Here is a 108,279-nt window from a genome sequence, read left to right on the forward strand (position 1 = left end):
ACTCCTCGCGATGTGGACAAGCATTGCTTCTTGACCTATCAAACTAATGTCTTGTTCACTCCGTTGTAGCCTTCATCTTGACATGTAATTTATCACTGTCCAAAAGTTTGGGTAAGAATCAACAGTTCATCATTCCTGTCATACCCTTATCTTTATGTGCTCGCATTCTGCACGTGCAGCAACATTTTCTCTTCAAACTCAGTTATCAAATATCTAATCACTGTATTCCTAGATCCGTGTGCAGACCTCTGTCACCAGTCATTGTTAACTTACTCTACAACAGATAATGTGTGTAGACCCCTGTGACCAGTCCTCATTAACTTACTCTACAACAGTTACTGTGTGTAGACCTCTGTCACCAGTCCTTGTTAACTTACTCTACCACAGATAATGTGTGTAGACCCCTGTGACCAGTCCTTGTTAACTTACTCTACAACAGTTACTGTGTGTGCAGACCCCTGTGACCAGTCCTTGTTATCTTACTCTACAACAGATAATGTGTGTAGACCCCAGTGACCAGTCCTTGTTATCTTACTCTACACCAGATAATGTGTGTAGACCCCTGTGACCAGTCCTTGTTATCTTACTCTACAACAGATAATGTGTGCAGACCCCTGTGACCAGTCCTTGTTATCTTACTCTACAACAGTTACTGTGTGTAGACCCCTGTGACCAGTACTTGTTATCTTACTCTACAACAGTTACTGTGTGTAGACCCCTGTGACCAGTCCTTGTTATCTTACTCTACAGCAGATAATGTGTGTCGACCCCTGTGACCAGTCCTTGTTAACTTACTCTACAACAGTTACTGTGTGTGCAGACCCCTGTGACCAGTCCTTGTTATCTTACTCTACAACAGATAATGTGTGTAGACCCCTGTGACCAGTCCTTGTTATCTTACTCTACAACATATAATGTGTGTAGACCCCTGTGACCAGTCCTTGTTATCTTACTCTACACCAGATAATGTGTGTTGACCCCTGTGACCAGTCCTTGTTAACTTACTCTACAACAGTTACTGTGTGTGCAGACCCCTATGACCAGTCCTTGTTATCTTACTCTACAACAGTTACTGTGTGTAGACCCCTGTGACCAGTCCTTGTTATCTTACTCTACAACAGTTACTGTGCGTAGACCCCCTTCGACCAGTCCTTGTTATCTTACTCTACTACAGATATTGTGTGTAGACCCCAGTGACCAGTTCTTGTTATCTTACTCTACACCAGATAATGTGTGTAGACCCCAGTGACCAGTCCTTGTTATCTTACTCTACAACAGTTACTGTGTGTAGACCCCTGTGACCAGTCCTTGTTATCTTACTCTACAACAGATAATGTGTGTCGACCCCTGTGACATGTCCTTGTTATCTTACTCTACAACAGTTACTGTGCGTAGACCCCTGTGACCAGTCCTTGTTATCTTACTCTACAACAGATAATGTGTGTAGACCCCAGTGACCAGTCCTTGTTATCTTACTCTACAACAGATACTGTGTGTAGACCCCTGTGACCAGTCCTTGTTATCTTACTCTACAACAGTTACTGTGTGTAGACCCCTGTGACCAGTCCTTGTTATCTTACTCTACAACAGATAATGTGTGTCGACCCCTGTGACATGTCCTTGTTATGTTACTCTACAACAGTTACTGTGTGTAGACCCCTGTGACATGTCCTTGTTATGTTACTCTACAACAGTTACTGTGTGTAGACCCCTGTGACCAGTCCTTGTTATCTTACTCTACAACAGTTACTGTGTGTAGACCCTATGACCAGTCCTTGTTATCTTACTCTACAACAGATAATGTGTGTCGACCCCTGTGACATGTCCTTGTTATGTTACTCTACAACAGTTACTGTGTGTAGACCCCTGTGACCAGTCCTTGTTATCTTACTCTACAACAGTTACTGTGTGTAGACCCCTGTGACCAGTCCTTGTTATCTTACTCTACAACAGTTACTGTGCGTAGACCCCCTTCGACCAGTCCTTGTTATCTTACTCTACAACAGATATTGTGTGTAGACCCCAGTGACCAGTCCTTGTTATCTTACTCTACACCAGATAATGTGTGTAGACCCCAGTGACCAGTCCTTGTTATCTTACTCTACAACAGTTACTGTGTGTAGACCCCTGTGACCAGTCCTTGTTATCTTACTCTACAACAGATAATGTGTGTCGACCCCTGTGACATGTCCTTGTTATCTTACTCTACAACAGTTACTGTGCGTAGACCCCTGTGACCAGTCCTTGTTATCTTACTCTACAACAGATAATGTGTGTAGACCCCAGTGACCAGTCCTTGTTATCTTACTCTACAACAGATACTGTGTGTAGACCCCTGTGACCAGTCCTTGTTATCTTACTCTACAACAGTTACTGTGTGTAGACCCCTGTGACCAGTCCTTGTTATCTTACTCTACAACAGATAATGTGTGTCGACCCCTGTGACATGTCCTTGTTATGTTACTCTACAACAGTTACTGTGTGTAGACCCCTGTGACATGTCCTTGTTATCTTACTCTACAACAGTTACTGTGTGTAGACCCCTGTGACCAGTCCTTGTTATCTTACTCTACAACAGTTACTGTGTGTAGACCCTATGACCAGTCCTTGTTATCTTACTCTACAACAGATAATGTGTGTCGACCCCTGTGACATGTCCTTGTTATGTTACTCTACAACAGTTACTGGGTGTAGACCCCTGTGACCAGTCCTTGTTATCTTACTCTACAACAGTTACTGTGTGTAGACCCCTGTGACCAGTCCTTGTTATCTTACTCTACAACAGTTACTGTGCGTAGACCCCCTTCGACCAGTCCTTGTTATCTTACTCTACAACAGATATTGTGTGTAGACCCCAGTGACCAGTCCTTGTTATCTTACTCTACACCAGATAATGTGTGTAGACCCCAGTGACCAGTCCTTGTTATCTTACTCTACAACAGTTACTGTGTGTAGACCCCTGTGACCAGTCCTTGTTATCTTACTCTACAACAGATAATGTGTGTCGACCCCTGTGACATGTCCTTGTTATCTTACTCTACAACAGTTACTGTGCGTAGACCCCTGTGACCAGTCCTTGTTATCTTACTCTACAACAGATAATGTGTGTAGACCCCAGTGACCAGTCCTTGTTATCTTACTCTACAACAGATACTGTGTGTAGACCCCTGTGACCAGTCCTTGTTATCTTACTCTACAACAGTTACTGTGTGTAGACCCCTGTGACCAGTCCTTGTTATCTTACTCTACAACAGATAATGTGTGTCGACCCCTGTGACATGTCCTTGTTATGTTACTCTACAACAGTTACTGTGTGTAGACCCCTGTGACATGTCCTTGTTAAGTTACTCTACAACAGTTACTGTGTGTAGACCCCTGTGACCAGTCCTTGTTATCTTACTCTACAACAGTTACTGTGTGTAGACCCTGTGACCAGTCCTTGTTATCTTACTCTACAACAGATAATGTGTGTCGACCCCTGTGACATGTCCTTGTTATGTTACTCTACAACAGTTACTGTGTGTAGACCCCTGTGACATGTCCTTGTTATGTTACTCTACAACAGTTACTGTGTGTAGACCCCTGTGACCAGTCCTTGTTATCTTACTCTACAACAGTTACTGTGTGTAGACCCCTGTGACCAGTCCTTGTTATCTTACTCTACACCAGATAATGTGTGTCGACCCCTGTGACATGTCCTTGTTATGTTACTCTACAACAGTTACTGTGTGTAGACCCCTGTGACCAGTTCTTGTTATCTTACTCTACAACAGTTACTGTGTGTAGACCCCTGTGACCGGCCCTTGTTAACTTACTCTACAACAGATAATGTGTATGGACCCAGTGACCAGTCCATGCAATCCTACTCTACATCTGTCTGTCACCTTAAAATAATGCCGGCAAGTATCACTAGATCTAATGACGCACTAAATGATCTCAGAAGTACATCTGGTACAAAACTTATTTATTATGATGTAGGGTGTTATTACTATTTCAGTTTGTTTCCAAACATGTAATAGGAACGAAGACGTTATTAATACTGCGTCGCAGTGTCTGTCTAACAAACCTGACTGCCTACTGTTTACAAAGCACAGTTGCTATAGGGTGTAACTAGGCATAGGGTTATTTATTATGACAACGCTCTTTGCTGTGACATTTATACTTGTCCAAGTGGCATGTTGAAAACCTGCGTTAATCTAAAACAAGTAACTACAAGGAAATGATAAGAGCATTCAAACTGTGTGAGTTTACTGTGCGTATCCAAACAGTATCACACCAGGAAGAAATGCACAATTCGTCTAGAAGAGTATACTATGGTGGGGGGGGGGGGGGGGGGGGGTTGTGTTGTCCGACCTTAGTTCACGCATGTTCTGGCTGACCCCAAGTCTAACCCACTTCCAGGTACCATGGAGTTATCAAATGATCACACTCGTCCTGGACCTGTTACGTCAGTGTCAAAAGACAAAACCAATATCTGTGACATCAGGTACGCTGCATGACAGGCTCAGGCCATAACATCTACTTAGTCGTCCTTACCTATGATTTCAGTGAGTTATAAGTGGATGGTTTGGTATGCTTAGTTTCTGACAGCACTTTTCTAACTCAACCTCGTTCAGTCTTAGTAGGAACAATATCACTTCCACGGAGACATTACTTTATAGAACCATGGTCTTTTCTGGAAAATAAAGCAATCCAACGTGTATGCTCCCAAGAGCTTATGTTAAAAACACCAGGACGGAATACGTTAAATAAGAAAGGATATCCATACAACTTTGTATACCTCGGGATCCTTCGTCAACCGACCTCTAGGTAGGTATGTTTTATTATCTAGTATATTTGGAGAGCCATCGAGTAACATAAGCATACCCTTCAGCGATCGGGCGGGCGCATTTATATTGACATTCCATTGGGTGTCACTTTTGTACATGTGAATCATGTCAACACTTATTTGAACTCTCCAGGTCTGTTGCCTTGTCACTCATATACCCAGAGTCGTCAGCTGATTGTCTTTGTTTCGAAACATCATATCTGGAAAGTGGTCTGTCAAAATATCATGATGCTCAACTAATTGCGTATTGCCAATTTGGACATCCCCGTCTAATGTCGATCTTAACTAAAGGTGTAACTGGTCAATCCCTCTTGGAAAAAGCTCCTAATAATCCCGTAACTAGGTTCTGTTGACCAGGATATACACGAGTGCACATCCCTGAATCGACAATGTTCCCTAGGTTCACAGGTTATTGTGAAAACCCCTCTTTGTACCCTTATTTCAACTATTGTTTTGGCGTGGCAAATGTCCACCACCCGACTACGCAGGTGACTCAGCTGCAGGTATGAGTAGGGGACAAAGGTTTTCCACTGACCAGTGCATCATTAATGGGGGGAACAATCTGCGAAATTAGTGGGACAAGATGGTATCCCCCTTACCCCTGATACATTGCCCCACTGTGACGTGAGGATGTTTCCATACACGCTAAGAGGGGGTTGTGACCACCTGATCATAACGACCTTGAGTTATGTGAATATAATACATTGTATTCATTGCACAGCAGATCAGTGGTTGAATGTACATGATACAGTTGTTTTTTAAATTGTCTTTATGTGATCAAGATCATGTGGACCCGTAATTATCGAATCATAACCTTATAACATATTTACAAATAACTACGCAGACATTCTTTCTAAGACATAAAGGTACATCTATAGGTAGTGTGTAAAATGTGTATGGAGTCTAAGGATATACATGTGACTGGCAATCATTGGTATGACTGGTGTGCTTGATAATGTTGATACATTTATACCATATTTGTGTGTATGTTGTGTGCGGGATCGAGACTGCCGTTGTGGTTAAAAGGGGTGGGGCGTGGGGTGGGGCGTGGTGTGGGATGGCTGGGGGATGGTTGACCTCTAAACCGTGTCGCCAATGGACGGGTACAATCTTTGGGTGTAGTGGGTTGAGCGGTTAACGTGTGTGTGTGCGTGTATGTGTGTGTGTGTGTGTGTGTGTGTGTGTGCGTGTGTGTGTGCGTGTGTGTGTGTGTATGTGTGTGTATGTGTGTGTGTATGTCTGTGTGAGGTGGGGTGGGTAGGTGAGGGAGGTGAGATTGGGGAGGGGGGTGGGGGTCTTGCCGGGTCGGTCCCATCAACTGCCTGAGTGGGTAACAGACTTTGGCATGTAACATATATAAATTGAGAACATATCGGTTCTTCATGATGAGCCACATCTGAGGGTAGGGGAAGGCGAGATCTAATATTAACTATTGACACGTTGTTGTCCGTTCAGGTGCTCGGTACATGGTCGGAGACCAACGTGGGTGCACAGTGGAAGGCTACTGACGTCGGGGAATAGTGAGAATTGGAGAGACAGAACCAGGGGTGGGACGTTAGTGTTGGCTATTTTTAAACAAATTGAGTCGTTCTTTGACGAAAGGCATAATATGACTGATGAGGTGACTCTAGTTTACCCCGGGCTAGTAGCTGTACTCGTAGCATAACGATTGTGCGATTCATGGCGATACCCAGGCAGCCAATTAAAATCAATATACCCAACACTGTGATATTCAGGTATGTGAACGGCAACGGATTTGGCAATTGTTCAAGCGGGTAGGGATAGTTTTATTGTTTGTGTGAATTGAGCAGGTGCAATACATAGCCGATGTACACGCCTGTTGGTCACTTGAAGAGAATAGTTTAACATTTTGCAATACGACTGTGCCCGATTGCAGACCGATACTTCAGGTTCTAGTGATGTCACAAACAACATATTGTTGTTGCAAGTACATCGACAATGGTGTAGTACATCGTGGTAGAACATTGTGGCATCTGTATATCACAGTTGGAAGTTTAGAGTGATTGGAATGTAACTGAGCTGTCGTAGTAGGGTCAGTAATGGACGATATTTAGGGACAGTCGACCTCGTAATAACTGGAATATGCCTGCTATCAGTGTTTGGTATTTGTGCGTACACTAGGGGGGCTAATTGGTTTTCTCTGCCTACCATAAGGAGTAGTGGAAAATAATTTCTCATTCTATTTAACCTCTTTAAAGGTTAATGCGCCTGTCTGAATGATTTGGTTCTGGTTATGTTTGATGGCTATGACTATATTGTTAAAGGGGATGTTTGTTGTGTCATGTAAGATACCATTCGGTGTTGTGATGTGTTGAAGCCGACGTTGCGTATGTGTATTTGGAGGCGAGGAGTTTTATGTGGTCTGTCTGTTTAATAAATTTGAGGTCACATTCTGTGGCGAGATTGAATACTGCCTTGGCTAACTCACCATATCGAGGAAGCAAACTGCGCGTTTGGCGTGTTTTAGTTTTAATTTCTGGTTTGTCAGGAATGAGTGTGTTGGTTAATTTGAACGTGTTCTGTGTTTGATTGTGAATGTAATTTATGCACAAAAGTTAGGGTGGAGCTTACATGGAAGTGTGTGTTTTTGCATGTTGTGTTTTCCTTATGAAGGAACGATGGCATTTCCTATGATCTGTTGGAGAGGTAGGGTTACGGTAATTCTGAGGCAAACGTGTGGGTCAAGGATTCATCGAATGCCGTGAGCTTCCCTCTTTCTGAGAATAGGGTCTCGTAATGTAGACGGCCATGGTCCTGACCCCGTGCACTACAGATTATTATCAACAGCAGCGACCACACCTGCAAGTGCGTCATTCTGCATCAACATGTAGATGTTTCTAAGCAACGTAAGAGTGAAACAAACATCTGACCAGGTTTGATGTGTAGCACAACAAGGTATAGGCCCATCATAGTTTGTCGATCACAGTCGGTCTTCTTTGTGCTCTATAAAGACTGCATTCATACTCAGGTTACTACAATACTAAACAAATCCTTTGTGTCAACTACACTCCTACACGCATAGCACCTGTATCCAACTAATCTACCAAACTTTGCATGCTACTTGATATTACACAACACACCAAGTGAAAAGGCTGCGACACCTATGAGAACGCACTACCACAGCAACGTCTACAACCACAAAGATCCATGGGCTACGCGGAATTTCAGATCAAACAGTACGCAACAGATTGAGGGAGGCCGGATTTTTTGCACGAAGACCTGTTCGACGTCATGTATTAACCCCACGTCATCTGTCAGACCGTCTGTATTGTTGTCAACAGAGGGTTCGATGGGCACCCGCAAGGTGGAGAAATGTACTGTTCACTGGTGAGTCCCGCTTTCTACTCACACGTGCTGATGGGCGCACACGTGTCTATAGACATCGGGGTGAACGTTACGCCCCAACTGTATGGCGGCGGGAGTGTCATGGTATGGGCCGGAATTCATAACGGTGGTAGGACGCCGCTCGTGCATGTGGCAGGTACATTGACAGGTGTGCGTTACAGACACTCGACCCTACAGCCTTACGTTCTTCCTCACTTCAACGTTCACGGTGGGCGATTCCAGCAACACAACGCTCGACTGCATATTGCACGTGTTTGTCAGGACTTTCTGCAGCGCAACAACATCAAGACATTACCTTGGCCAGCGCGGTCACCAGATTTGTCCCCGATTGAGCATCTGTGGGACGAGTTGGATCGACGCGTGCGCAGAAGGACTCAACCACCACAAGCACTTCCAACGTATCTTGTGGCACTTCAGCATGAATGGCAGCACATTCCACAGCGTGTTATTCACAACTTGATTGCATCTATGGGTGACGCACGATCTATGGGTCGCCGGTGTCAAGCGGTAATTGATGCACGTACTGACATTTCCTGTACCCCTGTGACATTAACTCTATTGTGTATGTGTGTCTGTCTGTGCGACACTATTAATGTTTTGGACATTGTGTACATTGATCCTCAAACAGTGTTTCAATTATGGTTTCTGTGTCCTATTTTCAAACATTGTTTTTATCTTAAATTTTGAATGACGGTGTCATTTCTTTTTTTGAAGAGCATATGTAAGTCTTCTGTATATTGCGGTCAGTTGACAATGAGATTTATCATATTGTACACGTTGTACCGTAAACGTATATGCTATTGCTGTATGAATTAACGTATATCACCACTGATCTCACTGACTGTTTGTTTAATGTGCAAAAACAAAATGTGAATACGTTCCAAATCACCTGTTTCGATTTGTCAATAATCCAGTGATTGGCATCATGAGCATTGATCCACGCAATTGGGATACGATGATATGCATTAACCAAGTCAGCTAGCCTCATCACAAGATCCCGTTTTTCGCCACTTACGACAAGCATAGTTAGCTTTGATGGCAAGCATGTGGTAAGACTCGGTTACTTGGTTAATTGTGTATAATCGAAACTCAACGGCGTGGATAGTTGCGTTGCTCATAATATCAATCACTGGATTGTCTGGCCCTCTGATTATTTACAGTCCGCCGACTCCGCCGCCAAATAACTGGAAGAATATTGCTGAACGTAGTGTTAAACAAGTTACAAACTCGCCGTGATAATACAAGAATGTTGCTGTGTAAACTAATACTCGTTTATTCATCGTCTTATGTTGAATATTTGTTTACTCGCTAAACATGTCTACAAATTGCAGCTCTGTGTTTCTGCAAATTATTGCAACCTTGCAGTTTATATACAAAGTCTCAAAGCTTTTAGTTTTCAACGAAACTAGGATTCGGTGTCCGTGTTGAACTCCACTATCGCAGTGAGCTGGTACTATAAAACCGGCTTTCATCTGGACTGGTACACGGAGCGACACACACAAGCCCGCGCGCACGCACGCACGTCGCTATATGAGTGCAATTATCTTGATAGCGATGTTAAATCTCTGTTTTACAGTTCAACTTCGCGATTCAGTTTCAACGGAAACCAAGAACTTTCCGGATACCTCCCAGAAACCTTCGGGAAACCGTTCCCCCCAATTGTCAAAGTTTGTTCAATTAAATGTGAAACATGTAGATAATCCCAGAGTAGAGAAACTTTGCGCAAAATCAATACGTTGCACTGCACAATGGTCAGAATTAACATTTATACGTGATTCACCTTTTGTAAGCGTATATCTTCCTACAAATGTTATCTCATTATTGTGTTAAGCATTGCACGTTTGATGATGTGACCGGTTTTCCATGTCTTGTTCAGATAAACAAAAACTGCTGATGATGTTCATGATGTCAAAGGCTGGATTGTCTGGTCCAGACTCGATTATTTACAGACCGCCGTCATATAGCTGAAATATTTCACAACGTTCGAGATACAATGGAGCATGCTTTTTCTAAGAAGATTTCAAAGAGCGTCACACTTTGAGTTTTATGGTAGACATGTGGAGGACATTTCCGAATGACTTGTCATTTTGGCATGTACCATATATTCCGTGTTTTTTCAGGTGAAGAATTGACTTGCATTTGCATGTGTTTGTGACGGCTGCCACCGGTGGGGAAGTATACGCTCACCTTTTCGCAACCACCTGGTATCATCACTATTTGACAGAGATCCAGAAACACATGCTCATGATACAATCGACTCTGCTTTTAGAAGATAGTTCTTATGGATATGGAAAGGGTTTTGTCGGTTTTATTCATTGGCCTAACCTCCCCTGCGTCCAAAGTATGCCAAATGTCTTGCATTCTCGTGAACACTTCTCCTTGATGATAAAACTGAAACAAGTAGGAGATTCAGACAAACAGACAGACAGATAGACAGATAGACAGACAGACGGACAGACGTAACTTTTCAGTTCAACCTTTCCGATTTAGCACTGGGTGCTAATAAAGTTTATTTACACGTGGCCAATACTTTTAAAATTTACTTTTACTTTTTATTATATTAACTTACAGTAATGCATGTCTATTTTGTATGGCTCTTTGAGAGAGAGAGAGAGAGAGAGAGAGAGAGAGAGAGAGAGAGAGAGAGAGAGGGAGAATAGAGAGACAGACAGACAGACAGACAGAGAGTGAGAGACAGACAGAGAGAGTCAGAGAGAGATAAGCTTACAAGAAGCTCAACGTAATGTGTGTGAACTGAAGTATCATCTGTTTATATGCATTGTGTATGGGCCGGTTGCCTTCCTACAATATATATGATATACACTTTTGACTTTCATGCGAATTCTTCCACTATGTTCATTTGGTTGAAGTACCAATAAACATACTGATGTTTGTGTGATGTATGTAAGTAATCATAATAATTTTATTATTTTTAATCGGAAGTTGCCATGTATAAATCTGATAAATATTGGGAGAAAGACGCATTATGGAAGATTGAAAGATAAAATACTTGATTTTCAAGGATGTAGGCATTTGTTAAACGTTTAATGTATTTTTCTTACTTCGTTTGGGTATACACGTCAGGTGACACCACCCCACCTTTCAGAAATGCAACGTAAGTCAAGTCCGATCGCTAGGCCCTGCTTTGCCAGTGAACTGAGATTGAGGCGATATTTAATCTTTTCAAAACGCCCTCAATAGTAAAAGGCGACTATGTTTATCGTAGAAGGCGACTAACGGGATCGGGTTGTCAGGCTCTCTATCTTATTTGATGCATGTCATCGTATCCCAAATGCGAGGATCGATGTTCAAGATATCAATCACTGGATGGTCTGTTCCAGACTCGATTACAGACTACCGTCATATAGCTGGAATATTAACATTGCTGAGTGTTGTTTTTAACATCAACTAAACAACCAAACAAAACGATCTTCATTAGTTTACAACTTTAGCTTTATAGATAGTGTCACACGCAGCTACAGTCAAACATTTGTTGGCGCATTTTTGGCGCGGGCGTGAGAGAAACCGTTGCTCGTCGAAAGGGAACATCTCAGGAGAGTCCTCGTGATGACACAGCAGCGATTTTGTGGTGAATAATAACTACTTTACAATTGTATCATGTGATTGAAACTATATTGCCAAAACGTCTGCGTGAAAGCTGCTGTAGATCTCTTGATTTTGCTTACTTTATGTATTTGTTTTTGATGGATAAATTGTTTTCATTCTCATGTCATGAAACAACATGTCGTGTTAAATGGCAAAGTGTTGTATAAGCACCATCTTGTTGTTCTCAGTAACATAATTACATTATTGGACAATATAAATGCATATTTTAATGAAAACGGTGTGGTTTAAGAATCCGTTTGCAATTAATTAGGTAATAAAAAACTTCCAACGCTTGCATGAAGACGATAATCGCATGTGTATAAAACTATCTCATATCAATCGCTTCCGGCTTGCCTCTTCCTTGTTGTTGCAAACATGGCATTAGCCATTCCCCCACTGGGCTGTAAACGCTAGAATTTCTGAAAGGTGTCCCCATTTTTGGTATTAATTTTTTATATTAATTTGAAACCGGCACAACGATTTTGCCTTGACATGTTAAATATTTATATCATTCCTGATTTGGGAACTGTTTCCACTTTTCAAACATTGCAAAACGACTGCCTCTTACATAGTGGGAATATTGCGCCGAGTCGTTTGTGAGATATCTTCTACAGGAACAAATGAAGACAAAATTTAGGACTCCACATACAATACAATGAATTAAATTTATGAATTTACATTCCTTTTTTGATTTCATTTTACATGCATGTAGAAAAACCCTATTTCGAAACATTTTACTTATGGAGGATGATTATTACAATTTTGGAATTAGCGTGGTGTAAAAGTAACCTACACAGATGATCTGGACATTCTTAAGGCAAACTGCAAACATATATTCGACCACATGTGCATTACCGAAACACCTCCAATGGGTACAAACCACTTTGGTTTCAAATGTCGTTGATGTCACACCAGGAAAATCTGGACTTGATGACGAATATGTGTGGACGTGCCAGGGTAGTTTCAGAGACCGACCATTTGATATTCGGGGGAATAGGAGGGGCTGGGATTTTGTATCATGATTAGTTTGTTTTCTTCAGCCACAGCCACAAAACCAGATTTTATGTTGTCATAGTGATTCGACATGACATTGACTTCCCACCTTGGTTGTATTATCGTCCATGTATATGCTAAGAAACAAACGTCGTCACAACATTTTGATTAAACGTTTTAACAACGTAAGAAAAATATGTTGTAACAACGTTCTGCATTGGTTATACTTTGGTTCACACAACGTTGTAGCAACCAATCTGGCCATAGAGTCTACAGATATATGTTGTGACAACATAACCTCACAACGTTTTAGCAACCAATCTGGCCATAGAGTCTACAGATAAACGTTGTGACAACGTAAACTCACAACGTTGTAGCAACCAATCTGGTAGTCTACAGATTATATGTTGTGACAACGCAACCTCACAATGTTGTAGCAGCCAATCTGGCCATGGAATCTACAGATATACGTAGTGACAACGTAACCTCACAATGTTGTAGCAAGCAGTCTGGGAGTCTACAGATTATATGTTGTGACAACGCAACCTCACAATGTTGTAGCAACCAATCTGGCCATGGAATCTAAAGATATACGTTGTGACAACGTGACCTCACAATGTTGTAGCAAGCAATCTGGGAGTCTACAGATTATACGTTGTGACAACGTAACCTCACAATGTTGTAGCAACCAATCTGGCCATGGAGTCTACAGATATACGTTGTGACAACGTAACCTCACAATGTTGTAGCAGCCAATCTGGCCATGGAATCTACAGATATACGTTGTGACAATGTAACCTCACAATGTTGTAGCAAGTAATCTGGGAGTCTACAGATTATATGTTGTGACAACGCAACCTCACAATGTTGTAGCAACCAATCTGGGAGTCTACAGATTATATGTTGTGACAACGTAACCTCACAATGTTGTAGCAGCCAATCTGGCCATGGAATCTACAGATATACGTTGTGACAACGTAACCTCACAATGTTGTAGCAACCAATCTGGGAGTCTACAGACTATATGTTGTGACAACGCAAGCTCACAATGTTGTAGCAACCAATCTGGCCATGGAGTCTACAGATATACGTTGTGACAATGTAACCTCACAATGTTGTAGCAACCAATCTGGCCATGGAATCTAAAGATATACGTTGTGACAACGTAACCCAACAATGTTGTAGCAAGCAATCTGGGAGTCTACAGATTATATGTTGTGACAACGCAACCTCAGAATGTTGTAGCAACCAATCTGGCCATGGAGTCTACAGATATACGTTGTGACAATGTAACCTCACAATGTTGTAGCAACCAATCTGGCCATGGAATCTAAAGATATACGTTGTGACAACGTAACCCAACAATGTTGTAGCAAGCAATCTGGGAGTCTAAAGATTATATGTTGTGACAACGCAACCTCACAATGTTGTAGCAACCAATCTGGCCATGGAGTCTACAGATATACGTTGTGACAATGTAACCTCACAATGTTGTAGCAACCAATCTGGCCATGGAATCTAAAGATATACGTTGTGACAACGTAACCTCACAATGTTGTAGCAAGCAATCTGGGAGTCTACAGATTATATGTTGTGACAACGTAACCTCACAACGTTATAGAAACCAATCTGGCCATGGAGTCTACAGATATACGTTGTGACAATGTAACCTCACAATGTTGTAGCAACCAATCTGGCCATGGAATCTAAAGATATACGTTGTGACAACGTAACCCAACAATGTTGTAGCAAGCAATCTGGGAGTCTACAGATTATATGTTGTGACAACGCAACCTCACAATGTTGTAGCAACCAATCTGGCCATGGAATCTAAAGATATACGTTGTGACAACGTAACCTCACAATGTTGTAGCAAGCAATCTGGGAGTCTACAGATTATATGTTGTGACGACGTAACCTCACAATATTGTAGCAGCCAATCTGGCCATGGAATCTACAGATATACGTTGTGACAATGTAACCTCACAATGTTGTAGCAAGCAATCTGGGAGTCTACAGATTATATGTTGTGACAACGCAACCTCACAATGTTGTAGCAACCAATCTGGCCATGGAGTCTACAGATATACGTTGTGACAATGTAACCTCACAATGTTGTAGCAAGCAATCTGGGAGTCTACAGATTATATGTTGTGACAACGTAACCTCACAATGTTGTAGCAGCCAATCTGGCCATGGAATCTACAGATATACGTTGTGACAACGTAACCTCACAATGTTGTAGCAAGCAATCTGGGAGTCTACAGATTATATGTTGTGACAACGCAACCTCACAATGTTGTAGCAACCAATCTGGCCATGGAGTCTACAGATATACGTTGTGACAATGTAACCTCACAATGTTGTAGCAGCCAATCTGGCCATGGAATCTACAGATATACGTTGTGACAACGTAACCTCACAATGTTGTAGCAAGCAATCTGGGAGTCTAAAGATTATATGTTGTGAGAACGCAACCTCACAATGTTGTAGCAACCAATCTGGCTATGGAGTCTACAGATAAACGTTGTGACAACGTAACCTCACAATGTTGTAGCAACCAATCTGGCCATGGAATCTAAAGATATACGTTGTGACAACGTAACCTCACAATGTTGTAGCAAGCAATCTGGGAGTCTACAGATTATATGTTGTGACAACGTAACCTCACAACGTTATAGAAACCAATCTGGCCATGGAGTCTACAGATGTACGTTGTGACAATGTAACCTCACAATGTTGTAGCAACGAAAATACAACGCTGTAACAAAGGAGAATTGTTTGCTGGGATCTCATTGAGCTGACTAAAAGTACTTCCAGCTAGAGGACCTCATTTGAATATTCATCGGATCGTGATACCACGTTTATCGTACTGGTTGATCACATTAACGTCAGTATCTGGCCTCTGACAACCAGCGTCTCTAATGTCTCCATGGCGTAATCAAAAACCCATGTGTGGGTACATCTGTAGGTTAGAGTAGCGCCGACTCACATCATGCGGTTTTCTCCAAATATTTGTTTAAGATCTATAGATGACATTTCCTAAACGTTGCTATGGAAAGCATAACATGGGGACAGGGTATCTGATTAGCTGGTCATCAGAACACTCATTCCAACACTGGGTGGTTTCAGTACGATATGACCTCGACCACCACATGACTGTCACATGACCAAGGAGTCTGTCGTGAACCTGATGTGCTTTATTTCGACTTGTTCCCGTGCTTATCAGCAAACCTGTCCCAGCCCGGATTGCGTCACTACGTCACACTGTCGCCGTTGGAGAGGCCGTGTCAGGACACAAGGTAAGTTGGAGTGTTTCACTACAGTGAGACGGAGATATGTAGCATTCAGTAAACAAGTATAAAATCCCTTGGTTCATTTCAGTGATTATGTCTAATTACTGAAGATTTCAGTAATTAGACACAACCACCGAGTGAATCAGTTATTAGACATAATCACTGAAATTTCCAGTTATTAGACTTAACCACTGATTATACTTGTTTCCTGTAACATATACAGTCCATCAAACTTTTCTCTTCAATTTCAACCAATTTTGAAATCGACTATTAATCTTTTAATTAGCTCAATTCGATCATGTTGATATTTCTTTTTGTCTGATGAAAGAATACAAAATCAATAATTAAAAAGTGAAATAAAAAAAGTAGAGCTTATCGTTTTAGAAACTGATATTGAAAGGTTAGAATTAATATCAGCGAAATCAGTGGATCTATTGTTGTTGCTGAAATTAGCAGTGACAGTGATGAGAGCTCTCGTGGGTTTCACCAAAGTGGTGAACGTCCTGGACATGCGTCACTTCGAGCTTTCCTCCCACACTCAGCTGACACGCCCAGATGTAACTGCAATACTGTACACTCCATCTTGATAACGGTGTAAGAATCTACATCAAATGTCGCTAAAAGCAGAAGTTGTTATAAATAAAGTTGTATGTTTTCTTCTTTACTCACCAACTGCTGCAGGCGGTCGCAGGGTACCCTAGTGGTTAAAGCGTTAGCTCGTCACGCCGAAGACCCGGATTCCATTCCCGACATGGGTACAATGTGTGAAGCCCATTACTGGTGTCCCCCGCCGTGATATTGCTGGAATATTGCTAAAGGCGGCGTAAAAACATACTCACTCCATCACACATATCTACAACCCCAAACAAACAGTTAACTGAAAGACTTACAAAGGAGCGTCAAGGAAAACTCATTTACTAAGGACGGACAGTACAGAGGAACTCGCATTGCTTTCAACATGTTCAAGTCACTTGTTCAGTGTTAAATATTCAGATGCATTTTACATGCATCATGATTGGTCACTACTGTCAATGATAACTTATACTGTCATAACTTTCAGATATTCAATATTTCAAAACCTGCACATCATACAATAAAAATGTATTAACATTCAATCATCAGTCCCTAAAATACATGAATGATATTAAACAGTTATTCCTTTGTTTCAGATGGCAGCCGCCAGAAAGCTGGAGAGTTTGAATGAGAACTTTTTGACCTGTTCCATATGTACGGAGGGATACAAAGACCCCTGTACTCTGACCTGTGGACACACCTTCTGTAAGGGCTGCCTGGGGAAATTCCTGAAGACCAGACAAGACGCCATCAGAGCCAAGTCCATCCCGTGTCCCTACTGTCGTCAGATGACCCAAGCTCCCCAGCCTGACAGACCAGTGGAGGAGTGGGTGAACCAGATCAAACCCAGTTTCCTCATACAGGGACTTCTGGACACTCTAGCCTGTGGGGGAAATACTGATCATGGTAAGTAAATGGGATCTAGAAGAAACCGAAAGATGACAATATTCTTCCTTTGGGCGTTAGATCCCTGGCCGCATGTTACCAAAAGAAGTAAAAGACGGTATTAGTTGTCACTCTGCCTGGTGCTCGACATGATGGTGATAAAAGAGGGACTGGTAGACTTTAAAGTCAGTCAACTGTGCGTGCGTCGGGTATCCATGTTAAACTCCACTATCTCAGTGAGGTGGTACTATTAAACTGGCCCGCACGCACCTCGCTACATAAGTGTAATAATTTTTAAAGCGATGTTAAACGTCTATTTTGAATTACACCGTCGAACGATTCAGTTTCCACTGAAACCAAGAACCCCAAGTAGAATATCTTTAAGGTAATGGACTGTAACGCTGTCATACACCAGGTTCTCTATCCTGAATGACCGAGGTAATACCAAACCAGGTTCAGTCTATGCACGTTCATGCGTCATCAAAATGGTGATGGAAAACTGTTTATTGTAGATGAATATAATCAAGACGAAACTGAAGGATCACCTATATTGATCAGGATTATCTAGAATAAATCTTTGTCATTTCAGTTTTGAAATCTATACATGTAGATTATCCCAGGGTACTTTCCGGACCCTGTATACATTGAACCGCACAATGGGCAGAATTAACATTTTTACACTGATTCACCCTGTGTATGTTCACATCTTCCTACAAACGTTATCTCATTATTGTGTTAAACATTGCACGTTTGATGTGACAGGTTTATCCATGACTTGTTCAGATACAGAAAACCGCTGCCATCCCTGCCAGGACCTTGGAGACAGTCAATCGGCCAACTCCTACTGTCAAGACTGTGATGTGCCGCTCTGTGAGAGATGTGTGAAGATGCATGCATCTCTTCCTGGTACGTCAAACCACGTAATTGCTGACCTTGGTGGAGCAGTGAAGGTCACTAGACCACAAAGGTGCTCGGAACACAACGAAGTCATGGATTTCTGCTGCAGAGACTGTAATAGAGCAATATGCCACAAGTGTTGTGTCACATACCACAGGAAATGCGACTCTGTGGTCACTATTCAGTCCATGATGTCTGAGATGAGAAGTGTTCTTACACACAATAAGGGATTGATTACACAGAGCTTTGGCGACACGTACAGATCACTTCAACAACACAAATCACAGATTGATGCGATAAACCACAACAAAGACAAATTAAATTCACAGATCCGACAGGCCTCACAGAAAGCCATGGACGTGATTAAACAGAAGGAGAAAGAGCTGCTGGAGGAGCTGAATGAGATGACAGAGAAGCAGTCTGGACAACTGAGGGGGCGGATAAAGTCAGGGGAAATAGACATGCAGATGTATCAACAACACATAGAGTACATCACCCAGGTGTTGAAGTCTGGGAGTGAGACTGACATGTTTGACATTTACCAGATGTGTCAGTGTGGGGCAATCAAAGAGGCAACAGACAGGGATGTCACTTTCACAGGTAATGTTCCTGATTCAAAACTTATATTTGTGAGTGAAATAGATGAGAGGAAATTACATAAGGATGTAAAACTTGGTAGAATTCAACAGAACGTTTGTGACGTCATGGATACGCAACTTGATAAAATACAGAGTGGCACATTTGACGCCATGTGCAGACCGGTGTTACACAAGACAGTCGGCATCAAGGTCAATGGCGACAGGAAGCAGCCGGATCCTTGTGACGTCACAGTCCTGGTTGTTGATGGTGAGGAGACACTGGTGTTCACTGACCGCAACAGTACATGTCTGAAATCCTTCTACACAAAGAATAACAAATCACGACACAGTAAACTGGATCTTGCAAGTAACCCAAGCTCTGTGACGAGGCTGAGGGACAACCAGGTGGCTGTATCATTCTGGTCACACAATGAGATTGTAATAGTACGGGTGACCCCTGACCTTGTACTACTGTCACGTGTCACAACAAAGAAGAAGTACAAATGCCTAACAGCCTTGAGTCCTTCAACATTAGCAGCAGGTTTTTGGGATCCTCCCTGTGTTGACATCCTGGATGTATCAGGGAGAGTGATTAGGTCAGTCAGTAGATTCGATTCTGGGAAGAGCCTGATAGATGACCCTGGGTACCTCTGTGCTACAGACAGGGGCAACATCCTGGTGTCAGATGCTGGCTCACAGTCTGTCTACTGTATCACACCAGAGGGAGATTTTGTGTTCACCTACACCCCTACAGGAGAGAGGAGACTGGGTGGACCACGAGGTATCACAACTACCAGCACAGGACACATCCTGGTGGCGGACTACTTGGCACACAAGGTGGTACTACTGACAGCAGCAGGGGAGTTTGTCAGAGACCTGCTGACGTCACAGGATGGACTACAGTATCCATGCGGCTTGATGTTCTGTGACAGTAAACTGTATGTAGTGGAATATTATGGAGATGCTGTTAAGGTATTCAACTGCAGTATTCCCCAGGGAGACGCCAGGAAGCAAAACATACTCGGATCACGTCGCGGGGAAATTTTTATGATGAAAATTTAGCAATATGCCCTAAATGAACAGTTTGTTTTGTGTAAAATACCCCAAACGCCAAACACATTTGAACATAGATTACAGTGCATGAGTGAATATGATAATACGCCGCTTTTAGCAGTATTCGGGCAATACCCTTACCACATCGGGGGCACATTGAACAACCGAACCTGGGACATTGGCAGGACGAGCGAACGTTTGTTTCCGCATACACACGACAAGCACATAATGAATTATTAGATTAGTTGAAGTGGCTATTTTCGGTTTAAAGTGGGGAGAAGACAAAAATTATGCAGGTCGTAGACGTTTACAACTTTGGGGAAACCCACGAGCACGGAAACGGTGCTGACAAACCTAGATAATTAATCAGGGTCAGTCTGGGATTCAAACCCACAACTGTAGGTGCCTATCACGTCTAACGGACGCAATTACGCAATCAAATCTCGGCGCCACAGGGTACCACATACATTCTGTGAGGCAAAGGAATTTAACCCAAATTATGTACTTACACGTTCACTTACGTTATCCAGCAAGACCGTTTACTAACGTTTCTATCAGTATCTCTCGCTGATAATACTTTTACTAATGCTTGAGACATCCACCAAACTACACTATAAACATGTAGTATGTATTTAATGACTTTAGAAAATGTATGTATTATTTTACTCTACAGCTACATTTCAAGGTTAGGTGGGTTTTAATATAATTTATATGTTTTAATAATGTTTCAAGAATTGTCTCGTAAGCTTTACCAGACTGGATATTGTACATTTTATTGTTTGAAAAAAATGTTATAGTTTTATTATGTACAATATGTGACACTATAATAAAATACAGCTTATCTTATCTTATCTTACATTTACTAATGCCTCCACACGTCAGGTATTTGTCAGAGCTGATCGGATAACCAATATCATAAATGTAAAAGTCATATTTCATGTATATTGAAAAGACCTGTCAGTGATATACGCATTTTAATATCCCATTGGTGAGTTTGTTTGTTGTTTTACGCCACACTAAGAAACATCCCAGCTATAGAACGGCGGTCTGTAAAAACTCCAGTCTGGAGTCAGCGAGCCTGACCACCCGATTCCGTAGGTCGCTTCTTTCGAAAGGCACGCTGAAGATTAATTCTAACAGGAATCTTCATCGGGTTGATAAGCTCTTAATGAAGTCAAGTTTCCCATTTAACTTTGTACAATGTTTCTTCCATTGTTGTGTGTTTTGTCGCACATCTTCTCTTCCATGAGAGCACTTCGTAATTTACATTCCATCTGAGTTAGTAAAGACACATGAATTATCTCCCTTTGACCACGACGTAGTTGGTACAAATGCTCTTTGAAGCAACACATTTCATATATGTTTCCAGGATATAAAAAAAGAAAGGATCTTGAATATATATATATATGTAAGTTATCATCTTTCAACGAAATGTATTTGAACTGTCCACAAGTACCATTCACGACTTCGTTTGACAACAAAAGAAAGGCACCCTATATGCAGAAAGATGTTATACATTAGTTAACGGGTTACCTGATATTGATCCTGTAAACCAAATGCTTCAATTCTTAATGACATTCACTCTTGACAGCTTTGACAAAACAAAAGGCAACTAAGCTTGTCGTAGGAGGCGACTAACGGGATCGGGTGGTCAGGCTCACTGACCTGGTTGATGCATGTCATCGTATTCCAATTGCGTGGATCGATGCTCATGATGTCCATCACTGGATTGTCTTTTCCAGACCCGATTATTTACAGACTGCCGTCATACAGCTGGAATATTGCTGGGTTGGGCGTTAAACAACAAACAAAACTCTAGTTTGTGGTGAGGGAGGGAGTCAGTCATACTTGGTTGTAATGGTGACTGAGTGTTACAACCTGTGACACTGATTGTGTGTCATTGCTGCCGTCATCGAAAGTGGAGTGCAAGGATTGCTGTTAATAGAGCCCACGACACATGTGGACCGGTGTTATTGCTGTCAGACTGTGGTCTGCATGTCCCATATTTGACTGTTTGTATACAGGCAGTAGTATAGGTAATGATGGTTCTGGCTCACTTCCACTGGAGCCGGATTCATATACCTATACCACCACTACAGGGGGAATTTTTTATGCCAAAATGATTATGCGATTCAACGATAGTCATGAGATTAAGTTAAATTGACTCCAGCTCACCACCACCTGAAGCCAATCATTGCTTCTATTAGTATAAAAATGATGATGCGATTCAACGAAAGTCGTTTTAAAAGAAATATCAATATTAATTAATAATGGATAAAATTTACTATAGCCCACGAGGATATTGGAAAGGTGTAGGAGCAATAAAAAAATTAGCCACCGCGGCTAAGGTATCTAAAGATGTGGCCAAGGATTGGTTAAAGAAACAAGCGATGTGGCAGATATATCTACCGGCACCGCGTTATATACCGAGGAAGAAGTTTGATATTTTTACGACGAATGAAGTTCATCAGGCTGACCTCTTGTTTCTTCCCCACGATAAGGTAAAACGCAAAACGTATAAATACGCTTTAACAGTAGTGGATGTGGCTAGTCGATACAAAGAGGCTGAGCCATTAACCTCGAAAGAATCAACAGAGGTAGCTAATGCACTGAGTCGCATATATAAACGCTGACCGCTAAAATGGCCTAAGCTATTTCAAGTAGATTCCAGTCGCGAGTTTATGGGATTGGTAACTAAACTGTTAACAAAGAACGATGTCAAAATCGTCCGTGGTGAAAGAGAGGCCCACCGCAGTCAAGCTATCGTCGAAAGATTTAACAGGACATTAGCGGAACGTTTGTTTGGCTATCAGTATGGGATCGAAATGAAATCCGAGCGATTGAGATCAACCGAATGGGTGACACGATTATCAGCCGTTGTATCAGCGCTGAATAATGAAGTAACGAGATTAATAGGGAAGAAACCATCCCATGCTATTAAAATGAAATCCGTGACTTCCGAATCTTCAGCACCGAGGAGAGGCAAAGAACGAAAACTTCCGGATAGAGTAAGGGTAAGATATTTATACCAGGCCGGTGAACTCGAAGGAGGCCTACGTCGCGCAACCGATCCCATATGGTCCCTAAAGAGGTATAACATTAGTCGATTGGTTACGAAAGAAGGAGAGCCCATTCTTTATTATCTTCAAGATGGACCGGGTAGGGCATTTGTACGAGAAGAGTTGTTCATAGTTCCCGACGGTACGGTATTACCACCATAACCATAAGCATAGGTAGTTACAGCATCATTATCAATCCATCTTTTTGTATCTAAGGGGGATAATGATGTCTTGTTCATTCTTAATCCATATATCCTATGATTGTAACTTCTTAAAGAGTTCATCTCGTGTTTGAACGTTCTACCGTTGAATAATGATTCTTTATACTGTACATGTTTGATATTCTTTTTTACAACATACTTCTTAACGCCCTTAGCTTTTCTTATCTCTCCATTATCGGACTTCTTTATAGAATACATCTTAGGTCTTAATCCCACATACTCCGCTATAGGGGTCCCAGCACATTCATCCTTCATCTTACCTAACACCTTTTTATTTACAATGCTGTGCAGTGGATTATCTTTTGGGTAATCGCTCGTGTCGTACATATCTATTTTTTCTGCCATATCTTTTAAAAACATCCTCGGTTTGTATTTCCATCAACAAAGAATCTGTGTCGGTATATAACACCTCGCATCTATCGCCGTATTGCTTCTTAAGTTCGTTGTAATAAAAGTCATACATTAAGTGTTTTGACAATTCGAGAATACTCATACCGACGTACACCGGTCTGTTGAATTTTATATTACTCTTCTGCATATGCAACGCGGCTAAGTCGTTATCGAATATCTTGCTTCTGTTAAAAGCCGGACTGGCTATAAGTTTCCTGAGTCTTTCTTCCTCATTAGATCTGACTAATTTAACATCAACACGCTTCCTTAGATTCTCCATAGTTTTACCAAATACTGAGTTATTCATAAGCTTATACAGATTCTTTTCGAAATCGCTGGTAGCTATCTTTCTTAAATCTGTGTTCAACCTTATATAGGGCTCCATCCAAGGGCTTTGATCAAACTTTAGAACTCTGTGTATTTTCTTAAGTTTCATACCTAACGATAGATATAACTGGAGATTTCTGTAGTGAACTATATATTTTGTCTTATCCATCAAATTTGGTACGAGTTTTTCTACGTTAGCTAACCTACTATTACCCATCAAGGAGCGTTGATATTCCGACATCCAATCTTTATTAACCATTAATCTTTCGGGAGCTAGCGGATAACTGTTATGATCTTTATGTAACGAACTTGGATATTCCAAGTCAACTTCTAGTATGTACCCTTTATTCGCATCATTATTATGGATATTATTCACATTGATATCATCGACCCATTCAAAACCACCCGTGGGTAAAGGTTGACTCATAGCCCATCCGTACAAATTGTTAGCGTCGAGATATAATATATGCGTGTCGGGTTTACTCGGATCGTATCCTTCCACTAATTTATTATTAGCCTTAGAATACCTTTTAGCTGCCATCGATATACCACCTCTTAATCCTTCCTCAATAAACAAGTGCATATCGTAATCTGTGAGTAGTTTTAGTTCTACGCCGGTCTTCTTCAACAATGCATCCCACGATAGTCCGGGACTGGAATAGTACCATGCCGGATCCAAGCCGTATTGTTTTAAACACGTCTTTCTAAATATCTCAAATATATCGGCGAGTAACAGTACATCGGTTTTTAAGTACAGATCGTGATAATCGCCTAAATTCTTACAACCTAATTTATCCCAGACCGTCAGAGCGTGTTCATAATCGGCATCTGTTATTCTAGATTCTGTTAAGTTACTATAGAATGATTCGAGGGGTGGTAATTCAGTTTCTTTGAATCTAGACCAATCATCCATATATTCGTAAGGATATACACCTTTTCTCAGCAACAAATGACGAGTTATCTTATCGGTATATTTATTTGTTATCGCGAAGTCATCGGGATTGTTCGCATTAGCTAAATTGTCCAGGGAAGATAACAGAAACTGTACGGAGTCTATGAATGTAAGCCCATTACTTTGCTTTGTTCTAGATTTCCCATCCTTGTCCCTATAATGTATAGGTTTAGTCAACGAGAACGATATGTATTTTTCCATATTGTTAGGAATGCACGTTAAACCACCGTCGGTCTTTGAGATAGCTTGCATAATGAGATGTGAATCGTATCCCCTAAGGTTATGAAACACAACGGGGATGGGTATTGTTTGAGAGTTCATTTTTAGTTTCAAGTTACACTCGTTATGAGCGGCTCCCCGATAATTACCCGTGACGTGACAATGATCTCTTACGGAATCCCCATCCAGGGGTTGGTTACAAACGTGACAACTCTTTGACTTCTTATAGGCACTCCAATCATCCCTCGTCATACACATGGGTATCTTACACGATAATTTTTCCCTGATTATTCTCTCTTCATTTTGTAGATATTCTAGGAACTTTCCCCGCTGCATCGGGACCTCTGTAAATCACGGGAGTGTTTGTTTTCCCATCATACCTTACAACTATATATCCAAACCCACAAGGAATATGTTCTTGAGTTTTGTACGTAAATCTACTATCTTGATTATTATCTTGATTATTTTCTATGGGTTTGATAAGCGCTTCGAAGTCGCCGTAAATTACGTACGGTACTGGCATTTGATTACAATAAAGTTCAAATTTTAATATATTTTTTCCCTCTTTAGGCATATCGATCCTGATAGCGGTCTGTCCAACACCTCTACAGTATTCTTTATGCGCTTCTAATAGATCTTGTCTGCTGTACCCATGTAGGCATCTTTCGCAGAAATATTTCTTTCTAGCATGTTTTGTTTGATCGTATAATAGCCTGTTTAAACTCTTTATCCACGTATAATGATATTTACCATCTTTTTCGATCAGAAATGAATTGATTCTGGGGATATTTTCCGGAGCGGAGCTTATCCTGTGTACAACAATTCCTTTAAAATGTCCGAAAACATTTATAGCTAAATTATTTTGCTTTTCCACCTTATCAATTTGTGATATTGGTGTAGGTTCGTCTATACCATCGAAGTTGAGTCCATCGTTTTGGGGTTAGCTAGAAGGTGTATCCGGATTTTTGTCTACGGGGAATATTGCAGATCTTATCATCATTCTTAAACAGTCATCGGATTTATTTTTTACGTTAATTATGGCTTTTTTCTTCTTATAATACGGGGGTAAATCTATATAAGATCCACCTTTGAAAGGCATATAATTCGCTATATCTAAATATAAACTATCGATTTTATCCACACCCCAACCAGAACCTCTATTAGTCCAGCGTTCTAAAGTTTCCTGTATCCTCTGAATTGATGTATCTAATGATGAGTTTATAGTATCGGATTCGGTTATAACTTCTTGATTGCTACGGAAATATGGTTCGGTATATTCGGTGCTATCGTCTGTGTTACTTTTACTCAATGTCATTTTAATCGTCAGCTGGTATTTTATACTATGTAAATCATCTAATTCCTCGTTAATTTTACTCGATATGATGGGCTTAATATCGTTAACATCCATGTTGGAATTAATATCCATCTTCCAACCTCTTAGATATTTACCAACGCCGGCGGATGTGGGTACAAATATTAATTCTTGTTGTTGTTGTTGAATATCATCATCATGTTGATTATCAACATTATCATTAGGTTGATTATTATCTAGTAAAGCGATCAATTCAGCTCTTCTCATTCGAGAATAACCTCTCAGCCCACTGTTTCTCGCTCGAACTTTGAGTTCTCTAACAGTCTGGGGTGGTCTGTTGTATTCCAAACTGAGTAAATCAATCAATCCACGCAGTCCACTTTGCTTTGCCATAGCTTTTAATTCTCTGACAAAAACCATTGTGGTTGAATGGTATATGCAAAATGAGACAAAAGTCTAATTGGTTGTTTTCATATATCTAAATACGTATTCTCCCCAACCTATTCCTCTCATTGATGTAATCTCTCTTCCTAGCATAAATAATCTGGTTCCTGACCCTATCAGCACCGTGTTTCTTGCATAAACAATAACGACCTTTGACCCCTATCCCGCATTCAGAACACGTATAGTTGATGTTTCCGCGCCTGATGTAATAATTGTGTATGCCACAGTATATATCATCAACACAGCGTCTATTACATAGAGTAGTCTTCCCCATGAGTGTAAACTTGCAGTTATTCATGGTATATACATCTATCATATCATTTGTCTAAATGCAAATCACAGCTACACTGTGAGATATTGATTAGGCTATTTATAGATCGCTCCAACTAGGTCATAGCCACAGCTGTCACTCTGACTTATGCATGGTATAGCTGAAAATCAATAGAGAAGTCAATCCCAACATGATAAATGTGACCTCTCGGTTCTTTTGTTCCTCTGACGGTGTATAAAACTGAGTCATTATTGGTCTCGGTATTGGGTCTAGTTTTTTCCCAAAAACGAGGAAGTATTCGTGCATGGCAGATTCAACATCCTTAAACGTTTGAATTGAATGTCCTTCCTTAAGCAGTTTTTCATGAATAAAGTCTAATCTTAATGTCCTATTTCTGACCCATTGTGACTGGGCTGCTTGGAGTTGTTCTAAAGCTTTATTATGTCTTTTCTGCTCCGAACCTCTCATACTAGAAAATAAAAAATTACTCCCCGAAAAAGCTAGAGCATTAACAATAGCTCCACCAACCATCATCGCAATTGATGCCATATGTATAATAATATAAAATATTCAAATGTTTAAATGAATATAAATATTCAAATGTTTAATTAATTACTTCATTATGTCTTCAGGGATAAGTCCTTGTTTGATGAGCATATCCTTCGTTGCCATAGCTAATCCAATATCCAGAACCATCATTGGTATGTCATATCCATTAAAATCTAGCTTGGGAGGTGTGGCTTTAGTAATCATTTTAGCCATACGGGCATAGCCAATGGCCAAGCCGGTGACCACCGCCGAATGATACGTCGCGTTTACCAACATTTTACCGTCTGTAACTGGAGTAGTCATGCTTCTTATAGCATTATATGAGGACTAACCTCTAATTGAACTTGTTGTTGCGGCGGGGGTGACGTTTTATCTTCTCCGGTCTTATAAAAGAACCATACAGCCGCTATACCAGCAACTCCTAATAGTGCCCATGTTTTAATCGGATTTGAATTATTTATTAATTTTGCTTTGCGCGCCAGCCCTCCCTTTCTTCCTGCGGCTATTTTCAAAGGATTCTTTGTCACTCTGGGTTGTTTTTTTGTTTGTGGTGCATCCTCATTCACATGTGGTGGTTCCTCATTCACTCGTTGTTCCGCAATCTGTTGTTGCGTTTCCACAATCTGTGGTTCCTCGTTCACAATCTGTGGTGTCACCTGCGTCTCCATTTATATTATTAAGTGGGCACGTATGTTTAAATTGACAATACCTAGCCGTTATTAAAGCTGTGGTGAACGGAGCTAAGAACATTCCGAATCTATGATAAAACTCACAGCTCACCGCGCTTATAGCGTGTTCGATGAATGGGTCTTTCTCTAGAGATTCGCATAAATACAGGCGATGTTCTGCCGGGATGGGGAGAAACGTACTAGCTACGGCTGTGTATAGTTGTAATACAGAAGACCCTATCGTTTTAGTCATGGTAGCTCCCAGTCTAGACTCGTAACGCGCGTACAGTTTTTTAATCTCTTCGTCGGTCATGTTATCAATTTTTTCGATGGTATAATTTTCCCCAAAATTTTGGGAACATTTTCCACCGGCTACCAAAGCGGCAAGTCTTTCTCTATGTTTATCTAAAGATTTATCTAAAGATTTATCAGCATCAGATTCTTTGAGCATTTGTTCGATGAGTTCGTCGCATTCCATAATGTAATACCTAAGGAGATATTTAAGTCTAACATAATATAATATGACATATCCAATACAACCCGTAATAATGAACTGCTGTGAAAGAATGAGGATTTCGAACCACATTTTATGTAATATTAACCACTAATGTTCAATTTGCTATATTTTGCTATATTTTGCTACATTTTGCTACATTTTTGTTACATTTTTGCTATAATTTTGCTACATTTTGCCACATTTTGCTATAATTTTGCTACATTTTGCTAAGCAATTGCATAAGCAGCTGGTTGATCGGTTTTTAATACGAGTTTACAGTGCTTCGTTGCCGCTAACACTTCTCTGACTTTGTCTCGTTCGAGCTTGGTATAAATGACATCATTTTCGCGTAAACATTCCTCGAATGAATCTCGGTCTTTGCAATAAAAAAGCGCTACCCATTTGGTCTGCTCTCTGAGATCTTTCAGGACAGAGTTGTATTTTTGAGTAAGTACCCAAACGCTATGTTGAGTATGCCGACTGGAGAATGCTAAATACGAAAGCATATCTTTCTTTTTTGTTAGTTCTTTACTAGCGCTGCAGTCGTCTATTACGAAAAGGGTCGATTCTCCTTTGTATTTTTCATGACATACTCGGAGGCAGTCTTGTAAACGATCGCCCGGATCGACTCTGTGTACCCCGTCGTCATTCATTACCCAATCTCTCGATAGGTAGGTTTTATTAACGCTTATAGTCGGGCACAGAATAATAATATGATCGAAAACGTCCCGATAATGACTTTCTAAAATATCTAGAATAAAGGCTGTTTTTCCGCAGCCCGTTTGCCCGCATATGATAGCGCAGTGCGGATCTTTAGGTAAAATATTATTAATAGATTGCTTGCACGAATCTCCCATTCTGTATATTAAGTTGCGCATCCATAATCACGTACAAATATATGTTTAATTTACCAGCTGCTTCCTGGAGCTTCGTTATCTGTATGGTGGCACCCTCGCTAGCATTTTCTATTCTCCTCCCACTTCCATGTAATTGGTCATCGTCCGTTGTTCGCATGTCGAGCCATAGCGCGTACTTCGTTGTGAGGTATTCACCCATCGATACACTCCCGAGAGACAGATCTTTCACGACCGCGTTAACTTCCGGAGAACGTTTTATAGAAGGAAGTTTTTTAATCTCATCCCACTGGTGATACGCTAGCATTCCTTGGCTATATAGTTGATTTGGAACGCCCTCGATAGTCAATTCTACTTTTGTAATCTTGGGATTGTAGAACTTCTCGGTATTTCTTTTAAATGCATCCGAGGGGTCCTCGAACAACATTAAAATACCCTTCAATGACCTCGTGGGAACGTTTAGATTGATATTTCACATCGTATCTTTTTTGTCCCTCGTGATCTTTCGATGTCGCAGCACGCGATCGTACAAAATGGCTAAACTTCCGGTATACTGGTTACGAATTTGTCTGGCTAATTCGGGATCCGTTATCATATCGTACTCCAGCGATATATTGTCAATGGAATATCTAGCATCTTCATTAGCAGATCTGATTACTCTACCGTAGTCATTAAAAGTGAGTTCGTATTCTAACCTATCGCCTAGGGATGCTTGATAAAAGGGCATGTGGGAATCTAGTAATTCAAAGTCTAGGGGAATATAGAATCGGTTACCTAATGCGTCGGCAACGGCGAGATCTTTTTCGTTGGTATCAACACCATTTTCAGCACCCACGTGCAGTCTCAATGTGTTCTTATTACAAATACCTTGGTACTGTAAGTTTTCCCGCTCTTTATCCGTTCTCCAGAGATCCATGTAACAATAGTATACATGCTATCGTCGATACTCAAAACCTCATTACCGCTAATTTTAATCGCGATTTTCTTAACGATAGCACGACCTATGTTCTGAACGGGCTCCCTGTTAATGTCTGTAGAAGTCAAACTAATCGTAAATGCTAGTCGGACAGTTCCCGGAACTAACACATCGTGTGCGCCGAGATTAGGAAAGCGAACCAGAAGCATTTGATTCTGATCTATGGTACTAGGGTTATTAGTTATAGTTACAGACTGACAAATTGCTTTGACCCCTAATGGATCTCAAAGTCTACGTTGTGGGTTTAACTTGTGTCCGTATTGCGAAGACATTGTTTATATTGAAATTATGTACCCTATGTTTAATATAAAAATGACTAATTTTGAACATAATGACTTTGATCTAAGTACCTTTGATGACTTTGATAACCCAAACGAAGAGGGTACTGATGAAACCAGGTTTAGTAGTCTTAACGATGAACTTTTACAATCGTCTGTCAATGATTATTACGATGCCTTAAAAGAAGATACCCCAATAGGTCGTGACTATTCAAAGTTTGAGATAGATAGTAAAGGAATATTGCGACTGAGTGGCGCTCCGGATATTGATCTTATGCATTCTCGTACTCGTAAGCCCCTAGCCTTGTCTACGATAGCTGCTAAACACGGCATCAGCACTGTTCGTGATAAATTAGGTTTTGTGGACTACAGACGACTTTCTGCGAATACTACTAAGGTTCTTCGAACCGTGCGAGAAGAACTCAGTAATACAGATAATTTGGAAGAAGCCTCTAACGTGGCCTCGAATGGACTCGGAGAAATCTTAGATACCTATTACGATAATTCCACGTTACAAGTTTCCGAGTTCAGTATTAGGGAATTACGAGGTCTTGACAAGGCAATGCAAACAATGCGGGGAGAACTGATAAATAATACAGCCAAGCTATCCGAACTCGACAAGCATATAGCTCAAGAGAAAACAAAACTCGAACAGGCGGGCGATGAGTTCAGTAGACGCCGCGTGGCGGGAAGATTGCGTAACTTAGAAGAGGAAAGATTGGCCCACCTCGAAGCAGCTTCCAGTAATAGAAAGGCACTTCGTTCGCAAATCAGTTGTATTCGAGAAACTATGGATCAAGTCCTCAACGATGATACTACACTGGCCGATAAAATTAAAACATTGTTCAGAGAACAGGGAATAACAATTGCCAGTATTTTAACCGCGCTGGGATTTATTATATCGACTTTGACTCTCTCGTTAACAGGTGGCAGTACAGGTGGTGGTGGTAAACCGCCTAATGATAAAAATGGTATAAAAGAGTGGATAAAAAAGCATTTAAAAGCATTAGGTTCAGCACTGGGAAAGCTCGCTGAGAAAGCCGCGGCCGCACTTCCCGGTATAATAGGGAGTATAGTTTCCTGGCTATTGAATTTATTAGCTAAGACCACCACTTGGCTTAGTCAAAACTTGTGGGGATTCATCGTAGCAATTGCAGGGCTGTTGTCGGATTCGCTAAGAACTATTTAACCACCAAATCAGTTCGCTAAGAACTATTTAACCACCAAATCATGAGTAAACCAACCGAGACTCCACCCACAACAAGCGCTGTTTTTTCATTGATATGTTGTTGATTTTTAGCCTCAATATGCGGTGGTACTTGTGCGTGTGCATTAAAAGATGGTTGTGAAACATGTGGTGTTTGTGGCTTGACTATTCCCTTTTCGCCCGTGATCGTTTGCGTTATTAATTCGACGTTAATATCTGAATTTATACCTGTTTTTTGTTGATCGGTAGCGATAACAATTTTATTATTATAGCCTATCACTTGACTGATCTTAAGTTCCATATTACTCGGAGACATGTATAGTCCCGGCGCATAAACGAAGTCCACTTTGGATTGAGCGTACTGTAATGCATCTTGAAAACGCTTTATAGACGATGGTATGTCAACTGGTGAATTAATGGCGTCCTCCACGTTTGCGACAAACTGTTTTTGCGCATCGAGCGCCGTCCCAGTACCGATAATTCCCGTTCGTGTTTGCGATTGTGCACCGAGAATTGCCCATACATAAGTTCTTATCGATTCATTAAATCTTACAAATCCTGGGTTAGTAAAATTATTTTCCGTTTTATCATTAAGAAATTCATTCCAAGCGTTTGCGGTATCGTTCATTTGTATAAATTTTGTAACAATATAAGCCAAACCACCCTTAAAACTCATAAGAGAACCTCTCTAATCGTTACTCGAAAGTTCCCAGCCATGATTAAGATTATGCAATCTTACAAAAAGATTGTCTATCTGTAAGAATTGAAATGGATCGAATGGTTGATGAGTTTTTTTAACTAAATCATCCCTGACTTCTTTAACAGTTCTTTGTCCGCTGTACGGAACACCTAGACCATGGTTTGCTCCTTTAAAACGCCAATCTTTACTCGTAGAAACATTAAATTCATTACAAATACGTTCATACGCCCCCCTATTATACAGATTATTTGTGGAATTCCACGCTCGATCCTGCGGTAATGGAGCACTAATTTCTTTAAGTATACGTCTAATCTGATAATACACGTGAAATAATAAAACAGACTTATTTAGCATAAATCCTGGGGCATTAACAGATACGCCACATCCCATTGTGGCACACCATATGGCAAAGTTTAACTGATTCTGCCAAAATTGCATAGGATTGTGAAACCAATCGTGCACCATTTTATCGCTAGTTGCCGTGACCCTGTAATTTTCAAAGATATCTGGGAATTTAACGAAAAATTCAGCACCAGAGGCAGTTACTATAATCGATTGATTAGTAATGTATCTCGATTTCATATTTAAGTTATCATATAGTATCATTGCATATTTAATATGTATGTTACACTACCTGGAATAACAAATGGTCAGTCTATTGAACTGCTTCATACAATCGATAACTCGGATGGACAACTTGAAGTCACTTTATGCGACGTAACGTATTACCCACTGTGGACCAATATAAATGCTATAAAAAGAAATAATGAGTTTCATATAACAGGTGAAAACAATGGTATTGACAGAGTCATTATTATACCTGATGGGTATTACAGCGTATGCTCACTCAATGATGAAATTTTTAAGTCTAATGGAATGAGTATCACACAAAATGAGTCGAATGGGACAGTGAAAATATACACTGGAGCAAAAGGTGTAATTATTTTCGAGTACTTAGCAATTACACTTGGACTTGGACAGTTAGCATTATTACCACCCAAAAAAACAGTGACTGTATATGCATTACCCGATTTAGTTCCCTATAAAGAGTTGTGCATCCATCTTGATCAGATCAGTACGACGGATAATATTCAACAAGAAAGTCCTTCAACTCTACTCAGATGTGTTCCAGTTAAAGATGAAAAATACAATAGCGGTAGAACGGAATCTTTCTCAACATTACAATATAAAAAATTGAAGCGGGGTATTATTTCAGACCTCAAAATTTCTGTATTAGATGTAAAACATCAACCTGTACATATAGGATACTTAAGTGTAACACTCCATATTAAAAATAATGGTTGATTCCATATTTAAGTTATGATATAGTATCATTGTATATTTGATATGTATGTTACACTCCTGGGAATAACAAATGGTCAGTCTATTCAACTGCTTCGTACTATCGATAACTCGGATGGACAACTCGAAGTCGCTCTATGCGATGTAACGTATTACCCACTGTGGACCAATATAAATGCTGCAAAAGATAATAATAGGATAATGATATTATCCGCACTTGGCACTGCCAAAGACATTACTATACCTGATGGGTATTACAGCGTAAGCTCACTCAATGATGACATTTTTAAGCCTAATAGAATTAGTCTCACACAAAATGAGGCGACTGGGACAGTGAAATTCGACCATGAAAAAACTATAATTTTGTTGGACCCATCACCTACACTTGAATTTACACGCTTAGTTGGTACAATACACAAGTTACCAGATGAGGAGGTTAAATTACCCGATTTAGTTCCCTATAAAGAGTTGTTCATCCATCTTGATCAAATAAGCACGACGGATAATATTCAACTAGAAAGTCCTTCAACTCTACTCAGATGTGTTCCAGTCAAAAATGAAAAATACAATAGTGGTAGAACGGAATCTTTCTCGTCATTACAATATAAAAAATTGAAGCGGGGTATTATTTCAGACCTTAAAATGTCTGTATTAGATGTAAAACACCAACCAGTACATATAGGATACTTAAGTGTAACACTCCATATTAAAAATAATGGTTGATGCATCAGGCCCTGGAACAGTAAGAAAATGTAATACAATTGCGCTTTCCGATCTCGGAGACACGGAAGGATTTGATAAACCCGGTACCGATGGTAAGTTATACGCTTTACACTTACACGATAATGTATACAATCGGAAAGAAGTCACATTCACGGGTAATCTAGGAGATTTAAGTGATGTCGATGTTAGTAGACTCATTAAAAACACCTCGTACAATATTACTCGCAACGACGATAAAAAATGGACTATGATCGAAGCAAAAAAAACATCGAGTGGCTACTGAATATCGTCATTACCCCACCTTATGTGATGATGGGTAAGGGACATAATTAACTAACATAATAAATAGTGGCATCGTACTCGCGGCTTATATCCCGTCAAAACGAAAAAGTGTGTTGGTCACTCCCCTGCCAGAAAACCCAGGTCATATGTTATATAGTCGTCCGGCCTTAAAAAATGTTACTTTAAATTTGATTACTGAATTCGATAAAATTAAAGTTAACCTGAGTGCAATACCTAATCTTTCTACGCTTATTATTGAAGTCTTGTTCGGAGATGCACCGGAAGATGCCTTCGATATATTACCAGGTCTATCGATTAAATGGCTCAAGAAACACGAGCGTCAACATTGCAGTATTATTCATATCGGAGCATCGCCCGTTGCAACCCTCGAGGGGGTCCAAATTATTAAAAGTGACAGCATTTCTCTTACTAAGATATTCTTGTCGTATAATATACATTTGATAAGATTGATGTATAGTCTCAAAACATTTAAGCAAGACCAATTAAAGACTATTATATGATCGTAATATACACTATGAGTTTATATCCGACGCTCGGTGAAGCATTTGAAAAGATGGAAACCGTTGATGGATTTCGATTACATCAAATAAGCGATATAAAACATCGAATAGGGAAGGATAGGGAGTTGAGACTTGGATTGTATAAAAAGTATCGTAGAGCCGTGAATGCTCTGGACGGAGTTGACACCGCTCTTGTAGTATCTGGCATGGGACTCGGTGTAGCGGGTATCGGTTTACTATCAACTATAATCGCCGCGCCTCTCGTGCTCGGCATGGAAATAACCGCTGGAGTCTCGGGACTGGCAGGAATAGCAATAAAATTCATTTCTCGTAGGTTACAAAAGAAAGCATTAAAACACGATAGTATTCAGATACTCGCCGAAGCAAAGTTGATCAGCATTGAGGATCATATTTCGACAGCAATGGCCGATTGTAAGATATCCGAGGATGAGTTTCGTTTAGTGCTGTCGGAACTCACCAAATACAATGAAATGAAGCAGGAGATTCGATCAAAATCTCGTAAGACCAGTGGTATTAGCGAAGACGAGAAAAAAAAGTTCATAGAACAGGGGAGGCAACAAGCGCGTCAATTATTCCGTGCCAAAACCAAAGAACTGGTTGGAGATTAAAAATAGATTGCTTACTATCGTTTGATCACATTTAGACAAATGCTTACATAAATATATAATAATGGAGAAAGCTATTCAATGGAGAGAATTACCACAAGGTTTTTATTATATCAGTGATGTCAAACCAACCAAATACGGTTATCAATTGTTTCTTATCAATTTACAAAAAGAGTGTAGTTATATAGTCTGGTCTCCTAGTAAAATGAACGAAGAACTTAATAAAAATGTTGAATATCGCTTTATCGATAAAAATAATAAAGAATATTTTTATTACCATTTAGACTCATCTAAAGCAATGATTGGCCCCAGGTATTGGTGAGCTAGAGCCAATCTCATGACTATCATTGAATCGCATAATCATTTTGGCATAAAAAATCCCCTCTGTAGTATCAGTATAGGTATATAAATCCGGCTCCAGTGGAAGTGAGCCAGAACCATCATTACCTATAAAAATTTATATCATTGGCTCCAGGTGGAGTCAATTTAACTTAATTTCATGACTATCGTTGAATCGCATAATCATTTTGGCAAAAAGAATTCCTCCTGTAGTAGCAGTATAGGTATATGAATCCTGCTCCAGTGGAAGTGAGCCAGAACCATCATTACCTATACTACTCAGGCTGATATCACTGAAATGTTGCTGACTGGGGGACGTCCATGTATCTCCATGTTCCGCAGAGCTTCTCTGATGATCCCCGTTTGATGACCATACACTATGTATACACGTACAAGTACGAACACTGATATGGTGTTAAGTATTGTTGTTTGTGCTAAAACAGGCATATCAATGGTCGCTAGATACATTACGGCCCTGCTCACAACACATCCAATAGCCTACTAGATACAATACTGACCTACTCACAACGTAATGCCTGACATATCATGGGTATGCAATTGCAGATATCAAGTGTCAACAAGAAATGTGTCAGAAAAATGTACGAAGTTATATTTTTGATGAAGAACAAAGCATAACAATTGTAAAATAGAGTTGTCAAATGATAACGTATAGTGCTTTTGACTTGAAGCTGTTCCTCATTAAATAATAAATAAATGATTCTTCATAATATTAAAAAATGCGAAGAGTGTTTCGTGCCTGGTCACTGCATGTGTGTTCATCTTTAGCTTGATGACGGTGTGAGCCTCGACATCGAAGCGACGCTGATGCAATACACCAGGAGCGTAAACACAGTTAAACGCTTGTTACGTTGAATAACCTCAACGTTTCTTAACGATGTTTATAGAAGTATTTGTGTTAATTGTACTGATAACTTGTACTCCGTGAACTTCAGAGAGCTGCATGTGATCGAGTCGTTACAACCCAATTAACAGTAAACGCTTAACGACATACACAATGCACTTATTCTTATCATGATCTGGTGCACGTGATTCCCAAACTTTACAGGCTAATCCTGCAGGAGACACATGGTGCATCTCGTGTCATTGGACTATGACGTCAAATGTGATGTGTTCATGAGCGTCGATTCACACAACATGCCAGTATGTTCCTTTGTGCGTCGAACCAATCTAATATCTCGTGAATATGAGTAGTTCTTTGTGTATTAACCAACATATATGTATTCGCGTTTCTTTTGTCAGTGAGTACAGACAGACCGACAGACACACACACCATATACACACACAGACAGACACACACAGACAGTGCAGCTTTTCCGATTAAGCACCAGCTGCTAATAAAGTTTATTTACATTTGGGGAAGAATTGTTTAATTTACTTTTACTTATTATTATATTAACTTATATTAATGTATGTCTATTTTGTATGACTTTTTGAGGGAGAGTGAGAGTATGTGTGAGAGAGAGAGACAAACACAGAGCGAGAGAGAGAGAGAGAGAGAGAGAGGGGGGGAGAGAGAGAGAGGGAGAGAGAGAGGGAGAGAGAGAGAAAGAGGGAGAGAGACAGAGAGGGAGAGAGGGAGAGAGAGAGACAGAGAGAGAGAGAGCGAGAGAGAGAGAGAGAGAGATTTGCTAACAAGAAGTCTCATCGATCTGTGAATATGCTTTGTGTATGGAACGGTGGCTTTCGTACAATGTATACAATATCCACTTTTGACTTTCATGCGGTTTCTTCCACTATGTTCAGTTGGTACCTATAAACATACTGATGTATGTGTGATGTATGTAAGTCAATCATAATATCTATATTTTTAATCGGAAGTTGTTATCTATAAATCCGATAAATAGCTGGAGAAAGATGCATAATGTAAAATGGAAGTACAATTCACGTGATTATCAAGGAAGTATAATGTATTTTTCTTACTTTGTTCAGTATACCCCACACGTGACACCACCCCACATTTCAAATGCTACAGAAGTCAAGTCCTAGCTGCTAGGCCTTGTTTGGCCAGTGAACTGTGGATGGAGGCGTTATTGAATCGTTTCAAAACACCTTTAATATATATACAATGTTGTATCTGTCACCATAGTAAAAGGCTACTATGTTTGTCGTAAGAGGCTGCTAGTGGGATCGGATGGTCAGGCTCTCTGACTTATTTGATGCATGTCATCGTATCCCAATTGATTGGATCGATGCTCAAGATGTCAATCATCGGATGGTCTGGTCTAGACTCGATTACAGAGCGCCGCCATATAGCTGGGAAAGGCCTTAGTGCGGTGTTAAACATCAAATTATAAAACAAAAAAACAAAAACATCTTCAATAGTTGACAATTTTATAACTGTAAATGTAATTATTATATATTTCACCATGATTATGCTTAGTTTTTTTGTTTCTTGAGTTACTTTTGACATGATGTTGTTCCCCCAACAAGTCAAACGCACGAGATGAATGGCATGGCGTAAGTAAAAACGGAACTTGAGTTTCCAATCAGTGCTTTTCAATCTAAATAAACTCCTCAATAAATGTCTTTCAACGAGCCTAAGGCACGAAACAGTCTCAGTTGCATTACGTGTCATGAACTGAAAAAAAGATGAAGATCACGAAAGATAGGCTGTCATGTCAGGCCTGTATGATAACACGAGTGGATTGGGCAAGCGATCAAAAGCGCAATGCTAGCAAACGCCAGGTCCTGAGATCGTATCCCGCAGGTGATCGGGTTGTTATTCAGCCTTGTCAGCCTGAGGGTCAAGTACAGGTGCACGGGAAACACGACATTCTCCCTTTCGGCAAGACTCTGTTGCAAGCCCGTATCTTGTATAAATTGATTATGAAATATTTGATGTTTGCTGCACCATATCTTCTATTCTGTAAGCTCGAGGAGCGATTGTCATTGCACATAGAAAATATACCCTCGTGTGTTTCGTAACCATCACGTAGTAGTAGGAATATAAATTGTATTATGGAACCTTTGGTTGAAACATACCTATTCTTTTATTCCAAAATACGACATTAACCACACGGATACATATTCTCAAACTAATCTTGCTGAGGTCTCAATGCTCCCCAAAGATGAAGCTAAAGTTATATTGCTATTCCCTATAGCCACTTTAGACACTGCCAATAAATAGTAAATCTGAGGGACCCGCCCCATTTATGGTACAATGTCAAAATGTTTGCAGCCATGCTTGATAAACACCACATATCTGGAAACTACTCTCTAATCAATACGGGAATTGTAGTATTTCTTTAGCACGTAGCATCTCAACAAACACACTGCGTTTTCACAATGTTGTGGTAAGGTTGTGGATTGGTAACGTTGTGATATAACGTTTCCATTACGTTATTATTAGTAAGTTTCACATTTAAGTTGTGAAAACGTTGTGCAGCAGACATCACACAATGTTTTGTAACTTCGTTTCTGAAACGTTGCTGCTACGTCAAAACCAAGGCAATAATGCATTACTTTCGTTTTTATTCAGCATTTGGATTTTCATCCTTTAAACTACTTAAAACACCAGAACGTTATTAATCTGTATATGATAACATCTGATAAAGTGGACATAAGTAAGATACACACCACACCATTTGTCAGTAGCTGTTTACAGATTTTGCTTACTTTATGTAATTGTTTTGGATGGATAAATTGTCGTGCAGTATGTCATGAAAGAAAATGACTTGTTAAATGGCGAAGTGTTGTATCAGCGCTATCTTGTCGTTCAAGATATATGTAGATATGTAGAGATGTATTCGGTATTTGAGGCCACATGGCACATTGTACAGGTGACATTTTCAGGTTCATTTGTTTAGTCACGTGATATACATGATAAATAAAAACTATCTGACAATATAGCGAATGAACGTATAACAGCAGAGGATTTTATAAGACTGATCATTAACATCTTGTTTTTATGCCTATTGTTAAACATCGGAATATACTTTTCTCTAAGATGTAAATACTTATCACATACTAATAAAACAGAAAATGCATCCTCAATTTATCCTAATTGGCAGTTTTATCAGATTCCAATTCCAACGTCCCTTTTTTCACATCTACGTTTAAAATTTACACTGATATTGTGTAATGACACTCTGAATTTACATAATGCCCTGACAAGCGATTGATCATCTAACATACTAATTTACTTCGATCTTGCATTCACATATCAAATATTTATATCATTCTTGCTTTTGGAACTGCCTCTTACATCGTGGGAATATTGCGCCGTGTCTGAAGTGAGATATCTTTACGGTTTTAGAACGAATGGGGGTCTGTTTCTTGTCAAGTGGGCAGTGCTCGGACAAATTGACCTTAATAGTGTTCCTTGAATGTATCACTGTAAACGGTCTGAACGGTATCGTCCCTAGCAACCAGCCCAGAATGCTTCATTAGATGTCTCGGCTCTCACAGATATCCTTATAGGTGCATCAGAAATAACAGTGAAAATACAACTGATCAGAATTGTTGACACTACTAGTTCTGGCGAAACTGAAACGTTTAAGCAATTTAAGAAGCAACATTATTTTGTTTGATTGTTTGTTTGCTGTAAATATATAGAGATGGAAATCAATATCATAATGTATGTATGTATGTATGTATGTATGTATGTATGTATGTATGTATGTATGTATGTATGTATGTATGTATAATGTTTTGTAAAACAGCACAATGAAAACACATATTTTGTCCTGTCTGACGAACAGTGGAAGCAGGAAGAAGGAGGTTGTGTTGGAGCTCATGGAGTATCTCAAACTTGCTCCATCCAAACAAGGCAGTATACGATTTCAAAAGGTACATGATATTTATGGAAATGCACAGTAAGAGAAGGTATTTGTAATTGAGATTAGTTTCTATAACATATGTCATGTGAGTAAGTTTTGTTTTAAGCCGCATTTAGCAATATTCCACAACATAACGGCGAGGTACACCACAAATGGTCTTCCCACATTGTACCCATGAAGGGAATCGAACACAGGCGAAATCTTTAACCATTAGGCTACCCTTACATTGTAGATATCGCTGCAATGAAATTGCATCACAATGCCTTGCAGACCATTATGACGTCATTGAATGATGTTGGATGGTAAATAAAGTCTCACCCTCGTGTCTTTTGATATCAAAATATATCAACACTCGGCAAGCCTCGGAGTTCTTCCTCTTTTATCAACTTGTGTTGATATATTTGATATCAAAAGACACTCGGTGAGATTCTCTATATGTCACTGATTTCGTATTGATATCTCTTGATGTCTATGTTCATGATTATAAAAAAATGTAAGTAAGCAGTATGTGCAAGTTAGTATTGTTGAAGTTCATAAGAATTGACTTCAATATGTATTTGCGTTTATGGAGGTTTGACGTAAAGACAGGTGTGCACGTTTTGAGTGAATCTAAACAGTGTGTGGCTACCGGAATATGCGTCTCTTTCTCCATTTAGGTAAAAGCATATTGAAGTCAATTCTTAAATATTCATTTAAATTAATAGCAATATAAATATTTAAGCACAAGTTTTGTAACTTTTCATGGTAATGAATACAGTATGTGTAAGGTAAAATGTGATACTTGTAGTACCAGGAGGCTTATTTCAAAACATTTCTGTTACGGAGGCAGATGCAGGAATATATCACGCTATCCATTTATTACAGATTTTGGAATAAGGGTGGTGTAAAGGTGACCAACACATGATCTAGACATTCTTAAGCCAAACTGCAAACATATATTCGACCACTTGTGTATTATCGAAACACCTCCAATGGGTACAAACCACTTTGGTTTCAAATGTCGTTGATGTCACACCAGGAAAATCTGGACTTGGTGACGAATATGTGTGGACGTGCCAGGGTAGTTTAAGAGACCGACCATTTGATATTCTGGGGGATTGGAGGAGCTTGTATTTTGTATCATGATTAGTTTGTTTTCTTCAGCCACAGCCACAAAACCAGAATTGTATGTTGTCATAGCGATTGCCATGACATTGACTTCCTACCTTGGTTGTATTATCGTCCATGTATGTGCGTTGTAGCAACCAATCTGGAAGTCTACAGATATATGTTGTGACAACGTAACCTCACAACGTTGTAGCAACCAATCTGGAAGTCTACAGATATATGTTGTGACAACGTAACCTCACAATGATGTAGCAACCAATCTGGGACCCTACAGATATTCGTTGTGACAACATAACCTCACAACGTTGTAGCAACCAATCTGGAAGTCTACAGATATATGTTGTGACAACGTAACCTCACAACGTTGTAGCAACCAATCTGGAAGTCTACAGATATTAGTTGTGACAACGTAACCTCACAATGATGTAGCAACCAATCTGGGACCCTACAGATATACGTTGTGACGACGTAACCTCACAACGTTGTAGCAACCAATCTGGAAGTCTACAGATATACGTTGTGACAACGTAACCTCACAATGATGTAGCAACCAATCTGGGAGTCTACAGATATACGTTGTGACAACGTGGCCTCACAACGTTGTAGCAACCAATCTGGCTATGCAGTCTACGGATATATGTTGTGACAACGTAACATAACAACGTTGTAGCAACCAATCTGGCCATACAGTCTACAGATATACGTTGTGACAACATAACCTCACAACGTCGTAGCAACCAATCTGGGAGTCTACAGATATACGTTGTGACAACGTAACCTCACAACGTTGTAGCAGCCAATATGGCCATGGAGTCTACAGATATATGTTTTGACAACGTTGCCTCACAACGTTGTAGCAACCAATCTGTCTATGCAGTCTACAGATATACGTTGTGACAACATAACCTCACAACGTCTTAGCAACCAATCTGGCCATGGAGTCTACAGAAATACGTTGTGACAACGTAACCTCACAACGTTTTAGCAACCAATCTGGCCATAGAGTCTACAGAAATACTTTGTGACAACGTAACCTCACAACGTTGTAGCAATCAATCTGGCCATAGAGTCTACAGATATACGCAGTGACAACGTAACCTCACAACGTTGTAGCAACCAATATGGCCATGGAGTCTACATATATACGTTGTGACAACGTGGCCTCACAACGTTGTAGCAACCAATCTGGCTATGCAGTCTACAGATATACGTTGTGACAACATAACCTCACAACGTCTTAGCAACCAATCTGGCCATGGAGTCTACAGATATACGCAGTGACAACATGACCTCACACCGTTGTAGCAACCAATCTGGCCATGGAGTCTACGGATATATGCTGTGACAACATAACCTCATAACGTTGTAGCAACCAATCTGGCAATAGAGTATACAGATAAACATTGTGACAACGTAACCTCACAACGTTGTAGCAACCAATCTGGCCATGGAGTCTACAGATATACGTTGTGACAACATAACGTCAAAATGTTGTAGCAACCAATCTGGCCATGGAGTCTACAGATGTATGTTGTGACAACGTAACATAACAACGTTGTAGCAACCAATCTGGAAGTCTACAGATATACGTTGTAACAACATAACCTCACAACGTTGTAGCAACCAATCTGGCCATAGAGTCTACAGATAAACGTTGTGACAACGTAACCTCACAACGTTGTACCAACCAATCTGGCCATAGAGTCTACAGATAAACGTTGTGACAACGTAACCTCACAACGTTGTAGCAACCAATCTGGGACCCTACAGATATACGTTGTGACAACGTAACCCTTACAACGTTGTAGCAACCAATCTGGCCATGCAGTCTACGGATATATGCTGTGACATTGTAACATAACAACGTTGTAGCAACCAATCTGGCCATGGAGTCTACAGATTTACGTTGTGACAACGTAACCTCACAACGTTGTAGCAACCAATCTGGCCATGGAGTCTACAGATATACGTTGTGACAACGTGGCCTCACAACGTTGTAGCAACCAATCTGGTTATGCAGTCTACGGATATATGCTGTGACAACGTAACCTCACAACGTTGTAGCAACCAATCTTGCCATGGAGTCTACAGATATACGTTGTGACAACATAACCTCACAACGTCGTAGCAACCAATCTGGCCATGGAGTCTACAGATATACGCAGTGACAACATGACCTCACAACGTTGTAGCAACCGATCTGGCTATAGAGTCTACAGAAATACGTTGTGACAACGTAACCTCACAACGTTTTAGCAACCAATCTGGCCATAAAGTCTACAGAAATACGTTGTGACAACGTAACCTCACAACGTTGTAGCAATCAATCTGGCCATAGAGTCTACAGGTATACGTTGTGACAACGTAACCTCACAACGTTGTAGCAACCAATCTGGCCATAGAGTCTACAGATATACGTTGTGACAACGTTGCCTCACAACGTTGTATCAACCAATCTGGCCATGCAGTCTACGGATATATGCAGTGACAACGTAACCTCACAACGTTGTAGCAACCAATCTGGCCATGGAGTCTACAGATATACGTTGTGACAACATAACCTCACAACGTCGTAGCAACCATTCTGGCCATGGAGTCTACAGATATACGCAGTGACAACATGACCCCACAACATTGTAGCAACCAATCTGGCCATAGAGTCTACAGAAATACGTTGTGACAACGTAACCTCACAACGTTGTAGCAACCAATCTGGCCATAGAGTCTACAGAAATACGTTGTGACAACGTAAGCTAACAACGTTGCAGCAATCAATCTAGCCATAGAGTCTACAGATATACGTTGTGACAACGTAACCTTACAACGTTGTAGCAACCAATCTGGCCATGGAGTCTACAGATATACGTTGTGACAACGTTGCCTCACAACGTTGTAGCAACCAATCTGGCCATGCAGTCTACGGATATATGCTGTGACAACGTAACCTCACAACGTTGCAGGAACCAATCTGGCCATAGAGTCTACAGATATACGTTGTGACAACGTAACCTCACAACGTTGTAGCAACCAATCTGGCCATGGAGTCTACAGATATACGTTGTGACAACGTAACATAACAACGTTGTAGCAACCAATCTGGAAATCTACAGATATACGTTGTAACAACATAACCTCACAACGTTGTAGCAACCAATCTGGCCATGGAGTCTACAGATATACGTTGTGAGAACGTAACCTCACAACGTTGTAGCAACCAATCTGGCCATGGAGTCTACAGATATACGTTGTGACAACGTTGCCTCACAACGTTGTAGCAACCAATCTTGCCATGCAGTCTACGGATATATGCTGTGACAACGTAACCTCACAACGTTGTAGGAACCAATCTGGCCATAGAGTCTACAGATTTACGTTGTGACAACGTAACCTCACAACGTTGTAGCAACCAATCTGGCCATGGAGTCTACAAATATACGCAGTGACAACATAACCTCACAATGTTGTAGCAACCAATCTGGAAGTCTACAGATATACGTTGTGACAACGTAACCTAACAACGTTGTAGCAACCAATCTGGCCATAGAGTCTACAGATATACGTTGTGACAACGTAACCTAACAACGTTGTAGCAACCAATCTGGCCATAGAGTCTACAGATATACGTTGTAACAACATAACCTCACAACGTTTTAGCAACCAATCTGGCCATGCAGTCTACAGATTTACGTTGTGACAACGTAACCTCACAACGTTGTAGCAACCAATCTGGCCATGGAGTCTACAAATATACGCAGTGACAACATAACCTCACAACGTTGTAGCAACCAATCTGGCCATAGAGTCTACAGATATACGTTGTGACAACGTAACCTAACAACGTTGTAGCAACCAATCTGGCCATGGAGTCTACAGATATACGTTGTGACAACGTAACCTCTCAACATTGTAGCAACCAATCTGGCCATGGAGTCTACAAATATACGTTGTGACAACGTAACCTCACAACGTTGTAGCAACCAATCTGGCCATAGAGTCTACAGATATACGTTGTGACAACGTAACCTAACAACGTTGTAGCAACCAATCTGGCCATAGAGTCTACAGATAAACGTTGTGACAACGTAACCTCACAACGTTGTAGCAACCAATCTGGGACCCTACAGATATACGTTGTGACAACGTAACGTCACAACGTTGTAGAACCAATCTGGCCATGCAGTCTACGGATATATGCTGTGACAACGTAACATAACAACGTTGTAGCAACCAATCTGGCCATGGAGTCTACAGATATACGTTGTGACAACATAACCTCACAACGTCGTAGCAACCAATCTGGCCATGGAGTCTACAGATATACGCAGTGACAACATGACCTCACAACGTTGTAGCAACCAATCTGGCCATAGAGTCTACAGAAATACGTTGTGACAACGTAACTTAACAACGTTGAAGCAACCAATCTGGCCATAGAGTCTACAGAAATACGTTGTGACAACGTAACCTAACAACGTTGTAGCAATCAATCTGGCCATAGAGTCTACAGATATACGTTGTGACAACGTAACCTCACAACGTTGAAGCAACAGATCTGGCCATGGAGTCTACAGATATACGTTGTGACAACGTTGCCTAACAACGTTGTAGCAACCAATCTGGCCATGCAGTCTACGGATATATGCTGTGACAACGTAACCCCACCACGTTGTAGCAACCAATCTGGCCATAGAGTCTACAGATATACGTTGTGACAACGTAACCTCACAACGTTGTAGCAACCAATCTGGCCATGGAGTCTACAGATATACGTTGTGACAACATAACGTCACAATGTTGTAGCAACCAATCTGGCCATGGAGTCTACAGATGTACGTTGTGACAACGTAACATAACAACGTTGTAGCAACCAATCTGGAAGTCTACAGATATACGTTGTAACAACATAACCTCACAACGTTGTAGCAACCAATCTGGCCATGGAGTCTACAGATATACGTTGTGACAACATAACATAGGAGCTGATGTAATAGAGAGTTATTTTGACTCGATTGTCAGCGCACTAAAGACGTCTGCTGCTAAGTTCATTCCACGTGGACACTATAGAGCTCACCTGAAACCTTACTGGAAGAGTTCTAACCTTGACCTCTATCATTACAAGATGCGCCAGGCGAAAAGATTGTGGTCAGCAGAAGACAGGCCTCGGGGTGCCGGTAACGACTCGTATACCCTATACAAACAGGCTAAATGTGACTTCCGACGTTGCAAAAGACAGGCTGAGAGACAATGGAATAAAGAAAAATATATTGAAATAAACTCAGCATGTGAAGTAGATATTGCTGAATTCTACAGGATTGTAAAGAAACAAAGACAATCTAAGACTGTAAATACACACCTCAAGTACAAAGAACTCTGTTGCAATACACCATCAGAGGTGTGCAACTTGTGGGCAGACTACTATGCAGATTTACTATCACCTCTTGACCGGCCGGAGTTTGATAGCGACTTTCGTGTTGAGACGGACTCTAGAATAAACAACATCTCAATGATACCACTTCTGGACGATGATCCTATACTGAAGAGAGACATAGAAATACACGAACTAAAACGACTGAAACAAAGCTTAAAAATGAGAAAGTCACCAGGACCGGACCAAATCACAAATGAACATATCTATTTCGCTGGAGATATGCTTCTAAAACACTTAACTCAACTGTTTAACATGATGATACGAACATGCTACAGCCCTGCACTGTTGAGATCTGGAACAATTATTCCAATATATAAAGGAAACAATAAGGACAGATCGGATCCTGCAAATTACAGAGGTATCACTCTGACGTCAGTGGTGGGAAAACTGTTCGAAAAGATCCTATTAGAGAGAATTGAGAGACATATCAAATATATGGAGCCCGACTTCCCACATAGATTACAATGTGGCTTCAGGCGAGAACACGGTGCAAACATAGCTACCTACATACTCAAAGAAGTCATATATTTCTATACGGAAAGGTCTTCCAACGTATACACGGTGTTTCTTGATAATGAGAAAGCGTTTGATCGCATCTGGCACAATGGACTACTCCTAAAATTATTCATCCTTGGTGTGCAAGGGAAAGCCTGGCATATCATACGTCAGTCGTATCACGAATCTACTGCATGTGTCAAATATGCCGGTGAGACAAGTCGAACGTTCCCAATCGGACAAGGTGTAGGCCAAGGACGTGTCTTATCCGCCTGGATGTTCCTTGTGTATATTAACGAGCTTATAATCCGCCTTGACCATTTGAAACAAGGTGTTATGCTTGGACGTGATCACTTCCCAGTTGTCCTACTCGCGGACGACACAACTCTCATAAGCTCAACAAGTAGTGGCATATGCATGTCCTTACAGACTGTACATCAATATGCTTGCCAATGGAGATTGACATATAATGCAAGAAAAAGCTGTGTTCTGGTGTTTAAAGGTGGAAACAAAATCAACCAACCAGGTTCTTTTAGACCAGGTAACCATATACTGGAAATGAAATCGAACACAATATATGCAGGTTCTATTATCAGTACTCATTTAGAATCCGAAAGGACCAGGAGAGCTTGCGCTAAGGCGAGGAAGAATTTGAATTCCCTGAGAGATATTGGTCTAAGAGCAGGTGGTCTGAACCCAGTCTGCTGTATGAACATATGGCGTAGAGTAATAATTCCAGGTGCCTTCTACGCGTGTGAACTGTGGTCAAATATGTCCAAGACAGAACACAATGAAATTGAAAAACTCCAGCGCTACTTTGCACGTAATGTACAAAATTTTCATGTAAGATCTTCGACCGTTGCAACTATTCAGACGCTGGGATTGTGGACAATGACATCCGTGATTGACAAAATGAAGCTGATGTTCCTTGGGAGGATGTGTAGAAGCAGCTACAGATATGCCCCGAAAAAGGTGTTCTATTTCAAGTGTGCTCAATATATAACAGGCAGTGACAAAAGTAAGTCTGTAACACATGATCTACTCAATGTGGCAAAGAAATATGAATTATGGACCATAATAGTTCACTTTATGAAAACTAACCAGTTTCAATCCAAGGATGTGTGGAACAAAACCGTACAGACTAAAATAAAAGAACATGAAACTGCTCATTGGCACACGAGTCTGCGAGATCACCCTGAATTAAACAGATTTATTAAAATTCACAGTAAGCTTGTACCTCATAGACTGTGGAATATGTGTATTCTGTACAATATACCAACTAGACCTATGTATGCACTTGTGAAACTAGGAACACTACCAATAACACCTGGACAGTGTTTAATGTGTGATGAGGAGTGCGATGACATAATAAAGCACCAACTGCTATGTTGTACAGCTTTAGCTGATGCAAGGAACAACCTCTATGAACATATATTTGACTCTTTAAACCTCGAACAATACATGCGTATTGAGGACTGTGCAGATGACGAAGTCAAACTTGTGACATTGCTAGGTGGTATAACCCCTATTGTAGAGGATATGAGCCTTGACAGATGGGCTGAATTCATATCTTCTGTATCACGAGACATAAGCTCCTGGAACCTGCGATCACTGCTCTATCTATAGACAGTATATCTCATACCAGGACCAGGACATGTAAATATTCAGTATTGCCAATTTCTCTGCATAATATAATGTTCGTGTAAATATGCTGTGTTAACATGATTCCAAATGTATATCACTCTCCGAAATTAATGGAGGAAATAAAGATCATTCATTCATTCATTCATTCGTTGTCACAACGTACATCTGTAGACTCTATGGCCAGATTGGTTGCTACAACATTGTGACGTTATGTTGTCACAACGTATATCTGTAGACTCCATGGCCAGATTGGTTGCTACAACGTTGTGAGGTTACGTTGTCACAACGTATATCTGTAGACTCTATGGCCAGATTGGTTGCTACAACGTTGTGAGGTTACGTTGTCACAACGTATATCCATAGACTGCACTTCCAGATTGGTTGCTACAACGTTGTGAGGTTATGTTGTCACAACGTATATCTGTAGGGTCCCAGATTGGTTCCTACAACGTTGTGAGGTTATGTTGGCACAACATATATCAGTAGATTCATTCATTCATTCAACGTTGTAGCAACCAATCTGGCCATGGAGTCTACAGATATACGTTGTGACAACGTAACATAACAACGTTGTAGCAACCAATCTGGCCATAGAGTCTACAGATAAACGTTGTGACAACGTAACCTCACAACGTTGTAGCAACCAATCTGGGACCCTACAGATATACGTTGTGACAACATAACCTCACAACGTTGTAGCAACCAATCTGGCCATGCAGTCTACGGATATATGATGTGACAACGTAACCTCACAACGTTGTAGCAACCAATCTGGCCATAGAGTCTACAGATATACGTTGTGACAACGTAACCTAACAACGTTGTAGCAACCAATCTGGCCATGGAGTCTACAGATATACGTTGTGACAACGTAACCTAACAACGTTGTAGCAACCAATCTGGCCATAGAGTCTACAGATAAACGTTGTGACAACGTAACCTCACAACGTTGTAGCAACCAATCTGGGACCCTACAGATATACGTTGTGACAACGTAACCTCACAACGTTGTAGCAACAAATCTGGCCATGCAGTCTACGGATATATGATGTGACAACGTAACCTCACAACGTTGTAGCAACCAATCTGGCCATAGAGTCTACAGATATACGTTGTGACAACGTAACCTCACAACGTTGTAGCAACCAATCTGGCCATGGAGTCTACAGATATACGTTGTGAGAACATAACGTCACAATGTTGTAGCAACCAATCTGGCCATGGAGTCTACAGATGTACGTTGTGCCAACGTAACATAACAACGTTGTAGCAACCAATCTGGAAGTCTACAGATATACGTTGTAACAACATAACCTCACAACGTTGTAGCAACCAATCTGGCCATAGAGTCTACAGATATACGTTGTGGCAACGTAACCTCACAACGTTGTAGCAACCAATCTGGCCATGGAGTCTACAAATATACGTTGTGACAACGTAACCTCACAACGTTGTAGCAACCAATCTGGCCATGGAGTCTACAGATATACGTTGTGACAAAGTACCCTAACAACGTTGTAGCAACCAATCTGGCCATGGAGTCTACAGATATATGTTGTGACAACGTAACCTCACAACGTTGTAGGAACCAATCTGGCCGTAGAGTCTACAGATAAACGTTGTGACAACGTAACCTCACAACGTTGTAGCAACCAATCTGGCCATAGAGTCTACAGATATACGTTGTGACAACGTAACCTCACAACGTTGTAGCAACCAATCTGGAAGTCTACTGATATATGTTGTGCCAACATAACCTCACAACGTTGTAGGAACCAATCTGGGACCCTACAGATATACGTTGTGACAACATAACCTCACAACGTTGTAGCAACCAATCTGGAAGTGCAGTCTATGGATATATGCTGTGACAACGTAACCTCACAACGTTGTAGCAACCAATCTGGCCATAGAGTCTACAGATATACGTTGTGACAACGTAACCTCACAACGTTGTAGCAACCAATCTGGCCATGGAGTCTACAGATATACGTTGTGACAACATAACGTCACAATGTTGTAGCAACCAATCTGGCCATGGAGTCTACAGATGTACGTTGTGACAACGAATGAATGAATGAATGAATGATCTTTATTTCCTCCATTAATTTCGGAGAGTGATATACATTTGGAATCATGTTAACACAGCATATTTACACGAACATTATATTATGCAGAGAAATTGGCAATACTGAATATTTACATGTCCTGGTCCTGGTATGAGATATACTGTCTATAGATAGAGCAGTGATCGCAGGTTCCAGGAGCTTATGTCTCGTGATACAGAAGATATGAATTCAGCCCATCTGTCAAGGCTCATATCCTCTACAATAGGGGTTATACCACCTAGCAATGTCACAAGTTTGACTTCGTCATCTGCACAGTCCTCAATACGCATGTATTGTTCGAGGTTTAAAGAGTCAAATAGATGTTCATAGAGGTTGTTCCTTGCATCAGCTAAAGCTGTACAACATAGCAGTTGGTGCTTTATTATGTCATCGCACTCCTCATCACACATTAAACACTGTCCAGGTGTTATTGGTAGTGTTCCTAGTTTCACAAGTGCATACATTGGTCTAGTTGGTATATTGTACAGAATACACATATTCCACAGTCTACTGTGCTTACTGTGAATTTTAATAAATCTGTTTAATTCAGGGTGATCTCGCAGACTCGTGTGCCAATGAGCAGTTTCATGTTCTTTTATTTTAGTCTGTACGGTTTTGTTCCACACATCCTTGGATTGAAACTGGTTAGTTTTCATAAAGTGAACTATTATGGTCCATAATTCATATTTCTTTGCCACATTGAGTAGATCATGTGTTACAGACTTACTTTTGTCACTGCCTGTTATATATTGAGCACACTTGAAATAGAACACCTTTTTCGGGGCATATCTGTGGCTGCTTCTACACATCCTCCCAAGGAACATCAGCTTCATTTTGTCAATCACGGATGTCATTGTCCACAATCCCAGCGTCTGAATAGTTGCAACGGTCGAAGATCTTACATGAAAATTTTGTACATTACGTGCAAAGTAGCGCTGGAGTTTTTCAATTTCATTGTGTTCTGTCTTAGACATATTTGACCATAGTTCACACGCGTAGAAGGCACCTGGAATTATTACTCTACGCCATATGTTCATACAGCAGACTGGGTTCAGACCACCTGCTCTTAGACCAATATCTCTCAGGGAATTCAAATTCGTCCTCGCCTTAGCGCAAGCTCTCCTGGTCCTTTCGGATTCTAAATGAGTACTGATAATAGAACCTGCATATATTGTGTTCGATTTCATTTCCAGTATATGGTTACCTAGTCTAAAAGAACCTGGTTGGTTGATTTTGTTTCCACCTTTAAACACCAGAACACAGCTTTTTCTTGCATTATATGTCAATCTCCATTGGCAAGCATATTGATGTACAGTCTGTAAGGACATGCATATGCCACTACTTGTTGAGCTTATGAGAGTTGTGTCATCCGCGAGTAGGACAACTGGGAAGTGATCACGTCCAAGCATAACACCTTGTTTCAAATGGTCAAGGCGGGTTATAAGCTCGTTAATATACACAAGGAACATCCAGGCGGATAAGACACGTCCTTGGCCTACACCTTGTCCGATTGGGAACGTTCGACTTGTCTCACCGGCATATTTGACACATGCAGTAGATTCGTGATACGACTGACGTATGATATGCCAGGCTTTCCCTTGCACACCAAGGATGAATAATTTTAGGAGTAGTCCATTGTGCCAGATGCGATCAAACGCTTTCTCATTATCAAGAAACACAGTGTATACGTTGGAAGACCTTTCCGTATAGAAATATATGACTTCTTTGAGTATGTAGGTAGCTATGTTTGCACCGTGTTCTCGCCTGAAGCCACATTGTAATCTATGTGGGAAGTCGGGCTCCATATATTTGATATGTCTCTCAATTCTCTCTAATAGGATCTTTTCGAACAGTTTTCCCACCACTGACGTCAGAGTGATACCTCTGTAATTTGCAGGATCCGATCTGTCCTTATTGTTTCCTTTATGTATTGGAATAATTGTTCCAGATCTCAACAGTGCAGGGCTGTAGCATGTTCGTATCATCATGTTAAACAGTTGAGTTAAGTGTTTTAGAAGCGTATCTCCAGCGAAATAGATATGTTCATTTGTGATTTGGTCCGGTCCTGATGACTTTCTCATTTTTAAGCTTTGTTTCAGTCGTTTTAGTTCGTGTATTTCTATGTCTCTCTTCAGTATAGGATCATCGTCCAGAAGTGGTATCTTTGAGATGTTGTTTATTCTAGAGTCCGTCTCAACACGAAAGTCGTTGTCAAACTCCGGCCGGTCGAATGGTGATAATAAATCTGCATAGTAGTCTGCCCACAAGTTGCACACCTCTGATGGTGTATTGCAACAGAGTTCTTTGTACTTGAGGTGTGTATTTACAGTCTTAGATTGTCTTTGTTTCTTTACAATCCTGTAGAATTCAGCAATATCTACTTCACATGCTGAGTTTATTTCAATATATTTTTCTTTATTCCATTGTCTCTCAGCCTATCTTTTGCAACGTCGGAAGTCACATTTAGCCTGTTTGTATAGGGTATACGAGTCGTTACCGGCACCCCGAGGCCTGTCTTCTGCTGACCACAATCTTTTCGCCTGGCGCATCTTGTAATGATAGAGGTCAAGGTTTGAACTCTTCCAGTAAGGTTTCAGGTGAGCTCTATAGTGTCCGCGTGGTATGAACTTAGCAGCAGACGGCTTTAGTGCGCTTACAATCGAGTCAAAATAACTCTCTATTACATCAGCTCCTATATTCCCAGTGTCAAGCATTACATCTACAAGCAATCTGTGAACCTCGGCTTCATACATACTTAGTTCTAAGTGACTAGCTTTTGTCCATTTGTATGGAGTCGACGGTATGTCCGCTTTACATGTAGTGCTGTTTAGCTTGTCATCATGTATTGACACTATAACAGGGAAGTGGTCAGACACATCGAAAGGAGTTGAATCATATATACGTGTCTTGTTGACAGATGGTTGTAGATGTTGAGGTACAAATACATAGTCAATTATGGACGATTGTGTGGAGTTCTTGTTCCTCCATGTCATCAGTTGTCCTACTACTTTACCGCTGTCATAGGAAGATACCATATTCCGCACAGACAGATAATCTATGAGTAGGCGTGATCGATGCGAGTTTTGATTATTTGTTATGTCTGTGTTGAAGTCGCCGCACAGGATAGTATGACTGGTTTGTGAGAGTTCATCAACACTGTCGAATGTTTCCTTCAATCGTTCTTGATAGGCACACACATTCTTATTGGTGGATGGAAGGAGTGTACAGACCACAGATAGGTCAACATAGTTGGGTCGTGATAGCCTTACAGCAACTACTCCGTCATACCCAGGGACGTACGTCTGTATATCACTGAACCAATCTGGCCATGGAGTCTACAGATTTACGTTGTGACAACATAACCTCACAACGTTGTAGCAACCAATCTGGCCATTGAGTCTACAAATATACGTTGTGACAACGTAACCTCACAACGTTGTAGCAACCAATCTGGCCATAGAGTCTACAGATATACGTTGTGACAACGTAACCTAACAACGTTGTAGCAACCAATCCGGCCATGGAGTCTACAGATATACGTTGTGACAACGTAACCTAACAACGTTGTAGCAACCAATCTGGCCATAGAGTCTACAGATAAACGTTGTGACAACGTAACCTCACAACGTTGTAGCAACCAATCTGGGACCCTACAGATATACGTTGTGACAACGTAACCTCACAACGTTGTAGGAACCAATCTGGCCATGCAGTCTACAGATATATGTTGTGACAACGTTACCTCACAACGTTGTAGCAACCAATCTGGCCATTGAGTCTACAGATATACGTTGTGACAACATAACGTCACAATGTTGTAGCAACCAATCTGGCCATGGAGTCTACAGATGTACGTTGTGACAACGTAACATAACAACGTTGTAGCAACCAATCTAGTAGTCTGCAGATATACGTTGTGACAACGTGACCTCACAACGTTGTAGCAACCAATCTGGCCATGGAGTCTACAGATATAGGTTGTGACAACGTGACCTCACAACGTTGTAGCAACCAATCTGGCCATGGAGTCTACAGATATACGTTGTGACAACGTAACCTCACAACGTTGAAGCAACCAATCTGGCCATAGCGTCTACAGATATACGTTGTGATAACGTAACCTCATAACGTTGAAGCAACCAATCTGTCCATGGAGTCTACAGATATACGCAGTGACAACGTAACCTCACAACGTTGTAGCAACCAATCTGGCCATAGAGTCTACAGAAATACGTTGTGACAACGTAACCTCACAACGTTTTAGCAACCAATCTGGCCATAGAGTCTACAGATATACGTTGTGACAACTTAACCTCACAACGTTGTAGCAACCAATCTGGCCATAGAATTTACAGATATACGTTGTGACAACGTAACCTCACAACATTGTAACAACCAATCTGGCCATGGAGTCTACAGATATACGTTGTGACAACGTAACCTCACAACGTTGTAGCAACGAAAATACAACGTTTTAACAAAGGAGAATTGTTTGCTGGGAGTGAGTGAGTTGGTATGTTTTTGCGCCGCTTTAGCAATATGCTAGCAATATCACGACGGGGGACACCAGAAATGGGCTTCACACATTGTACCCATGTCGGGAGTCGAACCCATGTCTTCGGCGTGACGAGCGAACGCTTTAACCACTAGGCTACCCGACCGCCCCTGTTTGCTGGGATCTCATTGAGCTGACTAAAAGTACTTCCTGCTAGGTGACCTCATTTACATATTTATCGGATCGTGACACCACGTTTATCGTTTATCGTACTGGTTGATCACATCAACGTCCGTGTCTGGCATCTGACAACCAGGTTCTCTAATGTTTCCATGGCGTAATCAATAGCCCATGTGTGGGTACATCTGTAGGTTGGAGTAGCGCCGACTCACATCATGCGTTTTTCTCCAAATATTTTTTTTAAGATCTATAGATGACATTTCCAAAACGTTGCTATGGGAGGCATAACATGGGGACAGGGTATCTGATTAGCTGGTTAGGTCAGCGGAAAACTCATTCCAACACTAGGGTGGTCTCAGTACGATGTGACCTCGACCACCACATGACTGCCACATGACCAAGGAGTCTGTCGTGAACCTGATATAATTTATTTCGACTTGTTCCCGTGCTTATCAGCAAACCTTTCCCAGCCCGCATTGCGTCACTTCGTCACACTGTCGCGGGTGCAGAGACGATTGTCGGGACACAAGGTAAGTTGGAGTGTTACACTACAAAGACATACAGGTGGGAGAGATTCGTGGCATTCTGCAGAACATAAAATAGTTCCTCAAACTGGAGAGGTCGACTGTTTTTCAGAAATAACCATCCACTGTGTGAAACTGGTCAGTTTCGTCACATCGAGTGCTGGGAATCTACTCTAACCCAGGTCGAAATTGAGTTACATTTGCTTTAGATTGTAAAAATAATTTACTCGTCTACAAGTGTCGATTACCCATCGAAACAAATGTGAAAAAGGTGTGAAATTTCTAAAATTCAATACCTGTACAGGGACCAGTCATACATGATAGGGTTGGTTGGTTGGTACGAGTTGGTCATGAAAGTAGGCCACAGTGAAAGGCTGGGATCGTCAGATGTTATCACAATTGTATATGTCACCAATATCAGCTGTCAATAGGGCTTCACTGGGGGCTCCATTGTCATAGCTAAGAATGTGTGCAGATGTACACAAAACATGATGACACAGGCGGGTGTGAGGTCTGTTTATTGTTCTGTTTATTGTTCACCCTTGATGACAAACTGACACCCTGGTGAATCCCCTTGGGTGTATCTGAGTGGTTACAATCACTGAACCTTTAAATTACTTATCCTGTTTCTTTCCCGGTCCAGTGCAGAGTGGAGTGTCAATGAAATGTGAAAATAAATAATGGTTGTCAGTTTTCAACAAGTTTGCCAAACAGCACGAAAACAGTTGGGAACACACAGCTGGAATGCAATTAACCTATTCCCTGTGAACATGTGCACGTGCTTTACGTGATTTGCGAGAAAAGTGAATTTAATCACTAACAATCGCAAAATGTGCACAAATTTACCCGTAGGAAAATCTGGTATAAAACATGAGCAGGATTGTACTCTCTCATCACATGAGACCGTTTACAAGAATGAACATTCCTCGACTAACAGCAGAGCAGAGGGAGAGAGCCATCGGTATGGTGCAAATGGGAGCGACGCAGGAACACGTTGCCAGGATCATCGGTCGCTTCAAATGCACCATCGCCAGACTTGTCACACGTCACAGGCAAACTGGCAGTACTGCAGACAGGCCGAGGAGTAGAAGACCAAGGTCACGACCCCACAGGAAGACCGGTATTTACAGGTGATCCACCTTTTGTCCAGAGTCCTAAGTGTGACGTAATCATCTGCAAACAGCCTTGGACATCCAGTCAGCAGAAGGGCCGTTGCAAGACGAATCCGCCTGTATGGTCTCCGTTAACGTTTCTACACCTACGTCACAGACCGAGCTTGGCCAGGACTGTACAGCAGTGGCAGCCGAGAAATTGGCACAGTCTTGAATAAAATACAGCCAAGAAATAGAATCACATATAATCCTCAATCATGATAAAAAATTTGGGACACTCTGTTAAAAGGAACAGTGCTTAATAATTTTAATAATAGTTGTCCAGAAACTTCCAAGATCTGTTGTCATATCAACAATTACAAAAAACATTCCTTGTATGTACAACATTACCATAGTTTTGCTCAATTCCCATATTCATTCCATATCATTATAATACACTTGCTTTAATATATAATTGTTATAATCTACCTCCTTTGCATATTGAATGTACCTGTGTGTTTTAATTGTCACTTATTGTGCGTATATTTTGTATTTTGTCACAGTGTAATATTGCCACTATTTCTTTATGGAATGTTATGCAATACATATCTCAACTAAAACCTCTTGGTTGTATGATAGTTTGCTACAGTTGTGTACTGGCGCTGCAATTCGCAATGCAGAGTTGTGTCCCTTGGGCACGTCAGAAACCTATGACAGTGTATTTGAATCCCGGTTCGCCCCGATTTTGTTGTGCTCGTGGGTTTCACCGAAGTGGTGAACGTCTGATACCTGCATCACTTCGGGCTTTCCTCCATCAAGCTGACACGGATATAAGTGGAATACTATTCAAAACGGCGTTAAACCCAACTCCCTCCCTCACTCTCGGTACGGTTCCGTTTGGTTAACTGGGTTTGTTTTGTGATTACTTTCGGTTTAGATTTGAAATATGTTTAGAAGAATGTTACAATATTCAAACATCGTGAATATAGCATGCAACTATATTATGTTTTAGGAAAATAATTGCGAACTACAGACCAACCTGTTGATTTGCTATGTATCTAGAAGCAAAGTATATATACCGATGTATAATCTCTGCCGGAAGATAAAAATACTATCAGAGCAATAAATGTTGCAGAACCGTAAACCGCCGCATGAAACGGTATGAATCATACATTACATACAGTGAACTACTTTAAACAATACTGTGCTCAACTCTGCACAGCAAGCGCCATACATGTGATTATGAAGACAACTACTTACAAATTTCTGATTTCAAACCCGTTGTTTTACGCATTCTGTTTATTGAACAAAGTCATACTTTATATAGGCCTGGTATTTAATCGTGTTGAACAATAAGTTGCAGTAGCAGCTTAAGATTGAGTGCGCGACAGGCATGACATAAGCTTTCTCCATGGCTGCCTGAATAACATACGACACATTGCAAAGGTCGTACGCAATAGAGCTGTTCGGACCAGGGAGATAATAACTCACTCGCAGTGATACAGCTTGAATAAGATACGATGTACAGCATTGCAAGGTCAGTGTGTGACAAAGCTCAAAACTAAGCATATAGCTAAAGGAGATAATCTATTAATGCGCAATAGTTTATTCTTACAAAATATAGACTTGTTAAGTTCAGTGAAATGAGGTATATATTTCCCCTAAACAGTTTTACCTTTTTTAAAAACAAAATGACCACATTGCATGGGCTATCTGCACTACGAAATGTGACTAAGTCTCAGAATGCGACTAGCCATTGGTTAAAACATTAAGTCACTCTTATTTCTTTTTCAAAGACTCCAATTATTTCAGAGAAACAAAATCTTGCTATTCTCCAGTCACAATTAACCTTATCCTTATAATAAACAACCATACAAACCTAGTGACCAGTGTTCCAATAGTGAGATAAAAATATTTATATTTATAGTTTAAAAAGCCAATATCACATATTGTACTTCCAATTTTTAAATAATTTACTGTAAAATTTCTCTGTATTTGATTCAAAATTTAACATCACTGATTCAACATCAGATGTAGCGTGGGGTGCTTCCAAAATGTCTTTCTCACTTTCCTGCTTATTGTTAAACTAATCCCTTAAATCTGACACTATCGGACCCAAACTAGCCTCTGTTCTATTCTTTCCGTGTCCCCCACTTGAACATAAAGTAGCTCCAGCTTTCAAGCACCAATCTGGGGGCACGGGTGATGAAGTTAATCTGAGGCGCCACTATTTGCTGTTCGAATCCTGGTTTGCCCGGGTTATGTTTCTAGGTTTGTCAGCAACATGTCCATGTTCGTGGGTTTCGCCAAAGAGGTGTACGTCTTGGCCATGCATCACTTCGGGCTTTCCTCCCACATTAAGCTGACACGCCCAGATGTAACTGGAATAATAAACACTCCAGCTTGATAACGGTGTAAGAATCTACATCGATACATCGCCAAATGCAAACTAAAACTAATTATGTATAAAGTTGTATTTTTCTTCTTTACTCGCCAACTTCTAGAATGTTAACCGGAAGGCTGTTCAAAAGGGTTTTAAATCCAACTCACTAACTCATTTATAGGGCACGGACAGAACAGAGGAATCTGCGTTTCTTTTTACATACTTGTTCAGTGTTAAATATTGAGTTACATTTTACATGCTTCAGGATTGGTCACTACAGTGAATAATAACTAGATTGTCATCATTATACGATTTTCAGTATTTCCAAATCTGCACATCACACAATAAAAATGTATTAACATTCAATTACCAGTCCCTAAAACATATGAATGCTAAATGCAATAAACCAGAAGTTGTTATTTATAAAGTGGCATGTTTTCTTCTTTACTCACCAAGTGCTGCTGGCGGTCGGGTAGCCTAGTGGTTAAAGCGTTAGCTCGTCACGCCCAAGACCTAGGTTTGATTCCCGACATGGGTACAATGTGTGAAGCCCATTACTGGTGTCCCCTGCCGTGATATTGCTGGAATGTTGCTAAAAGCGGCGTAAAAACATACTCACTCCATCCAACATATCTAGAACCACAAACAAACTGATAACTGAAAGACTGCATAAAGGAGCGTCAAGCACAACGCACTAACTCATTTACGTAGGACGGACAGTACTGAGGAACCCGCCTTGCTTTCAACATGTTCAAGTCACTTGTTCAGTGTTAAATATTCGGATGCATTTTACATGCATCATGATTGGTCACTACTGTCAATGATAACTTATATTGTCATAACTATCAGATATTCAATATTTCCAAACCTGCACATCATACAATACAAATTTATTAACATTCAATCATCAGTCCCTAAAATACATGAATGATATTAAACAGTTATTCCTTTGTTTCAGATGGCAGCTGCCAGAAAGCTGGAGAGTCTGAATGAGAACTTCTTGACCTGTTCCATATGTACGGAGGGATACAAAGACCCCTGTACTCTGACCTGTGGCCACACATTCTGTAAGGGCTGCCTGGGGAAATTCCTGAAGACCAGACAAGACGCCATCAGAGCCAAGTCCATCTCGTGTCCCTACTGTCGTCAGATGACGCGAGTTCCCCAGCCTGACAAACCAGTGGGGGAGTGGGTGAAACAGATCAAGCCCAGTTTCCTCATACAGGGACTTCTGGACACTCTAGCCTGTGGGGGAAATACTGATCATGGTAAATAAATGTGATCTAGAAGAAACCGAAAGATGACAATATTATTCCCAGGGGCCTAAGATCCCTGGCCGCATCTCACCAAAAGACGGTATTAGTTGTCACTCTGCCTGGTGCTCGACATTAAAAGGATAAAAGAGGGACTGGTAGACTTTAAATTCAGTAAACTGTGCTTATCTATGTTAAACTCCACTATCTCAGTGAGCTGCTACTATAAAACCCTCTTTTTATCTGGACTGGTAAAGGAACGGCACACACAAGCCCGCACGAACCTCGCGACATTAGTGCAATAAACTTGAAAGCGATGTTAAACGTCTATTTTAAATTACAACGTCGCCGATTCAGTTTCCACTGAAACCAAGAACCCCAAGTAGAATATCTTAAAGGAGATGGACCGTGACGCTATCACACAGCAGGTTTGCTTTCCTGAATGACCGAGATAATACCAAGCCAGGTTCAGTCTATGTACGTTCATGCGTCATCAAAATGGTGATGGTAAACTGTTTATTGTTGATAAAAGTAATCAAGAAGAAACTGAAGGGTCACCTATATTAATCAGGATTATCTAGAATAAACCTTTATGAGTTCAGTTTCGACATCTATGCATGTTGATTATCCCAGGGTAAAGAAAACACGTTGAAGCGCACTGATCAGAATTCACATTTATACTTGATTCACCCTCCTGTGTAGGCATATATCTTTAAACAAACTTTATCTCATTATTGTGTTTGCACGTTTGATGATGTGACAGGTTTATCCTTGACGTGTTCAGATACAGAAAACCGCTGCCATCCCTGCCAGGATTTTGGAGAAAGTCATCCGGCCAACTCCTACTGTCAAGACTGTGATGTGCCGCTCTGTGAGAGATGTGTGAAGATGCATGCATCTCTTCCTTGTACGTCAAACCACGTAATTGCTGACCTTGGTGGAGCTGTGAAGGTCACTAGACGACAGAAGTGCGCGGAACACAACGAAGTCATGGATTTCTGCTGCAAAGACTGCAATAAAGCAATATGCCACAAGTGTTGTGTCATATGCCACAGGAAATGCGACTCTGTGGTCACTTTTCAGTCCATGATGTCTGAGATGAGAAGTGTTCTTACACACAATAAGGGGTTGATTACACAGAGCTTTGACGACATGGGCAGATCACTTCAACAACATAAATCACAGATTGATGCGATCAGCCACAACAAAGACAAAATAAAGTCACAAATTCGACAGGCCTCACAGAAAGCCTTGGCCGTGATTAAACAGAAGGAGAAACAGCTGCTGGAGGAGCTGAATGAGATGACAGAGAAGCAGTCTGGACAAATGAGGGGGCGGATAAAGTCAGGGGAAATAGACATGCAGATGTATCAACAATATATAGAGTACATCACCCAAGTGTTGAAGTCTGGGAGTGAGACGGACATGTTTGACATTTACCAGATGTGTCAGTCTGGGGCAATCAAAGAGGCAACAGACAGGGATGTCACTTTCACAGACAGTGTTCGTGATTCAAAACTTATATTTGTGAGTGAAATAAATGAGAGGATATTACACAAGGATGTAAAACTTGGTAGAATTAAACCGAACGTTTGTGACGTCATGGATACGCAACTTGGTAAAATACAGAGTGGCACATTTGACGTCATGTGCAGGCCGGTGTTACACAAGACAGTCGGCATCAAGGTCGATGGCGACAGGGAGCAGCCAGATCCATATGACGTCACAGTCCTGGTTGTGGATGGTGAGGAGACACTGGTGGTCACTGACAACAGCAATACATGTCTGAAATCCTTCTACACAAAGAATAACATATCACGATGCAGTAAACTGGATCTTGCAAGTAAGCCAAGCTCTGTGACGAGGCTGGGGAACAACCAGGTGGCTGTATCATACCGGTCACACAATGAGATTGTAATAGTACGGGTGACCCCTGACCTTGTACTACAGTCACGTGTCACAACAAAGAAGAAGTACACATGCCTAACAGCTTTGAGTCCTTCAACATTAGCAGCAGGTTGTTGGGATCCTTCCTGTGTTGATATCCTGGATGTTTCGGGGAAAGTGATGAGGTCAGTCAGTACATTCAACACTGGGAAGAACCTGATGCGTTACCCCAGCTTCCTCTGTGCTACAGACAGGGGCAACATCCTGGTGTCAGATGCTGGCTTACACTCTGTCTGCTATATCACACCAGAGGGAGATGTTGTGTTCACCTACACCCCTACAGGAGGGAGCAGGCTGGTAGGACCACAGAGTATCACAACTACCAGCACAGGACACATCCTGGTGGCGGACTACTGGGCACACAAGGTGATACTAATGACACCAGCAGGGGAGTTTGTCAGAGACCTGCTGACGTCACAGGATGGACTACAGGATCCATACGGCTTGATGTACTGTGACTGTAAACTGTATGTGGCGGAATGTTATGGAGATGCTGTGAAGGTATTCAACTGCAGTATTCCCCAATGAGACGCCAGGAAGCAAAACATACTCGGATCACGTCGCCGGGATCTTTTTGTGATGAAAATTCAGAAATGTGACCCAAATGAACAGTTTGTTTTGTATAAAATACCCCAAACGCCAACCACATTTGAACATAGATTACAGTGAATGAGTGTATATGATAATGCGCCGCTTTTAGCAGTATTCGGGCAATACCCTCACCACAACGGGGGAACATTGACCAACCGAACGTGGGACATCGGCAGGACGAGCGAACGTTTGTTTCCGCATACGCCTGACAAGCACATAATGAACTATTAGATTAGTTGTAGTGGCTATTTTCGGTTAAATGTTGGGACAAGACAAGACTAATGCAGGTCGTAGACGTTTACAACTTTGGAGAAACCCACGAGCTCGAAAACGGTGCTGACAAACCTAGATAATTAATCAGGGCCAGTGTGGGATTCAAACCCACAACTGTAGGTGCCTATCACGTCTAAGGGACGCAATTACGCAATCAAATCTCGGCGCCACAGGGTACAACATACGTTCTCTAAGGTAAAGGAATCGAACCCTGAATAATGCACTTACTCAAATAGCTACACGTTCACTTTCATTATCCAGCAGGGACCACGAGTGGCCCAGTCGTCTAAGGCGCCGAGATTCTCTGTGCAGAGTTGCGCCGCTTGGGCACGCCAGAAACCTATGATTGTGGGTTCGAATCTCGGTTCACCCCAATTATGTTTCTAGGTTTGTCAGCACCATACCCATGCTCGTTGTTTTCATCGAAGTGGTAAACAACTGAGGCTTGCATCACTTCGGGCTTTCCTCCCACATTAAGCTGACACGCTGTGATATAACTGGAATACTGTTAAAAGCGGCGTTAAACCCAATTCACTCACTCACTCACTCATTATCCAGCAAGACTGTTTACTAACGTTTCTATCAGTATCTCTCGCTGATAATACTTTTACTGGTGCTTTAGGCATCCACCTAAGTACTCTATAAACATTTAGTATGTATTTAATGACTGCAGAAAATGTGTGTATTTTAATATGCAGCTACATTTCAAGGTTAGGTGGGTTTTTTATATAATCTATATGTTTTATTCATGTTTCAAGAAATGTATCCTAAGCTTTACCAGACTGGATTTTTTAGAGTTTTTTTGTTTGAATAAAATGTTATATTTATGTTATGTACAATATCTGACACTATCATATAATATAACTCATCTGATCTTTTCTTACATTTACTGATGCCTACAAACTTCACCAATTTGTAGACTGATAGGATAACCGCTATCAATAATGTGAAAGTCATATTTCATGTATATTTAATAAACCTGTCAGTGATATACGCGTTTTAATATCCCATGGGTGAGTTTGTTTGTTGTATTACCCCGGACACAGAAACATCCCAGCCATATAACGGCGGTCCGTAAATACTCGAGTCTGGAGTCACTGGAGGCTCACTGACTTGGTTGATCGTATCATCGTATCCCAATCGTATTCCAATTGCGTGGATCGATGTTCATGATGTCCATCATTGGATTGTCTGTTCCAGACCCGATTATTTACAGACTGCCGTCTTACAGCTGACATATTGCAGAGTTTGGCATTAAACAACAAACAAAACTCTAGTTTGTGGTGAGGGAGGCCGAGGGAGTCAGTCATGCTCTGTTATAGTGGTGACTGAGTGTTACAACGTATAACACTGATTGTATGTCTTCGCCGCCGATCGCGAAAGTGGAGTGCAAGGATTGTTGTTAACAGAGCCCACGACACACGTGGACCCGTGTTAGTGCTGCAAGCCTGTTGTCTGCATATCCCATATTCGACTGTTTGTATACAGGCTGATATCACTGAAATGTTGCTGACTGGGGGACGTCCATGAATCTCCATGTTCCCGCAGAGCTTCTCTGATGATCCCCGTTTGATGGCCATACACTTTGTATACACGTACAAGTATGGACAATGATATGGTGTTAAGTATTGTTGTTTGTGGTCAAACAGACATATCAGAATATCTACACCAGCCATTAAGGCATGTTAATGTCTAAGTGCTTATATATATGGACACACGGATATATTCCGTACAGGGAGCACAGGTGTCTGTGCAGAGTTGCGTCCCTTGGGGAAGCGAGAAACCTATGATTGTGGTTGCAAATCTCCGGTTTTATTCTAGATCTGCCATCACCATACCCGCATACGTGCTCGTTGGCTCCAGTCATTCATCTATCAGTGCCCTGCTCACAACACATCCAATAGCCGCTACATATATTACTGCCCTGCTCACAACACATCCTACAGCCGCTAGATACATTACTGTAGTGATCACAACACACCCAATAGCCTATAGATACATTACTAACAGGCTCAGATCACTTCTTATAGGCAAACAAATAATATACTGCCATGCTCTCATCACATCCATTAGCCGCTGCATACATTGCAGACCTGCTCACAACACACCCAATAGCCAACTAGATATATTACTGTCATGCTCGCAACACATCCAACAGGCAATACCATATACATTATTGCACTGCTCACAACATTCCCAACAGCCGCAAGATGCATTACTGCTCTGCTCACAACATATCCAATAGCCTACTAGACACATTACTGTCCTCCTCACAACACATCCATCAGCGGCTAGATACATTACTGCCCTACTCACAACACATCCAATAGCTTACACTATATACATTACTGCTCTGCTCAAAACACATCCAATAGCCACAAGAAACATAACCCGCCCTACTCACAACACATCCAATAGCCTACTAGATATATAACTGCCCTGATCTTAACATAACCAATAGCCTCTAGATACACTACTGCATTGCTCACAACACATCCAATAGCCTACTAGATATATAATTGCCCTGATCTTAACATAACCAATAGCCTCTAGATACACTACTGCATTGCTCACAACACATCCAATAGCCTACTAGATATATAACTGCCCTGATCTTAACATAACCAATAGCCTCTTGATACACTACTGCATTGCTCACAACACATCCAATAGCCTACTAGATATATAATTGCCCTGATCTTAACATAACCAATAGCCTCTAGATACACTACTGCATTGCTCACAACACATCCAATAGCCTACTAGATATATAACTGCCCTGATCTCAACAAAACCAATAGCCGCTAAATACATTACTGCCCTACTCACAATACAATGTACATCCAATAGCTTATACTATACAAATTATTGTCCTGCTAACAACACATCCAATAACCACTACATACATTAATGCCCTACTCACAACACATCCAATAGCAAATAATATATACATTATTGGCCTGCTCACAAAATATTTAATAGGCGCTAGATCCGTTACTGTCCTATTCACAACACATCCAATTGTCACTAGATACATTACTGCCCTACTCACAACACCGCCGAAAGCATATATTATATACATTTTTGCCCTACTCACAACACACCCAATAGTCGCTAGACACGTTACTGCGCAACTCACAACACATCCAATAGCTGCTAGATACATTACTGCCCTACTCAAAACACATGCAAAAGCCGATAAATACATTACTGCCTACTCAAAATTCACCAAACAGCCGCTAGATACGTTACAGCCCTATTCACAACACATCCTATAGCCAGTACATTTATTACTGCCTTACCTAGCCTACTCGATATAACTGCTAGACAAAACCAATAGCCGCTAAATGCATTACTTCTATGCTCCCAACACATCCAATAGCTGCTAGACACATTACTGCTCTACTCACAACACATCCGACAGCCGCTAGATACATTACTATCCTACTCACAACACATCCAATAGCCTACTAGATATATAACTGCCCTGATATCAACATAACCAAAAGCCGCGAGATACATTACTGCTCTACTCACAACACATCTAATAGTCGCTAGATACATTAGTGCTCTACTCACAACACATCCGACAGCCTACTAGATACAAAACTTCCCTGATATCAACATAACCAAAAGCCGCGAGATACATTACTGCCCTACTCACAACACATCTTATAGTCGCTAGATTCATTAGTGCTCTACTCACAACACATCCAACAGCCGCTAGATACATTAACGGTCTACTCACAACACATCCAATAGCCGCGAGATGCATTACTGCCCAATCTCATTAAAATCAGATCTTAGTTCTTGCTACCGCTAAACAATGATCTGAGGACATCCCATTAGGGGTCACGTCAGAACGACCTTTCATCCGACTAATCAGAGTGTCGGCTACCAGATCATGAAAGTGACAGTCGGAATGCGATTTCTAATCATGCAGCCTCGAAAACTTTAAAACGGGGTATTCCGAACGATAGTTACGGGGTTAACGACTGAATCTATACAATCTAGACCATATAATAGCCATTCGAGAATGTTCTTTTGTTCAGGTTTCAATTTTTTTTCCAGAATTTGGTAAAATATGTTTCGAAGCGTAGTTGCCAATTTGAAATTGGCGCCGCAAAGCACGAGAAAGCTGCCTTCTGATTGGCTAATGTCAATAATTCCATTGGTCAGTCAGGGTTCGCGAAAGGTCGGTCTGACGTGTCCCGGAATGGGATGTACTCAGATCTTTGTTTTGAGGCAGCGAGAACTAAGATCTGATTTTAGTGAGATTGCATTACTGCCCTAGTCACAACACATCCCACAGACACTAGATACATTACTGCCCTCCTCACAAGACATCCAATAGCCAACTACATATATTACTATCATGCTCACAACACATCCAAGAGCCTATACTAGATACATAATTCTGCCCTGCACAGAACAAATCCCCAACTGTCATCACCACGGCTAATGTGGCCCCATTCATAATTGTATCACTTGTCATCACTACGGCTAATGTAGACCTACTCATTGTAGTATCAACTGTCATCACCACGGCTAATGTAAACCTACTCACTGTAGTATCAACAGTCATCACTACGTCTAATGTAGAACTACTCATTGTAGTATCAACTGTCATCACTACAGCTAATGTAGACCTACTCACTTTAGTATCAACTGTTATCACTACAGCTAATGTAGACCTACTCACTGTAGTATCAACTGTCATCACTACGTCTAATGTAGACCTACTCACTGTAGTATCAACTGTCATCACCACGGCTAATGTAGACCTACTCACTGTAGTTACAGCAGTCATCACTACGTCTAATGTAGACCTACTCATTTTAGTATCAACTGGCATCACTACGGCTAATGTAGACCTACTCACTGTAGTATCAACAGTCATCACTACGTCTAATGTAGACCTACTCACTGTACTATCAACTGTCATCACTACAGCTAATGTAGACCTAATCACTGTAGCATCAACTGTCATCACTACATCTAATGTAGACCTACTCATTGTAGTATCAACTGTCATCACCACGGCTAATGTGGCCCCATTCACTATAGTATCAACTGTCATCACCACGGCTAATGTAGACCTACTCACTGTAGTTTCAGCAGTCATCACTACGTCTAATGTAGATCTACTCATTTTAGTATCAACTGGCATCACTACGGCTAATGTAGACCTACTCACTGTAGTATCAACAGTCATCACTACGTCTAATGTAGACCTACTCACTGTACTATCAACTGTCATCACTACAGCTAATGTAGACCTAATCACTGTAGCATCAACTGTCATCACTACATCTAATGTAGACCTACTCACTGTAGCATCAACTGTCATCACCACGGCTAATGTAGCCCCCACTCACTGTAGTATCAAGTGTCTTCACTACGGCTAATGTAGACCTACTCACTGTAGCATCAACTGTCATCACCACGGCTAATGTATGTATACTCACAGTAAACACTGACAGCTGACTGGTGAATAGTTAACAGCAGGCTAAATGGTGAATACATGTCGTTAAGGCTAACTTCAGATAGACGAATTGATAACAACTGTCCGACGAATAGTACGTAAACGAATTGGTAACAGCTGACTGGTGAATAGTTTATCAGCGGACTGGTTAGTAGTCAATCAGTCAGTTATCTTCTTACTTTTGTTATTCTTACAGGTACATATATACGTTCTCTGCCTCATAGTATTAATTCACCTGATGAAAGAGTAAGCATATACTCAAAAACGTTGTGTTCCTCATAATAAAGAAGTTGACATTCATACATTCTCTTCCTTATGTGTATCACTCAAAGACTTGATCCTTGCATCTTCATCCCTGCAATGGACACGTAATAACTCGATCTTTATCTAATAAAACCAAAAACAAGGTTTCCCTGTAGCTTGACATTTCGAAGTAAGTTTGTAGTGAGTGCAGGAGGTCAGTCGTGCAGTGAAGTCGTTTTTTGTCGAATTGGACGTCCAACAAGGGTATAGTACGTAATTATGCAATAATTTATTTACTTTTCTTTCATTTTCTCTTCTCAGTTGCAGATACAGTAAGAAGGGGGGCATTGGCCTGCAGCGCAGTTGTTGACACACCATTGATCTTGACTTGCTAGTCCCTCCCACACACCTGTAGCTCGACAGACACCTCCCGGTACTGGGGTTGGGGCCGATGTGGGGTTGGGTGTAGTAGGGAACGGCTGTGTGGGAGATTTTCCTGACTCAATGATCCTAATGTCAGCGCAGTTGACGAAGTGTTCCTGAGGACCAAGCCCAAGACCAGTTCCTTCCTCGTCAGTTCCCCAGTTATAACCTGGGAGATTGGAGACACATAATACCCGCCAATACACGACAGGAAGTGACGTCATCTGGACCGGAAGTGACATCATAGACGAAGAGATTTTTGTAGACAAAGGGATATTGAGCCCCCGATGACGTCAGAAGTGGATAATGGAAGTAAATATAACGGTAGTTCTCTGAAAAGTTTATCACATGCTGATTGTGGCGAATACTGGAATGCCGATCAGCTGTAGCCAGGTTTTTTTTAATGTAGCGCCCAGCACCATCACGAGGCTATGTGATCGGTTTCATTCGCATGGGTCAACACGTGATCGGCCAAGGTAGGGACAACCAAGAGTAACCACCCCGGCCTAAGATCGCTACATCCGACTGCGCCACCGACGTAAAAGGACGATCCCAGCCACCTCAACCGCTTCCCAAATACCCGGATTGCACAGAATCTCCCACCAGACCGTACGAAACCGTTTAAGAGCAGCAGGCCTACGAGCAAGTGGTCCTATTCGACGCGCCATGATGATTCAACAACGACTGTATTGTTGTCGTCAACACAGGGTATGGCCTCAACTGCGATGGAGAGATGTCTGGTTCAGCACGGGTCTACAGACGTCGGGGAGAACGTTACGCCGAAAACGCGTACAGGAAGTGGACAGGTTTGGTGGGGGTAGCGTTATGATGTGGGTGGCTATCTCTCATCATGGCAGGACAGAGGGCAATCTTACGGCTCAACAATACATCAACGAAATTCTCCTACGCCACGTCCTCCCAATTGTAGCCAACGGCAACGGCGTACTCCAGCAGGACAACGCTCGACCGCATACAGCACGGATCACAAGAGCCTGTCTACACAACAAAAACGTTGATGTTCTCCCCTGCCCTCCTGATCCCCAGATTTCCCCCATTTCAGAGTGGCATTCAGCGTGCTTTTGGCCACTGTTATATGTGAATTCTGAGCGTATTTTGCAAATCAAAGATCAAATATATTTGCCTAGGGCCAAAGAAGCTTTTGTTGCAAGCAGAATCAAAGGTGGTTTGTTCGGTGAACACGATTTGCATTTTGATATGATTGCACTTTATGTGGATTTTAGGTAATATTTTGTTGTGTATTTACAGATAGCCTTCTGAATGCCTATAGTGATGAACTTGATGAACTCCCTTTGAATGTGCGCCAGTTAGCTGGACAGCTACCAGGCACAGTCCAGGGCAGATTCTACTTATAAAAAATATGGCAATGGATTTGCTGCTTGGAAAAGGTGGGCATACGCTAATAATATGTGTGATCAGTTGCCCGTTTCACATTTGCATTGTGCTATTTATCTGTTGTCTATTGTGCAACAGAGTGAAACATTATCACCAGTGTTAACGGCATTTTATAGTTTAAGGCATGCTCATTGTAACATTGGACTAGAGAGTCCCACTGAAAATAGCCTTGTCAAGAATGTTTTGGAAGGAGCAAGGCGCAAACTGTCTAAGCCAGTGGTTAAAAAGGAGCCAATCACAGTTGATATACTTGAACGGTTGTATGATTCAAAATGATCAATGCATCTTTAATGGATCTGTGAATAGTATCTATGTGTTTATTAACTTTCGCCGGATTTTTAAGATCTGCAGAACTAATTCATATATCTCGATCTGATATTTTATTTTATAAGTCACACATGGTCGTTTTTATTGAAAAGTCAAAGACGGATATTTACAGGGACGGCGCATGGCTTGTTATTAGTAGGACAGATTCCTTTATAATACAGTGTTGTTTTATTGTGAAAGTGTGCATTGTTGGATGCAATGATATTGCTTGGCCGGCGGGCCTTTATAATACAGTGTTGCTTTTGATAATACTGCATATACTATGCGAGTTGCACTGTATATAATAAATTATGAAATTCATTTGTAACATATGTTCATGAATAGTTAGTATTTCTGTTTGGATTTGCATATACATGTCATGAGTATACTGTATACCCTCCAGTATTTGCTGCTGCATCCGTTGAGGAAACATGGTTCCACATGTTTTCTTATAAAAGTTTTTATATCTGGCTTTACGTGTCGGGCTTCAGCAAAATATAAATATTCATAGCAGATTGCTGACAATGAATATACAAATGTGTATAAATGAATATCTTTGTCTTATACTATACGCAAATAAATCGGCCGTGTATCACACAGCGTAGTCCCATGTTATGGTGTTGTGTCTTGATTAAGTATGTAGGGGATAAGGAGAATTTCATTTTTTTATACCATGGGGACATCGATGCAGATCCACGAATGTGCACACAGGCTGTGGTTGTTCAAGATGCCTTCTGACATAAACAATTTCGATTACTATTTTGAATTTGTCTCGGCAGATATTCGAGATTGATTATTCTCTGGCGTTGACGTTATGAATTGCCTTTTCAGCTGGCTGCTTGGAAATGTAGAAGCTTTGAACCTCACACAATTTTTTGTTAAGCAAATCAATGTAAACACGTACACAAAATTTTATGTAAAGCAAATCAATGTAAAAGCGTACACATACCTGCTCGGTAGACCCACTGCAGCACACAGTGAGAACAAGAAACACCTACAGGAAGCTTTGCTTTGAACTTAAAGCCCTCACCTCTGACCCTATCTCGTTCTTCTCTTTGACGCCAGAGGGCGTTATGAACTTCAGAACTGTGGTGTCGAGACACGTCTGAAGGGCGTCTCTCTTTAGGTCTCCATCAGCGCAAAGCTTCATCGTGAAGTACCCGAGATGATTGGCTGTTAGCTGGATAGTGACATCAATGTCCTGTCACTGTGTGTACTGGGCGCGAATTGCCCCTGTGTCGTACTCCCCGCCATCATTAGGAAGTGGTCCCTGATACGGGTCGCCACAGGTCCCGCACTTGCCGTCATTTGTCTCCCACTGGTTCTTGAAATGGATCACACGAATAATTAACAACCGCAAGTAACCACTGGTACACGTTATTTACAGCAATGGTGACAGCGAAATATACAGCCTGATGCCTGCACTCCATGCACCTTACAACAATACAACATTTCCCTATACCGCATAATAGTTATTCCAAGCTCGCTATGGATTCAGCAACTGAGGCCTTACATATAAAAATATGTTTTCTTGTTTTTTTATAATAATACAGATTAAAATGTATAAATGCAGACAAGAGAGTTTGAGTGACCCTGGCATGGCGAAGACGGTAATAAAAGGACCGAGCAACGCCATCATATCACTTAAGATACTGTGTTTGTGCCAAACAGGCTAGGCATCCACTGGCAATGTGTTTGAATGTCTCAATAATTTCATTGCATAATCTACTTTTCATCTTTACATTTTGATGCAAGATCACACATTGACGGCTCCGAATATATGGGGGGTGACTGGTCTTGGGTAGCATACAGAAGGCCTTCTGTTTCACTTTTCCGGCCAGCCAACTTCACCCAAGCGAAGGACTCTGCAGGGTTGCTCATCCTCTCAATACACTGTATATGATCATAACTTGATGCAGTGGTGGTTCAGATAGCCTCTCCTAGGACAAACTGAGTCTGGGCCTATTTGATGTGGCACTTCGCTAGATTGACACTCATTTCCGTACCGTGCCTTTGGAATACCTTGTTTTCATCATGAGTCTTGACATGCTACAAAGTGGATCATCAGACAAATACGTGTATGCAAAAGTGCACAATAGATTTCTATCACGAAGAGCCTCCACGTTAATCAAACCACGCCCTTCCTTTATAATTGGTAAATATAAGCGATTGAGGGAAGATCGAGGATGGTGGGATCTATTGTCAGACATGATTCTTCGTGTGAGTGTGTCAATACCGTGAATTTATTGTTTCGTTCAATCAACAACACCAACAGAATAAGAAAAGACGTGTACAGCATACATATTTTTGGCTTTAACTCCATTGCAAGCGTTCAGCTCTGAACTTCAGATTTATTTAAGTCCACATTTGTGCTATGCAAGAAGTGTTTCCTTCATATGGGCATTCTGGAGTTTGTCCCTAACCTGCACCCCTAAGTACGTAAACGTCTTACCGAAAACCCTCCACAGAACAGTTGATTATCACCGTAGTTTGCAGGAACAGAGAACCCCGCCCTCCACATGCTCGACCGATCCGGAGGGACAAACAGGTACCCGTGACCTCTGACCCCCGAGAGGGATAGAAGCAGTACAAGGCAAACTGATTTTGACATAAGGCCCCTCATGGTGACTCAGTCTGCGATGTGAGACATATGCCTTGCCTTGAGAAACATGCATCTTTTATATAGAAATGTGATGTCTTGAGAAATATTCGTCTGTAATAAATATATGTATACCCTTGAGAAATATACGTCTTTTACACACGTATACTCTTGAGAAACACACGTAAGTTATATAGATATGTATAGCCTTGAGACATATACTTCCTTTATGTACATAATACGTATACCACTTGAGAAATATACGTTGTTTTTTATGCATACGCATAATCCTGACAAACATACATCCTTTATATACACACGTATACCCTTGAGAAATGTGCGTCCTTCATATACAGATGTATCGCCTTGAGAAATGTGCGTCCTTTATATACATGCGTATACCCTTGAGAAACTGGAGTCTTTTAATTACAGAGGTATACGCTTGAAAAATGGGCGTCCTTTAAAAATACGTATTCCTATTTAAAGTGCTTCAAGAAAATTCACTCACCTGATTCACTTAACAACATGATATGGATGTTAATCAAGTACGTAAACCCTTGGGTGTTTTGCAGAAGTGAAACACGTAATTGGATTGTGGTCCTGAACGTCCCTGAAATGGCATGTTGTTTATCAATGTCGGTGTATTAACATCTGCTCGGTCACAAGATAGCATGGACGTGTAAGGAGAACTCGTTCATAAGCATATTAAAATCCTTTTAGCATTTGTGGTCAACAGGTCATGTGTTTTATATCTACATTTGATATTAACATTTTTAGGCAACTATGACTTTACAATCTCTAGACGACACAATGTCATTCCATCATCGTAACGTCAAAACATCATGACGGCATCGTTCCGTGTTCTAATGGTTGTGCGTCTGCCCTGGGAGCGGAGGGTGGGGAGTCGACCCCGACCGCATCCTACCAAAAGACGTTAAAAGATGGTACTTGTTGTAACCCTGCCTGGCGTTCGGCATTAGGTGAGATGAGGTGAAATTGGGTTTAACGTCGCGTTCAAGATTATTGCGCTTATATAGCGACGAGCATGTACGTGTGTGCGTGTGTGTGTGGCTGTTTGTACTAGTCCGGACTAATGCCGATTTATAGTGCCAGCTCATTGAGATACCATCCCGCAGTTTAACATGAATACCCCTCTCAGACACAGTATACTGACTCCGAGCCGACGAGTTCTTGTTTTAGCCCCTTAATACCGAGCGCCAGACAGGGTAACAACAAGTACCATCTTTTAACGTCTTTTGGTATGACGCGGCCGGGGATCGAACCCCGGACCTTCCGCTCCCCGGGCGGACGCTCTACCGCAAGACCACGGAGGCGGCACGCGCGCCCGGCATTAAGAAGACAAGGACTGGTCGGCTCAGAGTCAGTATAATGAGTCTGTTAAACTGCGGCATAGTATCTCAGTAGGCTAGCACCATAGATCGGCATCAGTCCGGAGCAGCGACACATACGTTGTGATACCTGGGTTGGCAAACATGTAGTGAGATGATTGTGTAAGTGAGTTAAGTGGTTGAGGATGTGACAGGTTTGAGTATTGATACGTGCAGACTTAGGTTTGGGGGACTTGGTGTGCCCGTACTGATATCTTTTGTTTCACTCACTTATGTGTTTTTTTCACTCAATAAATGTTTTACGCATCTAATGACTGAAAGTGTAGATACTGGCCGGCCATTCTACATATGAACCCAAACAACGTAGCAATGTACAATTCTTCTTTTTCTTCTTCACAGACACACACTCACACACACACGCGCACACACACGCAGGCACACGCAGGCACACACACACACACACACACACACACACACACACACACACACACACACACACACACACACACACACACACACACACACACACACACACAATATAAGTACAATAATCTGGAACCTCATTTAGATAACGGAATCGTAACGTGATAATGTCATTATGTCCTCAATACGTCACAATCTCAGCACATCATCGTGAAATCATAACGTCAACATTTCATCATGGAACAACGGAATTACATCATCGTGACGTCACATGTCCGTTATATCATCGTGAGGTCACAATGGCATGACGTCATTGTGGCTTCACAACGACATAACATCATCTTAACGTCAAGCTCCTGCTCCAGAGAGAAGACAAACGGTTGATAGGGGGGTAGTCAAGGCGACGGTGATTATAGGGTGCTTCATACAGCAACACCTAAATTTCCTCCTCGATGACTGGCGTCATCCATTTATTTTCTGAAACGTGTCTGTACTTAAATCCTGGCTGGATGATCATGAAATAGTTCTAATTGTATTTGACATAGTCGAAGGACACAGATCTGAGTGGTTCGTTCGGGTTTCTTAGCATACACAAAATAATGGTGAGCGGTTATCTACCCGGGGACGACTCTCAGGTAAAATAAAAATATTGATCAGAAACATTTCAGCTCAACTTGGAAAGTGGACAAACGTTTGTGATGGTGATGTATTTATTTTACTAGATATGGATATATGCGCTTAAACGAAGGACTTGTTGTATGCAGGTGTATATATTCAGTCTGGTAATAACCAGTAACGTCACTGAACACGCGGTATGCCACTATTACAAGATGATCAGTTGCCCACGTCATCTAAATGTATTATTGTGTATATCACAATTGAAGGTGATTTAAACCCTAGAACTGGTACGCTCCCTCATTTTGTTGAAAACGATATCCTTGAATGCTTGGAAGGTAATGGTAACAAAAGGTGGAATGTTTTATGTATAGTTTTAGAATGAAAACTTTCTCAAGATTCAAGTTATAGACAGATAGGTGCGGTGTTCTTAATATCCACATCATGATCGAAAGATGTGAGTCAGATGCGGGTGATGGGGATTTCACTTTTATAAGTAACCAAGACGCTAGCATGGTCGAGTATATGGTATGTTCATCTGAGTTATTTGATGTACGTATTGGTTTGGTAGTAAAAGTCCACATATTTTCCTCCTACAGTGCATCTACGCTCGCTTCATGCAACTGATCAGTAAGAAAGTGATCTATTGATGAAGCTTGGTCCGCGACACAGCAGATTACTTTGATATAATTGGTCATAAGATGATACATCCTATGTACTGGTAAAGGCAGTAGATACAGCATTCATTAGCATCGATGCTAGTGTTAAATATATCACTGAAACCTTATGTATGGCTATATCAGATATGAAAAGAAACGTTTGCATTGACAAAACCGTATCATCAGTTTGCTTGTTTCGTGTGTTGTTTTACTCCCCACTCAGCAATATTCCAGTTACATGACGGCGGTCTGAACATAACCGAGTCTGAACCAATCAAATCCAGTGATTGACACCATGAACATCGATCTACGCAATTGGGATACGATGACGTGCATCAACCAAGTCAGCGAGCCTGATCACCCCGTCCCGTTTGTCTCACGGGAAGCACAGGTTGCTGAAGACCTATTCTACCCCGGATCTTCATGGGTCGGATAATCAATGGATTGATATTTGAAGGGAGTAAAATGCATATGTGTGAATATATTTAGAAGGAAACAAGAATTGATTTTATTGGAAAGTTTCACCGAATCCAGAATCAATATCATGTATCGTGTAGAAAAGTTAAATTTTATCAAATGAAACAATACTTTCTCGAGAAAAGCATTAATAATTCAAAAGTCTTTTTGTCAACTGTTGAAACTCTGAAGGCCTAGAAACTCTCAAGAGGAAGCTGGTGACCCATCCAAGGACTCTCCGCGACCGACGTTGATCAACTTCACCTGATTTGTGACCTGTGACCTGTGACCTGTGCGCTGAGCGCTGTGCATAGGACTAGTTGCCACCAACATATCTCACTCTGTACGGAGCTTTGGAATCCAGTACAAAAAAAGGAATGGACATGTCTTCAGGTTTTAAAGTCAAGCCAAAAGTTGATAGTACTGATGCACGGTTTGGGCAGATTTCTTTTTCAGTTAACACATTGGCCTTATATGTAGCATCATTTGATGTGTCACTTATACCAAATTTTTGGATCAAACAATTAATGTAAATAGCATACAAACAATGGTTATATTGTTTGTGGGCTTTTCATGTAGGACAGCCAGACGTTGGATGACAGCTGGCTGGGACAGAATGGGTTTATTCCAGTTCTGTTTCCTCTTTTTCAGTTTGTGCATTCTACATATGACAATATCACGCTGAGACTTCGACCACTCGGAAAGACATTTAACCAGGCTTTTACATTAATATCAATTCTTTAAAACACTTATTGTTCTTTTCTTTTCGAGACTGATTGGATTCAGTTCATTATTTAAACCTAATTAGTACCTTGCACAACGGACATTTAATCAAACATTTCAAGTTTTATCAATATATTTATAGTCGCACATACAGTTCAGGGGAATTTACAACATGTTTCACAAACTGCCTTTCCCCCCGTCCAATGGGTGATACGGATAGGGTACATACTTGAAAAGGAAACGGTAGGTTTGTCCGGTGGAGATTTAGCGTTAATATTGTTATTGGGCCTATTGGAGAAAAAATATTAGAAAGTAGTGATGAAAGTTTAGTCCCCGTTCCAAATCACTCTGGACGGAAGGACAATGGTGCAATATGATTGCAATGGCCATTAACAGATACATTCCTTGAACACGGGGAGTGTTAAATCACACATATCCTTAAGATTGGTGTTGAAATGTGATTCCTTGCAGGCTACAATAATATTCAGCAAGTTGGACTTTAGGCTAGTTTAGTGTCATTCACTCTATTTTAAGAGGTATTTTGATATTATATATTAATTAATAATTCAATTTAACAGGTAAGACATCACAGCAGTGACATGTTTGATTTTGTTTGTTGTTTAACGCCACATTCCAGCTTTATGACAGGCGGTCTGAAAAAAAATCAAGTCTGGACCAGACAATCTAGTGAATAATATCACGAGCAACGATCCACGCAATTGGGATACGATGACATGCATCATCCAAGTCAGCGAGCCTGCCCACCCGTTCCCGTTAGTCGCCTAGCATGGGTTGGTGAAGATCTATTCTAACCCGTATCTTCACGGGCCTACAGTAAGATGTGTTCCTATAACATAATTGACATAACTGTAGACTAAATCAAGGGGTTTTGTACTGATACTAGATATCAATTCGAACTACTTCTACAAAACTGTTAATTAAGATTGAACCTAAAACGAATTACAGCGTCTCTCTCCGAGCCCCACAGCCTGTAACCGACGCGTGTGATCCTATCAGACACTGGTTCTTGTGGTCTGTGTTGACGTCAGAAATCCACTTAATTGAGCGGGGTTATATATATAGATTTGAAGAAAAAAATATATCTAATTTTTATTTTGTACCCTAAAATGTTTTTATTTAGACGTTTGTGCGGCATATAACTTGAAAATACAGTATGGATTCATTTCAAATTTAGGGAACAGTTTCCATACCTCAAGAAGAGGTGCAGTGCAAAGGTTTGTTATGTTTGTTATGGATTTTCTGAGAACATGTTGCTATTTTCACGTTTTGAACTTAGAAATATGTTGTAGTAGAGGTCGTGGTGTATGATTGAGCCCTACCCACCTTTTGCTTTGTTCACCAGATCCAGGATGATCCACAATGTCAGGATCCAAAACACAAGATGAAACGAAACACACGCTTTGGACACTTTGCATGTCCTCTTCGAGCGAAGTATGGCTTCTGTCGGATCGCTATCGTTGCATCAAAAGTCAAGTGGTCATTACCATATTAACATGTTGCCAGAACAGAACTCCTGTCATCTCTGATGCAAAACCTATGTCCTAAACTTTGGGTTGATATACAGAACTGTGTACGTGATTTTCTTTTGCCCTTCAGTAATTGTGTTGTACTTTGGCAGATGTGCAATTCGAATTTGTATGTATACGTTTATGAGCATTATTCAAAATTCTCCTGTTTATGTGCGCATATGTGTTTTACATATCATAATTCACTTTATGATAATTGTAAATAGATATTGATGTTCATGAGAGCCAGTATAGTTTAGTTTGGAATATTTAACACAACAAAACAAGAGAGTTTGGATTGAGTGGGGATTGGCTATAACACAAGGTATTACCCCTTGTACTAAGACCTGGTTTCTCCTTGGCGAATACTTGTGCAGGCAATAAACAACATCTCACATGACATCGCGCATCTTCCATCAACCTGAGATATCACTGGGGAGGTTTCAATGCCCAGCCAGTAGGTTGGTCGGTTGGAGTTATACAACAGTGAACGAACTAACGGGGAATCAGTGGTTAAGCTAAATTATGGTATGAAGGACGAAGAAGCGTGTGTTGGTGAAAATATAATACACGAGGGCGCGGACTTTCTTTCTTTGACATAAATAATTCAACGCTGGACCCACGTCAAAACAAAACCAACTACACCAAAGTCAAAATGAACAGGCGGTTCCCATGTTGTGGGTACCAAACGTAATGCACGTATTGAACGAATGGAATAGTTCATGTTGATCGGGTGGATACAAATTGGCTGAAATTATTCGTTGGAAATGATGCACGTTCAGAGCAATAGAGTGACGTCACAAGAACTATTGATGGGATGTTTCAAGTACGCCGCTTGTGTCTGTGTTTCATCAAGGGCTTGGAATACAAACCAACAAAAGGAGGTGAGATGCATGGACTAAAGTACCCAACCTACTACTGGCAATCTCTACTCTTTTCTACTCGCTACATCGCGATGACATTTCGTCACAGGTAATTATGGAAGGGACACGAGCCAATCGCATTCCTGTTACCTGACAGTATTTAGCTTTATAGTGAGGTAGCTGCAGATGAATAATGGCCCGACCGAACCAGTGTCATGGTAACAGAAGGCGAACCCATGTTGATCGGCGGTTTTAACGCAAGGACATCAAATGCGAATGATTACATTCTTGTTGACAATTTTGTTTTGGATGAGTTTGGTTGAGATGGGAAAAAATGAGAAAAGAACTTGACTCTGAATTAATTTTAGATAATACCAACATATCAAAAGAGAGATATGGTATGGACAATGGTAGAACGAATAATAATGGTAAACATCTTATTGAAATGTGTAGAAACCTTAATTTATTCATATGCAATGGCCGCATCTGTAATGATTACAAAATAGGTAAAACTACTTGTCATAATAAAAGTCTTCTTGATTATTTTATTGCTTCTGCACCATGTATATCTTTAAACAATGACTTTGATATTCTTGATTTTTCACCCCTTTATTCTGTTGTACACTGTACAGTCGCTTTCTCCTTAGAAAGTTGTGCAAAAAAAAGCAGGACAAAGTTGACAAGCATGAACAACTGATGACCAAACAAAACCAACAACATATCAGTTGGATAAATCCAGTTTATTGCTTAATAACATGGACAATGATTATATTGATATGTGGAGGTAAAGCGCTGGTTCGACGTTATATAATAATGCCGATGTCATGATTTAGGTCAATAGGTTAGTCGATGACGTAGCGCGCGTTCTAGATTAGGCAGCAGGTAAAACATTTGGTGTTTGGAAAATGACGGATCAAGGTAGAACACGTGCTTCTTGTAAAACATATAACCCTTGGTTTCATGAAGAATGCAGAGACACGAGACGGTATTATCGCAAAGCAAAACAGTGCTACAAGAAAGACAGAAACCCAGTAAATTGCTCGTTTTATCGGCATGAAGGAAAACTATATATAAATTTTTTAAAGAAACATTAGAAAATGCAAAAATGAAACTAGTAATATGTTAAGAAATCAACATAAATATTCACTGGAAGAATTGTGGAAAACTCAAAACAACCCTAACAAGATAACACGTACAGTACCCCAAGTTTGGAAGTATTCCATTACGTTTAGAAAAACATAAATGAGTCATACCACGATGATGCTAGCAATACTGATTATGGATTAAATCTCAACAGTGGATAATATTTTCATTTAAAATATGTCAGCATAAATCTTAAAGGCTTCTAAAAGAAAATAATGTGTGCCTTCATGGAATTGACTTAAGCATTTGACAGCGTTTGGAGGGTAGGCCTTTGGCATAAAATGTTATCTCATAATATAGATGGTTAATTTTTATCTTAGTAAGTAAGATATACAGTAATATCAAATCATCTGTGATGGTAGATAATTAATTATCTAATTACTTTTTTTAGTTATTTGGGTGTCCGGCTGGGGGGAATGTATCGTCATTACTATTCTCTATAATTGTTAATGACCTAGATGTAAATCTTGTCAGTACAGGATGTGTGAAGGTTTCAATATCAACTGTGTGGGTGATGAGTATGTATACATGTGCATTAAATTGCTTATTTGCTATACGCTGATGATCCAATACTCCAAGGAGACAACCCTAAAGAACTCCAGACATCCCTTAATATATTTAAAGAGTATTGCGATCTATTGAAGCTTAATGTAAATATAAAAAACAACAACTTAGGTTATAATATTTGGTGGAGGACCTGGAAAAACATAAAAGATATCGTTCCAATTTGCTTCTTAATCTAGTACATAACAATGTGTGCTTTGATATTAACTTTCTAACCCATTAAACATTTATTATCCAATCCTTACAACGGTATGTTTGCATTCTCAAATGAAAAGCTTAATTTAAAATTCCTGAAACTAGCTTCATTGTTTATTGTGAATTAGGATGATTCCCTGTTAATCTTACAATAGCTAAAAATGATCAGATGCTGGTGTAATATAGACACAGTTATTTACCCACTTAAATTGCCTTCATGCGTTCTTTAAGGTACGGAATTAAATACACTATTACAGCCTCTAACAATGTCGACTGGTTACGTCACATGAAGAATATTTTTAATAACTGTGTTAAGCTTAAATCTTACCCCAGTTCTGTATCTGAAATACTTTTCAGATCCAATTATGACATTTAGGTCTTGGAGCCAACATTTATTCGCAGAGACTGGCAGCTAGAAAAACACATGTAGAGAACTTAGAAAACTCGGTAGCGATGGAAGGCGACTTTCATTATCTATTTAAATGTTCAGCTTTCGAAAATACTAGATGTGTTTATATTTCTGATTATCATTGTAAACGGCCAAATCTTTTGCTGTTTTCTAATAAATATTCTGTCATTGAGAACTTAACTAAATTTATTGAATTGTAAACGGAACTGTATGATTTCCTCTTCTGTTATTATTACCAAGTTATCATAATCATTTCAAATACTTGTGAAAATATGCACATTTTCACGTTCCATCGTGGGAGTTTTTTTTGTTTTGAAATATACATTTTGAATTGAATCGGTACCATAAGTATGGCAGAATCAGACAAGGATATGATGGCTATTGCCTCAGATATGATCCATAATGTGGTGATAAGTGGAAAGCATGTGTCAGGAACAGACTATGATATGACTGTAACGGCTCCATTCCTTAATCTAGATATACTATTTATTCAGTTATCAATATCAAGAACAGCACAGAAGGTATGGTTTCTCAAACTTCCACTAGGTAATGTAATTTTCCTATCAGTAAAGACCAAATATTTTATAGATTGCAATTTTTTATTATGATGCTACGTTTTGGTAGAGATCCTTATATCGTTGTCAAGCAAGAGTCCAAGGTTCTATACCGACACGAAACGTTCCATCATAATTGAATAAGGAAGTTGTCATCCATAAAATATCTTGTCTTTACTGAATTTCTAAAAATGCCAATCGAACAGTTCATATTTTTGCTACATGTACTTGTAGATATGAACAAAGATGACAAGTGCAAGCACATGTACCTATGAATCCACCTGATTAATCAGGTCGTTGCGAAAGCAATGCCTTCCCATGACAAATATAAAACAAGGCGAACGTCAAACGCCCTATATATCTATGCAACAGTTGTTATGATACTCTGTCAATTCTCACGGTAAAGATAACATATTCATGTTAAAGCGCTTCAAGCTGTTGTAATAATTACAACCTGCTGTTTCTTGTATATAATCTAATAGTCTTCTGAGTGGACCTCACAAACACTTTTTTGCATGCAAATATATATGCAGACGGAAGCATGTATCACATGAATGTAATAATTTGACTTAACTGATGTCAGCGTTTTATTGAAATAGGTGCACCCGAACGGAAACACACTATCTACCAATTCTAATTTAGTTGCATTATTAACATAAGCAGAGTTATGAGACTTTGGGAGATGCTGCTATACATGTCCCCCTGTCTGCTGTTTTGTTAAGATGTCAAGTGGATAACTGATATAACCTTAAGAAGCATGGTCAGATCAAAATCCCCCATCGCTAGGAATATTGTTGCTAATAAACATGTATAGGTTCAACTAAATTAATCGTCACCATATTGTGCCAAATGTGATTCAGTTCAAACTAAGAATACCCTTTTCACTTTCCAGAAGGTCATTCATGGAGCCCTTCCGCATTAAGATGGTGGAACCATTGCCAAACCCAACCAGAGAAGAACGCTTGAAAATTCTACATGAAAGCAGCTACAATCCGTTCCAGATCAAAGACAAGTATGTAACTTTTGACCTTTGGAGTGATTCCGGTACCGCTTCAATGAGCCAACACCAGTGGGCTGCCATGGTGGATACAAGCGAAGGTTGCATCAATCCAGAGAGCTTTGACACTTTTGTTGATAGCATCAAACGTTTAACTGGATTTCCATACATTCTTCCCGTTCACCAAGGCAGAGCAGCAGAACATATTCTCTTCTCAGTTCTAGCTAGGCCAGGTCTCACTGTATTCAGTAACACAATGTATATCACAGGGCGTACAAATGCTGAACTTAGTGGAGCGATAGTGGTAGATGTCCCTTGCAAACAAGTTGTTGGTGGATACTTCAATGGAGATCTTGACTGTACACGGTTACAGGAAGAGCTCAGACAGGTGGATGCAGGCAAGGCTATTGTCATCTTGACTCTAACCAGCAACAATCAAGCAGGACAGCCAGTATCTATGGCAAACATCAAACATGTTTCTGAAATTTGCAAGGTGCATGATATTCCTCTGTTTATGGATGGATGTCGTTTTGCAGAAAATGCATATTTCATTAAAACACGAAACAAGATGTATCAAGATGTTCCCGCAAGAGATATAGCTCTGGAAATGTTCTCCTACTTTGATGGAATGTACATGTCTGCTAAAAAGGATGGATTGTGTAACATTGGTGGCTTTTTCGCCACTCGACTCTCTGATATATATGTAAAATTCAAAAGACGAATGATCTACATTGAGGGCAATTCCAGCTATGGTGGGTTATCTAGCCGGGATATGGAAGCTGTAGCTAGAGGTCTCTGGGAAGGAACGGATGACAGGTATCTGAAGTACAGAATTGAAAGCTTGACCATGTTTGGAGACATCTTGAAGAATGCCGGTGTCACATTAGTAGAGCCAGTAGGTAGTGCCATCTATATTAACGCTGCTAAATGTTTACCCCACATTCCCACAAAACAGTATCCAGCTTGGGCCCTGCACTGTGCCCTGTATGTAGAAGGTGGCATTCGATGTAAACATCTCCATGATGTCTTGAAAGTCGATGATACCAATAAACGAGAGAATCCCCAGCAACAGCACTTTATCCGACTCAGCATACCAAGGAGAACGTACACCTTGTCTCATCTCATGCACATAGGAGGTGTTTTCAAGAGAATTTTGGAGAAAAGGGGGAGTATTTCTGGTGTATGCATCAAGAGCCCTTCTGAACATTATTTCTCAGCTATCATGGAGCCAGTGAGGAAATGTATCGTTGGTTAGATTTGTTTGATGTCTTCCCTTCACTGGTTAATAGTGTTAACTGTATGTCTTTTGAGCATTGACATACTATGAGGTATCGACTTTGAAGATTAACAGACTTGAACATTCATTTTTCTTGAACATTCATTTATTCACATGACGTACTGAAGGAAAAGCTTCATTCCTTCGTCCATGGGTCTCTTGTTTCAAAGCGCGGGGTACCATAGATATAGTTACATATCTATCTTCAGGGGTTCAGGTCAATTTGTCAAAAATAACAGCAAATGCAATCTGACTGAGAAAATAATATCTGGAATGCTGGACTTCCTCCTTGATAACGTCTGTGTAAAATTTTAGAGTAAGACATTTCGGCAAGAATTAGACATCCCCATGGGCACCAATTGCACTCTCCTTCTTGCTAACCTGTTTCTTTATGCATGTGAATCAGAATGTCTGCTCGGATTGGTCAAAACAAGGTAATTTGTCCAAGAACTTAAACTTAAGCTTCAGGGATATCGATGATCAGATATCGTTTAATAACCATCAAACAGCCTATTCCTTTCCACTTATTTACCTATCTGAACTAGAAATGAAAGAGACAAGTGAGACCGCTTTATCTGTTTCATATTTAGATCTATGCAACACTCTCCACAATACTGTATGAGGAATGACTTCAACTTTCCAATAGTCATTTTTGAGGTTCTAACAAGCTTTCAAAGAGCGTCATATGATTCCTACTCTTACTCCTTGTTCGTCCAAGGTTACAACATCCAAGGCCTCGGTTAAGCTTTCAAAACGTTTGATGGTAGACATGTGGACGTCATTTCCATGTTTGACGGATCAGTGACGACAATTCCCTTTTTTGGGTATTTTGACTTGTCTATGCATGTGTACGTGACAGGTGTTACAGGTGGAGCAAGATACGCTCATCTTTTCACGAACAACTGGTATCATCATTATTGGATGGTGATTCGTGAACACGTACACATAATATAGTCGGAATTTTACAATCAACTCTGTTTTTTGCAGAGGTTTCTTGTTTATATTGAAAGGATTTTGTCGCCTTTATTTACTGTGTATATATATATATATATATATATATATATATATATATATATATATATATAGTTAATTTATTCATTATGATGAGGTAGTTTTCAAATTGCTTTTCTTTACTACCATGGCATTTACATTATTTTTTGTTGTATTTATTTACCTTGAAAATGACTTGGTGTTGCTATAAGGCAGCGTATTTTTCAAGTTTATTTGAGGACTGTCATTGGCAAAATTTATATGGAGCTGAAGTTATTTACTGCTTTTCACAATTTGTCTCTGTACAAACCGATTTCCTGGTTAACCTTCGCGTTCAGCTTGGGAATCAATGTTGTGTGGAAATATGTCGAAGCCAGTAGCAAGAAGGTGCATGTAGTGTATTGTGTAATACAGTGGATATACAGTGAAGTAGCGGATTTAGATTGGTTTTTTTAAAGTCACAATAAACTCGGATCACAAACAATAAACTTTGAGATTAAGTTTAACCTCACCAGACCAGACTGTCATTACCTTCCACTGCAGGAGTTATGACCACTTCCGGAGACAATAACACATACACCCAACACAATTGATTGATTGATTGATTGATGTTTTGAGACTAATTAATCAAGCCTATAGCTCCGAGTCTTCTGAAGGAAATAATGATAAATGGAACTAATGATTTACCACAATCCCAACTAATTAGTAAACAACCAACTCAGACCTTGAACAAACTACAACAGAAAACAAATATGTGTTGATGTTTGTTCAGGTTTGTTTCGGTTGTTATTTACCTCCACACTTACCAATACTCAAGCAAAAGACAGCCCTCTGTAAGTAATTGAATCCTGCCTGGAGAGTCCAGTGATGGATATCATTAGCATCGACCCACACAATTGGAATACCAACTCACCGAACCTGACCACCCTATCCATTCAGTCACCCCTTCTGATAAACAGAGGTTGATCGGAACCCATAGTCCACCAGGAATCCCAACAACAACAAAAATATTTACCAGATTCCTTTATAATAAGAAATGGTTTTCAATATAGCTGCCATGGTCTTTCCATAGGGTCATATTATGAACCGGATTGGAACCTCACGGAGGTGAGAACAAGCATGTGAAGTTGCAGCTTCAGAGGAGAAGACGCCGACAGATGAGCTAAACACACGATGCAATCTTGTGTGATTATGTTCAATTAATATCTAATTTGATTTTGGAACGTTGGTTCTGGAGACGTTTCATTGAATACATGCATGCCGTCGTTGTAAGTTGTAACATTGATGAAACAGCGTCTGGGTTTAAAGAGCATGCTCGATTGTAGTCCCCTAAAGTTGTGAGACACGAAAGGCTAAAGCTGCAGGGAGTTTGCTCGACAAAAGGAAAACAAAAGTTAACTCTGGGAAAGTTGAAGTCATCCAACTTGTCATGCAGGCTTGTGGAGTGTGTCGTATAACTCTGAATCTTTATACGTAATGTAAATATGAAACAGATGAAACGGTCTCATTGTCTCCTTTATTTCTAGAAAAAATGCCAATGAAACCAACTCTGCATCATGGGTGACTATATTAACCTGTGAGTAAATGTATTTTTTGTTTCCTATCTTTTTTTCTTCCTTGTTTTTTATTCCTTTGTTGTCACAGAATATACCGTGTACACAACCTACTTTCACCTATCGAGTTCACATGCACAGATACACTAATGTAAGATCAGATAATGGCTGATAAAGATAATCAGCACAAACTGCCAAGGCCTGAACAACAACAAAAACCGTATTGATGTTTTACAAAATTTGAAAACAATTAAGCAAATATATATTGCCTGCAGGACACCCATTTCACTGAGAACATAGAAAATAAAATGACACAAGAATGGGGATCAAAACATTGTATATCTAGTTGTGATAAAAGTAAAGCCCGACTGGTAGCTGTTTTGTTTGAAGATATCTTTGAATTAAAAATCTCAAAAGAAGTTCAGGATAATGAATTTGGTAATTGTAACATGTACAATCTTAGTACGGACACGTCAGCATTCTTCGAAAAAGTATAGATATCGACAATGAATTGAGTCGGATCACGTCACCACCTGTGTAGAATGGAATTTTATCCAAGACCCAGACATTGATTTGTACAACCATAAAATCGTAAACAACCCAAACGCCCGAGAAAATAATATTAGAATTCATGGATGAACAATTCTTTTACGACCCTTGGAGACATATGAACCCAGACAAGAGACGATAAGCCTTGACACAAACCACATCCAAAAAAACAGAATGGTTTAGTTTTTTCTTGTTGTCAAGACACCTTGAAATAAAGAAAGATAAAGTTTATCCAAACCCTGCTTGGCGATCACTCTATACATGGAATTGAGTTAAAACTTGATAGTATCGAGAGAAGAAGAGGCTACTTTAATAATTCCCAACTAAATGACAAAACTCTTTTTGAAACAACTAAAGAAGTAATTAAAAATACAACAGAACATTATTAAACAAATTTTGATGAACAAGACAATGCCAGATTTAATATATAGATGGCCAAGTTCTTTTCGAAACACTACTGTTGGTGATAAGAGACAAAATTATAAAATACTGCTCTGAAAGGAAACGAAAGCGAGTTACAAAGGCATATCGAATAATTGCAAAAGCACACCACAACAATTAGTCCTTGAAGGTGAGTAACAATATGAGGAAGTTTTAACGAAAAAAGGGCTGGTCCTGATGTATTTACTGCAGAATTTTACAAAAAACTATTCTGGCTTGATCTGCATAAATATCTGATACGATCATTGAACCTAGGTTTCAAAAGAGGAGAATTATCCGTTAGTCAAAAGCAGGGTCTAATAAATTACATTCCTAAAAATGACAAACCAAAGCAGCACTTAAAAAATTGGAGACCGTTTTCACAATTAAATGTCTCCTATAAGATAACATCTGCAACAATTGCAAATAGAATTTTTTTTAAATCCTGCCAATAATAATTAACGAGGATCAAAGAGGTTTTATGTCAAAACGATATAATAGAGAATGCACTAGATTAATTTACGATATTTTAATATTACGGATTTTACTTTGCATGGAAATCCCAGGATTGTTATTACTTATAGACTTGAAAAGACGTTCGGTTAAGTAGATTGGGATTTCATTCAAGAAACATTCCACTTTGGACCTTCAGTTAAGCACTGGAAAACAACCTTCTATCACGATATAAAATCTAGTGTTTTAGTGAACGGTTTTGCTTCAGATTTTCCTTAAGAAACAAGAGGATGTAGACAAGGTGACCCTTTATCTCCTTATATATATATTCTTGTCATGCGCTGAAATGTTGGCAATAATGCTACGCACCAATGAAAATATACGTGATAACTATTGAAAGGATAGACTATCTAAGTTCACTATTCACAGGCAAGACATCTCTCATTTTCAATGGAACTGAATAATGTCTCCAAAACACAATGACAACTCTTCAAACATATGCGTCTTTTTCAGGCTTAAAACTTAACACAAGTTTTGTGGATAGGCTCACAACGCTTTTCTGATAAAACTATGTGCAAAAGTTGGAAATTTAGATAGGTCAAAAAAACTTTTTCTCAACTCGGTATTATTTTTACTCACAAGAAATTAGTGGAAAGAAATCACAAAGACGAACCCAAGACTACAAAAAAACATCATGAACTCTTGGTTAGCACGTGACTTAGACAAAATCAGTAGAAATATTATAACAAAACCTTACGAAGAGGAAGGTAAAAGAGTGCCTGATGTTACAAATGCAATCGCTGCTCAAAACATATCTTAAAGACGTTTGATACCATTGTTCATGCACATACCGGACGCGCATGTGGCGGCGAGTATTGGTAATGCGGTTACGTCCCTTTGACTCGCGGCTAATTGTACTTGAAATCATAGAAATGTAAATTTGGGCAAGTGTAACCTCCCCTGATTCATTATTTCAGGGGTATGCTGTGTTGATTGAAAATAATTTGAATATCCTCTTGTAACATGTTGTTTTTATTTCATAATTTTATTTTACAATGAATAAACATTAGAAATAAGGCAGTTTGAAAAATATCTTGATTTTGAAAAAATGCTTTTTTGACTGATGCTTTTTTTAAAGTCATATGATGTGTGAAATTAAAACTGTTTTGATTTGAATTTTCGTTTTTCTGTTTTGTGTTATATCAAATGACCAGATTACCTCCCTTGACGATAAGGTGTTGTCGTTTTTCTCTCTCACCAATTTGTGTTAATTACGTCAATTTGAGAAATAATCAAGTATTATAAGGAAGTGGATTGAATATGGGTATTCCAATTGACGTTTGGGGGGCGAGAATAGGGCGATTTAAGCAACCAAGTGGTCACCGTCAGATTGAGAAGATCCACCCCTATCGACCCGACACGAAATGGAACGCGGCAATGGACATAACTTACACACTCGTCATCACCACAGTGCTCATGATTGGGACCTACACTGCAAGTATGCTTGTAGCAAGGCATGCTAACACCTTTAACTTTGATCTACCCTTATTTGATCTCACTGTGAGGTTTGAGACATTTGACCACAACAAGACCGGTTTGTTTATATATCGAAAACTGGACTATTTCGATAACATACCTGCTACTCAACATGCATTTTACCCTATATATCTCGCAGGAGATATTGAGCTGAATCCGGGGCCAAGAGATCAAGTGAGTGAGTGAGTATGGTTTTACGCCGCTTTTAGCAATATTCCAGCAATATCACGGCGGGGGACACCAGAAATGGGCTTCACACATTGTACCCATGTCGGGAATCGAACTCGGGTCTTCGGCGTGACGAGCCAACGCTTTAACCACTAGGCTACCCGACCGCCCCCCAAGAGATCAAGACATCATGTCGGATCTTAAGGAAAGTATACCCAACGCATTGATGATTTAGAGAAAAGTGTTTGACAGGATCTGCTCTAAGTTAAATCAGAGGTCACATCGCTCCGGGGAGATGTTACGGAGTTGCAGAGACAGGTAACAGAGGTTAAAGTGATGCATGATTCGGTCAGATTCGAGATAGATGAGATTCACGAGAGATCAGATGAAGTAGATAGTAAGTTGGATGACTTGGACGCCAGGATAGAAGATCAGGAGAGGCGCAGCAGGAGAAATAATCTAGTTATGTATAATGTGCCCGACACAGAAGGTGAGACGTATACCCAGAGCAAGAACAAGGTCCTTGAGATGAACTCAGCTAGAGAGACTACGAATCTCCCAACATTAGTCGCCAGAGATATAGAGAGGGCACATCGGCTGCCATCCAAATCTACCAATAAACCGCGACCCATCATATTACGCATGTATCATTGGGAGGATAAGTGGCACGCGGTCAAGTTAAGGGAAGTGCTGAAACTGAAGGGATATGGAATCGCTAATGATCTTACGAAATTTCCAACGTAATGAACTTTATAAATTGAGAACTGAGAACCCAGACTCCCGATTTTACTATAAGGGTAATTAACTTATAGAGGTTCCCAAAGACGGCGAGAATGATTCTTTTGCTGTCTATAAGTACCCACAGAGGGTACTGAGATCTAGTTCCCGACCCCTTCGTGGACAAAGAGGATCTAGGGGATCTAGGGGATCAGGAAGGGGCCGTGGGTCATACTAGCGGTGTGGCCAGGGCCGTGATAGAAAGACTAATCCCAGGCTATTACGAGATAACGATGCACATTCTGTCAGTGAGGATAACTGTCAGTTGCATATTTTGGAACATTGCTGGTGTTTCGGAGAAACTTTCAGATAATGATTTTCTTGATCATATAAAATCTTTTGATATAATTGGTTTAACTGAAACCTGGATAGATAACATAGAATTATGCAATGTATTTAGAGATTTTGATGTATTTACTAAGACAGCTGATAAACTAATTCTAGAACTGGTATAAAACCTGACAATGTAGCAGACGACATAATTGAACACACCGAGGGAGATACGTCATGGGATTTTATGTTTGACTCTTTCACCAAAGAGCGATTTTCTTTAGATAAGTGTATATATACCTTCGGTAAAAGTCTACTAGATCTTTGCTCAGTCTTAGATATTCATTTTTAAAATGGAAGATGTGGAAAAGACACAAATACTGGAGACTTTACATACATTGGAGCAAAGGGTACAAGTGTAATTGATTATGTAATTGCTTCGCCTCGCATATTTGATTATATAGTTGATTTTGAAATTCAGTCTAGAACCGAATCTGACCACCTAACCCTTTGTATTAAGCTAAGGAGTTATAATAGAACCCGAACTTCACCTAATAATAGTGCAAGCGCAAATAATAACTATAAGTTTGTTTTAGATGATAATATGTTAAACACATTCAGAGAGAATTTTCTTACAAACGATATCCAAAAGATTCTGGATATATGTGTCGATTTTGTATTTTCTGATATAAACAAAAGTGTTAATGCTATTGCAGATGCTCCATGTGTAGCCGCTAATGATATGAAACGAAAAGTAAGTCGAGTTAGAGAAAGGGTGAAAAGAAATCCATGGTTTGATAACGAGTGTGAAATGCTTAAAAAAAAAAATGTAAATATTTAAATAGATTTAGAAATTGCAAAAATGAAAGTAACCTAAAAGAATATCATGCCGCTAGAAACAAATATACTGCCATCTGTAAATATAAACAAAATAAATATTTAATGGAGAGGAAACAAAGGTTAGAGAAAAATATAAATAATTCAAAACTGTTTTGGTCAGAATTAAAAAGCATGAATAAAAAACACGAATAACATAAGTATTGATGACTGGTATTGTCATTTCAAAAATATGTATGACATGTCACATCAGAATGAGAAAGCATCATTTTTAGAATGTAATGATAATGTAAATGAGGATGATAACAACAGCGAAACTGATGAAATTGTAGCTAATATCCTTGATTCCCCAATTACGAGAGAAGACATTTTAGAAAGCATCCGACAACTTAAGTGCAATAAATCATCTGGCATTGATAATTTGATGCCTGATTTTTTCAAACATTCAGCAGACCTGTTAGTACCATATCTTGAACTAATATTTAATGTCCTTTTAGAAAACGGAGCCTTTCCGAATTCAAGGTCGGTGGGAATAATTGTACCTATCCATAAGAGCGGGGATATAAACAACACTGATAATTATAGGGGTATAACTCTTTTGATCATTTTTAGCAAGATATTTACTTTTATTATTAAAAAAAGATTAGTGTATTGGGCTAGTACAATGTACAACATTGATGAGTCACAAGCTAGATTCAGAGAAGGATATAGTACAGTACGGGACAACATATTTATAATACATTGTTTAATACAAAGATGCCTTAATAATAAGGGTGGAAAGTTTTATGTAGTTTTTGTAGATTTTTCTAAAGCATATGACTCTGTACAAAGAAATTAACTTTGGAATCTTTTTAAGACTCATGGATTACGTTCTAAAATGAATAAATTGTTATGTAGCATTAATGAAATTATAAAAGTCTGTGTTAGAAATAACCAAGTTATTTCTCCAACACTTTCAAGTCATCTAGGAGTACGACAGGGTTGTATCTTAAGCCCGTTCCTGTTTTCGTTTTTCATTAATGAATTTGCAATGCAAATATATAATAATTGTTCCTATGGAATTCAACTACACCCAGAAGAAATACAATTGTTTTTACTTTTGCTTGCAGACGATATTGCACTATTTTCAAGTACTAATAAAGGTCTACAGTCACAAATTAATGAGTTAGAAAAGTATTGTGATGAATGGAAATTGAATGTAAATAGAAATAAAACAAAAATTGTTGTATTTAAAAACGGCGGTAATTTATCAAAATATGAAAAATGGTACTATAAAGGTAACCAATTGGAGATAACAAGTTTTTATAAATATTTAGGAGTGTATTTTACGAACTGTCTTTCATGGACATATCATGTAAGCCAAGCATCCTTACAAGCCAAAAAAGTATTCATTGGTATACAACGAAATGCATGTGGTCTAAACTTTGATTATAATACACTTTTCAAAATTTTTGATGTAAAAATAAGTCCAATTTTATTGTATGGTGCAGATATTACCATACCAAAATATAGAAAAGCATTGGCACGGTTTCGTTGCAAGTCGCATGATCTACATAATGAAACAGGCAGATATATAAATACCCCACGAGAACAAAGAAAACGTAACATGTGTAACTTAAATGAAGTAGAAGACGAGTATCACTTCATTATCAGATGTCCATTATATTTAGAACTAAGAATAAAATACTTACCAAAATACTATTACAGTGAACCAAACATATGTAAATTTATAAGTGTATTAAAATGTGAGAGAACAAAGGTTGTAAAGAATTTATCGATGTTTATTAACCATGCTTTTGTCCATAGAAGTGAAATTGTTAACTGTTAATTAAATACTATCTATGCCCGAATAAAATGAGCATTATATATGTGGGAGATTTATTTTAATTTGATGTTCTATTGTAATGATTAATTATGTTGAATTGTATTATGTACTAAAGGCCTGTGGCCTCTTGAGTACGAAATAAAGATTGATTGATTGAATACTGTAATGTGTCTATATAAAAACACTCATTTAATAATCAAACTTTAAAATGACCATTTTATTGGCAAAATGATTTTATCATCCGGTGCCTCTAGATGGCGCCACTTATTCAAAAAATGCAGTGGTGACTTGTTTTTTTTATTGCGTTATTTGATTCAGAACATATTTTCCTACAAAATGATACCAAATATACCCATTTCTTGATTTTTTTTTTTTTTTTTGTATGCAACCTCTTTAAAACATAACGTTTGTTCCATTCACATCCATACTCTAAACTTACAATATTTTGATTACTAATAGAACTCCAACACAAATTGATTTTACATTTCGGAAATGGTTATACATGATAGGACCAATGTATTCTGTTAAGATATCATGTATGCATGAGGTAGCTTAGTAGAAAAAAGGAAATTCTATCAAAGAGGAAAAAGATATATACTCAAACGCAAGGGGAACGCATATCGAGTATGCAGTATACATGTTATTTATTTTCAACAGTAAAGACAAGAAATACTAATAGGGCTAGATTGACAAAAATTTGACTGAAGACAGTTTAATGGCAGATGACATAATTGTTTTTTTCAAATGTTAAGGGCTTACACAGTTTCTGGTCAATACTCAAAATGTCAGTCAATACCTTGTGTGGCTACCATTAGCATTGATCACTGCCACACATCTCCTGTACATTGAGTGGATCAGACGAATTGTGAAGGCCCTAGGGATCCTCCTGCACACATCGAGAGCAGCTGTGCGTAGTTCATCGGCAGTTGTAGGGACTGAGCGCACATTGTGCAGACGCCTTTGAACCTGATCCCACAAGTGTTCGATGGGGCTGAGGGCTGGCCACGGTAGAACACGGATGTTGTGTTGTTGCAGAAAGACCGTGGTAGCTCTGGTAACTTGGGGACGAGCGTTGTACTGCTGGGAAATGTGTTGGTGATGTTGTGCAAAAATGGAACAACGTGGGGTCTGATCACTTGGTCGATATACCGCTGAGCAGTGACGCCGTGTCCCCGACCTTGACCAACATTCAGAAAGCACATGGGTCCAAGTCTCGCATTAAGTCATATCCGTGCCCATATCATGACACTAGGTCCACCCCATGGATCCCTTTCCATAACGTTTCTGTCAGCGAAACGATCACCTCGAGGCCGCCAAATTCTGACTCTTCCGTCTGCATGGGAGACACACAAGCGACAATCATCAGAGAAGATGACATGCCTCCACTCACGATGACGCCAATTGCGATGACCCTGTGCCAACTGAAGTCGTGATTGTCGATGCCGTGGGTGGAGAACAGGACGACGTGCTGGTCGGCGACATCTTAGGTTGTTAGAACGGAAACTTCGGATCACAGTGTCCCGGCTAATGTGTCGATTATGTGTTCCTGTGGTCTGTCGAGCACTTTCACTTGCAGTTAGGAACGGAAGTCGCTGGTGTTGACGGGTAATCTGCCGATCTTGTCGAGGAGTGGTGACCCTAGGACGACCGCTCCGAGGAAGGTCATCTGTGGTCTGTGTAGCATTGTATCGATGCAGGAGACGGTAAATTGTGGTTATGTTAACGTTGAAATGACGGGCAACATCTTGGACAGACTCTCCAGCTTCCAAACGTTCGATAGCCTGGTTTCTCTGAATTTGAGCTAGGCGTGGAATTGTTGACCAAGGAGTGGTAGGTCCAAGAATCGGCCACAGTTTTATACCCACGACAGTTCGTGACAGTGCATTTTCGATTTCGCGAGAAATGGGTGCATGATACCCACATATTCATTGAATGGTGCGTTTTGGCGATTCCTTTTTTATGTTGCGTTTTTACTCGGGGCTTCCAAAATGCAACCAAAAGTATTGATCACACCATCAGGCTTCACTACATGCTAAAACCCGTATCAGTTTATGGTTCCGTGTTTGTTACCTATTTGCTTAAAACCACTTGCGTTTCTTTTGCGTGTGAGTATATTATCAGAACCTTTAGGGCAAAATACGAATATAAGAATATGGAACACACATGTAAATTATAAACATTACCCGGGAAAAGGTATTAATGTTAAAAATGATTTGATAGATGAGAGCGGGTTGGAGGTGTGTGGAGAATATTGTATGATATATCAAATAAGGTACCCAACAATATGATATCCCCAAAATACATTCAAAGATGGGAACTAGATGTTGCCCTTAACATGATGGAAAAAATGGAAATGAATAATCGTTGCCCCCCCCCCCCCCCCCCCCCCCCCCCCAGATATGGCTTGTCTTCAAAACAAATATGGTTCAAATACAGTATTATTCATAGAATTATACCAACAAAATAGTTGCTGTACAATATGGGATATAAAGAATCATTAATTGCAATTTTTGTAAACGAGAAAAACAATTGGTGATGCACATGTTCTTTGAGTTTTAGCTTGTAGAACATCTCTGGAACAACCTTGCAAAATGGATCAAAGACAAAACTGGAATAGAACTAGAATCTTCAAAATTGACAATTTTATTAGGATATCAAGAAAAACGAAATGACGTTTTAAATCATATAATAACTGTGACAAAGCAAAACATATTAAAATCAAACATTTCCGACTCCCTACCACATTTCCAACACTTCGAGAATAAAAGAATATACTCATACTGCATCGACAGAAATATTTAATATTCACATTGGAAATACACACAGTTCATAAGATTTTGGTCACGCTGTCACCATCTATTCGTGTAAACCCTAGAACCTGCACGTTTCCAACAACGACTCCTCGTCATCCTGACACTGGAAGTGTTTTGTTTGTTATTATCCAAAGATATGCTTTGTAACTTGTATGTAGATTGTGTGTGAACTATATTCCGTGAACCTGTTGTTTGTGTACCCCAAAAAGAAATGAAATAATTATTAAAAAAAATAACTTGTTTTGAAATACCAATCAGAATGGAAATCCCGATTCATATGCAAAACGCATATGGTGTTTAATTTTTTCTTTGCTTATAAGGGGCCTATCTCTGCACTTGTACACAGCAGACGAAATTCAAATTTAATATATCGTTTTTATTAGTTTCAACTAAATCAGTAAACGTACTACCGTGTCACTGGGTTTTCTGGTTCGCCGATCACTTGATTATGTGGTTTGTTTTAGGCCGCCGTCGCATGGCAGATGTACTATTGTGCGGCGTCAGGCAATAGATACTTACGTTGTTTATGCAAATTGTGTGAATGGCGGATGCTACCAATAGGGTAGGACATGTTTACCATTTTCACGAAGACCTGCTGTCGTCACTGATTTTCAATCGTCCATTCACATAATTCCCACAGATAGTATGCACTTTACACCAAATGAAATCTGTGTCGGTGGGTAATCTAGACTGGTAATCCTCTTGCATTGAGATTGGATATTTATGTTGTGGTTGACATCCTGATTGATGAATCCGACTGAGTTTATGATGAAACACGGGGACCTCAGGCAGAAACATCGGCCCTGGTCAAATAAATGTAAAACATCAACGCCACAAAACAACCACTCTCGTTTATCCAAGGAAGTTACTCAACATAACCTAAAGGCTGTCGAGTCTGGAAACAAATAATGGAGATAACATAAATTTACAATAAACATTAGATTTGCTGATGCCAAGATATCATGTACAAATCACATAACCTAATGAACATATGCTGCCATTACCAGAACGACCTCTGGAGCATTCCCCAAAGCCTGTCGCCTTCAGGGAAAGTATGGGGTAGATACCTGAGCAATCCATCGAGGAGATAGTTATTATTTTAATGACATTTTGCAGTGGTATTGCAGAGGTCCAATATTTTAGACATCAGCATTCTGTCCATAAGAAACGATCTTCAATCGTTGTGAGGCAGAATGTTATCCACAGCTCCTATCTACTTAACACCAATCTCCAAGCCGATAAAGTAAAACTTACGCCCTATATATACGCGACCCGCCTGCCGAGTTTCAAGATGTTACTCCTTTTTTGAAATTTTGACATCCATGCCCATCCGGACCAGTCCTGCTTTGACACTACGGTCGCTTCTAAGGCCTGGAGAAAATAGTGAAAAATCCAAAGTTTGAGTGCCAACGTGGTCGGAGGGTCCTGGCCGACCCGCCTACCGAGTTTCAAGATGTTACTCCTTTTTTGAAATTTTGACATCCATGCCCGTCCGGACCAGTCCTGCTTTGACACTACGGTCGCTTCTAAGGCCTGGAGAAAATAGTGAAAAATCCAAAGTTTGAGTGCCAACGTGGTCGGAGGGTCCTGGCCGACCCGCCTGCCGAGTTTCAAGATGTTACTCCTTTTTTGAAATTTTGACATCCATGCCCATCCGGACCAGTCCTGCTTTGACACTACGGTCGCTTCTAAGGCCTGGAGAAAATAGCGAAAAATCCAAAGTTTGAGTGCCAACGTGGTCGGAGGGTCCTGGCCGACCCGCCTGCCGAGTTTCAAGATGTTACTCCTTTTTTGAAATTTTGACATCCATGCCCATCCGGACCAGTCCTGCTTTGACACTACGGTCGCTTCTAAGGCCTGGAGAAAATAGCGAAAAATCCAAAGTTTGAGTGCCAACGTGGTCGGAGGGTCCTGGCCGACCCGCCTGCCGAGTTTCAAGATGTTACTCCTTTTTTGAAATTTTGACACCCATGCCCATCCGGACCAGTCCTGCTTTGACACTACGGTCGCTTCTAAGGCCTGGAGAAAATAGTGAAAAATCCAAAGTTTGAGTGCCAACGTGGTCGGAGGGTCCTGGCCGACCCGCCTGCCGAGTTTCAAGATGTTACTCCTTTTTTGAAATTTTGACACCCATGCCCATCCGGACCAGTCCTGCTTTGACACTACGGTCGCTTCTAAGGCCTGGAGAAAATAGCGAAAAATCCAAAGTTTGAGTGCCAACGTGGTCGGAGGGTCCTGGCCGACCCGCCTGCCGAGTTTCAAGATGTTACTCCTTTTTTGAAATTTTGACACCCATGCCCATCCGGACCAGTCCTGCTTTGACACTACGGTCGCTTCTAAGGCCTGGAGAAAATAGTGAAAAATCCAAAGTTTGAGTGCCAACGTGGTCGGAGGGTCCTGGCCGACCCGCCTGCCGAGTTTCAAGATGTTACTCCTTTTTTGAAATTTTGACACCCATGCCCATCCGGACCAGTCCTGCTTTGACACTACGGTCGCTTCTAAGGCCTGGAGAAAATAGCGAAAAATCCAAAGTTTGAGTGCCAACGTGGTCGGAGGGTCCTGGCCGACCCGCCTGCCGAGTTTCAAGATGTTACTCCTTTTTTGAAATTTTGACATCCATGCCCATCCGGACCAGTCCTGCTTTGACACTACGGTCGCTTCTAAGGCCTGGAGAAAATAGTGAAAAATCCAAAGTTTGAGTGCCAACGTGGTCGGAGGGTCCTGGCCGACCCGCCTGCCGAGTTTCAAGATGTTACTCCTTTTTTGAAATTTTGACACCCATGCCCATCCGGACCAGTCCTGCTTTGACACTACGGTCGCTTCTAAGGCCTGGAGAAAATAGTGAAAAATCCAAAGTTTGAGTGCCAACGTGGTCGGAGGGTCCTGGCCGACCCGCCTGCCGAGTTTCAAGATGTTACTCCTTTTTTGAAATTTTGACACCCATGCCCATCCGGACCAGTCCTGCTTTGACACTACGGTCGCTTCTAAGGCCTGGAGAAAATAGTGAAAAATCCAAAGTTTGAGTGCCAACGTGGTCGGAGGGTCCTGGCCGACCCGCCTGCCGAGTTTCAAGATGTTACTCCTTTTTTGAAATTTTGACACCCATGCCCATCCGGACCAGTCCTGCTTTGACACTACGGTCGCTTCTAAGGCCTGGAGAAAATAGCGAAAAATACAAAGTTTGAGTGCCAACGTGGTCGGAGGGTCCTGGCCGACCCGCCTGCCGAGTTTCAAGATGTTACTCCTTTTTTGAAATTTTGACACCCATGCCCATCCGGACCAGTCCTGCTTTGACACTACGGTCGCTTCTAAGGCCTGGAGAAAATAGTGAAAAATCCAAAGTTTGAGTGCCAACGTGGTCGGAGGGTCCTGGCCGACCCGCCTGCCGAGTTTCAAGATGTTACTCCTTTTTTGAAATTTTGACACCCATGCCCATCCGGACCAGTCCTGCTTTGACACTACGGTCGCTTCTAAGGCCTGGAGAAAATAGTGAAAAATCCAAAGTTTGAGTGCCAACGTGGTCGGAGGGTCCTGGCCGACCCGCCTGCCGAGTTTCAAGATGTTACTCCTTTTTTGAAATTTTGACACCCATGCCCATCCGGACCAGTCCTGCTTTGACACTACGGTCGCTTCTAAGGCCTGGAGAAAATAGTGAAAAATCCAAAGTTTGAGTGCCAACGTGGTCGGAGGGTCCTGGCCGACCCGCCTGCCGAGTTTCAAGATGTTACTCCTTTTTTGAAATTTTGACACCCATGCCCATCCGGACCAGTCCTGCTTTGACACTACGGTCGCTTCTAAGGCCTGGAGAAAATAGTGAAAAATCCAAAGTTTGAGTGCCAACGTGGTCGGAGGGTCCTGGCCGACCCGCCTGCCGAGTTTCAAGATGTTACTCCTTTTTTGAAATTTTGACACCCATGCCCATCCGGACCAGTCCTGCTTTGACACTACGGTCGCTTCTAAGGCCTGGAGAAAATAGTGAAAAATCCAAAGTTTGAGTGCCAACGTGGTCGGAGGGTCCTGGCCGACCCGCCTGCCGAGTTTCAAGATGTTACTCCTTTTTTGAAATTTTGACACCCATGCCCATCCGGACCAGTCCTGCTTTGACACTACGGTCGCTTCTAAGGCCTGGAGAAAATAGTGAAAAATCCAAAGTTTGAGTGCCAACGTGGTCGGAGGGTCCTGGCCGACCCGCCTGCCGAGTTTCAAGATGTTACTCCTTTTTTGAAATTTTGACACCCATGCCCATCCGGACCAGTCCTGCTTTGACACTACGGTCGCTTCTAAGGCCTGGAGAAAATAGTGAAAAATCCAAAGTTTGAGTGCCAACGTGGTCGGAGGGTCCTGGCCGACCCGCCTGCCGAGTTTCAAGATGTTACTCCTTTTTTGAAATTTTGACACCCATGCCCATCCGGACCAGTCCTGCTTTGACACTACGGTCGCTTCTAAGGCCTGGAGAAAATAGTGAAAAATCCAAAGTTTGAGTGCCAACGTGGTCGGAGGGTCCTGGCCGACCCGCCTGCCGAGTTTCAAGATGTTACTCCTTTTTTGAAATTTTGACACCCATGCCCATCCGGACCAGTCCTGCTTTGACACTACGGTCGCTTCTAAGGCCTGGAGAAAATAGTGAAAAATCCAAAGTTTGAGTGCCAACGTGGTCGGAGGGTCCTGGCCGACCCGCCTGCCGAGTTTCAAGATGTTACTCCTTTTTTGAAATTTTGACACCCATGCCCATCCGGACCAGTCCTGCTTTGACACTACGGTCGCTTCTAAGGCCTGGAGAAAATAGTGAAAAATCCAAAGTTTGAGTGCCAACGTGGTCGGAGGGTCCTGGCCGACCCGCCTGCCGAGTTTCAAGATGTTACTCCTTTTTTGAAATTTTGACACCCATGCCCATCCGGACCAGTCCTGCTTTGACACTACGGTCGCTTCTAAGGCCTGGAGAAAATAGTGAAAAATCCAAAGTTTGAGTGCCAACGTGGTCGGAGGGTCCTGGCCGACCCGCCTGCCGAGTTTCAAGATGTTACTCCTTTTTTGAAATTTTGACACCCATGCCCATCCGGACCAGTCCTGCTTTGACACTACGGTCGCTTCTAAGGCCTGGAGAAAATAGTGAAAAATCCAAAGTTTGAGTGCCAACGTGGTCGGAGGGTCCTGGCCGACCCGCCTGCCGAGTTTCAAGATGTTACTCCTTTTTTGAAATTTTGACACCCATGCCCATCCGGACCAGTCCTGCTTTGACACTACGGTCGCTTCTAAGGCCTGGAGAAAATAGTGAAAAATCCAAAGTTTGAGTGCCAACGTGGTCGGAGGGTCCTGGCCGACCCGCCTGCCGAGTTTCAAGATGTTACTCCTTTTTTGAAATTTTGACACCCATGCCCATCCGGACCAGTCCTGCTTTGACACTACGGTCGCTTCTAAGGCCTGGAGAAAATAGTGAAAAATCCAAAGTTTGAGTGCCAACGTGGTCGGAGGGTCCTGGCCGACCCGCCTGCCGAGTTTCAAGATGTTACTCCTTTTTTGAAATTTTGACACCCATGCCCATCCGGACCAGTCCTGCTTTGACACTACGGTCGCTTCTAAGGCCTGGAGAAAATAGTGAAAAATCCAAAGTTTGAGTGCCAACGTGGTCGGAGGGTCCTGGCCGACCCGCCTGCCGAGTTTCAAGATGTTACTCCTTTTTTGAAATTTTGACACCCATGCCCATCCGGACCAGTCCTGCTTTGACACTACGGTCGCTTCTAAGGCCTGGAGAAAATAGTGAAAAATCCAAAGTTTGAGTGCCAACGTGGTCGGAGGGTCCTGGCCGACCCGCCTGCCGAGTTTCAAGATGTTACTCCTTTTTTGAAATTTTGACACCCATGCCCATCCGGACCAGTCCTGCTTTGACACTACGGTCGCTTCTAAGGCCTGGAGAAAATAGTGAAAAATCCAAAGTTTGAGTGCCAACGTGGTCGGAGGGTCCTGGCCGACCCGCCTGCCGAGTTTCAAGATGTTACTCCTTTTTTGAAATTTCTGACACCCATGCCCATCCGGACCAGTCCTGCTTTGACACTACGGTCGCTTCTAAGGCCTGGAGAAAATAGTGAAAAATCCAAAGTTTGAGTGCCAACGTGGTCGGAGGGTCCTGGCCGACCCGCCTGCCGAGTTTCAAGATGTTACTCCTTTTTTGAAATTTTGACACCCATGCCCATCCGGACCAGTCCTGCTTTGACACTACGGTCGCTTCTAAGGCCTGGAGAAAATAGTGAAAAATCCAAAGTTTGAGTGCCAACGTGGTCGGAGGGTCCTGGCCGACCCGCCTGCCGAGTTTCAAGATGTTACTCCTTTTTTGAAATTTTGACACCCATGCCCATCCGGACCAGTCCTGCTTTGACACTACGGTCGCTTCTAAGGCCTGGAGAAAATAGTGAAAAATCCAAAGTTTGAGTGCCAACGTGGTCGGAGGGTCCTGGCCGACCCGCCTGCCGAGTTTCAAGATGTTACTCCTTTTTTGAAATTTTGACACCCATGCCCATCCGGACCAGTCCTGCTTTGACACTACGGTCGCTTCTAAGGCCTGGAGAAAATAGTGAAAAATCCAAAGTTTGAGTGCCAACGTGGTCGGAGGGTCCTGGCCGACCCGCCTGCCGAGTTTCAAGATGTTACTCCTTTTTTGAAATTTTGACACCCATGCCCATCCGGACCAGTCCTGCTTTGACACTACGGTCGCTTCTAAGGCCTGGAGAAAATAGTGAAAAATCCAAAGTTTGAGTGCCAACGTGGTCGGAGGGTCCTGGCCGACCCGCCTGCCGAGTTTCAAGATGTTACTCCTTTTTTGAAATTTTGACACCCATGCCCATCCGGACCAGTCCTGCTTTGACACTACGGTCGCTTCTAAGGCCTGGAGAAAATAGTGAAAAATCCAAAGTTTGAGTGCCAACGTGGTCGGAGGGTCCTGGCCGACCCGCCTGCCGAGTTTCAAGATGTTACTCCTTTTTTGAAATTTTGACACCCATGCCCATCCGGACCAGTCCTGCTTTGACACTACGGTCGCTTCTAAGGCCTGGAGAAAATAGTGAAAAATCCAAAGTTTGAGTGCCAACGTGGTCGGAGGGTCCTGGCCGACCCGCCTGCCGAGTTTCAAGATGTTACTCCTTTTTTGAAATTTTGACACCCATGCCCATCCGGACCAGTCCTGCTTTGACACTACGGTCGCTTCTAAGGCCTGGAGAAAATAGTGAAAAATCCAAAGTTTGAGTGCCAACGTGGTCGGAGGGTCCTGGCCGACCCGCCTGCCGAGTTTCAAGATGTTACTCCTTTTTTGAAATTTTGACACCCATGCCCATCCGGACCAGTCCTGCTTTGACACTACGGTCGCTTCTAAGGCCTGGAGAAAATAGTGAAAAATCCAAAGTTTGAGTGCCAACGTGGTCGGAGGGTCCTGGCCGACCCGCCTGCCGAGTTTCAAGATGTTACTCCTTTTTTGAAATTTTGACACCCATGCCCATCCGGACCAGTCCTGCTTTGACACTACGGTCGCTTCTAAGGCCTGGAGAAAATAGTGAAAAATCCAAAGTTTGAGTGCCAACGTGGTCGGAGGGTCCTGGCCGACCCGCCTGCCGAGTTTCAAGATGTTACTCCTTTTTTGAAATTTTGACACCCATGCCCATCCGGACCAGTCCTGCTTTGACACTACGGTCGCTTCTAAGGCCTGGAGAAAATAGTGAAAAATCCAAAGTTTGAGTGCCAACGTGGTCGGAGGGTCCTGGCCGACCCGCCTGCCGAGTTTCAAGATGTTACTCCTTTTTTGAAATTTTGACACCCATGCCCATCCGGACCAGTCCTGCTTTGACACTACGGTCGCTTCTAAGGCCTGGAGAAAATAGTGAAAAATCCAAAGTTTGAGTGCCAACGTGGTCGGAGGGTCCTGGCCGACCCGCCTGCCGAGTTTCAAGATGTTACTCCTTTTTTGAAATTTTGACACCCATGCCCATCCGGACCAGTCCTGCTTTGACACTACGGTCGCTTCTAAGGCCTGGAGAAAATAGTGAAAAATCCAAAGTTTGAGTGCCAACGTGGTCGGAGGGTCCTGGCCGACCCGCCTGCCGAGTTTCAAGATGTTACTCCTTTTTTGAAATTTTGACACCCATGCCCATCCGGACCAGTCCTGCTTTGACACTACGGTCGCTTCTAAGGCCTGGAGAAAATAGTGAAAAATCCAAAGTTTGAGTGCCAACGTGGTCGGAGGGTCCTGGCCGACCCGCCTGCCGAGTTTCAAGATGTTACTCCTTTTTTGAAATTTTGACACCCATGCCCATCCGGACCAGTCCTGCTTTGACACTACGGTCGCTTCTAAGGCCTGGAGAAAATAGTGAAAAATCCAAAGTTTGAGTGCCAACGTGGTCGGAGGGTCCTGGCCGACCCGCCTGCCGAGTTTCAAGATGTTACTCCTTTTTTGAAATTTTGACACCCATGCCCATCCGGACCAGTCCTGCTTTGACACTACGGTCGCTTCTAAGGCCTGGAGAAAATAGTGAAAAATCCAAAGTTTGAGTGCCAACGTGGTCGGAGGGTCCTGGCCGACCCGCCTGCCGAGTTTCAAGATGTTACTCCTTTTTTGAAATTTTGACACCCATGCCCATCCGGACCAGTCCTGCTTTGACACTACGGTCGCTTCTAAGGCCTGGAGAAAATAGTGAAAAATCCAAAGTTTGAGTGCCAACGTGGTCGGAGGGTCCTGGCCGACCCGCCTGCCGAGTTTCAAGATGTTACTCCTTTT

At 40.9% G+C, this 108,279-nt stretch overlaps 3 protein-coding genes and 1 pseudogene across 4 annotated transcripts; 3 read left to right on the plus strand and 1 right to left on the minus strand.

The window, feature by feature from the left end:
• The first annotated feature begins 15,928 nt into the window (after positions 1–15,928).
• Positions 15,929–20,940, plus strand: LOC124126798. 2 transcript variants are annotated; one of them, XM_046490325.2, is made up of 3 exons: positions 15,929–16,095; positions 17,259–17,568; positions 18,310–20,940. In XM_046490325.2, the coding sequence occupies exons 2-3, from the start codon at positions 17,259–17,261 to the stop codon at positions 20,082–20,084; spliced, it is 2,085 nt and encodes a 694-aa protein (XP_046346281.2). In that variant the 5' UTR covers positions 15,929–16,095; the 3' UTR covers positions 20,085–20,940. The 2 variants fall into 2 exon arrangements, with proteins under 2 accessions (XP_046346281.2, XP_046346282.2); XM_046490326.2 differs by having other exon boundaries at positions 15,930–16,095; positions 18,331–20,939.
• Positions 20,941–49,532: 28,592 nt separating this feature from the next.
• On the plus strand, positions 49,533–65,469 carry LOC124126801 (E3 ubiquitin-protein ligase TRIM71-like). The gene is made up of 4 exons (XM_048397207.1): positions 49,533–49,638; positions 57,504–57,577; positions 62,004–62,313; positions 63,083–65,469. The coding sequence occupies exons 1-4, from the start codon at positions 49,533–49,535 to the stop codon at positions 64,771–64,773; spliced, it is 2,181 nt and encodes a 726-aa protein (XP_048253164.1). The 3' UTR covers positions 64,774–65,469.
• A 5,685-nt stretch (positions 65,470–71,154) lies between these two features.
• Positions 71,155–81,739, minus strand: LOC124128507 (annotated as a pseudogene).
• A 4,241-nt stretch (positions 81,740–85,980) lies between these two features.
• LOC124127190 (tryptophanase-like) lies at positions 85,981–87,309 on the plus strand. The gene has a single exon (XM_046490638.2). The coding sequence runs from the start codon at positions 85,981–85,983 to the stop codon at positions 87,307–87,309; it is 1,329 nt and encodes a 442-aa protein (XP_046346594.2).
• The last annotated feature ends 20,970 nt before the right edge of the window (positions 87,310–108,279 follow it).

Source organism: Haliotis rufescens, unplaced genomic scaffold (genome assembly GCF_023055435.1).
Source record: "Haliotis rufescens isolate VD_foot unplaced genomic scaffold, xgHalRufe1.0.p SCAF_164, whole genome shotgun sequence".
Lineage (NCBI taxonomy): Eukaryota > Metazoa > Mollusca > Gastropoda > Lepetellida > Haliotidae > Haliotis > Haliotis rufescens.

What these genes read in the sequence shown, in the direction of transcription:
- LOC124126798 (XM_046490325.2), top strand. Translation starts at nt 17,259, where the DNA reads ATGGCAGCCGCCAGAAAGCTGGAGAGTTTGAATGAGAACTTTTTGACC. An exon ending in TGGGGGAAATACTGATCATG is followed by an intron (nt 17,569 to 18,309) that starts GTAAGTAAATGG and finishes TTGATGTGACAG; the next exon opens with GTTTATCCATGACTTGTTCA.
- LOC124127190 (XM_046490638.2), top strand. Translation starts at nt 85,981, where the DNA reads ATGGTGGAACCATTGCCAAACCCAACCAGAGAAGAACGCTTGAAAATT.
- LOC124126801 (XM_048397207.1), top strand. Translation starts at nt 49,533, where the DNA reads ATGAAGCTGATGTTCCTTGGGAGGATGTGTAGAAGCAGCTACAGATAT. An exon ending in GACGATTGTCGGGACACAAG is followed by an intron (nt 57,578 to 62,003) that starts GTAAGTTGGAGT and finishes CCTTTGTTTCAG; the next exon opens with ATGGCAGCTGCCAGAAAGCT. An exon ending in TGGGGGAAATACTGATCATG is followed by an intron (nt 62,314 to 63,082) that starts GTAAATAAATGT and finishes TGACGTGTTCAG; the next exon opens with ATACAGAAAACCGCTGCCAT.